This window comes from Brachionichthys hirsutus, unplaced genomic scaffold (assembly GCF_040956055.1).
Source record: "Brachionichthys hirsutus isolate HB-005 unplaced genomic scaffold, CSIRO-AGI_Bhir_v1 contig_646, whole genome shotgun sequence".
NCBI lineage: Eukaryota > Metazoa > Chordata > Actinopteri > Lophiiformes > Brachionichthyidae > Brachionichthys > Brachionichthys hirsutus.
Window position 1 is genome coordinate 61,992 of NW_027180356.1, and position 108,667 is coordinate 170,658.

The window sequence follows — 108,667 nt, forward strand, 5'->3', positions numbered from 1 at the left end:
GTGTGAGTACAAGCATGTGTGCGCGTGAACGCTACAAAAGTCACTCTTTGTGAGCAGAATATAGAAAAAAATATTTGCCCTTTTCACTGCATATAACACATTCCCACATTAAGAAAGCAGTAAAGTTACTCCAAAAGGGCACAAACGCTGAACAACACACCAAATGAGCAGCTCTATATATGTCTACAGAATATTGTTAATAAGAGTCACAAATAGTGCACGTAATTCAGAGATACACGGTAGAGTACAAATAAATATTATTAGAACTTCTGGCATGTCTTTATATAAAGACACACCACCATTCTCCCAATAGACAGACCTTAAACTCTACCACTGATCATGTACCATCTTCAGTCGCTCCAGCAGAATGAGTAGAGCCTACAAAATACTAAATCCTGCATTTCCCATAATGTATTTCAATATTGAAAAGTTGTATTTGTATTCTAGTCCATCCTTCTGCTCAATATCAATTACATCTTGGCAGTTTATACAAATATATCATATACAATCATTATGAATATTAATGCATGCATATGCAAGACTTATATGCAATAGAAAAATACTTTTTTTGAAATCAATTACATTGGATTTGTAATATTTGTCACACCAATCATATTGAAGGGCACCATGTCAGGGAAATATGGGCAATTTCCAGAAGAGTTTCTGAGAACATCCAACATGACCCTGCATTTCAAATCATTCCATCTGTCGTCTAATTTGTGCTTTGCAAAGTTTCCGATTGATTGAATGCATGGTCAGACCCTTTCTGGCCTTCAATAGAAAGCTCCCTCACACATCACAGCATGCATTATACAAAATAAAATACACTTCCTGTGTATAGTGTCAAGAATTCAACTTTAGCTTAGTGTGCAAAATGACGGCAAAAGGAAATAAAACAAAATGCAACAATTGATAGAGTAAACCGTGGCGCCCATGAGAGTTTTATCGCTGTCTGTTACGTACCCAACTTAATTATGTGTGATGTTGGTCGTCTAATGGGACAGAGCTGGCGTCGGGGGTTGTGTGTTTGTGTTTTCTTGCCTGTCTTCATGAGGCTCAGACACAAACCCAAACTTTGTAAATGTACAAATCAAGACAATTAATCAGCAAATCTTTGAGCGCTTTACGAGATGAAACTTTAAAATGTGCAACACCGGATTTGCCAATGCAGAGTTTTCCAAATCAAAATTGGTGACGCACCATTTAATATACGTATACATCCTTTTAACATAAGCAGATGTAGACATGCACACACACATACACACAAATATACACACACACAGACACACACACAGCGCTGACTCATGGGCTTTTGTAATAGCCATAAAACCCGCTTCAAACACACCCTGTTAATTAAGAGTCAGTTAAAGTGTCTGAGACGACAAGGAAATGAGAGTGAGGGGGTTGGGAGAGAGGGGGAGTTAGGGTTAAGTGAAGATGGAGAGAGTAAAGAGCAAGAAGGATGATAGGAGGGTCAGTCTGGTGAATATTAGAAACAAAGAAGTCTGTAAATAATCCCACGCTCAGCCTAATTGTCACAAAGTGAGTGGAGAGGAAGGAGGGGAAGGAGAGGAGGAGATGGAAGTGGACAGAGGATGAAGGCGATCAGTGAAGAAGAAATCTGACGACAAATCCCTGAAAAGCAAAGTGCAGCCCGACGAGGGAGTCCTCAAAGTATTGCGTTCCCTCCTCCACCCCAGTCCGGCCACGTTTACCAGACAATCCCTCTATTCTTGGGAAAGAAAAGCCCCGACAGGCAGACAGGAGCCAGGGAGAGACGGAGCAGCCGCCATCGTGGCCGGCGTGAAGATGTAAACAACACAGGAAAAAGGATAAAGAATGGGCGGGAACGGTCGTTAAAACGGTTTCTCCACACAATGTCCGTCCCTAATATTTTACTCTGAACGATGACATTCAGATGCTAACAATCATGAATAGAGGAACGTGACTTCACTGCCCTGATGAACGTCATCATTGAGGTCGGGATCTTTTTAAACTGGCCTGTATCTGACAGCTGGTGGATTTCATTCAGTGGCTGTGACTATATCTTATTATCATTAATGTGATTTTAGGCCACAGATTCAAAATGATGATCACAAAAAGTAAGAACAGCCCAAAGGTTCACTTTTTACACAATTATTTATTGCATCCATTGTTAATAAAAACAAACAGAGATAATAATGATTATTTAACACTTATATATGTATATAATCCACGGTTCCAGCCTGTAGAGGAGTCCGTGTTTTTAAGGTGTCTCCTTGATGATGATGATGAATATATTTATTAGATAGAATGTTAGAGTACAAGTACAGTCACACAGTAGCATGTATTACAGTACGAATAAAGTCAAACATCCTGTCTAAGAGGAGCATTTCAAAAAAGCCCTTGCGGCCTTCTCCCTCTGAACACACACTCTGCTCTGGGTTCTCCTCCGAGCTCCTCTTGATAGCCAGCTCTCTCTCAGCCTCCTCCCCGTGTGAAGCTTTAGCCGCCTGGATGTGGAGCTTCCCGTCTGGATCCAGGTAGCAGGTGATGCCTTCGGGGTCCGTTCCTTCCGGCAGATCAAACTCCCGTCTGAACTCCTGGAGTAGGTAGGAGTAGGGGCCATTCTCCTCCTCTCCCTGCTTCTTCTCTGTCCTCCCGCTGACTCTCAGCTTCCTGCCCACCTGCCTGACAGAGAGCTCCTCTGGAGAGAAGCCCCGAGTGTCCAGGGTCAGCACAAGGTGTTCCCCCTCCTTCTCCAGCTGTTGGGAGGCTGGCTGCACCTCCACGCCGCTTTGGAAAGGCTCCATCTCCTCCAGGATGTCGCGTTGAAGTTTGTGCATCAGCTCCAGACTGCTGCAGAGCTTCTGTCGGTTTCTGTTCGGGCAGAGCAGAGGTCCAACCTCTGGTCTCAGGCGGCATACAGGCCAGTAGAAGCTCATGACTGGACTGAGGGATGACTGGAATCCATGAGAGCACAGCATCTTCACTGGGATCAGAGTTAAGTCCTCGTGTTGTCAGATGAACACTGTTGAGATGTTCTCTTCTGTGGAGTTTGTGTTGCTTTCTGTCTCAGCAGTGGGACAGACGCAGTTTTTATACTCTGACTGGAGGAGCTGCAGAATCTTCCGGAAGATTCCAGTCTGTTATCGCAACTGTGCACTGGGCGGAGCTTGAGCTCTGACGTCTCCTGAACATTGCTGTTTGATCTGGAAGCTTCCAATCGTTACCACAACTCTCCGCTGGGTGGAGCTAGAGCTCTGATGTCTACTGAACATTGCTGTTTGATCAGGAAGATTCTGAACGACAGTACTGTGCTGCATATGTGCTGTCAAAAACAGACATCTCGCTAAATGATTCATCAGCGAATTGAAGAAGAGGTTTATGTGTTTCTTAAACACAAAGATAAGAATTATTTTTGTATGTTTATGTCATTTTTCCTCAATTGCTACAATGAGGTTTTAAAGAAATATTTAAAATGTGAATGAAAGAAAGGGGAAGAGGATGACATCAAATACACAAAACGTTTTCTTTGCAATACGTTATAAACCTGATGAAAGAACTGATAAACAAGTTGTCCTCGGAAATAATTGTAATTGGTTAAATATTTTACAATAGCAATGAAATGCCTTTCGTTTTTTGACACTAAAGTATTTCCAAGTGAAAAACATTTGCAGCGTTGCCGGAAGTCCACCTGTATAGAGAAGATGTGATTTAAACGTTTAGTTATTTACATTTATCTATTAATGGCAGGAAACCCTCTGCAATGACTACATATGTCCACTAGATGGGGACGTAATTCAGGAAAATGTCCTTCAGGGCATTTTTCTGCTGAACGTTGTCATGAAATGATTTCTGCAGAAATTGCATTCTTGCTTGATAAGCCCTCCTCGTTTAATCAAAAGTATTCAATAATTATAATCAATATTCAAAAACTTTGAGCAAATTTGAAGACACACTGACTGCTGTGTGTTGTGTAACGCGTGTGAAACATGGAGGGGCATGCAGAGGAGCGCCATCAGGATTAACTAAATGCGTGGCCTTTTCATGAATGGACGTGGAGTCCTCGTGATCGACGCAGCCAATGAGCGGCTCGCACCTGCAGCGCCCTGCAGAAACAGGAGGTCCGACCGCCACACGCGAACACAGAGGACGGGGGAGCGGATCGCCGAGGCCTTTACGCGCACACGCACACGCACACGTCACCTGGAGATCTTCCACATGCCGCTGAAAGACACCGTGAACGCGGAGCGGCGCGTGGACTTGGCGTCGCTTTTCTGCATGATCGGGCGCCACGGTCCCGCCGTGGCCGTGGCTGTCATCGCGGTGGTTTCCGTGCTGGCGGGTTTTATTATCTACCGGAGCGTGAGGGGGAAGCGGAGGAAGGCCGCGGCCGCGGCCGCGTCCGCGTCCGCCGACGGGGACGATGACAGCATTCCGGAGGAATTCGACGGCTCCGTGGAGCCAACAGGTCAGAGATCAAGCTGTGGATCATTCCACTGCACGCGTGGGAGATCCGAGTCCTGGTTCGGTTTAAAAACGGAGCACTCAGAAATATGACAAACATTTGACAGTTCTGTGAGGAATTACAGTTGACTTTTGAGCTCATAAATGGTTTATTGTTTTATGGTTTGTTTGTTTCAAGCAGAAGAAGAAATAAATAAAAGCGTATAATACCTTGCTTTGTGTACAAGAGATTTAATTCGTGACACTTTGACAATGACTTTATTTATAAAGCACATTTTTTCCCCAAAAAAATCAGAATTAACAAAGAGCTCCAGAGAAAGAAAGAACACCTGGAAGGCTAAATACAACAAGTTAAGGCAGTTCTCTGGCACGTCTCTTCTGTCTAAACCCGGAAGCAAAAGCGAGCAGGCGCATGCACGCTACCATGATGAGCCATGATAAAGCATGATAGAGCACACTAAAACATTTTTTGCCAATTTTCACCAAAACATTACCACCAAAAATAAACTTTATCCGCTCTGTTCGTCTGTCCTCTGAAGCTGGTAGCTGGAGTAAAGACCGTTTGATGTAATAGTCAGCTATACATAGAAAGGAGTAGGAAATAAACTAAATGGAGGCCACAAAAAATAATATTCATATTTTTTTGTTTCCTGAACATCATTTTTTTCTTGTTGTGCAGCAGATGCCAGTGATGAAGGTTCATCAGATGTGAAGGAGGACCATGAAGACGTTGTTCTGACTGAATTCAAAATTAGGCACCGTCCGGCTGCCGCTGAGAAGAAACCTCATCCTCTTAAGGGTGCCATCCATGTGCAAGAAAACAAGCGCACCCCTTCAGATAAGACAGAGGAAATGAAAGCTGTGACGAATGAAGAAGAGGCAAAAGGCCTGTCAAGCGATGTCTCCACTATGGCTGGGACCGAGGTGGAGGAACTCCAGGATGATGACAGCAGCTTGAATGATCCTGAGATGTTTAGTGAGGAGGGCCATGAGGATGGCCAGAAGGTAAGAAGGTGTTCGTATCTGTGAGAGGTTCTATGCAAACTACAGAGAAATCCATCACAACTAAACATTTACGTACTCCTCTGTGGTGCCATCTTGAACATATGTTCTTCAAAGATTACATAAACTTACATACAGGAGCAATGTTCTCATGTTCTCATGACCTTTCACATATGGCTCAAAGCAAAAGAAAGCCAATGGCCAGAAGAGGACTATAGGGGGGGGGGGCATGAATAAATCCCTTCGGTAATGTTCTTAATGCCCCTTTAGGAGAGGCCCTGCGATAGCAGACACACGGCACCATTAAATGGCTGAATGGCTGTTGAGCAAAGGGGAGCGTGTAAATCTTTGGACTTGTGAAAGTATCTGTGCTTTGCAAATACACAGTCAAAGTAGACGCAAGGTCGTAGCACCCGGTGAAGAAATGACCCCATGTAGGAACACAGTGTGTTGGCTTTGCAAAATAGCAAGTTAATTTTTACACTTTGTGGGCACTCGTGCATGATTTTTTTTGCAACCACTGATGAATCCATTTTTGGGTTTTCAACTTCATATTGGGCAGACGCATGTGAGAGAGGTGCTTGTGGTCCCATCTGATGCATGGCAAGACAACAAATCATTATATTTCAGAATTTGTCTGAACTAGTTCTTCAATGATTTGGAGCACCAACCCCTTGGGGGGGGGGGGGGGGCACTCCTTAACACATCCATTTCCCTTTGACCTCATTGTGTCTGTGCTGTCAGACTAGCAGACTGATAAGCGATCAGCCGAGTAAGTGTGTGTTTCATTATGTCCTGTGTATATTTTTTATTGTACAGCATTTCTTTTCTGTGTATAATGTAGGCGTTAACAGCAGAATGCCAGGATGGGGACGACGTGGTCGCACACGAGGACGTGTGTTCCTTCAAAAATCACATTGAGGGGAGACGTGAAATTACTCAACAGACCTGGACATTGTCCTCAACATGTGAAGAGGACCCACAGCTGACAGGCCGGGACCAGGGTGATGGCGTGACGAACAAGGCGATCCCGTCCTCTGAGGATGGCCTTCGCTGTCAAGATGGTGATGTGATCGAAGGCGTTGTAGATGCAGAAGAGGAGGTTAAACAACATAAGAGCAAGTGCCCTGAATGTGGTCAAGAGGACGGAGTTCTTTGTGATGGTACTGAAGAAGGTTTTAGTTCCAGTGAGCCGCTGCCTCGTTTGCGTGTTCCGGTCCAGGCTGATATTCATGACAGCCGTCGGTCAGGCATCAGCACTTATCCAAAAGCTCAAATGTCAGGCGTGGCAGACTCCTCTGCTTTGTCGGTGCGCTGTCGGCCGCGGATACAAGGTGGAACAGCTGCATCTCTGGGTGCAGGCACTCAATCTGCTATGTTTGTCCAGCAAATGACATCACATGAGAAGGCACTGCCTGAAAACCTCAGAGATGGGCGCACCATGGCGTTAGCTGGGAAATGTGGTGACGATAGGCTTGAACCTGAAATTCAATCTCTCTGCAAAGATCAAGAAAGTTTTCAAATCACAGCTGATGAAGATACTGCGCCAGTAATGGCTGAAGAGTTACCCCGACCTGACATGTCCTCTTTCTCCCAGCAACGTAATCCCTCAGAAAATAATGAGGAATTCTCTGGCATCTTGAGGGCTGCACCGGCCGTGTCTACGTGTCCAATATCCTTACAGTCTGTGGGGCAAAGCGAGCTGAGGCGTGAGGACGTATCGTTTCCTGGTGTCGATGACGAGAGTGGCATCTCTAGCTTGGCTGTCAGCCCTGATCCACACGATGCTGGCAATGAGTTTGGCGTAACCGTTGGTGACACAGCAGTTCCAGTGATGGATTGTGATCTACAGGCCGGGAGACGACCAGAAGCTCAAAACGGCCTCTCTGCGGACGATGTGGCTTCATCCGTCGATAACGAGGATTCAGCGGCCATGGCGATCGGGCCTTTTTTATCACATCACTTCCAGACATCTCACAGCGTGCACACTGATTGGAGCAAGGTCGAAACCTTTGCGGTCAATGAAGATATGTTTGGTCATGAGATTGAGAACGTTTACCACAGGGTGATGGATCAGTTTACGGCGCAGATTTCAGCCAGCGTCACTCGCTTCGCCGGTGACGTGACGCTGCAGAGAGACGTGAAGGCCGTTTTTGAGGTTTTGGAAATTAAAGAGGAGGAAAAGCCTGGAGAAAGCGTTGCACAGGAAGAGGCAAGGGGGGACCTGGAAAAGACTGAAATCAGCATCATGGAGGCAACAATGGACTACAATGAATGGATCACAGAGAGTAGTTGCCAAGTTCTTCCCTGTATGAATCCCTCTGATCCTTCTTTCGGCCAAGACCACACCAAACCCAACCAGCTTCCCAGTGAGGCGTGCCGCTCCAGCTCTGCTGTCAAGGACAAAGGCGTAACGGCAATCCCAGCGTCTGCTGAAGTCAAACCAACCAGTGCTCCCTCTCTTGTTGATGCAGGTTATGACAAAAAGCTTTTGGCAGTTCGGCCCACGCTCCAAAATGTCAATGTGACCTTCCAAGTCCATTATTTAACCACATCGCCGTACCAGACGGTGGCCGTCACGGGGAACCAGCCAGAACTGGGCAACTGGAAGGAATTCATCCCACTGGAGAGGACCGGTGATGGATATTGGGCCGCAGTGGTCAGCCTGCCTGCAGAGAGCCAAGTGGAGTGGAAGCTCGTGTTGCTGGACAAGGGTGGGGTGTGTCGCTGGGAGGAATGTGGCAACCGCCTCCTTGATACAGGTAATGGAGACGACCTGCTCGTACACGAGTGGTGGGGACACTTCTAAGAGGATTACAACTGGAAACTGGGCCAGTAAAGGCCTGTTTGTACAGTATATCAACACAATAATACAGGTTATTATTCGATTTTACAGCCTAGTAAAATTGAATAAATTACAGGAAAAAGGAAAAAAAGCATCTGGATATCTAGCCATTATTTAGGATGCTACGTGATAATACACAATCTCTGGTGCTGAAGTGATTGGTCTAGTGTCGCACCATTTACCATCATTTCGAACTGGTATTTCTAAATTTTTCAAGTCAAAAGTTTCAAGGTTCACAGATTTTTGTAATATTTGTGATTGTGAATCAAAACGATGACCTTTTTTTTTATCTTTGAGTCTTGGCCAGTTGAAACAGGCACCATTACCTTTTCATTAATTGAAGATTTGCTTTCATTTAAACATTGGAAACATTAAAAACTGACATCAGAAACAAACCAAGCTCGGCTTAAACAATTCTCCAGACCTTTTGCGTTTCAAGCAGAAAGAGCCTCTCGGAAACAACCGTTTTGCTCCTTTCAGTTGAACCATGTTTGATGCCTGGGTGTATTTTAGAAGAATTTGCTACCTTTGTTGCTGGGATAAAACGCGAATCTCGGGCTTTTCGTACCAGTGATTGTTTATCCTCCATGGAATAGATTGCCATCAAAAGACGGGAACATTAAACGAAGCGTCTTTACTTTTTGTATTGCAGTATCTGCGATGATGCGAATGTGGCTTCATTAAATGTGCGTGACTTAAAACAAGTGCTTGATTTGCATAAGTGAATACTTTAATTGCTGTACCCTGTCGCTATGCTGCTTTAAATAATATATGAGAATGAATGCACATAGTTCACTTTTACTCCAGCAATAATCAAATCAATATTTGTTGTGTGTGTGTGTGTGATTCATGTTATATCAGGTATTCTAACATGTTCACCACTCAACTGTGATCGAGTCGTAACCTTGATGCTGCTTTTACCTTGTCGGACACTGCATGAAAGATTGTCCCATTGCTATTCTAAAAATGTGCCTTTTAAACGTTGATATTTTTTCTCTCTAATGTCTTATAATGCATTTAATCATCTTTTGTTTCAATACAAGAACTGAATCACTAAAATTAACTTTTGTTGGTTTCCACCAAGTGTATGGTCGTAATCAAAGCGTCTATATCTGGGCTCATATCGGAGCATCTTATTATTATGCAATACCGTCATGAATATGTTACTGTTGAATGTCATTAAAATGTAATTCTTTACCAAATAAGCACATTTTGTTTGTCATATCTTCAATATATTTCTTTGTTTACTTCAATACGTTGGATTATTTGATACAAATCAAATCAGATTATTTCCCTTTGTCTAAAACGGTGTCAATCAATGCATGGTGTGAAGCGATATCAGCCCTGTGGCAGGTTAACTTCAGCCCCATGCTCTCTGTGGGTTGTCAGCTTTAAACTAGAATTACTTTGGCTCCTAAAAGCAAAAACCCTCTTTTTAGGAAGGGAGGTTGAGATTGTTTTGTGAAAATAGACATTTTCAGATGTCTGAAAAATAAAGGATGAACAAATCAAGGTAGAAAATCCACTTAAGCATTAAATTAAACATAAACATAGGACTGATGTTTTGTTGCTGCAAATCTTTTGCCAATCATTAATAGCTGTTGCAACAAATACAGATTTATTCTTGCAGGGTCTTCTGAGTTCTCTTTGAGCTGATGCCTAAATTCTCATTATATAAAAGTCCAGGGGGTCGAACCGGAAGCCAAGACTGACCTCGTTCTTCATCCAGCTGGCTCAGAGGTGTCGCGTGCCCATACAGCATTAACGGCCATGTTTAGTGTCAGATCGTCAGCTCACCGCCGCTCTGTGCTGAAGGTAACTGCGTCTTCATCTTCCAGTCCGGGCACTCTGTGAATGGTAAATAGTGCACAGTCACACGTGTGCATGCATAAATGCAATGTCTTGCCTGTCCCCTAAATGATTAATCTTCTCTGCAGGGTACAGGAAGATTTTGCAAGGTTATTTCAGGGGATAACGCCAGTTCAAAAGCAGTATAACAGTGAAGCAGAGGAGAGGCAGAGTGGAAAGAACAATTGTGATCCCTGCAGTGGTTCTAGTTTTGGGAGAGCCCTCTGTCCGACCAGTACTCGCCCTGGTTTGGGATTTAGCAACACGTACCTTTGGCAGTTTGGCTCAAGACTCGTCTGACTCTAAACTGGGGCAACAGAAGTCTGCCCTGCTGTCAGTCACGTGATTGCTGGTTCAATACAAGAGTTCAGGGAACTTTTAAATGTTTGCCTTTAGGCAAGAGCCAAAAATAGAGCCAAAGATGATAAACACACGGTCTCGGGAATACAGAACCTGTCTTCGTATGTCTTATCTAATTAAATAGAGGACAGCCTGTTACACAACATGAACTTTTGTAACCTTTAATGGCACTCCAAGTGACACCAAGCTCCACATACAGACAACTCATTGTCTGTCTTTCTCCTAGAAACTAATTCAACCATCCACACACACACACACACACACACACACATGCACAGTAAGTCAGGGTTGGGCTAATGCTTGAACTCTGTTGAAGCAAAAGGTTGAACTTTTAGTCATCCAATTCAGATACACCCTTCTGTCTAACAACCAAATACGTTTTTGAATGTTTTTCTGTTTTATAAATATATATTTATATTTATAGCTGTTTTTAGCAACAAAAACAAGAAAAAGTCCTGCAGACTCACTGTACCCTGCATCTACACACAATATTTAGCAGCTTTTAAAATGGATCTATTGCACATCCATCGGGAGATGGTAGAGACAACAGAATACTACATAATGTTTCCCAGTTGTCGAGAAATGCAACTCTAAATGACTTATAATGTCTTTTAAGCCCTTAATGTACAGTTTACTAATCTATTAGCAGCAGTTTCTAGGACGTTTTGTCATTATCGGTCCAATAACTTATTTCTTCTGCCCTCCAGTGGCCAGAAAAGGCAGCGCGTTTCTTAAATTTGGTGCCTATGTATTTAATATATATATATGTTGTCTTAAAAGTAAAGGATAAAATAAATGTTTCATCATCAATCACAAAACATGGAAGGATCGAAAGCATTTGATGATGGTCCATTTAAATAATTGTGATGGAGTTGTCAAGATATATATACATTTTTAATCTGTATAAAACACAAATCAGCAATACTGTTCTAACGGGGGTCAAAACTCGTAACACAATTGTATGCGCTCAGAAATAGCTTAAGGTTGCTCTCCTGGAATACGAAGTGATCCTCAGTACATGTTGGACTGCTACGTGTGAAATTCTCTGAAGGTAGAGTCTGCTATCTCCTCTTACATGAACTTTGACCCAGAGAGATTTTATGACATTAGAATGACTGCATAGGTTTCCATATCTTTGTATGTCCATTTATTGCTGCAACGTTTGTGTGCATTTAAACACAACAGATCTTTATATCCTGGTGCAATTAAAGTCAGTGTCAGGTTCAACCAACTTCTCTGCACCATCACTGGCTTCAGTCATCAATCTAATATATTTATTGATATAAAATACTACCCAAACAGAAATATTGAAGTGATTAAAATGTTAAAAGTGCATGTTCGCGAAATGGGTGTGCCACACAGGCAGGCTAATTATAAGGCATACCAGTCTCCATTCCTGCTCCCGACTGTGAGATCATTCAGTGACCTTCACTGGAGATGGGGGGGGGGGGGGGTCTGCTGACTGTGCTGCATGGTCATAAGCGCGGGGGGCAGAGCGAGGGTTAAACTAGAGGGGAAGGAGTTTCATTTTTTTAATTATTATTCTGAATTATAGCCTACTGTATAGTGAGTATATACATTTATTGTTTTATCATCCTCCCTTTATCAGTCATCAGCTTTTAACCTGTTGTTAACCTTTGGGATGATTTGTGATCTTTCTCTCTGGCTGCTTTGGTTGCAGCTGCATTACAATGCAAAGTGATTTTTTTTTTCTTCTGGTGGATCAGAACGCAAACTTAAATTCCTTCTGGAGCCATGACACGCCCACCGACCTCCACCCCGTGATGTTAGTTTGAGGGTTTCTTAAATGTCATGATATATATTTAGGAATCCATAAAACAAAACTCTGTGACACTAAGTGCATATATTCCTAAATGAACAAACAAACGATCATTGATACGCAATAGGAAACGATACAAAAACTAGTACGGTATGTAAACAACAGTGAACATAGCTTTAAATCATTGACTGTTCACCTGAAGAAAATAAAGCAGGAATAAATGCTGCACATTAATGTCAGTTCATCCAGATTAAGCAATTTGTACACTTTTTTAAACAACAAATATTAAACCTGCGTGGCATGAAGTTAATGTCATTGATTTATGGCTTTGCACAGTTCAGCCTATGAAATAAGAAATGCATGCAGTTTTTTTCTATCTATTATCAACCTTGAAATGACAGGACAGTGTTTCAAAGTGTTTCAGTTCAACAGCAATAAAGTTTGATTGAAGTGAACGAAAAACATTCATAAGTCAAGAATAAAAAAATAACGTATGTTGCAGTGATTGAAGTTTACATGATGGCAGATCCTACATATTCCGGATTGCAGCTGTTTTATAACATAAAAAAAACTGGAGGCCGACAGATGTTCCACGTGACTGAGGAAGTTCCAGAATAAATGACGCAACTTTGGAGTGTCGCTGTGATGAGATGAATCAAAATCTCTCTCTAAAAGTCTTTGTTGGGATTCAGAAAAAGATCAGCAGTAATACAAAAATGCAGAATATCAGAGTCGTATTTAATTTGGCCAAAACATGCAAAAGTGCCAGAGTGGCAATTTCAGGTTGTTCCACATTATCACAACGTTCAACCGCTAGAAAAACCAAAATCTCATTTACCCTGTGCATCTTCTTACGAGTTAGCCTCCAAAATACAAATCAAACATTCCCCTCACCATACTCCCTACTTTTACACCTCACACGTGGGGGGGGCTCTGTGGCCCCTTGGGCTCCTCTGTGATGGAGCGGTAGTGTTGGGGCTCATTCTGAGCCAGAGGAGAGTCTGTATGCGCAAACGGGCTCGGACGAGTCCGGGGCCTCAGCAGGAACTTCCGAGATGTGACCAGAGCCCCGTAGCCCTGAGAGTGTGAGAAAGCGTAGCCAGACCGACGGGTCCTGATACGTCTGGTTGGCGGGCGACGAGGTGCAGGAGCTGGCAGCGCCTCCTTCCGGAACTTATACCTCACCTAATCGGGGGAGACAGGGGACATTAGACGTCACAGTTCTTCAGGATAATGAAGATATATTTAAACAGCTGGAATCTCCTGGCTTCACGCGACATGAAACGCGTCGCATACACATGAATTCTGAATGATTGTTGAGGCAGTAGTTCCTTTATTAAACTTGAAATACTGATTTTGAGTTACGCTAGATATATATAGCTTGTTTATTACTATTATTATTATTATTACTAAGTGACTGAATCTTGCAAAACATTTATCTGATATAGATTTTAATGTTTCACATTCTGAGTGTCCCGCTAAGCGCATGTTCATGAATCATTTACAGCAGCAATAGCAAATCAAAGCGAATACCGTATATAAAACTACAGTATTTATACCTGAAGTATTCATGAGCTTTTAAGTTGTGATTATTACAAAAGTTAGTTTTTAAGATGTGCTGCCACATAACATCATTTGTTTACATAAAGACATGCAAAACCCTTTTATGTCGTCTGCTCGCTCACCTTGTCGTTGATGGTGGGACAAAGTTGAACGAGGACGAACCGGTAAGCCACCACAGGCAGGACGCAGAGGAGGGAGGCGAGGAAGATGGTCAGCCACACGTTTGGCTGATTCAACGAGTTCCTTGCTGCACCTGAGGTTTCACAAGCGGTGGGGTTAAATCACAAACTACTGCGACGTTTTCACTTTTTGAAGTTGGACAACATGCCATCAATGAGCCGGATCTACTGACCGATGAAGGGGAACGCGGAGGTGAAGATGAGAAACATGCCGTTGCTGTACATTGTGAATGTGATGGCAAAGTAAGCGGCCAAGCTGCCCCACACAAAGAACTGGTTCACAGCTGTCCAATAAAGGGTGTCCAAGCACACCTGGAATATGTCAACTTCAGTCATCTTTCACTCTCGCGCACATATTCATACATAATATGGGTTTTAAGAGTGGGCGAAATGAGTATTATAACACAGTCCGTGTTCTTTTTTTTATTGTGAAAACATCTCTAGCAGTTATTTGTACTCCTCACCTGTGCGTTCACCACCAAAAGCAGACAGGTCTGTGCCAGCAAGGCGAAGGACTGGTAGTCAGCGATGTCTTTGCCATCGTCTCTGACCGTGTCGTACATGGCCGCCCGGGGGATGAAGAAGAGGATGAAGGAGCTGTACCAGCTGTGAAACATGCCGCGCAAGAAGGCTTTCTTACTGAAGTACATGTTCAACTGGCCCGGCGTGTAAAGCTGAGGATGATGGAGGCTCCAGCGGTCATTCACATCCTGCAGAAAACACAAAGCAAAAAAACAAAACCAAAATGGAATTTCAACACTGTGCATGGTGGGGATGGCGCGCTGCTGACCTCGACTCGAGACGTTATAGATCGGTGGAGGGACTACCTCCTCGAATACCTCCTCAATCCCACCAACATGCCTTCCAGTGAGGAAGCAGGGCCTGGGGACTCGTGGGTGGGCTCTTCTGTCTCTGGGGCTGAGGTTGCCGAGGTAGTTAAAAAGCTCCTCGGTAGCAAAGCCCCGGGGGGGGTGAATGACATCCGCCCAGAGTTCCTTAAGGCTCTGGATGTTGTAGGGCTGCCGTGGTTGACACGACTCTGCAACATCACGTGGACATCGGGGGGGGCAGTGCCTCTGGATTGGCAGACCAGGGTGGTGGTCCCTCTATGTAAGAAGGGGGACTGGAGGGTGTGTGCCAACTATAGGGGGATCACCCCCCCCCGTAAGGTCTATTCAGGGGTCCGCTGGAGGAGAGGGAAGTCTGGGCTTCCCTGCTTAGGCTGCTGCCCCCCCCCCCCCCCCCGCGACCCGGCCCCGGATAAGCGGTTTCAAGATGGATGGATTTAAGTTTAAGAATTTAAGTTTCTGGGTTAAATTGAGGACTCCTTTCCATAGGTTACCTGTTCGAAGAGGCCCATTCCAAGGACAGGAAGTGCTGCGTAAACCAGGTTGTACAAGGTGATGAACCACTCATCGTACACGGTCTGGGAACAAGACCAGTAAAGCAACAACACAATGCGACATTTTTTCACATTTTGCAACGTATTTAACTTTCTCAGGTGATTCCCTCACACACCCCTCACCTGAGCAGAGAAGCCGCAGAAGAAAGCGTACCAAAATTGCACGAATGTGAAGGTGAAGTTCTTGTAAAAGAAATACCGAAGAAACTTGCACATGCGCAGGTAGCCCCAGCGACCGTGGACCAGCAGGAGGCGCTGAAGGTAACGGAACTGGGCGAAGGAGAAATCGCTGGCCAGAACTGCCTGCATGCCCTCTTGGCCACTGATGCCAACACCGATGTGAGCGGCTGTCAGTCAAACAGGACAAAGGGAAGCAGAATTCAGTCTCTGAGGGACTACTTTCCAGATGTTCAGTTCTAATTGAATTCTCGGGAGATCCTTGAGCTTACCCTTGATCATGCTGACGTCGTTGGCCCCATCCCCGATGGCCAAAGTGACTGCCTGCTTGTATTTCTTGACCAGCTGAACCACCTGGGCCTTCTGCAGAGGGGTGACCCTGCAGCAAATGACTGTCTGGCACATGCACGCCATCCTCAAGAACTCCAGCTTTAAGTTCTTCTCCAGAGCAAAGGCCTGAAGATGAAAGACAAGAGGCGATACAGAGTTCATGCTTCAATTCGCCCAAATTCAAAACTTCAGAGGATTTAACCGGACACCAAAATGAAAGAACTATTTGTGTGCTTCTAAGAATAACACTCTTGTTTGGAATGTGCAGAAGAGACAAATGGTTTGGAATTTCTTGCTTAGTTCGGCTGCTGCTGGAAGCAAAAGTCTTCTTACCAGACTGTGCCCATTTATTATTAGTCCATATTCTCCGTCCACTGTGTCATCCTGCACGGTTTTAGTCTTCTTAAGCCAAAACAGACCGGCGTGGGCCTTTTTCACAGACACCTCCTCTGAAGCTTCCGGACACATTTTCATTCGTGCATTTCTGGAAATTGTGTAAAAATGTGAAAGCCAGTTTAATTAAATGAAAGAAGAAGAATGAGCTCGGAACAGAGGGGGGGGGGGTAAAAAACAAACAAACTTAATCTGCTGTATCTGTGAAGTTTGGCATACATAGCTGACAACCTAATTACCACCTGCAGTAACAAGCAGCAGGTTATGCTTCAATTAGAAACGTGTCTGGAACAAGACATTTACTGTGGGAGGAGCCTTCTGAGAGTTTAGTGTAGAAAAAAGGGACAACAGTTCTGTCCTACTCTTTCTTTTGTTTGGTTTCATTACACACAAAGTTATAAAGCATCCTTCATTAAAAAGTGACGTATAATTGTTTTTAAATACAAATGCACGAGTATTACATTCTGTTTATTTCTGTGTCCTAAAGAGGATGGTGATATCTTTCCTGGGACATTTATGTTACCATAAGGACCAGTGCTTTTAACATTAGTCTTTCAGAAATTATATAAGCTCACACTAACATGCTCCGGTGGACATTATTAGCCTCAGAGGTAAATTCTGCCATTAAAATCCATTGTAATTGCGGAACCTGATTGTGTTAACTGCTAAATTCTGCTTCTGACTGACTCACTGCAGCTCCTCTTTGACTCCTTCAGCCGAATTGGCTGCGATGACGAAAATCTCCTTCATTTCTTCTCTCAGCATGTTGCAGGAATAGCCGATGTTCTCTGCCGTCTCTGTTTAAGAAATTGATATTATTAACATAACCTGCGCTTAACAGTGACAGGGATTACACAATATGCAACACACACACACACACACCCTGCTTATCTCCAGTCAACACCCAGAGTTTGATGTCAGCTTTGTTCAGCTGCTCTATGGTCTGTGGCACGCCATCCTGAAGCTTGTCCTCCACAGCTGTTGCCCCCATTAGCTGCAAACCACAGTACAGGGAGGTGATGTGCATCATTCATTCCAAGCTAAGGACATTTCCATGCAGGATTGATGTAAAACAACACATATTCACATATTGAGCAGAAGCTAAATCTGCATCATGGAGCTTGTCGTGGACCCTTGCACCACAGAGCTTTTCGTTGGATTGCCATTATTTTAGCAGCCACCTCAATCACCATTCAACAGTGAATCAGCCAAATATTGAATCAATCAACATCTCGCATAATGTCAAAGGAGCAGGTGTAGACTAACCATCATGTCTCTCTCTATCTCTTCATAAAGTTCATCAAGCCTCTCCTCTCGTCCATCCATGGCCGTGCTGGCCTCATGGTGGCGCTCTTTCCATCTCCCCATGTACGTCTCATCCAAGTCCTTGTAGGCCAGAACCAGTGTACGGAGGCCATCGCCTGCATATTCCTTTTGGGGGGGGGGGAGAACTCGCAGTGTGTATTACTTTTAAATACCAAGAGCGCATAAGACAAAAATCAAAGCGCATCACTCACGTTCAGGTGTCTGGTGGTAACGTCATTCAGTTTGTTGCAGGACGGGTGGAGTCTTTCAAAGATTATGGTGTCTGCTCCTTTACAGTATAGAGTGATTTTCCCATCTGGGCTACGCACTGTGAATTGCAAGCACAAACTCGTGAGGTTTGAGATGTACATTTGTTGTTTGGATCATGATCAGAGAGCAGCGTTAACGCCAACAAAGCAGTGAGGTGCAAAAATGAAAATGTATTTGATCGCTTCATGAATCTCTCCAGATTATTTAATAAATAAAAAAAATATATATATATTTTGAATGCAGCTGAAGCACATGCTTCATTCAGGCCACTGTTATCATCTCTGCTGAGCAGGTGTGTGTGTGTGTGTGTATCAGAGCTTGGTCATTTCCAAGGTCAGCATGTATTGTCATGGTTTCCTTTGAAGTGACTATTTTCCTGATTAAATTCGTTGGACTGTTTCGTTAAAAACCTCTTTTTCCCTCCATCAGCAACATAAAAAAAAAAAAAAGATTGTGTCATTACATTCTCTCACCTATGACTGACATTCGCTTGCGCACGTTGTTAAAATCTAGAACAGCCAAAAGTTCATAGGTGACCGATCTTCCCATCTCCACAACTGTGATGGTCTCTGGGGTCCGTGACCGGAACACGAACCCGAAGTTTCTAGCTGCGGTCACCAGAGCGCCTTCATCGGGAGACTGAGCCTGGTAGTTGAGCGTCCCTGCAAAGAGAAAGAGAAAAGCATCACACCACCACTAGTGGGCGCTACACCGAGATGTTTTCATCCAATTACTTTTTGAGCTCAAGCCTTCTCAGAATTTGTCTCATCCTCTCTTATGATTTCACCGAGCAATGCAAAAACCAAATCCCCAGAGGAAAGCATGCAATTGATAAAATAGCGCGTGCCACACCCTCTTGTTTTTCCTCAGGCATGACAGTGTGGCACAGAGCCAGCAGGCGGAAGAAGTCCTGAGCCTCCGGGTTTCCCTCTCTGACTATTTCCGCCAGACCATAGTCATGAAAATAAAAAGTCGGATCTGCCATTTGGTTCCAGGAGAAGTCCACTCTCTGTGTCTTCTGAAGAAACGGAGGAAAGAAACCCAAAGCTGTACAGGTGACAAGATAGTTAGGGAAGCATAAACGATCATGTATAAATATTGTCCTCTCACCTCGGTTATTTCCACTCTTTGTCCAGCAAAGTCATACAAATCTCCTGAAAAACAGAGAACAGTTCAAAACCAACCATCCCATAAGTGCTCTGCAGTTTTCATAGCAAGTACTGATGCCAACCATAAGTTCTGCCATTGATGGAGCACTTGTTGAAAGTCATGATGTTCTGCGTCAGGGTGCCCGTCTTATCGCTGAAGATGTATTTGATCTGGCCCAGCTCTTCGTTGAGCGTGGTGGTCCTCGCTTTAGCAGGAGTGTCACTCTTGGGGTAATACATCTTCCTGTCCCAGTTTATGAAGAAGCTGTTCCCAAGACGGATCATCTCAACGCTGACGTTTGACGCACGCGTGGGGACAAATGCAACACATGGGGATTCAAAAAGATAGACTTTCCCAGATGGCGTGTTGATGCTGTTATCATTCTGAGCGACAGCACACCTGACATAGAGAGAGATGGGCACCACCGTGTTGAGGACGATGACGTAGGACCAGAAGATGAGGAAGGATGAGAGACCGATAGCGATGCCCTCTTCCCGAGGGATGAAGGCCGTGAACACTGAGCCCTCCTTCACCTCCCAGATTGCATTGCCGATGGTCATAAATGTGCACATCAATGCCAAGAAGCCAAATATCTGATGGAGAAAAGACGCAGTCCATATAAATGAACTGATAATAAGTCATCTGTGACTTAAGGCATATTAGGAAGAGGGGGGGAAAGCACCACTGTGAAGTTCCCTCAGGTAGTGTTTTAGATTCTTTCTAAATCTTTAAAAAAAAAAAAAAGGAAAAAAAAAACTTAAGCCAAGTGTCGCTAAAACAAGGAAAGAAACCCAAAATACCAATTTAGGCTTTATTTTGTCATGGGGTAAATACATTTAATTTAATTATTTTGTTATCTAGTTTATTTCAAATCAGAATATATATATATTTTTAAAGGCAATTATAGAAAACCTGATCTGTATTTAGAGAATATTATTAAATCTTTTCATATCAAGATATATTACAAAATATGATGAATGTCCTAGTCTATGATGGTTCATTAATGAGCATGTTTATACAACTAGGAAAGTAAAAGTTACTATGATGTGAGTACAATGTATAATTTAATTTAATTTAATTCATTTTTATTTCTATAGCACCAGATCATAACAGAAAGTTATCTCAAGGCACTTTCCAGGTGGAGCAGGAAAAGGCCTGCAGGGAGAGACGGAACCCAACTTGACCCACAAGAGCAAGCACTTCCCTTTAACAGGCAGAAACCTTGAACAGAACCTCAGACGGTGGTGGACGGCATGTATTGACCGGTTGGGTTGAGAAAGAGAGAGAGAGACAGAGGTAGAAAGACAGAGGGACAAGGGCAGAGAAGGATTGACAGAGACAAGGACAGATAGGAGGAGAGTCAAAAAAGCAATAATGATATCACACAACGTGTAACATATCTGAAGGGTGAAATGTACTCGTGACCTGGTGCGTGTTTGTGTATACGTCAAAACGTAACTCACACACAACACCAGAACGTTCATCAGGTGATCGATGCTCGTCCGTTTGAATATCGTCTTTCCACTGTTCTGCATCAGCTTGGTATCAGGGCCTGGAAGGAGTTCAAATCAGGTACTTCTTCACAGAAATATCTTTCACAGATATATCTGAGTTTTGAGAAACACAATTTTCCTTTTTCAAACTTTATTGTGTGAAATATAGGCAGATTTGGTTTAGCCGTCCATGCTAATGCTCTACTGTGAAATCTCCATAGTGGCAATGAATATTGTGTATTTCAGTAATTAGCATTGGAGCCAGGGCAGCCCAACCTTAGCAGCTTTGAGTTGTGATGAGGACGAGTGTGTCTACATTACTCAAACACACACACACACACACACACACGCTTTGCTTTGCACAGTGTCTTGAGAATTTGCAGCTTGAAGCCATGAGCGCCTTTCTTTCATAACACAACTACCAAGATTGGGTTAAAGTTTACCTCCGAAGAGGACCAGGCCGAAGCACCACTCAGTGTTCCTCAGAGTACATCCTCTGAGCAGCACCTTGTCATTGTCCAAAGAGTATGTCTGTCCATCCACTGTCAGGGTGCCTTTGAATTTGTCCAGACGGTTGTTGGGAGGCTCACAATGAGCTTCACCTGAGACACAGATCAGGAACAGATCTAAGGTCACAAGTTTCAATAGAATGTGGAAGATTACAGCCCCATTGATGGAAACATACCTTCTGGTAGTTAGCAGTGAGCATAGATCAGTAAAAGCCTGTCTCTCCCTCAGTCATTGCTAGAACTCTGCTCCTGCTGTTTATTAAAAGTCCAAATGTGTGTTGTCTTTAACCTCCTCCTCCTTCTACTACTGCTGCTGTAATTTTGGCTTGTCCTATCAGGAGTCACCACAGAAAATCGACTTTCTCCTCTTCACCCTGTCCTTTGCATTGTCCTCCCCAACACCAGCCACTCTCATCGCCTCCCTCACTACGTCCATGTATCTTCTCCTGGGCCGTCCTCTAGCCCTGTTCCCTGGCAGTTCCATCCTCAGCATCCTTCTACCGATATAGTCCCTGTCTCTCCTCTGGACATGCCCAAACCATCAAAGTCTGGTCTCTCGGACCTCAAAACGTCTAACCTTCACTCTCCCTCTTATTGTCTCATTTCTAATTCTATCCAACCTGGTCACTCCCAAGGAGAACCTCAGCAAGTTCATTTTATTTCGGCTGCTCACCTCTGAAGGCAGCCAATGCATCAGTGTCGTCTCCCATCCCTCCAGTGACAGTCAGGGCCTGTTTCACCTTCAGGTTGGTTTCACTGGGGGGGGGGGCACACCACGAGGACATGAGGAGGGTGTTTCTGGAGATATCAGATTATGAGCCACGCACGCCTGAATTACTGCACACTCACCCGTCTAATTCAGCTGTTTCTATATAAACCACATTTAGAGGCTCGCTGCTGGACAGCAGCAGAATGTCTGCCTGAAAACAACCAAAGCATTAAATAGAGACGACTGGACGGATGGGGGGGGGGGATGCATCACTTCAAACGTTCGCTGTGGAGTCTCCACACTCACTGTGACAAAGTGGTTGCTCTCCAGTTTGATGATGTCTCCAACCTGGACATTCATCCACGTTTCACTTCTCAGTCTGCCAGGAAATAGAAAGAAGCATGAAACCACAGTACAGAGCGTGACTCTCCACGGCTCAAACTGTATATTTGTGTTTCAAAAGATCAAAGTGGCATCTGAAATGACTCACTGTCCGTCAATGAGGACGCTCACCGTCCGCTTATTCACCTGGTTGTCACTTCTGTGCCGGTTCTACTCAGACAACACGGGAGACCGAGAGAACCGGTCGCGTATATTAGATTGGACATTTTGAGTTCACGCGCTCATTTTCTGTCCTATTATCCGATGCTATTTGTCTTCTTATTATCAAAGTGATTCCTGTCAAGTTGTCTGTCCAACTTCAGCTTACTATGTCATCTGAGGCATCCTTGACCGCCGTGATGGACAGCACCAGAACCAGAGGGACAGCCGTGGTGAACCAGGAGAGAGAGGACACTTGTGGGATTATCTATCGACGGGACACACACACACACACACTAACACTTTTAAAATGATTCGGTGCTTGAGTGGCATGTTAGCATGCATCACAACAGAGCAATAACTGAAGAGAGAAGAGAGTTGTCCACCTGAAGGATCATGAGGAACAGGAAGTAGGCATTGGCAAGCCTCTGGAACTGCTCAAAAAGGTTGAGCGGCAGGAAGGTGAAAAGGTTGTACTTGGAGGTCTTGATGGCATTATTCTGAAGCGGACGGTGAGAGGGCATCAATCAAATGGAATCCATGCAAATGTCAAATCACACCCATTCGAATTGCTATTTTACTGTCCGTTCTTATCTGTCTTTTGCTTCCGTACTTACAGCATAATTTTTAGACAGGTTGAAAGGTCTGTCATTCCCTCGCACACATCTCTCCTCCTCTGTGAAAATACATACAATAACTTCAGAACTCGAGCTGTCACAGAAGCACCGAGCGTGATATCGTTCAACACGCAGCATGCAAAAGTTGTTGACTGTTAAAAATATAGCAAAATTACCTCGGAAGATATCGCTAATATTGAATGATAAAGAGCTCACCTCCCTTTTCCTTTTGTCCACACAGCCGTTCAAAATATGATGAAATGGACCCCATAGCTAGTTCAGTTTCTCCATCCTTCCCTCCTAGAGAAACAGTGAGTACGTGTATGTTGAGTAACATTCAAATACTACCACTGTACTTTCGGCTCGTCCCGTGAGGAGTCGCCACAGCAAATCAACTTTCTCCACTCCACCCTGTCCTTTGCATCGTCCTCCCCAACACCAGCCACTCTCATGTCCTCCCTCACTACGTCCATGTATCTTCTCCTGGGTCGACCTCTAGTCCTGTTCCCTGGCAGTTCCATCCTCAGCATCCTTCTACCGATATAGTCCCTGTCTCTCCTCTGGACATGTCCAAACCATCAAAGTCTGGTCTCTCTGACCTCAAAATATCTAACCTTCACTCTCCCTCTTATTGTCTCATTTCTAATTCCATCCAACCTGGTCACTCCCTGAAGTCCTCCACCTTCTCCAAGTCTATTCCTTGTAACTTCACTGACCCCCCTGGGACCTTCTCATTTACTATACTCTGCTTTACTCCTGCTCACCTCCAATTCTCTAAATGATCCTCTCCCTGCTCTCACTGCAGATCTCAATGTTATCTGCAAACATCATATTCCAAGGAGCTTCCTGTCTCACCTCATCTGTTAGTCTATCCATCACCATGGCAAACAAAAAGGGGCTTAGAGGTGATCCCTGTGGCAAGTGAGTGACATTTAAATAGATAATAACTAAGCAATGACACTTAAGCAGGGGGAACAAGTTTATGGAAGTTCAATAAGAAATCATTCCAGATATCCATTTTAAACTGCAAATGTTGGTTTACTTTGTCTCCTTGCATCATGTTTAGGGTGTGTTTGGTAAATGTGGATCTTGGCCGGAACTCTTCCAGGTTTTATCTATACCTAAGAACTATAAAGACACTCCTTTGTCAACCCTTTGTACCAGCAAGAGATACATAGCAGATACTCCATAACCACAATGATTAACGCGACGATACGGCCGATGAGGTTTGACTTCAAAATCAGATAGGACATTCTTCTTATTTCTGGCATCGTGAGAAAACAGATAGTTTCCAAAATAGAAAAGGAAAGATGGGAAATGTCCAGAGTGAATAAAAGAAAACACAGTGAGGAAACATTGATCTTCGTTAAGATGAATGAAGTATCTTTTCTCATCACTACGCTGTGCTGCTTAATAATATCGTGATTATATTAACTTAGAAAACATGAACCAAAAGGTGAGTGAAAAACTAGCTTCAGTTTCACACTCACTGTGAATTTTGGGAAAAGACCAAAACAGCTTTGGAGATTGTTTATTCCTGAATAAAACATTTTGCAAAGTTTGAATGGTATCAGCTGCTTTGTGATCTTATTCTTGAAAACCTTTCATGTCCTTATGTCCAAAAGTAAATGAGCCACATACCTCAATTAAAAATGTGCTGTCTTTTGTCCTCTTAAGTCCTGCACCCACACGGGCCCAAAAAAAGCGAGAGGGGTTATAAAAACTACTTTCAGTTCTCCTTTTTGCTTCCGCCTTAGATAAAGCGAATCCAGACGCTTGTGCGTGCGCGCCGTTTGGACATCTAGGTGCCGACCCCTGTCCCAGACAGAAAGTGGGGCCTCCAGTCGGATGGAAGAAATGCAGGATGGACAGCAGGTGACGTGCGGTAGAGGTGAGCGAGGCGGCTGCAGCAGAGGTTTCAGGTTCATGGATAGAAAGCCAGTATCTCACTGCACCTAACAGCTCAAAGCTTGAGCAAACAGTGAGGCGATCTTTGGACTTGGACAGAGAGACGGGGCCATAAAACAGCAGCACAGGTGAAGGGTTGCAGCCAATCAGAGCCAGAATTGGTCGGGATCTGGGCAGTCAGCTAAGTAATAGACATTTTGACAGTTACACATGCTCAGACAAACCTTTTTCACATTCACAACATCACCATTAATCCATTAATTAACTCAGTTCACACAAAATGTAGAAGAAAAGCAGAACGTTTGAATCCTTCAAAAATAAACAGTATCCGATTAAAGCCGTGTTACACTCCGCGTGAATGAAATAAACACCCAGGCGCTCTCACAAATGCAATTTAATGCCTGAGCTCCAACACAGAGGAATGCCTGTGTCATCGAGGGGACCTCAACATGAACCTCTGGTTAATCTAGTCTGTTGTGTAGATGTGCGTACCAGCTGTGTGGCCGCAAGCACACATATGTTAGCATCCTGCTAGCCTGTGTGTAGAAACAAACCTGAGGTTTATTTTTGGAGACAATGCAACTCTGACCTCTACTGGAAATACTGATGTGGATTATCTGCTTCAATTTCTAGTCAATCAATCTGATCAATGCAATAAATCAACGGCGTTCCTGAGATATTAAGGAAGGAATATCGTGCATTTCATTAGAGAATAGTTGTGATGCTAAATCCCTCTGCCTGTGAGTCAGAGGAAGGCCTAATTCTGGGATGGGTGGGCTCAGCCCTGTGGGGCCCATCGCCGCTACTGATTGTAGCATGTACGGCGCCTTGGGGTGAAATTACATTTGGATTTATTAACTGATGACACCTGATAGAAAAAAATACAGAGTGCAGCAGCACATGTAAAAACTAATACATCCAATGCTCCTGATCGTGTTAAATAATTATGGTCTCAATTCTGTGCTGATTGTGAAAAGGCCCACCCCTATCATAGATGACTGAGCAAATTGTAACAAACACACCTAATGTGCAAATTCAGCTTGCATAAAATCATCCTGTGGTCAGATGCAGAAGTTTTACCTCAACGTGGTAAATCTGACGAGAAAACTCCCCTCCAGTGTAACCCTCATGTCTCAGTAATCAGAATTAAATCATGGAAGATTTAAAATTTGTTTAATAGTGATCCCCTCCCCCCCATTTGACTACCAGAAAGACAGGTTCATGAATTTAATCAATATTCACAGAAGAAAATAAAACTAAATCAGGCTCTATTCAAAAAAAAAAAAAAACAGACATATTTACAGATTCTCATATACTTTATATAAAATTCATTAAACTAAATGTTAACAAGGTGACACCATTTTAGAGAAGTGACAATACAAAGAAACCACAAAATATTCAGGAACCGTGACCGAGACACTGCCCTTTATTAACTATTGCAGTGATTTAGTGCAAGGGTAAAAAAAAAAGAAAGACAATAAATTAGAATACATAAAAGAGTGAGACATTGGCACTAGGAACATGCATATTACAGAATGTTTATAAAACACTTCATAGACCCATAAACATAGACCTATAACAAAGAGGAATGGGAATTGGTGGTTCCTACACACTGATTGGTTTAAAAATGTGCACTGAAGTTCTTACAGAAACATCCATCCTTCATTAGCAGTAACATTCGAACATATTTCCATCAGTTGTAGACAAATTCACCGGCAGAAGTCACCGTACACGACTCCTGTCCGTAAAACTGAAACATATCTCACAGTACAGCGATTGGCATTATTCAAACTACTGGGAAGGATTTCCATTTACAAAACACCAGATGGAAGAGAACACAAAAACCATAAAGCATAAATGTTTGCTAATCTTTAGAGATGAAAAATATATAATGATATGGAATGTCGCATCTGGACATCATTAACGGCAAAGAAAAGAACATTCTGGGAGTCAAAGCGAAGACAAGGGTAATATATATACACGTATATTGTTGTCATTTTAAGTAAGGCCACTCAAAGGAAGAGTAGAACAGCGGAGAGGGATGCATGTAAACCATTAGTAATTCTAGACCCCATAGCGCCAGAGGAGCTCGGGTTCAAATGTCCCCATCTGGAAGAAAAAGGTTTCACCTGAAATTTTAATATCTCTTGTTGTCTTTGCGGTGAAAGAGATCCCTGCTGTAAGTCAGGGCTAGGAATATTATTATTATTTTAAACAAACCTTACTTTATTCTGAGGGTGTGCATTTCGTCATGTAAAGAAAGTCCTCATGTGAAACACTGCGGCAGAAACTCGTCAAACACTGTGCAAATTCTCTGTTGTGGCAATCGAGTCTGTTCCCAGCAGTAAACAACACTTAAAAAAAATCATGGCTTCTGAAGAGCACAAATAAATAGGTATAAAAATAAATAAAACGGCTACACCAATGGAGCATAAATAGATCGAAAGTTCATACTCATTTCTCATGAGGTTTTGATTTCAATCCTATCATTTCATCGCTTGCTGATTGATTACATCACTGCTGCCTTTACTGGAGAAACAGCAATGGGAACTTACAATGGCAAGGCACATTTAATCATCTGATGGATGCTAAAAACACGAGCTTCTGTTCATTCGTTCGTCAAAACAAAGACCCCTCTTTGAGATAGACCACACGTTATTTTCTCATTTACTCAAACCATCACAGAGGAGACACAGAACAGGGCATTCAGAAGACATCTCATATATTGCAGTGTGTAAGGCATCGATTACACCATCAGATGGGTTTAAGTGGGGTGATTGCACGATAACACTGGAGGAGGTGCGGTAGGGGCCTGTAGTGATGGCTGGCATCCTGTTCCCCTGAGGCTACACCTGGTGATCTGATGACGAGTGGGGTACAAATATAAGTGAATAAATGCTAAGTACGCATTGCCGGGCCTGTGTGGTTCTTTGTGACAGAGCTCAGTAAATATTATGACCGTTTGAATAACATGAAGTTTTTGTCCAACAGTGTGAATGTGGCTCATAGCAAGATCACAGTCCACAGCAGCCAAGGCGTATCGAAGATTTACAATTTGTGTAAAAATTATTTGATGCTTTCTGACGGGCTGCCACATGAGATCATTCTCTTATTCTGAGATTTGGACACGTGGTTTATTTTTTTTGCCTCGCTGTCGAGCATCCCTCATCTTCCCTCCTCGGCCGAACGAGTCTCTGACTTCAGCCTCACAAACTCCTTGGCCACGTCGTCATTGGAGCGCTGGGACAGGATCCGCACGGCGGTGCGGCCAGTGTCATCCATATGGATGCGCTGGCCCAGTGGGCACCAGCATGCGCAATTGCCCCTTCCCGTGATGTCCCTTAGCTGTATAACAGCCAAGCCGACCACTCTGTCGGCGCGGCCGAAACAGTAGTCTTTGACGCACAACTGCAGCTCGTAGCACTCAAAGCCATCCTGCTTTCCGAGGACACTGGAGAGAGCAGAGACGTTTGCGCTTCCAGTCAGCAGCAGCTTAGGGAATAAACACTCAACTACAACGCACTGCAGACGGTCTAAATTTAAGTAGAAGCAATTACTTTATCATTTACACTGTAAAAAAAAATTCTTATTTAGTCTATGAAAGAAAAAAAAAGACATTCAATTCTTTTTAACTGATTATTTGAGAAAAAGTGATTTTCTTTTATCACTCAATACTAAAATAACATTAAAAAAACCCATACAATTCCCATTATATCAAATTACACTTCTCCAGAAAGTTGAAGCTATGTACATAAACCTTTATGTAAAAATATTAAACAGCTTTTTAAAATGATGCCATAGAAACCGTCAGCCGAGACGAATGTCAATTCGCACGACAAGCAAAACTAGACCTAGAAATCGGCTGCAGTACTTACAAGTGGAAGTTCTCGTTGAACTTGGGGGACCAGCTGTTGTTCTTGGACTTGGTCTGGAATTTGCGTTTCCTGTCGCTGAGGTGAGGCCCGATCATGGAGGTCTCCACGAAGGGTCGGAACATGCCTGACGTCTGCCACTTTAAATCACTGGCTCCCACAACTTAATGTGTCAGAGTGGACACACACAAGAGAATGAGGAGGATGTAAACAGATACAAATACGAGTACATACTGCATAATTAGCAGTATGTTCTGAGAGTTCAAACAGACCTTTGACGGACACTTTTCTCTCCCCATTCCCAGGATGAGTGTGCAGCTCGATCTGGACTGATACCTCACCTATTGGCTTGGGAACACCTGAACCTAGTGCGAAATACAGTCAGGCACGAAGGTGAGCTTAAAGTTGCACCAACAAAGACAAAAAGAAAGGCCCTAATACAGTGTCAGTATGAGAAAGGGGGTATAGACTTCAGAGGTTAGGGTAAAGGTTGGAACTACCCCACCTTAGTGGGGCAGGCAACAAAAAAAAGGAATTACACAAGGAGGGAGAGAAGGCCTGCTAAATCAATGAAACCTACCCCTGCTGGGCTGTGTTTTTTCATTGGGAGTTAACCTAATACCCTTTCCATTGTGCACTGGCACAGAGGCAGCACAGGAGATAAAAAGAAGACAGCAATAACATGTCAGCAAATGAAAACATTCCAAACACTAAATAATACACAAAATGCTGGAGAACAATCTGGAGGAGTGTTGAAGAGCCTTAGCACCCTCTGCTGGTCCACGATGGGACATGTTTTCTTCACTGCTTTGAGCTACCTTGTGCATGTTGGGTGGTCACGAAGGTCTTGATGAGTATGTCCGTTGTCTGAGTATAGAGGGAAAGCGCGTGGCGGAGTGAGGACAGCTCAGGACTCTTCTCCAGAAATGCCTTCTTCAGCCCGTTGCCTCCAGCATAAAAGTATTGCTGCAAAGGGAACAGGTCGAGAGACAGGATGTGAAAAATCAGTTCAATACTAAAATCAGATCGATGTGGAAGTTCTCCACAATCACAGCTCAGCAATTCAAATTAATGTTGAATGCAGCATTCTATTAATTTGAAACCATAGAAAAATAAATAAACAGGCTCTAAACTTACCTTGATCGTGTCCAGTGCCACATCCATTACAGCACACTGCCTGGGAGACAGGCTTTTAGCCTCCCCAGCCATGTGGTCCTGCAGCGACAAGGAAAGAGTCATTGCTAAATTGAAAAGTACCAAGAATTCGACGTGGCGATGCATAAATACATGAAGACATTACGACACCTTGAGTTTGGAGAATTGTCCCAGTTCTTTTGCAGCTGAGAGAATCTGTGCACCCTGAAAAAAAAAGGGGGGGGGGGCAGTATCACTTCTGCACTAAGAAGTAAAAACAATGAGCAGCGGATGCTCAAGCATTAAGCAGGTGATGCTGAATGTTGAGCTTACAAGCGTATCGTTGCCCTGTGGCAGGACGATCGTCTTCTCCAGGCTGCTCATTACGATCCTCCACAGCTCCTTGAGCACTCGCTTTAAAACCGTCTTTTCACACACGGTGGCAAACAGCGTCAGTCTGTGAAACACAATCACATGTACGTACAAGCTGAGGCACATATCATGGATAGTACTGGTCTGGGTTCACGTTAAAAAAAAAATGTTGGAAAGCATTTTTAATTCTAAAATTCTAAGTAAAGTTCAACACCAATGGACACAGAAGAAAGGGAAACAAACAGACTGGAATTTAATGAAGCGGTTGCCTGACAAATTGGCTGAAGATCTGGCAATATCATTAAATGTAGGCCTAAATGTTAGTAAATTGACCCACTTTCCATCTAGGAAATCCATGAGTGGCCGCAGCATGTTGTCTGAGTCGGCCTCCACCTGGTTCTTATTGCTGTCATTGAGCGGCCCTTTGATCTGGTACAGCAGGGCCGCCATCTGTCGCATGCAATCATTAATGCGGCTGAGAAAACTGGAAAGACAACGGTCAATAAGCACACATGTGCAGGTACTGCTTTAACTGTAAATGCTTGTCTTTTCATTGATCGGGATCGGGCTACCTGTTCCCAAATGTGCTGCTGAGCTCGTCCAGCACACTATTCAGCTTTGCCTGCAGATCGTTCAATAAGCCACTGGCCTCAGGGTCCATCTGCAGAAATTACAGAGGGCATCAACATTTGATTGAGTACATTTTTTAATATTAGAAGTCAAAAGTACTTTGCAGAGCGGGGAGTATAATTAGAAGGAGGGCAAACAGTGAAGAGACAGCAGACCTTCAATTCAATTTCTAGTTTTTGGTTCACCTATCAACAGTCGAAGTTAATTATGCAGCACTAAGTCATGAAAACCACAAGATACAAATGGAAGCAATAATTAAGCTATAGAAACTTCAATAACTTTCGTCTTAGTTTATATTATGCCATGTTGAGTGCCAATGAACAATGTTTGTATTGTACCTCCCTATTCCATATAATCTGGACGCTGTGTGAAATAAACGTCAGATCACATACTCCTAGAGTAGAAAGACGTCCATCATAAACACCATGACAGTATTTTCTGAAATGCTATTTTATTTGTGTCGAGACAAAGTTAAATCGAACGTATTTACAGAAGAACAAACCCACCTTTTCACCAGAAGTCTCCAACTTTCAAAGGGAAAACATTGAAGAATAGAAAGGTTAAATAGTGCAAGAGCTTTGTGCCCAATGAGGAGCTTCCAAAGCACGGAGCAAGGGAATGAGTAGGGAAGTATCCCACATACTGTGGTATCACCTAAGTAATTCATGGATGCAGGGCCGGTAAGCCTGATGGATGAGGTTGTGGTGTGGCTCATTATGTCAATGATCCAACAGGCCTTTGATTCATGGAGGTTTCAGGGGAGAAAAGAGCAGCTGGGAATGGATGATGGGAAACTTCAACTACTGGATTGATGGGTGGAACCTACCTTTTCGGCCGGTGCATCCAACTTGAGGTAGTGGAGATGTTTTTAGATTCATTCAGAGAAAAATAAAATAAATGAATACACGTTGTTGATTTATTTTATCCTGTTTTGTTGAAACTACACTCAAGTATCTATGATTATACAACCAGACAAAACCAGAATCTCCAACAAAGAGGATGATTACAACCTGAATCTGAGGATTAACCAGGGATTAATGAGGGATCACTTTTAAAGAAAGGTCATGGAAGAAGGCTCCGACAGGAGGTGAAATCTTAAAGTGGAAATCACCACAGATGACGATAAACACGGCACAACAGCAACTCCACGGGGAGGACTTATTCTAGTAGGACGGAGTTTCTCTGTCGCCGAGAGCGGGAAAAAACGACAGGCAAGAATGAATAAAACCAATCGAACAAACCTCAACCTCAGGTTTCTCCAATTCTTCCCCTACTTCCTCCTCCTCACTCTCCTCAGACTAAGTTGGACAGTGAAAACACAAAATATCAAAGTTTATGCAAATATCACAACCATGCTCAACAAAGTATGTCACGTTAAGATATTTGCAGTGCTGCTATTTTAATTTAATAGTATAGAACAGAAATATTGTTATTTATCCCAGACCTGGGAAATTATTTTAATGCATGTATGCATTAAAAGGCATGCATGCATATGCAGTCAACTTGCCTGCCATGCTAGTATTCTATTGTTGTGCTAGAAAAGAGATTAAAAACAAACAAACATAGTGATTCATTCACTCCAAAGATACATACTTTACTTGGTTAAGGCTACAGAGGGTTTGCAGCTCAAAGATGCTGCAGCAAAACTAGAGCGCTAATGCTTGTGAGCCACATCAACTGCAATACAGCTAACCCTTGTTTAAATGATCCACTACAGGACTACTGGATGGATGACTGACATTATGGTAAAGCCCCCCCCCCTCCCGCCCCAAAAAAAAGAATCCAAAAATACAAAGCAAATAATTCATTAAAATGTTTAAAATTATCCAACAGGAGAGGCAAAAGTAACTTTCTGATGATAAAGCAGGAAAAGCAAGTGGAAGACAATATATACCTTTTTTATCTGGTGAACAACGACAAGGTCTTGTTAAACTCCTTTCAAAGAGAAATTCTCCAAACCAGGTTCAAATCACCCAAAGAGTATTGCAATTGGTAAAGAAGATATATTCCATTATTAACTATTGCATGTAAAATATGGTCTCAAAATAATTTTCCACCTTATTATTTTTCACCCGACTTCTGGCCTTATGATCTAAGTCCCATTGTGTAGGAATAAAACCAAAAACAGAAGAGCTGCCCATCTACACAAAATGTAACAGTGCCATCTGTGTGCCTGAAATATTTCAAATGACTATTAAGGTCTATAGAAGAGAACCATTAATACACTTTAATGTTTGAGAGTCTGTTCAAGCAATAACTCATCAATCTAATCTGCTACTTTTGACTGAACTCACCACAGCCTTTCCTTTTACATCCTCAGTTACAGGCTGCTGTTAAAGGCAGAGTAAGAGGGGACATAATCAATATAATGGTGTACTGCATCCCCATCCAACTGATTAAAAAACTGACAGAAGTACTTTCATATAGACAAATGTCTCTTTCAGCCCAGGTCAGGATGGAAACCTACCTCCTCCACTCTCGCCTCCTCCTCCCCCAACACTTCTTTATTTTGCTTTAATTGCAAAGTAAACACGCTGATTTAATGTCTGCAATCCTACAACTCAGTAAGCATGACTAAAAACTCTGCTGCTAACAGAAATCAATACTCTAAAGCACTAACAGAAACAGCATTGTCAGGATTCAAAAGAGAGAGGAGAAGCTAGTGATACTCATGACTAGAACTACTCCACCAGCACCAACACAGAGGACACGACCTTCAATAAGTTTGCTTCATGTGTAATCTCAATTGTTGCTGATTTATGGTTCAGCATCCCATCACACACATCTAATGACCTGACTGTAACATCAATGAACAGCAGACAGCAGCCAGTTTTGAAATGTCCTGAACGGTGTTGGGCAAGATTCAGTGAGTGAAGCCCCGAGGGAATGGAGGGTGAGGGTTAAACAAATTTACTAAATTACATATTTGAATAAAACCAGCTTCAATTAAAGGTCAGTACAAGACGAACATATTTAGAGGCAAATAAATAAATGAAATCCTGTGCGTATGGGTACGCTCAGATTCGACTTGTAAGACAAACTCGAAGGATCTGGATGGCTTCATATTTCGATTAAACTCCAGATCACATGTCTTAATTTCCCTGCATCGGACATGGTGTCCCTTCTTCATCTTTATCGGAGTGGCAGAGCCGCCCTCCTGATGGAGTCAGGTAAACACTGACTATGAGCAGCACTACTGCTAACCCACCACTGCCAATCTACTTCACATGGGCTAAACTACCACTAGTGGACCGGACATACCCATGCTTCCTCTGTTGCAATCTGAAAAATGAGCCAAACAAATACAACTGCAGCATTGTCCAGTAAAATACTTAGTTGTGTTAATTTCATCTATTAAAACACTAGCAGCAACCACACCAGACATCATCTGTCTATCCAGTATGAAACGCAGCACATTAAAATGTCTTCTAATCCAAGTCTTGAGACTTACTTGTTTGGCTCCCATGGACTCAAACATCTTCTCCAGCTGGATTCTTAATTGCTGCACGTTATTCATCAGGACACATGGCTGTATGAGGAAATATAAAAGTGATTGCCATGACAACTGTGCAAATTATCTTCCCAAGACAGTATACATTGTTACATAACTAATGTAAAACTGGATTTCAGGAGACATTAATGTAATGATGGACACATCAGCGGGTCTGTCAATTTATCATAACAATCCCCCAAATTTGCCTGAATAATGATGCTATGTTATGGTGGTTGTACAGCGGAATCAATCAATCAATCAATAAATCCAGCTGTTATTGATTATAAAGAATAAAATATAAGGGGTCAGAAAAATATGTATTTTTATGTAGTGTTCAAACTTACAATCTTCTCTTTGTCAATATAGACAGGGAAATTCTTGGTCAGAATGGCACTGTACTGCAGAAGGACTTTGGCAATAGTCTGCAAATATGAAGAAATACCTTTAAAATGTTGTCACAAACACTTCAATAGGTTTGAATTATGTTACAAATTTATTTTGGAGTATGTTTAAATGATAACCTCTTCTAACTGCAGTATTACAAATATTCCCAAATGTCCCCTAATGCAAACCCCAAAACAACAGTTTTCTTCGTCAAATCCTTCTACAACACGATGCTCTCGAGCGCAGGTTTAGAGTTTAAACATCCAGTGAAGTAGGCTTAACCTTGGAGAAGCGGCGGCTGTAATGAGCCATAACGTTTGGGTCAGGACATTCTAGCTTCTTGATGATCTCAAAACTCTGGTTGAGCTGGGTGAAGACGTCCACCACGGAGCAGGAGAACAGGGCGTGCTCGGATGTCTGCTGGAACTGAGACATTGTTGGGTGGACACGGGGAAAACAAACAAAACAGTACTTTATTACAACCAATATTCTTTATTGTGTGTCAAGTTACTTTCTGAAGCACAAAAGGTGCTGATAGTGTATGTCAACGTGGGCATGAATGAATTAGAATTGGAACTTCTATTGATAACACAACCTCCTTTGCTAAGGTCAACTCACTCCATCTTTTTTGTCTCTCTCTAGGGCTCCGTGCATAAACTCCATAGATACATCCTCATTCTCATCCAACCACTTCAGCACAAATTGGAGGAACCATCTGCATGGAAAACAAAATACGTTCAAAAAGATTATGTAATATATTTTTTTACTTTTTCCAAAAAAGCATGCATGACACTCAAGCCCTTGACTAAGTGGCTCTCAAAATAATGATTAAGTCTGCCATTGCCTCACTCTATCTCCGTGAATACCGGGTTGATACTCTTCCTCGATATGATCCATTATCATCATCGGCTTCCTCCAGCTTCTGAGACAAGGCACGCTTAAAAAGTGAAGTTAACTCAACCTAGCAGCTCTGAAACACACTGAATAGCTGTGATTGGCTGACAGGCTGTCATATGATGTGAAATCTTTCCTTGGAGGCGGCTTTGTGTCCAGGCATTACCCTCAATGAACACGTGGCATCATTGCAGGTTTCAGAAAGAGCATCGAACAGTTAACAGTTAACATAAATACAGGCGACCGATCTGGAGCCACTTACGACGGGTAGTCAGGAACAACGCCCTTAAAGTTCGGCAGCTCCTTGACGTATTCATTGTTGAGCCACTTAACTTTAAAGTGCAGGTTCATGTAATCGGTGCTCTTACACAGTCTATGCTTCTCATGTTCTGCAGACACAGGAAAGTTACCGGTAATAAAAGTCATTGAGCACCAAAGCGGGAGAAATAATCAAATCAAAACATTAAGTACGTTATGTACAATTTTCAAATGTCAGAATAATACTATAAAGGAGTCTATGTTATGGTCCAAAGGATACACCTAGGAACTAGGCAGCAGTTTATCATGTATACATCAAAATTGTGCAGTATTTATTCCACAATAAGACATTATTTTTTATTACGTTTTGACAGAAAATGTCATAATAGATTAAACTATAGTAAACAATTTGAAACCAAAAACATATATTCTTTTTATGAAAGCGTTAAAACTGACAAATAATATAGTTTGTCACTGAAGCAACAATGCAACCTAGAATTATGATGGCTTTCTGAGTGGGACTTACCCTCTAAAGCGTACTTCATATCCTGTGCAAACAAGGTCCACATGACCTCTGCTGACACCTTCCCAACATTCATTTCTTGAGGGAATCTTAAAGAGAGATGAGGGTGTTTAAAGTACCCACATTAATGCTTCCGAAAAAAGACATCTGATAAAAAATCTGATCACACTAAGAATCAGCAGAAATGGGCGAGGGGAAAAGTGACACTAACTGGTTGAGCACAGATGTGTAGGAGTTCCTATCCTCCTCAATGATGGAAACAATGAGCATGATGAGTTTGGGCCAGAAGTCCAAGTTCTTGATACTCGGACCCTGCTCGTCCAGAGGGAGCTCCTCCTTGTTCTGCATTAGAACACAACACAGTCATAAACTTGATTGGGTTTATTGGATTCTGCTTTATTAGACATGGAGTCATTGCCATGCCTGGCGGTCAGGCTTGTGAGTTTCGCATGGGTGGGATAATTACTATGAGACGCACCGTGTCAATAGGCTGGTACTGCCTACTGTACAGCTCTTGGCAGTTATTGAAGATGTAATCGTATGTCGAGTTGAGACAGGCCTTCACACAGTCCCTCACCACTTGACTGGCTCGAGGGGGCGACTGTAGCTCCTGGACCTGAACACCAGATGGAGATAGCAACGCCGATTCTCAAAGACTGCAACGCTATCCAATCCATCAGTCTTTACTTGCAAGTGACATGAATGAGATCATTTGGCTTGGATTTCATGACCATTCAATGTAAAATCTAAGCACAGGAAAAATCAGTTGATAACCATATGGTTTAATTTTACAATCTACAAAACCTTCATCCTGAAGAAGGTGATGCTGGTCAGCAGGTCCACAGTGGACTTTAAATCCTGCAGGCGATCTTTGCTGCTGGCAGGGAAATGGTTCTGCAGAGCAGAAAGAGGTTGAATCAGTTTTCATTTATGCAACTCAATCTTACTTTACAAGCATAAAGCTCTTCAATAAGCATAAGTGGTTTCAACAGCTTAGCTTATATCAATATTATATTTATATAATAACAAATATGAGATGTTTTATTTATGCAATAGATAAATAAAATGAAATTATGGCACTATTAAAACATAATTTCAAAGTTGATGCATCGCAATATATTTTGAGAAGAATATAATTAGTCATTAGTCGCCCTAAATTAAATTAGGGCTGTCAAAATCTTACCCGGTAGGTTGAGAGGTCAATGCGTAAGGAGTTGTGTAGCTGGTCTAAAAGCTTGACAAAGCGTTCTTTCTGTGCAGTGAGTAACAGAAAAAAGACGAAATGAGCTCATACATTGACATTCATTTTAATTGGAAGGACAAAGCTACATACACAAGAATGCATGGAGGACATGTTGTATGTGTGCATGTGTGACTCAGGAGAGAGACAAATACAACATTGCAAGACGCACGTGTGTGTGTGTGTGTCTGTGAGCGCGCCGCATACACACTAATACAAACCCCAAAATTGGAGGCAGCAAAGCGGTCAGAGGCGGACACATTGGTGGAGGCTGTTGTGTGGGCGTAGAAGGCATTGATGTTGGCCAGCAGGGTGCTCATCACTGCAGGAACCCCAGGACACATGTACTTGGTTGACAAACAGGCAAAGTGGCTGCAAAGAGAAGACCATGGAAAGCTTGATGAAGAAGCGATTCCTGCACTCACATAGAGGTTTCCTTCATTGCTGTGCCCTTATTCGCACCGCCGGTGTCATCTCCGGAGTTTTGTTTTCATCCAATTATCCCTATAATATAAGGTAATCTCATCTGCCCAACAGGTTGCTGACACATTTAGTCTGAAGGGAAACTAAATGGGAGATAATTCTCCCAATTAGTCCCATGGGAGAGCTAACTGGTCTTAGCACGGAGCAGGACAGTTCACATGCAGTAGATAAATCAATTTGAAACCCATTGAAGAGTTGACAAACACACAGACAGGCAGCGGGACAAAGAGTTGTAATGTCCACTGCTATATTTCAGACTCACGTCATGGCCTGGTAGATCGACTCAATCCCATAACGCATGGCAAACTCATCCACAATTTCCTGGGCCACATCTTCAAAGTAGACTTTCCACCCATCATCTCCACGAGTCTCAGGAATTTTCACGACACCTTGACCGAGAACATCGGTAAAGTGGTGGAACAGGTTCTGCCGTGGAGAATAAATATTTTAACTTGTAAATTGATTTGGATCGAGTTTTTACAAAGTTTAGATCTTTTTAATTAATCTGCATCAAGCTATTCCAGCATTTGGTTCGTTCAAGCTTCCGTAAAATCCAAAGTATTATATGGGAATGGGAAGGATTTTTACAGGTTAAAAAAAGCAATGCAAGTAAAACATTTTTAATTGACAGCAACCTTTCATGATGTTACTCATCCAAATTACTTAAAATATGCCATGTGGTAGTTGTGACTTTAATGACAGCCACAAAACAAACAAAATAATCTGGGGATATTTAGGTTCAGTTTTATATTTTATTTTTTCTCAACAAGAATTAAATACCTCATGCAAAGATGTATACTGCACATGATATGGAGCAACTTTCTCTTCTCCCTTTATCTCCACATTGATTTGAAGACGAATGGCACCTGACACAGCTGATTTGTCAGTCCTCTTTTCTGTAATTAAACAAAAATACACACAGAATTCAGCTCCAGAACCAGAGCTGTGACAAGGACACACATTAGATTAGAGGCTATTAACATGGCAGCATTACTACACAATTTCGATGGCAGCGCTTTGCCGGCAACACTAATAGAAGTCTTCCAGCTGATTGCGAAGGAGACGATGACAGTGGGCTGTGCGGATCAGTGCCTGATCACCAAACACACTTGAGTTGGAGCTTCTCCGGGGTTGGGGCGCTTTAGTGGCTCACCCCTGCTATTTGCCCTGACAGGCACATCATTACAGGCAATTTGTACATGTTGCCAGATTGGTCGATTTCCGACTGGAGTGCTGCTACTTGATAATCACACATCACAGGGGAAAAAGGGAGCACACAGAAGGAGGGAAAATAGCATCAAATTTTGTACAATCATTACATTTCCTTTGAATTCCAGGTGACGCAATAACAACGCTGCTGTGTATTCCAGAGGGATAACACGCGTCTCCTAGTTTAAATGAAACAGCGGATTTATAGGCACCTTCATTTTCATTGCAAAAGAATTATTGCTGGCAGGGTGAAGTCAGCATTTGAATAATGTAGAAGCAGTATGACATAACGTCTACGAAGGGTCAATCCATCAACTTAATTCTAAGGATGGACAGTGGAGTGGATGTACGGATTAAAAACACGAGGTGGCTGTCAAAATCATCATTTCCCTAAAGGTTATCAGCAGACAGAAGCAAGAACGGCTCTCAAATTCCCTGTTAGACGGCTGTGTTGACTTTGGACTTAATAAAACCCAGTGGGCCAACACCAGGAGACGACATGGACCCCAAACATCACCGACTGTGGACACTGCACACTGGAACGCAGGCAGCTTGGATTCTGTGCCTCTCCACTCTTCCTTCAGACTCTTTATTTCCAATGCTAAAATGTGCTCAGGACTTTGGACACTGAGCAATGGTCCAGTTCTCCTTTTCCTTAGCCCGGGTAAGTTACGTCTGATGTTGTGGCTTTCACACTACGAATATGACACTTTTAGTCCATTCCTTGGAGACGCTATGAGCTGGTGGCCCTTTACGTTCTGAATCTAGCCTCAGTCCACTCCTTGTGAAGCACGTCTATGGTATTGAATCGGCTTTGCTTAACACGCCTCTCAAGGCTGGAGTCATCCCTGTTGCTTGGCAACTTATCCTACCACAATTTGTCCTTCCAGTCAACATTTCATGGATACGTTTTGATATAGCACTTAGTGGACAGCCAGCCCAATCAGCAGTGATTTGTGGCTTCCCCTCCTTGGGAAACAACTGTCAAGTCAGCAAGTCTGCCCCCCATAATTACAGCAGTGTGTACTGAATTTGACTGAGAACATTGTATTTATACTGCAATATTGTAATATTTTAAGATATCTTTTATCTGTATTTTTTTTTACTTTTCCATGATAGTTACATTTTTCGAGATGAGTTCGTAACTGTTTTACATTGCATGCAGGCTAAACATTATGATAGAAAAATAGATAAATAAATTATTTATGGATCCTGAAGAAAATGTATTTAAAAATGAGACCGCATACTGACCCAAGTTGTACCAGACATCCATTTCTCCGCTCAATGTTCGAACTTCAATTATACTCTGGCCAAGGAAATCATCAGATTCCCTCTTTAGGCGTTGTTTCACCCTCGACTTGATGTCATCGTCCTCATCCCACACACGCACTTTAATTCGGTCTGAAGAGTTGTGGCACTCGCTAACAAAGATAAATGAAATCAAAGGGTTACAAACAAAAGAATACCCAAGAACTGCACACAAGAAATGCATATTTAATAATCAATACATTGCGGTGACTTACAAGTGGTACTTCTCCTCCCAAACAGGATTGAGATTGCCATAAATGGTCTTGGTTCTCTTCTTGGTCTTGCCCACCTGAACGGTGACATACGGGTCGCTGGATCCCGTCTTGTCCTTTGCCTGAAGTCCTTGGGCACAAACAACTATTGTGATGATGGAGAAATGAAGAAATAAGGAATTAGCATTACCATTAACAGCAATCACACGGTGAATTAATTTTGAGGACCGAGGTCCGATTTGATGAGTGGGATACCCGTGATGGTGATCTTGGCTGACCACTTTGAGGTGCCATCCAGTACATTCTGCTTAATAGTCTTCATCTGCTGTGCGTGGATGGCTTTACTAATGACATACACGTCCCTGATAAGTTCAAAGATCTCTGGTTTGTTCCGTTCCCTAATCTTCATCCTGTCCTTCATGGCCATGATAATATTTTGAGTCCGGTCCTCAGCACCATGCTTAGAACTTTTTTCCGCGGCTCCTACATTTTTTTTTTTTTTAGAAATTATACAGATTAAAAATAGATCTCATGGGAATTTTAAATGTTTTCTGGGCAGCACTTACGTTGGAGACAGTCAGCGTTCAGCAGCTCTTGGCACTTTTCATGGCATTTGACCCCACATTCAGAGCAACGCATGCCTTGGCGGGCAATTCCCCATAGCAGCCCCTCACACTCATAGCAGTATGTGGGCGTAGTGGCAGTCCACACCTCAAAGTTATGTGGTGTAGTGCAGGATATGGGATAGATGAGAGCCTGCAGGGTCTTTTTGTACACATGGGTTTTCTGAGAGGGGGAGGGGGGGGGGGATTGCTCCCGATTACATTATGATTGCACCTTCTTGAGACACTGAATAACATACGAGCATTAAGTTTTAAAATGAGATGGGACATTTAAGGTGTCATACTCACCAGCTCCTCATCCTTAATTGAGGATCGTGCAGCCATGACAGACGCAATCCTCGCCTTCCTGGCTTGGACGAGGGACTGAACAGCAAGTGAAGGAAGACGAATTGTCAAAGTTAGCATTTAGAAAACTTGCAACAACCCAAAACCCAGCTCACCTGAAAATGTTACTGTGACAGTGATGGTCAGTATTGTTAAAAAGGTGGCCAAGTTGGCATTGAGGGTGGTGAGTAAGGTTAGTGCTTACCAAATCAAAAGAAAACAAACCCATGTGAGTTTTACTTGTTTTAAGAGACTATTAGCAACTAGAGAAGATCAGAGGTCACTAAACAGGTCGTTAAACCCGCATCAAAACGGTAATCCCAACAGTCAAACCAGCAAATTCAAACCAAAAAATTCAAAAGGGAAATGATGTGATTGATTTGTTGTTTGCTATCAAATAAGAAGAAAAGCTTCCCATGACCAAGAACTTACATGCACATGTTTTAATTTGTCTAAAACAGGTTTTGTGATGAAGGGATCAACACACTACAAACATGTGGCTCCCACTTGATATTTTGCACTCAAGTAGAGAAGGGAGTGGCAGCTGGGATCTATTAACTTACCATAGCCTGATCAAGGAGAGTGAACGCATTCAAGAGAGTTGTGTGGAATAGTTTTGGGTTAAAGAGAGGAGGGAGAGAGAAATCAGAAGACTTATTTCATTTTTTTCCTCCATTTCTTGATAATCATCTCATATTCTGCTCAAAGGTAAAATAACATCACATGTGGTACCCTCGGTAAGGAAAGACACGTGGCAACAAAGACAAAACAAGACAAACAGGATGACAAATGATGTAGTACTGACCACATCGCTGACCAAGGCAATGGGCTTCTTTTTACGAAGGTCTGGCATGCTGTCAATCCCATAAAGACTAGATCCACCACTACGAAACAACAATAAATACTATTAAACATGTACAAATTAATTTCCAAAATTTTAAAAAGTGACATATGTGACTTACACTGGTTTGAGAAGGGCCTGTCTAGCATTGAGCTCATCATCTCGACCCTAAGAGATTTCAAAGAAATTAGGCTTGAAATAAACTGGCACATAGTTGTAGATTTTAAGAGGGAGGCCGTTGCTTGTGTTCCTCCTTTCTGATATTATAAAACATGCAAAGTAAAAAAGGATCATGCTTTCAAAACAAATGATAAAAGAAAAAAAGGTTGACAAAATCTTTAATTGGAAAATGCAGTATTTGAAATGCAGCAGCAGACCAATATTATGGAGATACAGAACCACAGAACACAAAGATGGTAAAATGGTAAATGGACTGCACTTTTTACATCTTTGTGGTGCCCAAGGCGCTCTAATATTCACCCATTCACACACTCATGCACTCATTCACACTCCAGCGGGCGACTGCTGCCATGCAAGATGCTGCCAGGCCCACTGGGAGCAATTTAAGGGTTCAGTGTCTTGCTTATGGACACCTTGACCTGTGGACAGTCAGAGCTGGGATTCGAACCGCTGACCTGGACAACCCGCCGTACTAACTGAGCCACAGCCACATTCTATTTCACAGACTGTAACGCTGGGAAAACATGTTTAAATTAGTTCAGATGTAGTAGATTAATATTTACAAGTGATTTCACAAAATCACTAAAATTATGACCACGATGCTGCATATTTACACAAGTATGTGTTTTTCTACTTTTCTGTGCTGTCAAATCTGTCTCTCAGATGGCTGAAGTTCCAATTGGAAACAACAAATCATGGTTTGAATAAATAAAAATAGATTCATTCTGAACATATAGAATACAGAGTTTAAGTAAATGTAACACAGTGAGCAATGTGTGTAAAAACAGGTGAATCCTGAACTTGCGTGGTCAGTCAGACAAAAATAAATAAATAAGACACTGTAGAACTGCAATACATCCAAAACTGTTTTCTCAATACTGCAAGGTGAAGTTGGAAATACAAATAGCACATCTGCACAAATGATACTCCATATCATTTGTGCAGTGAATGGGACGTCGGACTGCATCCAAGCACGTCGTTTGACAAAGACAATCATGGAAAAAATAAAATAAAACATATGGACCTAATGTTATCTGAGTAACCTGATAATCTTCTCTCCAAAACTCTGCAAAGAAAAGGAAAACAAATTGTAAAAATGTAGAATTATTTGACTCTGAAATCAACAAGTGTTTATAAACAGCATTGGTAAAAAAGGTATGAAGATTTAATCCCAATACACAAAGTTGATAAGATCATTGAACGCGTGAAGGTTAATTTTGACTATTATTTATGGGCCTGGCAGTGATTACAATCAAACCAAGTATCATTAAATATACCTGGGATGAACTCGTCTTGAGACTGGGATCCCTGAGACCCTTGAGATCCACTGGAACCCTGGGACCCTTGAGCAGATTTGGACAGTCTATGATGGGTTTGCCTCTTTTCCCTTAGAATGCGCTGGAAATTAGCGATACGCTCCCTATGACTGGCATCAATCGGTTTTCCTTGATTTATGCAGTTAAGGATTTGGTTTTCCTTAATTGGACTTAGACGTACCTCATCTGCACTGAGCAGATGATGTCCCAGTGGACTCTCACCCTGTTTTACTGGAGAAGAGTCTGGTGTTAAGCCGATGTTGGACAGTTCTTCTTCTGTTGGAGGGTCTTTCTTTTCCTGCAAAGTCACGGCAGAGTGACACTCAGATGTGGCGCAGGACGGAAGGACTACTTCATGGGAAGGTTCTTGAAGAGAGCAAGGAATGTTCTCATTTGTTTCAATGCAATCAATGGAGACAAAAACCTGACTAATTACCTCTGGAGAGACAAATTGACTGTGATTTTTTGCGAGACTAACTTCTTCCTCTGCATGCTCTGAACCACTCTCCTCTTGCCCACTGGCCTGTCTGATGGGGGGGAGAGCTAATTCAGAACAATTTTCATCTTTTGGATCTTCAGGTTTGGATCCTTCCAAAGTATTCAGCGCTCCTTTTAAAGCAGACGTGAAAGTGAGTACAGCTTTGCTAAAAGTCATTACATCAAAACCTTTATAGGGGACCTTGGTGCCATCAAACCCTACTTCAGATGACTCATGTGAAGAAGACTCCCCCGCGTCATCTCTGGAGATGCTGTGTTCTGTCCACTCCTTGTCCAAACTATCAGCAGATCCAAGATCAAGAGTGTCACCAGATGAAGAACGGTCCTCGCATCGGGAGTGCGGCTCCAGGTAGCCATCATCCCAGTCTGTCAACCGCACTGTGGAGCAACTGGCACTCCTGGAAGGTCCATTAACAAATTCATTTGTGCACAAATCCATTGCGTGGTAACCTGAACTACGTGAATACGGACAGTTTGCAGAACAGTCACACTCCAAGATTTCTTCCTCAGTTTCAAGTCTTGGGGACCTTGAGTCCATCACTCTAGAAGAACTTGAAGGAGAGCTGTAATAATTTCCAAAGAGCAGTGACAGATGTTCAGAGCTGGTGTGTGACGAATGACCCGGTGTAGCGCTTTGTGTCTCATCCGTGGTGCATCTATCCCAAGCACGAAGATGACCTTTTAGCTCTTCTGCACTGTTTGTACAAGAGCAGACATCTTCCTCACTCCAACCTATTTCTGCACCTACACCAAGCTGAGTGTCACCAGAGGTCCATCTGTCATATTCTGTGTCACCAGTGTCTGGACAGTTGGAACTCTGGTATGATGACAAAGAGCTGGTGCTTTGATAGCCATGGCTATGATGAAGCTCCAGGTAGCAGGGTTCAGGATTTCCGGTACCTATCACATGCATGTCTGAGGTCTGCTCCAGCTCCTCTTGTTTGGTTTGCTGGTCTGACTTGAGTGTGACTCTGTCAACGTTCCACTGTTTGTGTGATTTTTCAGATGGCTGTGAATGTGGAGAGGTTACGGCATTCTGCCTCCCCAAGCTTCCTCGCCTGTTGGGGGGCGTTTGAGAGACAGGGCTATGATTAGTTGCAGCTGTGGCCCCAGAGTAAAGATCACCTATTTCACTGAGAACTGCATCAACGCAACAAGATACTTCATCCACCGAACCTCGCACTGATGTCAAATACTGTCTTAGGTCTGAAATTTCCTCCTGAATCTTGTTGATGCCTTTCAGTTCCTTCAGGATATTCTCCACCATGTTACTAGAATTTTGCTCGGCATCATCATCCTTTAAAGTCCCCTCTTCCTCATTTCTGATCCTTTCCATGAGCCCGGGAACAGTTTCCGTCACAAGTCCGACGCCATCCTGGCAATCACAACTGCTGATTTCCTCAGATGGGGTGAAATCAGCTTTTGTGCCCAATGATGCACCTTCATGAAGAGAGTTATCCTCCGGCGCATGCAGGCATTTCTGCAGGCTCCCACACAAAGTTTGCTCCATTTTAGGATTTTCTGGTCTCTTCTGCCACAGGGCTCCCATTTTGGGTGAGAGAGGAAGTTCCTCTGTTTTGTCAGGTTCATCATGTCCACGGAGATGTCCTGTAGGTAGCATCCCTAACAAGCAGCACTCTGGATCAATTGTTTCCCCACATTGACAAATTCACCACATCAGTGACTCCTCTTCAGTGTAGAGTAAGCACAGGCAAGCATTTTAAACTTGCGCCTGCACAACGACTGACAAAAGAAAACATTAAGTTATTCACAAAGTAGTAAAAAAGTCACTCAAATGCACTTATCTGAATTTGTAGTTCCAACATTCACTTACTGAGTAGTTGGTAACTGCGCCCTCATTTACAGGTAGCTAATAGAGCTGCGATAAAATAATGCTTGCAAAGAAGGGATGCATTATTTCAATCCTACCACTCCCATTTCCCATTTTAAATGAATCATTCATGGAACTGGAATGAAAACACGTTGAAGCAAATGCTAGACTGATAATGGTTTGGTGGGTAAAAAAAAAGAAGAGTTCTCTAACTCAAAAATGAAATTGTAGCTATAGATTATTATATCTTATATTATATAATTTCTGAGGTTAAATACAAAAATAATCTAAATATATTTGCATAAAGAGGGATATCTGGTTTAAATACATTTGATGCTACATTTACCTACTACTGTGACACATAATTCTACTAATACTTGTAATAATGCTTATAATTATGATTTACCTTTACTGCAATTCTGAGTGCCAACAGCTCTTTTCACAGACAATCAAATATTTAGTTATTTAGACCAGTCATATCCTCAATCAACATCTGTGGCTCGGAATAAAATAAAATAATATATAACTTGATTTTCAAGTCTCAAAGTTGCCATAAAAAAAAAAAACTAGTAAACTCAAATACTGAGAGCCCAAAGTAACAGTAACCTCTGTCAAAGCATACATATATGACATAATGGAATTTATACGTACATTACTTAAACATAAGTTTATATTAACATGCAGAATTACATAAAAGTTGACAAAAGTGGGGAGGCAGTGCACAAACGGACCAAGATGGAGATGCTTTTCTTACCTTATAGAAAAAACCAAAATAAATAACCACTAGATATAATTTTGCAAGATCTACTAAACCTGTTTGAGGGTGAGGTAATGTCTTCTTCAAAATGTATCCTCTGTATAATAGAACTCTTGCTCTACCTAAATTAACAGAGCAGACCTTCTTTAACTGACAGAGTCCATCCTTTGTACCACTTGAACAGCAAAAGCGTGACTGTGGTAGAATACAACACGCAGCAGTTCATTCTCCTTTCAATAGCCGTCCCTACTTCCCTCCCACCATATTGTGTGTGTGCTCTGCACTCGCTTTCTGTCCTATAGCAATGCATTCCAGGCACAAAGACTATTGGAGGCTGCAAGACTGCCCCCCCCCGGCCCCCAGCTTCCAGTTGAGGATGTTTGTGATATTTCTTGTTGAAATAATATCAGTACCACAGGCTTCCTTTCATTAAAGTATTTCACATGCAATAATTATCCTAAACGCTGTGTGTTTACCACAATAACTTCATACTTGATCTGTACTTTGTACTGTTTTTTGCACTGTGCAGAGCCTGCTTAATTTCATTGCATCACCGTGTGTAGTGACAACAAAGTGCTATTCCATTCTACTATTTAATCATCTCAATCATCTTAACCAGCCCATGTGAGCCTCTATAATCATTATAATGGAGCCAAGCAAGGTTCTGTATGAGCTAAGTAATTACCTGTGTGCCATAAAAAAATAAAATAATAATAACTACTGTGGAGTGTTATTTTCTAACTATGTGAAGTATTGGGGTGCCTTTGATGAGACAGGAATCCATGTAATTCCACTGTTGCTGTTAGCATCAACCTTTCACAGCGAATCTCAAAACCGCATTGGATACACGATACACAGGATAACACATTTGGTGTAAAAAGTAATGACTGCAAGTTAGAATATTATTGCAATACATTTCAGTATTAATTTCAAACAACGAAAGAGATTAAATTCAACCAATGTCAAATAATTGAAAGTAAATCTCATTATACTCTACATATAGCGTATGCATGGTGTCTCTAGATCTGGGGTTCCCAACCTTTTCTTTGCCTCGCACCCCGAGGAAACCTTTATTATGTTTGCACACCTCCTACAAAAGTAATATCTCTAATGAGGATGAAGAATGCAATTTAAACTAAATTTGAGCAACACATTTACACCATTAAAGTGTTTAAAGGTATAAGCAAAAAATAAAATAAAAAATACATTGTAAAGCTTAACCATTAAACATTTAATTGTATTTATTATTTTTGTTAAATTGCATAATCCAAGGGAATCCCTGTTCTCCATGATGGTACAAAAGAAGAGTGTGAGAAGGTCAGACACTCAGAGATCATATATTGGTAAAAGACATGGAGTGCAACTCAACCTACCTCCCTGAGTTCAACCCTGACTTTATTAATAGCCTTCAACCAACGAACTCTGGATGGGGAAAAGGGTAGTGGTGGGCCGTCATCATGGAACCTGGGTTATGTGAATTTAAGAGCAGAACAGCCAAATTACATGAAACAAATCTGTTACTTTCACCTTCCTTATTTGAAAAAATGAAATGATCAAAATCTAAAAAACATACCTCAGGAGTTTAGTCCCTCTCTCTGTCACAGTGTTATTTTTCAGGCTCTGTCCCACTTCAAGGGACAGCCTATGTATCTGCTTCTCACTAGAGAGGACAGTAGAGTGTCCATTTGTGAGATGGCATCCATTGGTACGTGGTCGGCCAGTGGTGGAGGGGTGAAAGCCAGTATTGTGGTAGGTGTGAAAGGACTCCTCCAATTCTGACCCTCCAGTGCTCTCTTGTCCAGTCTCACTGAGCTGGGAGCTGGCCTGACTCAGGTTTCCTGATGACCCAAATCGACTACTATCCACTGGACTACAATGGGGAGAGAGAAATAAATAAATTATTGTCAAAATATTTTTTTGTTCTTAGAAAACAACTATTTCTACTGAAAATCGCAACTGAATGTTGTTGTATGAGGTACAACACAAATTGATACCATTTACCAATTTTTTACTTTAACGAATATTACCTCTAAATTTTAAACTGGCACAGCTACACATATCTCACCAGGCCCAGAATACCCAACGTTGAAGAGAAGCTGTTGCATGTTGTAAAATTACAAAAATGCAAAGACTACATTTAAGGGACAGCATGTCCTTATCCATGCTTTTCAACAAAGGAGATTTTCAAACAGGAATTGTACACATAAGAAGTACTATGAAGTACTTTCATTTGGCCATCAGAAGGAATATATATGGTGAAAAATAGTTAGGCAGGCAATGCAAATGCAAGGTTTATGGATGGATTACAATTAAATATAGTCAGAGCTGATATTTATGTTTTAATTGTTATCCTTTATAAAGTGTTATGTCCCAAAAAATATATTTTTACTTTAAGAATGAATATGAGTTACGTTTGAAAAGTTCTTGGATGAAACATTTTTGATAATTTGATTTATATGAATATAAGGGCAAAAAATTACTTATAAAAATAATACACAACGCACAAACTATATTATGATAACATAATTCCATTCCAAAACAAAACTGATATTATTTAGTACGGACGGACACTTATACATGTTACTGTAAATAGTTATTTTTTATAATAAAATAATGTCAGGTACATTCACTTGCACATGATTTGGACAGCATGTAAGTTTTGTTTTGGAATTATGTTGACATGAAACACAACATGGATGATCCAAGAAGCAAAACATGAAATAAGAATAAGCACAAATAGACAGATGTAAAATATATACTGTATATATCTATATACACATCTACACACACACACTCAAGCTAAAACACTACATTAAACTATTGACGACAAATGAACTGTAGATCTGGACAGAGAATAAAACATTTTTAGCGATGTAAAATGCATTATAAATGGTGAGGAGGGGTTGCCATTTATTTTGCTTCTACTGGCCTTTTTGCATTCATTAGATCCTTCTTAGTCTGGTTGTCCAGCTGCACTCCAGCGGTTCGACCTGCAGAGGGGTATGTTTCTACAAGTCTATCTTTCTCCTCCAGGGTCAGGGATGCTGAAGGATCTACTTCGGGGCAGGAGATGCAGATCTGTGTATTCGTGATTTCATCTGTGAAATGTACCGATTCCATTTTTTGAGCATCAGAAGTTGGGACTCTTTGCAAAGTGGGCGTTTTCTCAATTCGTATCTTGATAGTTTGAGGTTGAGATGTTATAACTGGGACAGATCGTGGCTTGGGTGACTCCGGTTGCCAAGGAAAACTTAATTTTGTCCCAAATATTGAAGTCGTGGAAGGCACTTGTTTACCTGGGACAGGGTTTTCCTCTTGAAACAGAGCTCCAGAAAGCGTTTTTAACCCTGAGAACAAACTGCTGCTTCCCTCTGTTTGAGGCATTGATAGACCACCAGAAGATATTGGTGAAAATAGAGATCCCAGAGATTTTCCTGCATCACTCTGTGTTGATATAAAACCAAAAAGAGACTTAGCTTGAGGTGGCTCAGAATTATGGGGCAACTGATTAACTGAGGGCATATTCATATTTACTTCTTGGGAATCAAGAGGGACAAATTTGTCACTTTGTTTTCTCTCAGGGGCTCCTTTAATTATCAAAGATTTTTCATTTATCATCAATCCATCAATACTCAGTTCATTTTGAGTATTTTCTATCTTATATGTTAGGTCAGATGCAGTGCTTGAAGCACCTGTGACATTAGTGGCTTCTGGACAAAGTGCCTCAGAATTTGAGGCACTACCACTTGTGAGACTGTTCGATTGTTCTTGAATGTCAAATATTGGGGTCGCGTCAGCAAGTGTATACGTGTTAATCTCAGTGACAGCTGCAGATATTTTAGGTGTTACTCGTTCATTCTCACTTTGTGGCGGCTGTGGAGAAGTGTCAGGTGTCGGCTTGGGCTCTACTGGAATTGGTTCAGATGACTTAGGTGGTTCTCCAATACCACCAAATAAAGATCCACCGATACCCCCAAGTACTGATGTTTTTGGTCCCACACTCTGAGCAGTAACTCCTCTAAAAAATCCACCAAATAAAGAACCACCGGGCTGTGCCGTTGCTGCTGACCCCCCTCCAAATATTCCATCTAATATGGACCCTCCAGTTGTGCAGGCAGACGTTTGAGTATTGGACTGAGATGCAGAACCATCAAATAAACCTCCCAGTAATGATACCCCTGTTTTTGGAGGTCCTATGTCTGTTTTTGAACCATTAAAAATACGTCCTAACAGAGCAGATTCAGACTGACCAGTAGCAACTTGGGGTGTTGTCCCACCCAGTCCAAAAATTGTACTCTTCTGTTGTTGCTGAGGACCTTGAGTGGGTACAACTGCTGGTTTGAAAAAGGAGGACATAAGGGTTGCAACTTTATCTGCTGATGAGTCACCAGTAGTTTTCTCTAGCCCTGGAGGCTTATGCTGTTCCTGAACTGCAACCCTAGCAGATTGAGTGGCTGGTGTTTCCTCATTTACTTGAGGTGGTATTGTGTCTTGATTGTCATGACCACTTTTAAGCTCTGGTCTCTCAGGCTGTTGTGCTTGACAAGACTCTATACATTGGCAATTCATATTTTCAGTGACACTGACAATTGCTTTAGGTTGGCTTGTCCCAAGAGAAAAAATTGTAGTTCGCTGTAATATTTCCTCTTTGGTCCTGGCAGCAGCATCAGTTACAGAATTTTCAGAAGTGTCTAGAGCCGTAACAGTTTTACTGTCATCACTGGGTTTTGGTAGAGGAGTTAGACCTGAAATAGTATCAGTAGGACATGTCGTTGAAAAGTTGTTGTCTTCTTTAGATTTTTGAGCAGCTGATGAAGTAGATGTTTCAGGCAGAACAGATTCTCCAACCATTGAAAGTAATGTTTTGTCGGTCGTCCCATTAGGAGCAGAAGCTTTGAGGAAAATACCACCAGTCTGATCAGTGGCTGTTTGAGCGGATTGCCCAAAGATTTCTACTGAGGTAGAGCTACCATTAGAGGATGTTGAAATTTGTTCCAAGGTTTCACCAATTTTTTCATGGAGTGACCCACTAGTGTCAGACCCTGTTGATGGCGTGCCAGAATTTCCAAAAACCCCATTCAAAAGGGAGCCTCCAGTCTGCGGTCCAGCACTCTGGGGAGATGTCCCTGTTAATAAACCACTTATTAATGATCCACCTGTTTGAGGGGTTGTTGGTTGGTGCAAAGAGCCACCAAATATTGCCCCCAAGAGAGAACTTTCTGGTTGTGAAGAGGACTGAGGAGCAGAACCTCTAAATACAGAGAAGATACCTTTGACTGGTGTATCCTTGGGGCCAGATGATCCAGGTTCAGGCCCTGTAGGTGAAGAGCCTGCAGTGCTGGGCCCAGAAAATAATGATAGCAAACTTTTTGCTGAACTTTCTGAAAAGAATCCAACTTGTGAGGTTGAAGTATGATGATCTGATTCTCGAATCATTGATGGCATGCTAGACTTTGGTGGTTCTTTAGAGGGAGCAGGTCCCTGCGTTGAACCCTCTGTGCCCATTTCTCTTTCCACAATGGCACATTCCGTATTTGGTTTTAAACAATGTGCAGTATCTAGTCTAGTATCAGTAGAAGGGATAATATACACTTCACTTGATATTTTACTGGTAGTTGCTGCCACCGGGAGATGGCTAGTTGAAACTGGTGATATGTGGGATGAATTGTGATGTAAAGAAGTAGTTGGTGGCTCTTTATTAACAGTAACACTTACAGGTGATGAATTGTGCATTTGTTGCGGAGATGTCAAAACATCAGTAAAAATGGAGAGTACATTCTTTGAAGGTTCTTTGGATGTTGCAGTCCATGGAGAAGTAGACAAATTCTCACTTCCACCAGCACTGGAAGTACTAAACATTGAGAAGAAAGCATTTTTTGGACTTTCACTAGAAGTAGACAAGCCGCTGAATATCCCCCCAAGAATAGAGGTTGCAGACTGTGCTTGTGCTTCAGGCTGTGAATTTTGTAGTTGAGGTTTTGACTGAGGTATTTTCTGTTTAGACAAATATTCTGGTGGCTGAGGTTGCGGAAATATGTTATCATTAAACATTGACAGTCCCTTCATTCGACTTTCTGATGAACTGGATGACTCGGGCAGAATTGCCCCTAGAACAGATCCTCTTTGGGATTGAGACTGTCGGGTGCTGGGACCACTAAAAATTGAAAGGAATCCTGTATTTGTAGGGTCCTTTGGAGGTATTGCCCCCTGTTGTGGTACATTATCAGCCTGTTTGGATTGAGGAGGAGGCTGGGGAGGACTTGTTCTTCCAAATATTGATAATAAACTTTTACTAAGTGATTCCAGTTGAGGAGGTTGTGAACTTGCTTGTGATGGATATACTTGATGCCCAGTTTTGGGGGAATCCTGTGGAGGATTTGGCCCACTAAACGTTGATAATATCCTTTTACCAAGTAACTCTTCTTGTGGAGCTGTAGATGGTCCAGGTGTTTTAGATGTGGGTTTTGACTTGGCAGTTACAGTTGACCCAACTAGCATTTCTCCTACTAATATACTTTTGTTTGGGGGGTGGCTCCATGTGGGTGGAGAGGTACAACTTTGATCCAGTGTTTGTTGTCTCAATATACCCTTTGGTCTTGATGCAGTTGTCAGTGAACCCTCAATAACACTAGGTTTGATTTGTTGCTTCTGTAGTGGAGCGGGCTCCGCATTAAATAGGCTACTAAGTGAGCCAAAAAGTTTTGAAACACCAGTAGCCTCCATATTTGAAGGAGCATCATCAATTTTGCAATGCTGATCTGGAAATGGTGGAGAAACGGTTTGTGGTTCAGATTTTTCTTCATTTATTCCTACTGCAGATTTTAAGAGATTCATAAAGCTTGTCTGTGGTTGATCAGTGTGTTTCTCCATTGGTCTATCAACTGGTTTATCAGTAGCAAGTTGTCCAAAGGGTCCAGGTTCACAGATGGATTTTTCTGATTGTAAAGGCACTGTTACATTTGGCTGCAGTGGCAGAGTTGCTTGTTGTGCCATGGTAGTCTGACGTGAAAGTCTTGGTTTTGGTGTATGTGTGTGGTGAGGCACTTGAGACGTTGTTGGTGCTGTGGGCAAAATTCTTCCCTGTGTAGTAGCTGGCTTTTGTGTCTGTATTTTAACACTTTCCTGCTGAGTCACAACAGCAGTATGTTCTTCTTTAATGATCTTTGACTTAAGACTTTGGAAACCTGATAAAATAATGCTCTTTGCATTTTTGACTGGAACTTGATCATAAGTTGATGTGTTAGTTTTATTTAATTCCACCTTTGATGCTTTTCCCACAAAGGAGGATATAAGTGAAGGAATGTTTTTGACTTGAGGTCTCTCTTCTCCCGGAGACACCCTTTTCCTCCATTCTTCCTCTAAAACATTATCTATGTGCTTCACTGTAACCCCAGTGGATGACCGTCGCCTCTGGCTGGGTTGGTAACAGTTGTAAAGTGGCTGATAATTAGAATGCAGTGCAGGAGTAGAGTTCATGGAAACAGAAACCTTTTGAGCAAGAAATGTCTTAATTTCATCATTGTTCCAATAAGGGCCAATCTGCCCTTTATTTTGACAAGAAAGATCAATGGCATATTTGCATTGGTCTTCGTAGACGTAACTGGGCTGTCTAGGATCAATCCTGACTTTGTTTAATGTGTAAGAGGTGAAATCTACACCTTGTTGTGACTGTGACAGAAATGAATTTTCAAACATTTTAGAAAACTCCTCAAGATTTAAGTTCATTATCTGATTTCCTTTTCTATAGGCAGCAGACAAATCAAGGGGTGCATTGAGAAGTTGAGAATCACAGTTATCTTGACCAGGTAGCCAAAGAAGCTCATCCTCATTGTAAAGTGGAATTTTAAATCCACAGACACAAACCATTTCATTGTGCAGCCAGGCAATGGGAAAACCATCTAATACCTCGGCATCCCCCAACAATTCTCCTTCAGGGCCACATGCATAGACATATTCGCCTGCTGAATCTGTAAGTAAGGCATAAATGTACTTGTGATCTGTATAAACAAAGTAGCCACAGTCACCATCTTCTGCCGGCCACCATATACCTTGCTCCAGCAGTGTGAGCCACTGTTGATACCACTCGGCGTCTTCAAGATACAAGGAGTCTTCTGCGTCAGTTTTGACACTTTGAGTAGAACCTGAATCTACTGGTCTACTCAGATTAAAGATACTCCCATGAATCACATGCTCACCATGGCAATTTTGCAGGACCGTATTGTCCGTTCTATATTTCCAATTGGCAGAATAAGATAAGCTTGGTGCAGTCTCTTCATAATAGCCTTCATGATATGAAATTCCATTCATGCTATAGGTGCTACCATCATTGAAAGAGTGCCATTTTCCAAACGTTGCATTGCTCTGTCTAGTAGTTAGGTTCAGCACACCCTCCTCATTAAAGGAATATTCTTTGTTTCCCAAATCTTCATAACTGGCGTATAATTTTGTCTCAGGGCATTGATTATCATTCCCCTGTCCTAACTGATATGGTCCTATTTGCTCTTGGTGGCAAATAGTTTGCCAAGGTGTAGCCGAGTTAAATGGTTGACATACGTTTGAGGTGCAACAGTGAAGACCAGGTTCCAGTGATGGCCCAACTTCACAACTCTGATTAAACACTTGATTCTTTCCTTGGAAATGACAATTTATTGAGTCATTCTGAAACTGCTGCCAGAGAGTACTTTGCTGGATCCACTGATTTTCATCATAAGAGGTACTCATTCCATAAGGAGATAACTGATCTTGGTTTTTATTTTGCATCTTTGTTCCATGAAAGCAGGCACTGCCTTCATCAACACAAGGCTGTGTGGTGGACATTACTGAAGACGCTGTATCGCTTTGTAAAAAGGAATGAATATTTCCTGTGCTACAAGCCATTGCAGGAACTGGTTGAATTGAGGCAGAATTACATACCGGTAACTGAAATAAATTTCCTGTGCTAATTGAGGAGTATGCTGCTTTACTCGGAAAAGATCGTGCAAAAGTAGCCGATGTTCTTAAGTCTAAACTATCCTCATCAAATGAGACAGGTCGACTAATAAGTGCATGTCTGCTGTGTCCTTGATTTATAGCATTTTGGACAAGCTTTAGACAAATGTTTGTTTCAAATTCTGAGGGAGCACTTTTCACATTTTCACTTTTCAAGAGGTCCACAGGAAACTCTGCAAACTTATGTGAGGTTGTATGTTGTTCATTATTAAGACCTGACACTCCCCCTTGATGACTATTAGTATGACTGACAGTTGCATTTTTGTTTAATGGCCCAGAAAAAAGTCTGGGCTGGACAGTTTGCGGAACTCTTCCCTCTTTTCTTACAAATTCTTGTGACGACTGTTGTAATAAATTAGACTGTGACTTTGTTTGCAGTGGGGTCTCCAATGTGGCTGTATAATGATCAGTTTTTTGAAACATTGACTGGCCTGTTGTTGTTGAGCATGTGGTGGCAATATTATCAGATGTATTTGTCAACTTGTTAAACAATCCTGAGAGCACTCCTGACTGAGTTGTTTTCCCCAACTGTATCTCACCAGTCTGGCAACTTGACATTTTGATTTCTTGGTGTGTCTCCCGTATTGTTCTGGCCTGCTGTTGGTGTGCTAAATTTTCTGAAGAGGATTTGAACAATCCAGAAAATAAACCACTTGTGACTTTTTGTCTAGAGTTAGTCTGCAGCTGATCATCCTTTAAAATTGGACTATTAATTGGCCTTGTTTGCTCTTCGCTGGAATCACTTAGGGCGACTGTCTTGGGGTTGTGCTGCGGAGTGTTTATGTTGTCTGCCGAAGTAAATTTAAGAAGACCAGATAAAAGACCATGTGGCTGGGATGGTGGTTGCTGAAGTGGAACAGTGTGTTGTCGAGTAAAACTTGGCTTTTTCATCTCCTGTTGGGCAATTTGCTGAACTGATGCTCGAGTCAAGAGATGAGGTCCATTGTTTGTACCTTGAGTATTCTGGTTAAAATCCTCTTGATTATATTGAACATTGTTTTGTTGGTGTTCTACTACTTGGCTGCTTGGAATTTTCTCAGAGGATGCAAATTTAAGAAAGCCAGACAACAGTCCTTTTTGTGGAGGTTGTGTTTGAGTCTCATCTGAAATCTGCTGCTGATGTGAGTAATTTCCAGGGAGACTCTTCTGCATCACAACTTCAGAGGAAGTTAAAGGACATTGTTGTGGGGCAGAGTGATGAGGAAACTGAGATGAATTGCAGTTCTTGGGTGGGTGACTGTTGTGTGAAGACTCCTGAGGGAAATCGCTTGATAGATCACTTGTAGAAGTAAGTTTAAGAATTTCAGATAACAGTCCTCCTTGCTTTGGTTGATTCGAGCCCATATGAGAGGCATCCTCATTAGACCTTCCTTTAAAAAGACCTGTCAAAAAACTCTGTGATTCAGGTTGATTTTGAGTTTGATATTGCACACCATGCTGGGCCATTATTGGTTTCTGATTTATTGCTAAATTGTTATTTTTAATTAGCTGATTACTAGTCAAATTCGGGTTTGAACAAGCAGGAGCAGCGGTAGCGTGAAACATGCTTGAAAGCCATCCTTTCTCAGGTGTTTCCTGGGGCACAGAATTATCCTTTGCTGTGGCACAGGATGATGAAGGTGATCCACGATGCGCTTCCACAGGATTCTGTGTGTTCATGGAAGCAGTAACATTCTCACTGGATGTAAACTTCCAAAAACCAGAGAACAAGCCTCCCTCTGCTTTGGGACATTGTTGAGTGGAGACATTATCAAGGGATAGGGAAGGCAATTTATGTTTACTACTCAATGATGAGTCTTCTGTAGGTTTCTGCAGTTGAGGATCATCTGAGGATCTAAAGACAGGACAAACGGTCAAAGGAGAGGCTTCCTGAGGATGAACAGGGACAACAGGTGTGATCAATGAACTTAATGACTTCTTTAAAGGGCTGAAGAATCCAGTGTTTCCTGATTGAGATTTGGGAGCCGGCGTTGCTGGTCTAAGAACAGGCGCATGCTTCTGTCTGTCTTCTATGGTTCCATCTTGTCTTGGTCCCATATATCTTTCTTGTGATGTACTTCCTGCTTTTATTCCACTTTCAGCAGTCATCACATGCTTACTTCTATGATTGTGTTTCTCATCCCATTGTCTTTGAGGTGTAGAGTCTTGTTCTTGTTTGTATTCAGCCAAATTGCCATTGTCTCCAGATGAAAAAAGTTTCAAGGGATTAGATTTGCCCATGACTATGTGCCCTGGAGTAGTTTGAGATTTGTTCACAACCTCAGGCACATCTTTTCTTGTTTGAGTCTGAGTGCTTGTGTGCGTTTTTGCTTTTTGATGATGAACATACGTATTGGCATTACACGGTTGGTGAGAGGGCAAAGAACTCAATGATTTTTCTTCAGTGCTTTCTACAGGAGACACAACAGCTACAGGAGCAGAACTATTTGATCTAGGAATAAAAGACAACAGTTTTGTTAATCCAGATTGTGAATGATGTGCAGATGGTGCTTGTGGACCTGGGACCGGATGTTTGGTGCCTCCTCCAACTCTTTCAGTAAGAGAACTAAATAAAGAACTCATAGCATTTTTTACTCCTCCAATGCTGTGATCAGTATATGATTGGGGTTCTCCACTAGGATCTTTAGAACTATTTTGGTCCTCTCCAAATGAATCGTTTCTGTTGCTACTCTGAGATGAAAGCCTAGATTTGTTTGATTTAGGAAGGGAACCATACTTGTTTATTTCCTCTTCTTTTTCAGCAAGGTATTCAGAAACAGTCTCAACAAGACATTGTAGCTCATCCATGGGGTTGACATATTCATCACTTGGTTCCTCTACAGGAGAAAGCATTGCCTCTCCAGGCCATTCTCCAATTTGAGCTTTTTCAGACATCCTTTCTCGAATACCTTGATTATTTTCTATGTCGCCTTCATAGGAGAAAGAATATGTGTCTTTATAATATCTTGTATTCTCTGGGAGAAAGTCTTCTGCTATAGAGATCATGTCATTGTCATCCTCTATTCCTATGGAGTATTGCAGATCATCAGCAATCTCTGAATTAAAATCAAACCCTGCCTCTGCTCTGGCGTCTTGCTCCTTTTTGTATGCTACATAATTCTCCAAAGTGCTGTCAAGCTCATTTTTAGCCCACATCCTTGTCTTGTAAAGAAGCCCGTTCTCATATGGCCTGAGGCACGATGTCATACGTTCCTCCTCCTCTTGCATCTCTGCTACCTGACGCATAAACAGCTCCCCTCTTTTCTCACGGAGCAGTGCATAATCAGAACGGAAATCCTCTTCTCTCATTCTTTCTACCTCTGTACTCAGCAAACCTCCTGGGTCTCTTATCTTTTTTTTTCGCCGACGATCGATAGTGTCATAGCTCTCAGGGTAGGTGGCAGGCGAGAAGACGCGATGTTGAGGATTCTGATTGAAAGAGGTGTGTGATGGCCCAGGGTAAGGTCTTCTCATTCGAAGGATAACGTTGTCTTCCTCACTATCCAAGAAGTCACTTAACCGAGGCTTGCTCTGCCCTTTGTATTTGTTTTCCCAATCTTCAACCCCCATGCCCGAATCATTAGGTATAATTCTGACCCTTCCTTTCTGGTTTAGAGATCTATTTCATTTTAATGTATATATTTAACAAAGGGATGGGAGGAGATAGAAGGGAAAGGAAAAGAAGAAGCAAGCAAACAAAAAAAAATACAAAAAAGTTAAGCGGTATGGGAAAATGAAAAATAAAATAAAATGAGAACACTTTCATGCAACTTTAAAAGCAAAATTATGCTTTTCAATTTAGGAATTCATGTTTTAAGATTACAAAATTATTTCCAGATTACAAACTAAGTGGAGTACAACGCTCTTCGTTTTTGGTGTATAGCTAGTGTACAGCTCCATCTGAAAACTTACATACATACAACGCAAATGATGAATTACAGAAAAGCTTGTTATTGAATTTAAAGTATTTTACGACTTTAATTGTACAATCAAGTTGTCGCATATACCACAAGATAAACAAAGAGAGCTGAATGCACTACACCACAGGTTATATAGAAAAACGAATAAGAATGTGACTAAATCAATTAGGCCTGCAGAATAAAGATTCTTGGTAAATGAATAAAATTTGTTTTAGCATTAGTAATTAAAAGAGGAACATAAAGATAATTAGATACATTTTTATTACCGAGGGGTTTCAACTTCATTCTGGTACACTTGATATTATTCCACAGCCATGTCCACTCTAATACTCTGCCTACCTGATTCCTCTTTGGTCTCTGTAGTCCAGATCAAAACTATGGATAGAATCTGTGCAGGAATCTGGGTGGCGCCCTTGCCGAGGACCCATGGGATACTGGTGGACAGAAGAGTTGGGCTGGGCCGTTGTGTGGTAACGTGGAGGAAGGCTGTTGCTTGTCTCACTGCGGTAGTCACTATCCCGGTCATCTACAGCGCTGTCTTGGTCATCCAGAGCTGCAACAGGACGATTAAAAGATCTGATCTCAAATTTTTTAACTTTTGGACAAGACTTACATGCATGACCTGCTACATGCAAGACACTGAGATCTCACCACTGTCTCTAAGCCGTCCATCATGGCTGGTCTCACCACTGTCTTCTAGAGCTACCCCTTCATCCTTCCCACCACATAGCACACCTGATACTTTCCTCCACCCGTTACAGCCTGCCTGCACATGATTCTTCACTTCCTTTCCACATTCTCTATCACTCCGCAATGTGTGACCCGAGGTACCTGAAGTCCTCTACCTTCTTTACGTCTATTCCTTGTAACTTCACTGTTTCCCCTGGGCCCTTCATTTACACACATGTCTTACTCCTGCCCACCTGCATTCCTCTATTTTCTAGTGTATACCTCTACTTCTCTAAATACTCCTCTACCTGCCCCCTGCAGATCACAATGCCATCTGCAAACATTATAATCCAAGGATATTCCAGCATTAGTTACTCATCTGCTGGAGGGTTGGCTAGAGTTTGTCTCATAAAAGCAATAAATTGAAGGAGATACAGTAGGACAAGACATTAAGGTGAAATATATAAACATTATTTGGCAAAGCCTGCCATTGGTCAGCTTAATTATACAGCTATATCTACAACATAAAGAGCTACGAATATTATGCAAAATTGCAAATAAAAGATTAAAACATTAAAAGCAGGAAAGTACGATAAGTTAAAAAAAAGTAAAAAGGGAGTTAGGGAAAATTTAAGGGACCAGTGTTGGAGTGAAATAATGACAATAATATAAATAGAAATCTTATAGAAATCGTACACATGTAATTGAGGAACACTCAGCATTGGGACATGCAGAGGGCACTGGGGATTTGTCAGGAAGGATAATTTCATTAAATTGTGATTTACATACTCAGTGGATCAGCCCATCCGAAATAGTTGCCTGGTGAAAGTGCAAACATTCCAAGTGAGATGTACAGTCAGAGGTCGTAGGGTTTGTGAAAATAAAAAAATAAAGTGCCCTTTAGTGGTAATGTTGTGTAATGTCATTTAAACTATGATTTAGTGCCACATTATGGAGAACAACAAGACAAAGGAAGTGAGACGATATATATATATATATATATATGAAATAAATAAATAACAGAAAGCCTGAGAATTATTATATATTGAATTAGCGCCATCTTGAGGCCAAGCATAGTATGGGCAGGTGGACTCACAACACTGGGAAGCTGCAAATGGCAATGGGCGACTTTGAACGACATCCTGAAGGGGAAACTGAAGAGGAGACAGCGGAAAATCAGTAGCATCAAGTACGTTCTTCCCGTTGCCAGGTTGTTATATTTCAACACCCAAATACCACTTCATAACATCTTCAATATCTTCAAAAGATATTCTAGCAATAGTATTATTATAGTATAGCATAGCATCATTACAAGATATGCAGCAAACAGGAACAAACAAGAGTGCTTTTGATAGTAAACAAAATACATTAATCTGATCTTTTATCTGTGAAGCAGGTTAGTATGTCACCTTGTTTATTGTTACAATACACAACTGTTACTTAAGTAAATTAAGCAATAAGATATTGATATTTCCATTTTACCTCATCATCCATTCCCATAGTGTTGATTTGTTCTAGCTTGCCCGTCCAGTATTGTGCCTCGTCGTCAGGGATGTCTGGTTAAAAAAAAGTGAACAAGTGTGTTGCAAGCAAACATTCACCTCCTGCTGCTTTTAGGAATCATATTCCTGATTCGTTTATTGGTAAACACCAAGAGAAAAGAGATTTTAAATGTTAACTTTCCGAAACAATATTCATCAAAACATCAAAAATGTTAAGTACAACAAAAAAGTGAAAAGAAAACAAATGTAAATACAAAGAGAAGGTAGAACTGGTATAATATCAAAATCGACATTTACTTATGAAGTAATGGTTTAATATTTATAATTCTCCATTTAAACCAACCAATCAAACCATATCTATTACCAATAATCATGCAGCAGCAAGAGGAAATAAGGAATCCAAGCACAGTTAGAATCTACACAATCTGAAATTGTGAATGTCAGACTGTTTCATAAATGAACTTTTACGCCATCTCCTGTTTTATGCTTGTCTGAGTGTGTGATTTATCTTTCAGTTTCTTCTTGATCTGAATGATAAACATGTCTGTATACTTCATACAGCCCTGTTTCGCCCTGGCATTATGATGTTCATTGATGTTGATGATTGATGTGCACCGTCCAATACAACAAATATGCACAAAATTATCTGACCATTCACACTTTTCAATAGGAACTGCTCTGTAGACAGACAAACATTAAAGGCCACATACACAAAGACCGGGGCTTCAAAGAGATGCCGATCCACAGCTTCAATGAACAGTGGTACAGAGACAGACTCATGATGGCCTCCTGCAACCTTAAAAGGTTTTTTTAGACATACACCAGGCTTTAACTTTGATGCCTTTTGATCACAGAGCTTGAGCCCCATTTGCGTTGGCTATGGAGACAGCGTACGTAGAGCAGCAGGAGCAGCAGGGGCAGCACGGCCCTCTGAGATTAAAGAGCGTTAAATTTGCTCCATTAAATGAAATTCATTCCACTGTTAATCCAAATTCTTCACTATCAATGCCATCTGATCAATGTATTTACATAAACAATGAGAAGAAATGTGACAGTAAAAGTTGACACCCGATGAATGTACACGTTTAGCCTCATTAAGCTCTTGCATCACATTTTGTTTTTGAGCTGCACAACATTACCATTTACTTCACACAAATAATATACAAGCTACCCATGTAAATGTGAGCTTGTGCTCACAGAGCATGTTGTTAATGTGGTCTTTGTACTTTCTATTCTAGTTGAGATGACAGATCGATGAAACCTAGGGTTCCATAAGACAGCAACACATCATCAAGCGGGATGATCCCCCCCCCCCCCCCGCGCAACCTTAAGAACAGACTGCTGACATTTTAGCTGGACGCATGAGTGATCTTTGTGTAGCTCAGTGGATCAACGCTCGGTTTGCCCTGCCCTGTAATGAGCATTGGAAAATAGCAAACTGTAGAGCATTGTGAGAAAATGAAAAAAAAAAAAAAAGATCGTAAACTGATATCTAACCAAAAGGCAGCTCGAAGCGAGTATCCAGCAGGACCCGGTGAGGTGTTGGGTTCTTGGTGCCATATATCTCATCTGCCTTCATCAGAACCTCTGCATCCAGAAGGATCCAATCGCCTGAGCCCTCCTGCAACCAGAAGCACGCAGTGATATTAACCTTTGCAAACAAATTAACATTTTTTTCTTGAATTTTCTCTGAATGGAAGCAAGTTAGTATTGTACTGTGTATTTAAAAAAGAAATCCTACTATTCGTAATGAGTACTTCTGTTTCTGTTTGTATGTTTTTTTTCTGGACTTCAGACGTGTGTGGGGGAATTGTCCTACCTCCTCTGATTGTTGTATACTCCTCAAAGGAATCCAAGCTGTCCCCACCATGGTGTCCCAGATGAGGCCTTTGTTCCACACTTCGACAATGAGGCCAAGGTCCAGCTGGTTGATTTCACTGAGGAAAATTATTCATATATCAAGTATTGTCAAGCTTCGATAAACAAGGTGGAAAATATCAGTGGAAGTGCAAGACAACACCTGATTTGTTTGAGATTGTATTGAGGTGTAATATTTAAATCGCACACAAAACCTTCCAGTCACACTACACGTATTTACTGTCAGACCAGACCGCCGGCTAACAAAGGCTACTTCCTGTTTTCCATGTTTTTATTAATCTAATATTCCATTCAAGCCTTAACACGCAATTCAAAGGGCTCAAAAAACAGCTTGATGACGGCAATTTGAAACGAGCCACATGGAAAGTGCATTTGCATATTCTCATCGGTGGCAGTTTACAACTATAAACAGGACAAACAAAAGGCAGATGAGAGGAAAGATAATCAAAGAGAGTGGATCACTGAGAGGAGAGGAGAACAGGGTTGGGTGATGAGCATGCAGGTGCAGAGGTGCAGGCTTTCAAAATGGCAAAGAACAAATGAATACAGCGATGGACTCAAATTAAACTGTTGCATATAATCCAACCAAGCAGATTTAAATATTTCATTTTTAACACGCATTCACAAAACACTAACGCATCGTCACTAAATTAATCCTGTTTTCTAACTACGGTAAATGGAATTCGCTTTTTAACAGTCATCTGAGGTAGTCGTTAATCTTAAAATGTACTGTGTCTCTCAGAAAGGGTTTCAATTCCACTTAAAATAATTCTGAAATACAAAGGCTTAATTAAAAACTCCTAAAGCAAATATATATACATTTCAACAATAATAATAATTTAGTGTAGTAAACAAAGCAGGAGGGACACAGGTAACTTAGTTCTGTCTGAAGATAATCAAATGTGCCGACGTAACACCAAGACAAAGGACAAGTATTGATGTTTATTTGATCCAGAAGAAAATTACAAAAAAGGTTGTGGTTTGTTTGTGAACTGGCAGAAGTCACTGCTGCTTAATCAATTCCAATTCTATGGATTTGGTTGTTAATATTTGAACTTTTATTTGAATTACCCAATGGGAAAACTTTATTTTCACTTACAATTTTCTTTATAAACATGTAAATGGCCTGAGAGACTGTTAAGGTTACAACCCATGAAAATTAAAACGACACATTTAGCTAACGTTGGGAAATTTGGAATCCCCATTTGTCAGGTTTTACTGAAGGCGAGTCATGACATTTATCATTCAATGGACCTTTGCTTAATTAACAGATGTTACCGAGCCGCCTTTAGACGTAGCTGACGCATCATTAACGGACAGCAGAAGGATGAAGGCCTGGAAAAGCAAACAGTGTTGCAATGAGGGAGTGAACAAAAGACAAACAATGACACACATGCAACAACGCGTCGGCCCTGTTGTTGCCATAGATACCTTTATCAGGGAAAGTACCATGAGGAAATTAAACTAAAATAATAAATTGCTAGGAGGAATTGAGCAGCAGCTGTACACCAAGATAGACGAAAGATTTCCAATAAATTAGTCTCAGAGCTCCTGGATCATTTATTTCTAGATATTCCTGGCGATCCGGCTTCACCGAGTTGTCGGTCATTTATGTGTCATCGATGAATATCTTTTCTTCTCCAACGTGAGGTTCCAGTAGGACGCTTAGTCTACGATGAACTTGACATTTATTATAGCTGGAGATTAAAGTACAGTAATTCAAATTGAACTACTGTAGATCAATAAATCCTCCAGCATGGCACCACCGAGTCTGTGTTTGATAACTTACAACATGAAATCCTGTTCCCAGCAGGGCTGCTCCCCCCGCACGGTGATTGTTGTGCTTTTGACATTCTGCACCTTCAGCGTCACGTACGTGTTGAACTTGTCTGAAACAAACGGGGAAGGGGGGGGGGGGCACGATGAAGAAAGAATTATGTGTGTAGAAATGAATGAATGAGTGTCCAGACAGTGCTTTCACCACAACATTTTCAACACTGTGAAGTTGAACATTTTAAAAGAATACAGGAAGCAGGTCAGATGATCAACTGATGGAACCAACCAGGGCCAGTTCTGCTTGGACTCTGGGAAGGTGAAAAACAACAACAACCAGTGCTCCTCTGAGAGAGAAAAACAAACAAACAGACACATCTCCTGTCCTCATGATGCTGAGGCGAGCCAGGCCAGGCAGAGCAGCACACTGACCCTGTTAATCCAAAGAAAGCCAATCCATGCAGCCGATGGAAGCACTGGAGCCGACTGCGCCTGTTATGTCTCTCCCACACCGTCACCTGCAGCTTCTCTTGATGTCAAACATCCCCCCCTCTAAATGTGCACAGCAAAGGAAGCAGATCTGCTGATGACGCAATGGAGTGGACCTCACCCCTGACCTCTTAATACCGCTCAAAAGGTCTCCGCTTGACCTGACAATGAAAACTGAACATGAAATTCGCTCAGGTCACAGATGAAGGCAGCTTTTGCGACCGCGATCCTGAAGCAAAGATTCAATGTGACAAGTGGCCATTTTTATAGGAAATATCACTGCTGGAGCTCTTTTGAAGCTGGTCTGGATGCATTGAGAGCGTACTGGTTTCAGTCAGACCATGTTCAACTAGAAAAGCACCCGTAGAGACTGACCTCTGCCAAGCACCCCCAGTCCCCCTTTACTGTGATTTACACAAAAAGAATGGCCCCGCATTTATTTTATCTATATTTTTAGATTCCTTAACCATGAAGACAAACCTTTAGAAATTGGAGTCACATTGATTTAATTATTAGTTTAGAAGTTCTTCACAAAAAGCATCACTTTCAGTAACGGCCGATTCTTCTGGATCTCGATCCGTAGCTTTTGAAGATTTTTCTTTGGAGGTCGGGGTGAAAATAAATCTTGAAATCTCTTGAAAAGTCAGCATACAAGTATTTTGTATTATTTCAACTCAACTATTCTTCATTCAGCCTTTTGCTAAAGTAAACAAATGAATGTAGTACATCCCCCCCCCCAACACACACACACACACACACACACATATGGGCGTATGGGAAATGAAAGTAAGGCATCAGCTGCTCCTTTGTTGACTGATCAGCTGACCACACTAAACAAAGATTTTCTTCGTTACCTTGGCAACATATTGAAACATTTACTCTGCACATAGCTGGTAACACAGCAGCCAGATAAGTAAATGCAACTCAATGACGCAATGAGAACAATACACAGTTGACACAGGTGGATTCTTACAAATATTCCACTGACAGGACATAAATGAAGATCAAGCAATGCCTGCCAATGTGACTCAGTCTGAAAGCAGCAGCCATCCTCCCAGTGTGAGCCATGACCACAGGCCCAGCTCAGGTCATAGGGTGAGGCCCAGAGGAGACCGCTTCCTCCGCGTGAATGCAGGCTACTTTTCCTGTTTGTGGTTAAAGTACCGTAAGTCCACATTTTCCTCCCTGCTCTATAGGCTTCTTAATCTGTTGGCAGGTTGCCATTTCAAATGCAAACCACTCATCGATATTGCCTGGAATATTGCCTCAGCTGAGGCTGATTGGTGAGGAGGTCCTCCATCAGACTTTAGAACATGATGTGAGCAGCATAACTCAGATATGTGTCATGGAGACACAGATATCAATTTAAACAGAGCAATGTCAGAGCCCTCGGTTTCCTGTGGCGATCAGGGGAAACGTCACTGGCCCATCTAAGGTCACCTTCATTTCCAATGTCTATAGAAATATTCTTGAACACGGAGTTCCAGGGAATGACAAACACACCTCACAGCCTTACGTAAACTCTGAGGACTCTTCATATCTCCACCAAGGCCAAACAACTCCCCCGACATGCTCGAATGATTACGGCTCTACAGTATCAACATTAAATATTTCCTGTTATAGCTGTCAAAAGTCCAACCCTACTGCCAGCCATCAATCTTTAGGTTGTTAATGGAACCCTCCTAAAAAGGCAGAAGGACAAACCAGCACTGACAAAAATGTCCCTTCCTTCCTTCACATTCTTTCCTGTGCAGAGGAAGTGATTGTTATCAGAGAGGGGAAAAAAGAATCAGTTCCTCGAACCTGAAGGATCACTTTTCAATAAAGGACATCGTTTTCCAGTAGAAAATGAGAATTGAGATAAGATTAAGTTAATGCATATTTAATATAAAAAGACAGCTATTACAGTACCCACAGGCCCATTGTAGTACTACAGTAATCTGACGCCTCCCTTTTACTTTAGCGCAGAGGAACGTCAGTTGACTTTGTGTTTGTTGATATATCATGTTTCGAACAGGAGATTTCAACTTCCTTGAAAGACTTGATTGAGCAGGTTGTTAGTTCTTATCGGCTTTAACATCGATATCACAACGCAAAAATGTATTGCTATACATGCCCGAGTAAAAAAAAGGAATCAGATTCCGCACCAGGAGCAGCGTGAACTTGCAAATAAATAATCGAATGTGTTAAAATAAAAGCACATAAAAGTCCCTTCTCCTTTCACTCCACTCAATCGTAGCAGATCTATGAATATTTACAGAATGATCATAAACTTTGGAGCTCATGATAGACCATCAAAAACAAATCCAAAGTACTTGCCATGCAGCAACAAAAGAGACTGATGTTTACATTTGTCCTGCGGAAGATGAATGGATTAAACGAATTAACCCTGATGTTTGCTCTGGGACAGGTGTCACATGCGACGTGGCTCAGGGAAGGGAGGAGGGCAGGCAGCCGGTATTAGCAGACAATCGAGAGCTAATAACAACAGAGCTGCGAAGAAAAGACCCAAAGAAGAAGCTGGAAAAAAAATACAGAACGGTCGAGGAAGTACACAAAGAATAAAATGCTGCAAAAATGCAGAGATTTGCTGGAAAATTCCATTTACAAATTATCCTCAAGACACGGTGGGGGGGGGGGGGGGGGGGGCTGTGAATGAGTGTTAATTGTCAATTGTCTCTTACTACCACACTGACGCAAACGTCACAGGGTCTAGAGGAAGGCGTGAGGATGAACCCTGGAGGCGTTTGTAAAGGTGGAGGTGATGGGATTTTGGATTTAGCAGCCCCTGACTTCCAAATAAATGTAAATATGAACTGCAAACATATGGCTTGCTGTTCCCTAAATGCAATGGAGGACAGGGACAGGGTTAGTCTTCATACCGCCGAACCTTTGGACGATGGGAGAGGGAGGGAGGGAGGGAGGGAGAGACCAGACTGAAGACCGGTGATGCAAAGCGAGTAAACGTGACGCACAAGTACCGGTACTCACCTGGTGGTCCTTGGAGTTTGGCCTTTTTCACTGCAAGACAAAATGAAAACAATGACTGGGACAGTTTGAATAGAGATTAAAAGGAAAAAGTAAAGCTACTGAAATGTGATCTGATAATAACAGATCGGATCTCCTGCTATTTAAGCCGTGAGTCAGTAACTCATGACGGCCATTTGATGTAGAGCAGGAATACTTCACACGCAGATCAGCTTTGTTTTGGCGAGTGAAATTTTCATTAATGAACAAGAACATTCCTGTTGCCATGGTTTTATGATGCACAAAATCATCACAACTCACCATCTATAATCATGCCCACTGTGTAGTTTACACCCCCCCCCCCCCCCCCATTATGTAAACTCCTGATGGATAAACCTTCCAAATACAAGTGCATACAATCGATTAAACCCTCTGGAATAATAATCCCGTATTAGAAAGATCTCAGAAGACTTCCATCTCCCTTAGTGGGGCTTTGAGAAGTTCATAACCTGAGATCCAAAGTGGTATATAAAAAAAAAAGCATGCATTGAAAGTTCTGATCAGCATCAGAATACCAAGTTGAATGAGTTGAGAGTGTAAAAATAAAGTAGCACCCGGATACACTTCCCATCTCCTTCAGGAAAATACTGTAGTTCAAGTGGAAAACACTTGCGGGTGTTTTTCGCTGTGTTTTTCAACCTCCTCTGACCCCTTGATACTTCTATAATAATGGTTATGGGATTGTGAAGCGCTTTGGAGGGGATTAATTGTGATTGCTGTGGGAGAGTTGTGTGTGTTCAGGCATGCATCCTACTAAATCTCTAGAGCCTGAGAGGACAGATGGGCGGGACGGGATGATGGAGGCACAGACGATGTGCTCATATTTTCATCCGACGTTCCCCGTCCTCTTTACTGTGCATGTTAAAACAACTGGGACAAAGAAGTATGTGTTCACCTGAGTCTGTCCAAAGCTGAAACACCACCCACAAATATCCACTAAAGTACAAAAAAACTTCTTCTTCTTTTTAACCTCCCTCAGTGCTAGCTTTTCAGATCTCCAGAAAAAAAGTGCCACGACTTCTGAAGTATTTCCTGTTTTCTACACGCTTCACTATGAGGTGGAGAGGAAACGGCGGACATTTTCCCATAAGGTTCTGACGCTGGGGCAAACGGGCCGCACAGAGATCTTATGTATTAATTTGCATAATGTGATTTATGGTTGTGGGACACTCGGCTGAAGGAAACAAACCAGGGGGCCATTATGGTGGAAACTGATGCTATCATGTTCTGTCCTGGCCACTCCAAGGCTAGAGGGGCCATTTAGCTCACCATTTGTCAGAGCTAGTTGCACCATTACCCTTTCAAGCTACTGCTTCTTGTTCATCTCGTCTTGTTTTTCTTTCCATTTGATCAATCTGCCGCAAAATTCAAACGTGCTTATACGAGCGTGCATGTTTTGAATTTCAGGCCATTCAATCAAATCTCAGCAAATTTGGACCGTCTTGCAAATCTTTGCTGCAGAATGCTCAATAAAAGACCAAATGAAGTTAAGTTAACACAGTTGAGTGACTTTGTTTCCAACGCTTTTACATCCTGATGAGCCGACCTGGGACTCCAGTCAAAGACGTTTTGTGGGTTTTAAAAGACATGGACAAGGTTTAGAGCAAATCATCAGTGGAAGGTCTGATAGAAGGCAGGAGAGCACAAACAGGATGTGTGTGTGTGTGAGAGAGAGAGAGAGAGAGAGAGAGAGAGAGAGAGAGAGAGAGAGAGAGAGAGAGAGAAAGCAACAGATGGCCAGGGGATTACTGCCTCAATCTCTAAGCGCTCGCTCTCCATCGCTGCCTCTTCCCCTCATAATTCCACTATTCTGCTCGCTACATTCGCTCAGCCCAACTGCTCTTCTACTAATCTCAGTGCAATGTCTCCGATTCTCATCCTTTATCAAATTACCTTCCATACCAACCTAACCTATTTAGTCGACCGAAGAGAGATTAGGAAGTGTGCTGTTGAGGCAGTTGTTACTGACTTGAACTCTCTCCAGAGTCGTTCAGAGGTTCATCACGTTGCTGCTTCTACTCTTATCGTTTTCACCGGTGGAGCAGTAAAACGAAAATGAATCAGTCAACAAAAGGTTCAGCGATACATGAAAACACACTCAGCATCATCTATGATGAGTTGGCAATAACTCTGCCAGCACCAATCGATTATAAAGTGATACAGCATAGCGACCTTTCACTGCCACTGATGTTTAGTGCTAAAATGATTCATTTCTCAATCGCTTTGATGATTAGACATCATCATCATCATCCTCTGTCCACCATGTGAGTTACTTCAGACCAAGAATGACTGTTGCTACAAGAGCATCCTTTAAAATAACATGTGGGCTCTTGCCTTGCCTGGCGACTGCGCTCGGAATCCATGAAAATGTATGTTTCTGTTGTTTTCCACGCGTCGCTCTCCAGTGTCAGGAAATACCACATTCCGTGCCACCGAAGCGATCGTGTGTCTGCATCCGACGCCTCTAATCCTGCAGCATGAAAGGGTCCATCCGAGCCACGTTTCCTGTCAGCCCTCCCCCTAATCCACAGCAGGAGTCTCCCACACATGTCCAATTGTGAGGGCAACCACTCTTCTTGTTGCGTAAAACCATCGCCATGGAGATGAAACATCCCAATTAGCAATCAATAAAAGCAACACCGTCAACCTGGGCTTTCAGAGGACGAGTCACATTAAGCTCTTCTGCTTGCATCTAAGTGGTGAGCGTGCACGTTCTACAAGCGACGCCTCATTTTGAATAAAACTATTCATTGGAAGATAACATTGGGGCAAACTTCAAATCTTTCCCTTTCAAATGTTTGTGCCCTGACTCATGATCACTACAGTGTCCTGTTTGCTCTATATATTAGGGAATATCTACAATGATTTTAGTATATCCCCATAGGATATAATCAAACTGTCCAAACATATAATAAGTGGTAAATAATGATCTGCACTTATGTACTGCTTTTTATAATTGTATATGAAACTGACATTTAGGAAAGACAAGCCACTAACCAATGTACCCACCTGTTGCATTCATTTCTATTTAGTTCATTTCTCCATGAAAACATGCATCGAGAACTTTGCTCCATCGACTACGGTACTTTTATTGCTGGGGGGGGGGGGGGGGGGGGAAGCCGTTCAAGGAGAGTCCGTTTCTGCTCCACTGGGCAGAAAATTCCCAAAATGTTTCAATCCTAAAATGTTTACTTGTGATTTACGTTTCATGAAAATCCATGACTTTTTTTTTAAGGAAAATGACAGGTATAATGGTTCGCACATGAAACACATCCCAGAGCCACCACTCTATCTAGAACCCCTGCAAACTTCACTGGATTCTTTTCCTCCGTGTGTCCAACTGCTTCAACAAGTTTCATGGATATCCATCAAGCAATTTTGGCCGAATGTTGCCAACGTTCAGATAAATAGAGTCATTACTGAACCTCCTTGGTGACGAGTGATAGAGATAAACCCCTGCAGGTGGTCTGGGGGTCGACACAAGAACGAGAAGGATCGTTTTGGAATAGGTCTCCACTGTTGTTGAATATCTGCATATCTGAGAGGTGAGGACTGACACTTGAACATTTGCTAAGGCACTTTGGGAAAGGCAAGATCATGACAGAAGGTGTTTGCCTGATTGCATAAGCACGAGGGGGAGGGGTTTGAAGAAAGAGCAGTTGCAGGTTGCTATTTGACATTGGTCATGTCTCTCTGTGATGAGAAGCAAGGCCTGAAATCCCAACTGCCTTTTGAATTCAACATTTGAATTCAAAATACAAGATGGTGGAGTCAATGCTGTCAGCGACGTTGAAGCACAACAAAAAGAACAGCTCATCTCTATTTATCACAGCGAACCCAAATGAGAGGAGGTTTTCTGCTTGAGATAATTACTCCCTCTTCTTAAAGTCTATTCCTTGTAACTTCCCTGTTTTACTCCTGCTCACCTTCATTCCTCTCTTTTCTAGAGCAGACCTCCACTTCTCTAAATCCTCCTCTACCTGCTCTCACTGCAGACCACAGTGTCATCTGCAAACATCATATCCCAAGGAGCTTCCTGTCTCACCTCATCTGTTAGTCGATCCATCACCATGGCAAACAAAAAGGGGCTCAGATCTGATCCCTGGTGCATCCCACCTCTACACTAAACTCCCCCGTTACTCCTACTGCACACTTCACTGCTGTCCTACATGTCCTGAACTACTCTGACATACTTCTCTGCCACTCCAGACTTCTTCATGCAAAACAAACAAACAAATAAAAGTGTCATCTTTACAACAATGTCTGTGATGACAAAGTCATTTAGGAGATAATGCTCTGTACTTAAAGCTTGAAATAAATTATGACATGAAATGATGACATGATTCTCTAGCCTTTCACCTCCTCCTGGCAGCACCGTACCAAACTGCTGGGCACAGACACCGCATATTGCATAAGCTGCTTTCCTGCAGTGAATGATGCTTGAGCCGCAGGGATTGCCCTCCCATTTTTTGGATTAACTTTTACCATGTTTTGAAAGAAGTCACTTATTGTACTGTACTGTACTATCTTGTGTACTCATTTTCATTTTCTGGTGTACTCATTTAAGTTTTCTGGTGTGTGTGTCTATATATATATATATATATATATATATATATATGGATTGGATAATAGCATTCAAGATAAATCTCAGATAGTTTATCATTGATTGAGTTTGTGTGATTCCAATACGACTGCTTCCGTATTATTTCCATTCGCATTATCACTAAGCTTTCGTTTTATCAAAGCAGATAGTTGCATGTGAATTTTTTTTATATTAAATAGCGTTTTTCATCACCTATAAATCAGTTGGTTTCATAGATTTCAGCACTTATCTCTGAACTATTCTAACCTGAACTGTTTTCTCCTCATCGCTTTAAACCTCAGATCTCTGTCCAGCTCGGGTCAGAAACAGCTGGCATGGCAAAGCATGGAAATCTCAGTGTTTCACTTTGTGTCCTGGTTCAGAACACAACTTCAAACTTGTGTTCATTAATCTTAATAAGCGTAATATATATATATATATATATATATATATAAAATAAAAACACGACAGGAAAAATGTTGCTGCTTTCCAGTTTTCAGAAAAGTTAAGCACACCTCCTGCTATAAAACCTGCTCATTGCCATCACCAAACAGAACACAACATATAGTTGTTTTCAAGTTTAAATCCAACACACCTGTTTTTAATTACATTAAGAAATTAAAATGAAATTAAAACTCACCTCTGACACACAGTAACGACATGGCAAGGGGGGGATAATCCAGCACTTTGACACTGTCTGTTGAGCGGGCGGAGATTCACTCTGTCATTGTTACACGCCAGTTATATTTCACGCTGTGTTTTGGTTCCGACTCGATGTTCACAGGAGTTCCGCCGCCGGGCAGAGAGCGGCGGCCGCCATTCCACGGCCACAGCATTATTTAAAACTCTCACAAGCTCGCCGGACTGACGGACAGCCTCAGAGGGCATCGAGGGAGGGCGGGTCGGGGGAGAAGCACGTGTCACTGGCGTCCGACACACCCAATCAGAATACAGGACAGCGTTTGAGGGCGGGGTATGTGATGAATGTCCGACCAATCGCTAGACGGTTCGGATGAGGAAACAGGTGACGCGTTCAATAGACACCTGTTGTCTTTCGGGACAGTGAACGTTTCATTTGTAGTGGCTTTTGGAGACATTATATTTGTTTATTGTTTTTATTGCTTGTAAAAATAAAACAACATTCTAAATACTTTATAGACTACGTTTTCACGCAAGTTGTATTGTTGTGAATGAGAAATACTTCATCATTTTTCAACACCTAATTGTTCCCGCTTTATTAGTTTAATCTTATTCACCAATTAGTTACCAGTTTATCAGTGCAGTATCCCCACACATTTGATTGCTTTCTTCTGAGGTGTAAATGTTTTTAAAACGACTATTTTCATATCTGTTGTCTTTATCATTTGGACGTTCGCCGTGTGTTTTGGCCGGTCACGTTTAATAACTCCTTTTTACAAAATAAATAAATAATAATCATAAGTAAAAGGCCGCTGCATATATATAATATATACATATAGCTGAATTCTCAGCGTTTTACTTTTTATTTTGTCCTCGTGATTATATGACCCATGTGCCTCTTGAACAGTCACGATATAAACACGAGCAACAACTTCGAATTTGGTCAATCCGAGTAATATCTATCGATTACGGACCTTCAATTTAGGAACACCAACAGCGCTCCGCTGCTGTAATGACAGTGGGTCCTGTCAGTAACTGTATGTATGTATGTATGTATGTATGTATGTATGTATGTATGTATGTATGTATGTATGTATGTGTGTATGTATGTATGTATGTATGTATAAAAAGCGCAGAAAACTAAAAAATGTGATAATAGTTGTCGGCGCTGTTCTGATATTGTGGCAGCGGAACCATAGCGCGTCGCTCGTGTATCCCCCGGAATATTCACTGGTGCACCACTGATGTAACTTTCATTTCCGGATTAGGGTCAGATACGAGTACAGAGTGTGGTTCGAGTACCGTTTATAAGCTGAACTTTCTTTTTGCAGTGACTTTTGTCTTTAGTAATCGATGCTGCGGACGCTGTGTCGCGCCGGCGGGGCTCTCCTGCAGGTAGTAAAGCCGCGATCATCGCGCTAATTCACTGACTGAACGTTTACAAGCGTCGCTGAAGATGGCGTTGATAATCGATGTCGCGGGGACTCCTTTCATCAGGAAGGCATTGCTAAGTTAGCGAGACAGACACTAACGCGCTTCGATCTATGCAGAGACGTAATGGAGGAATTAAATACAGTCGCATACTGAGTTCATTCATTCATTCGTTCACCGGGTCGCGGCAATTCAGCGTCACCAATCCGCCTAAGATGCATGTTTTTGGGAGGAAGCCGGAGAACCCGGAGAGAACCCACGCAGAACACGGGGAGAACATGCGAACAAGTCGGATTCGAACCCGCGTCCTCCTTGCTGTGAGGCAACAGCGCTAACCACTGCGCCCTGAGTTATATATTTTTAAGCTTTAGCGGTTACATTTATTAAGACACAAATGTGATATCTGCTGTGAGTTTCAGCCCTCTCTGCAGCAAAATAAATGATTTAAAATCCGTTACCATTGTTTTGAAAAATATGCCTTCGTGAAGCTGAAAAGCGACACTCTGGATGTGTTTTTCTTTCTTTTTTTTATTTTGTGTCTCTATAGCAAACCCAGAGGACCGGGCCGAGGTTGTGGGTTACGCCAGCCCAGCAGCGATGGGCATCCACTCTGCCCATGAACACTGTGGTCTTGTTTGTGCCCCAACAGGAAGCCTGGGTGGTTGAGAGAATGGGCCGATTCCACCGAATCTTAGAGCCGGTATCACCTTAAAACCTCTGAAGATCCCTGCTCAAAGAGCACTGGTGTCGTCCGTTACAGAAGAGAACATCCAACGCTCAATAACCTTTTCATGTTTCGTAGGGCTTAAACTTCCTCATACCTGTTCTCGACAGAATTCGTTATGTGCAAAGTCTCAAAGAGATTGTCATTGATGTCCCGGAGCAGTCCGCAGTGTCTCTCGGTAAGGTGCCATTATGGTGTCACGTTCTCAGCAATGTGCCGCCGGAGTTGATTTTAAATGAGTGAATGGTGCGTTTCAGATAACGTCACGCTACAGATTGACGGAGTTCTTTATTTAAGGATCCTCGACCCCTTTAAGGTACGCTGTTAATCATTGCAGACTATCTGCACCGCTCTGGTGCGATATTCAGATCAAAGCCACACAAATGTCAGTTTTATCTCGTGAAACAACTTGTGCTTGTTCCCAGGCCAGTTATGGCGTTGAGGATCCGGAGTATGCTGTCACACAGTTGGCACAGACCACCATGCGCTCAGAATTGGGCAAACTCACGCTGGACAAAGTGTTCAGAGTAATGACAAGCCGCCGCTCTGTCTCGTATTTGTTCTCACAACGTGAATCGTAAGTGCGGTCACAACTTTTTTTATTTATTTATTTGCTTTCATTTTAAAGGAGCGGGAGTCTCTCAACGCCAACATCGTTCACTCCATCAACCAGGCTTCTGATGAATGGGGAATCCGTTGCCTCCGCTATGAAATCAAGGATATTCATGTTCCGCCTCGTGTTAAAGAATCCATGCAGATGCAGGTGGGGCAATCAGAATGTATTTCCAATTTGATTTGGTTCAAGACTAGGCAGCCTAGACCACATGGGAGAACGAAATTGTTGCTGCTCAAAGCTTTTACACAAAATACCGCAATTTTACTATCTGGGTTACACACAGGAAGCAGATTGTGCACTCACTCTTATTCTTTAGCATCTTTTGTTACCACAATCACTTGAAACATGAAGTTAGGTAGGAGTCTTTGATAATACCTTACAGCTGATCTAAAGCAGAGATGCTCTCATGGCTGCAACCCATCTTGTATTCCTAGAATTATATTTATCTCAAGCGAGTAAAACATCTCCTACTCTTACTGATACACAAATACACATATTGCTGTGTTCCGATTTGATCATTATTATGTTTTCAATTGTCCACTGTGGATTATTTGATGCTCAAACATGTGGTGCTAGAACACAAGCTCCTGTTTGCATCATTGAAAAGAACTTACAAACAGCTCTTGAGGATAAAAAAAGAATTTGTGTGCAGGCACAAGATGGCAGTAACCACTCACACAATGTGCAGACCTCAGACATCGCTCACATCAGTCAATTGTGATGGAAGGAAGCACACTCGCACCACAAAAGCTTTTCACAATAAACCCCATTCATTTCGGGGCCTGTATGTATAATTTCCCCATGCTGGATGAATTAATAGAACTTTCTTTCATTCTAAACAGTGTTTATTACAACCCTGTAGGTGGAGGCTGAGCGCAAGAAGAGAGCCACAGTACTGGAGTCTGAGGGGACGAGGGAATCGGCCATTAACATCGCAGAGGGTCGTAAACAAGCCCAGATTCTGGCCTCGGAGGGGGAAAAAGCAGAGAAGATAAATGAAGCTGCTGGTGGGTGCACCTGCAGATCTAGTCCAGTTGTTTTATATCTGAAGCATTAATGTAGCTGCTGTGCTTCAAAGGACAAATGTTATCTGCTTCTATTTCTGCTGCTGTATGTGGGGATTTCACTTGAAGTAAAAAAAAAATTGCTAATAATATTTCCAATTGATGATTTTCCCTTCAGGTGAGGCGCAGGCAGTTTTGGCCAAAGCAGAGGCGAAATCAAAAGCTATTCGTCTTTTGTCAGCGGCTCTGACGGAGCGGGTAAGGATAAGCCTTTTTTATTTCTTTTCAGATAACCGTGATTACAGGTTTTCCAGTTCTCACCATTTTCATTGCGTTTTGTTCAGAATGGAAACGCCGCAGCCTCTTTAACGGTGGCCGAGCAGTACGTCTCTGCCTTCTCCAACCTTGCCAAAGAGTCCAACACCATTCTTCTGCCCACCAATACCGGTGACATGAGCGGAATGGTCTCTCAGGTATTTCCTCATTTACATTTTGGATTTGAAATGTCATCAGAGAGAGTGTCTTTATGGTTTTTGTTTTCTTGTGTTGCTACAAAAGTGTTTTGAGTTTCCTCTTTTCTCACACTCAGGCTATGGCCATTTATGGAACGCTGGCGAAGACGAGCTTAAAGTCGGCACCAGAAGCAGTGGAGGAGAACAGCGTCAAGCTTGCAAATGAATCATCAGCGACTGATGAAAACAGACCTTATGAATAAACTTCAAGTTGAAAATGGCAGGACAAGCAGTTTGTGTTTCAGTTATTGAGCCTCCAAGGTGCAGCTCTGTGAGAATGATCTCAAGCAGATCAGAAGGGAAAAGCTTTCAGGAAGTCTGTCTTAGTGTTCTCTGAAAATCAATTATTTTTTTCTAAGATGATTTTAATTAATCAATGACTATTACTAATTCTCAGTTATTGTCACCAGATGTCAGCCAGAAATGCTCATTTTAATGGCTTTGAGAGGCTGACATGGAGAAATTGAAGTCAGGATTCGACATGCGTTAGCCTCACTTTCCATAAATAAAATCTTAGTGTGCAGTATCAGATTTGTGTAAGTCATTATTTTTGTGCATTAGATCTGTAGAGGCATGCGTTATTACATCAACCCAAATGGAACTGGATGATTTAATTTTGAAGTTCGCAGCTGCACTGATTTGACTTATCACCATCGATAACTGCATCAGTGGAACTTTGAGGTTGCCATGTGTGATGTTGCCTATGAATGGTGTGAAAAAAAATAGTTTATTCACAGGTCGACACATTTTACATTAAACCGCCATCTCCCAGAGAAAACTTTATGCACATTTGCTTTAGAAAAAGTAATATTTAAAATAATGAGATTATTCCTTTCCCATTTACTTAAAAGTATGCAAAGAAGAAAAAAAATACCCCTGATGACTTCCGGCATGTATTATTTCTATTGTTTAGTAATTTATTTTTAATTGTCTTGGAATGACAACTATATATATATATATAATGTGTGTGTGTAAAATGTTTCTGAGTTTACACACCCCAGCACTTTACAGCTAAAGTGTGGTAGCGGCGTGTCTGTCTAAAGATTCCGGCTCAGGATGTAAGTCAGCGTCTTCAGTGTTACATAGAAAAAGGTCCGACGCACAGTTCCGTCTGGGTGCACGCACGCTAACGTTCCTAGTCACCACCAGCCAGCCAGCTTGACATGCTGTACCGGCGTCCCCAATGAAGGCGAGCGTGGTGAGCCGTGGTTCTTTGCTGCCTTGAGAGAGTTACCTGTACCGGTGGAGTTAACGCACGGATCACGCCCCCCACACACACGCACATATCGAGAGGACGAAAACGCGACTGCTACAAGGTCAGTGACAACAGGGAGGAGAGCTAGCACCTGCTAACAGCGTTAACTGTTTGCACCTAAGTGTTGCCGGACTCACGCGAATTGATGCTTTCTGTGTAGCCTCCAGATTGTCCACCATTTAAATTTGTCATTTTGGACCTTTCCCAAGTTGCATTTTTATTTTATTTTATTTTTTTTACCAGTTTTAGCATCTTGAACAGCAGCAGGTGTTATCCTCTTTATCTGATGCTTTACCACGATCATGATAAAATAATGATTTATCATTGTCTGTCTTGTGCCATGTCTGCTCCGCCGTAGGATGAAGGGGCTACGCTTGCTGTCCCTCCTCCTCTGGCTGTGTTCGGTGTACTATGTAGGCATCTACTTGTTCGTGGGCGGGTTCCTGTTGGTGAGGTTGGAGGTGAACCGGACCAGCACCTGCGGAGACGTGCTGCAGCCTGCAGACGAGCTGCGGGACTTCTGCCACGCACGGCCGCGATTCCGCAGGGCTGTTCTCCTCATCGTCGACGCTCTGAGGATCGACTTCACCCGGTTCGACCCCAACAACGTGGCGCCCCTACCCTTTGAAAACAAGCTTCCTGTGCTGGAGGAGATGGTCACATTCAGGCCCTCCCACTGCCGCCTGTACCCTTTCCGGGCTGATCCGCCTACGACCACCATGCAGAGGATTAAGGGCTTCACCACCGGCTCCTTGCCTACTTTTGTGGATGTCGGCAACAACTTCGCATCCAGTGCCATCTTGGAGGACAACCTCATCCATCAATTTGGGAATGCTGGTGAGCACATTCTCAGTTGTTTGTAGTTGGCTGCATAACTTGACGTTATCTGTAGGACTGAAGAGGGAGGTAAACGTTGAAAATATTATCTTTTATTGTTTATTATCCAACAGCAAACATGCAGTGGGAGACTCAAATTGTATTTTATTGTTTAAATCTTATTTTCCGTAACATTGGGCCACTGTTGAGGGCATTTGATTCGTTCTTATAAATATTTAAGAGGACAACGTGTCAGGAACTGTAAAAGCGATATAATAAAAAAATGAAACTTCAAGCGGGGAAGTCATTTCAGCATCCGCTTTCACAACCCAAAATGCTTCGATTTTAAAACGCGTTTGAATAAACGTGCGTGTTCCCTCACAGGCAAACGAGTGGTGTTCATGGGCGATGACACTTGGGAGAGTCTTTTTCCGAAAAGGTTCCATCGCTCTCTGCCCTTCCCTTCTTTCAATGTCAAGGATCTGCATACGGTCGACAACGGGATCCTCCAGCACCTCTACACAACCAGTATGTATTTCCACAATTCTTTTACTTCGCTCTGTCTTAAATGCAAGTGAAGGAGCGTCTATTTTGTGTTGTGCTTCACGACTCTTCTCTGCCACTTGCTGTTGGTTTTGACAGTGGTGGGGGGCGACTGGGATGTTGTAGTTGCTCATTTCCTCGGCGTGGATCACTGCGGCCACAGATTTGGCTCTGACCACCCGGCCATGGCTGACAAGCTCACCCAGATGGATGGAGTCATCAGGTCAGAAAACGGCACAGCTGATGCAACCATTTCATGGTTGTAGGATCCCCCGGCTGCAGTCATCATGTCCTGATACAGTGTATATTACCATACATACATCAGTAACAAGTACCTTTGATTGTAAGAGGTGCCGAGGATCAGTAAAAGCTCATTGCAGGTGTTTAAAAAAAAAAAACAATGTGCAGTGTAATGTGATTTGAAGGAGTAAAACTACCTAAGAGTTATTAAAACCTCAGAGTCCTAATTTATCTCTTGCCATTTTCCTCCAGGTCGGTCATTGATCGTGTGGAGAATGACACGCTCTTGGTGGTGATGGGAGATCATGGGATGACGGACAGCGGAGATCATGGTGGAGAAAGTCAGAAGGAGACCGACGCAGCGCTCTTCCTCTACAGTCCTTCCTCTCTTTTCCCCCCTTCTTCCCAGGTTAGTCAGCTTTGCAGACTTTTAAAAAGTCACTTTTAACCCGAGATGATTGAAAATAGTCCAAGTTTTCAGCTATATAGGCTTCTGCCCAGTGAACATACAGTATATAAGGTCTATATTATTTAAGTCAACTTCATTTTATCCTGTTCAGCTTTCATCTATTACATGAAAAACTTTAACAATTAACTAATTAAGTTGTTTCTGCACATCCATTATATAAATAATATACTGCCATGAGGAAAAATAGGTTATATAATCAGCTTTGCTGTATTCATGTTGACACAATTAAGATTTAAGACACTCAAACCACAGTTAATCATAAGTAGTTAATACCTCTACTGTATTCCAAAAAAGTCAAGACACACCACAAAACATTAATTAAACAGAATGTCATGAATTCCAAATCCTTTTTTTCCATTAAATCCTCTATCAATGCAGCGTATTAGTTGATACAAAAGTTTCAGAGAACAGTAATGATAACAACTAGAAAATTTCCTTCATGCAAGTGGATGCTGTGAGCTGAACCAGGTTTGTAAATAAGGCTGAAAATATTTGTCATTGACTGCTGAAAAACCTAAAGATAAATCATGCAGATTTAAAGGTCAATGGAAGCTGAACTGCAAAACATCAAGGCTGACTGTTGAAAATATGTCAGTAAAGGCTAAACGCTGTATCATTATTATTATTAGCAACAATCATCGTGGGAGAAATGGTAAAGACCACAAACAATCGCCTCAATATTAACCAGAAAGGTTATAGCTAAACACTGGAACAATGTGAGCAGAGGAAAGGAGGAGAAGGTGAATAACAGCTTAATAACAAAGCAGCTAAACTGATTGGCTCGACTCAGCTAATGAGCATCAGCTGTTTAGCTGCTCACTCATTGAGACCGAGTCAGAAACCTTTTCAGCGAATCAGCGTCGGCCATCCGAATCTTCCCATGTTAATTCCCATCAGTTGTGTAAATCAAACGAATCCGATTGAATTGAAACTGGTCAAGTTTAACCATAAATCTAAATTTAATAACAGTTTAGAAGGACAGAGGAATTAGCTGAAATAAGTACTAAGATAAAGAGCAGGTTAATTATTTGGTTACATTGGATTTTTAACCTAAGATTTCCTAAATACTTGTAAATTAAATGCAGAGTGTGATATAGATTCTGATTTAATACTGCCTGCAGTTTATGGAGCAGATGATTTGCATATCATACATGGTTGGTGGAGACATACCGGTATTTGTCTCCTGGTCCTTTTTCAAAGAAGATGAAATGCTATTAAACACGATTCAGTGCACAGATAAACCACCATAGAAAATGCAAATGATTGTTTACCACTGTGTGTTTATGTGTCTTTTATTTTCACAGCAAATGGCTAATTTTATCTCAACATATCAGCAGAGTTATCATCTTTGTCCATGGTTGACTGCACAATTCTGTCTTTAAAAATGTCCATCTTAATTTCCTTAATTTCTTAATTGCATTTCTTTTCTCTTGTTTGTAGAGTGAACCGACCGTGGTACCTCAGACAGACCTGGTGCCCACCCTGGCTCTGCTGCTGGGAGTTCCCATCCCATACAGCAATCTAGGACAGGTTCTCCTGCCTGTATTCCCCTCCCTTGGACATACAGACGGTGTAGGTGGACGTCTCAGCCAGCTGGAGGCGCTGTGGATCAATGCAAAGCAGGTACTATTCTGAAGCGCTGTTGACTACTACAGAAATCGGCATATCCTGGAGCACGTTCAGTCATTTTGTGTTTTTACTTTTAACTCATTTTGTTTCTGAAGGTCAACCGTTTCCTAGAGACGTACTCTGGCATCGCCAAAGACATCCCACCAGAGAGCCTCTCCCACCTGAAGGATGAATTCTCCCGCCTCTCCTCCGAGTACCTCACCGCTGTCGGAGGGACCCGAACGCCTTCGCCACAGCTGGCCGCCTCCCTGCAGGCCTATCTCGCCTCCGTCAGAGACACCTGCCGAGCCACCTGGGCTAAATTCAACCCACTCAAGATGGCTGCTGGTTTAGTCATCCTTGCATTTGCCTGCCTGATGTGCTTTACGCTTTCTGAACTGTCTCATTTGCTGATCAGGGAGAACGTTTCGGTATTAAAGGCGCTGCTTAGCGCAGCCCTTATGGCGGGTGCTCTTGTGGCCGCTGGCCAGCGGCTCACGCTGGGCTACGTGGAGGTGGCGTGGTGCCTGGCGGCTGCTGCTCTGAGCTCCGAGCTTATTTTCCTCTGGAGGACTTTGCAGGCCGGAGCTACCACTGCAGCAAAAAATGGATGTAAAACCTTCAAGTCTGCGAGCTGGCTGACCCCGGGCTGCCTGCTCGCTCCCCAGCTCTTGGTGGCGCTGCTCCGTTGTGCCTCCCTGCTCTCAGACAGCTACGTGATTGCAGAAGGCCGTGCCGTGACCTTTCTGGTGTTGTCTCTGGCCATCTACATTCCCATCCGTCTCAACTGGGATGGCCTGCTGTCACCCCCCAGCCCTGACCCACTGAAGGCTGCGGGGCTCCTGCCTTCTGCAGCTTCCCCCCCGTTGGTATTGAGAAAGGAAAGCAGCACCCTTCTCACCTGCGTGGGGCTGCTCGTTGGCAGCCTCTATCTCTCTCTCTCCTTTCATGGCTGCCGGGAAGAACAAGGCTCTTGCCAGCCGTCGCCGTTCCTCACGCCACTTTCCAGACTGCAGGACAACCAGCTGAAGAACCTCCATTATGTCCTGTCTGTCTCCTCCCTGGGCGTGTGGACATATCTACTGAGATGCTGCCTCCGTCACTATGGTAACCTCAACTCCTCAGGGGGGACGGCGTTTACAGCCCGATGGATCCTACCAATGCTCGCTGTTTGCCTGGGGCTCTACTGGGCCGTTAGTGCCACTTCGGAAGACAGCTTTCGGAATCTGTCTGAACTGATCAGCCTGGCCCAGCTGGTCCTCCCAAGGAGCGCCTTCTTTCTCCTGGGGCTGGGGCTGCTGCTGATCTGGATAGATCCTCTCACTGTGTTTGTGAAGACCAGGGCAGCGGCTACGGCCAGAGGTGCATCGCTGCCCCGACCCCGCTACCGAGCCAGCACGGGCATCAGTCCCCAAGCTGAGCTGCACCACCTCATCCCCCAGATTTACCAGCGCATGCGCCGTTCCCTGGAAGACGGAGAGCTGAGCGAGGCGAACGAGGTGGGCAGCAGACCCGCTGTGGAGGCTTACGGCCTCGGGACCGTCTACTCTGCTCCTTTGCTGCTGCTCTGCGGCCTGTTGGGGATCGGCCTGTTGCTCTTGCACCCAGAGGGCATGGCACTGTCCTTCCTCCTGATGCTGCTTCAAATGGGAGCTCTGTTGCATATTCACGCCTCCTCCACGACCCTCTGTAGCCTGCATGGAACACAATCTGGTGAGAGTCTCACAATTGCACATCTTTTCTTGTGTGTTTTTGTGTCCCTTTTATGACATGCTATATCTCATCCACCTCTAATTGTTTCTTTAAGGTGGTTTTAATGTGCCATGGATTCCGGTAGTGCTGTGGTCTCTGGCTGCCACTCAGTTCTTCCATGCTACAGGTCACCTCCCCACCTTCCCCTCCATCCAGTGGAACGCTGCCTTTGTGGGATTCCCACATGGACACACAAGCAATATACTCCCCGCCTCACTGGTTACGCTCAACACTTTTGCCTCACACATCTTATTTGCAGGTAGTATTAAGATTAGTGGGTTTAAAGGCATTTAAAAAAAATCATGGTCATATAGGGAATTAGGCTTTTGCATCTAATATGATAAATGTATACAGATCAGCAAATAGAAAGTAATTGAAATGTGTGCAGTACTGAATAATGTTGCACCGCTTTACACTACATTTTTAGATTAAGTAAAAATTTAGATTTTCACACTTTGTCAAGGTGATGAAATAATCTACAATACATATGCGTGATTTTCTTTGGTGTAAGGTGTCAAAAATACTGCCCTGTTAATGTTAGAAATCACTAAAAAGGGAAATGAGCATATTGTTTATGTATATATATTCATATGTATTTAAATATGAGGTAAGTCTGACGATTGGTCCTTTAAGGATGCATCATTTCATACAGTACAGCCAAATAAAACATGCTATTTGAGTTCAGCTTGGTTGATAATGCTCATTGATTAGTGCTTCGTTGTAAGCGTGAAACACAAACAAGCAAATGTTGTGCAGGGGGGGAAGTATGTAAAAAGAATAGAACTGATCTAAAAATGAGTCGAAGAAGAAAACTGATTTGTATTTGTGTCCATGTGCCGTCGCCCGCAGTGGGTTGTCCATTGCTACTGTTCTGGCCACTGGTGTGTGAAGCGCGTGGCAGCAGGGGAAGAGTGTGCGGGGAAGAGGGAGAGGACGCTGTGATGGAGATGAAACTGAGAGAAAACCCCCAGCAGTTCAGCGCTGCTCTCCTGCAACTCTCAACACGCTACCTCTTCATCCTGGGAGCACAGGTACTTTGTTATTCAGTTTGTACTTATTCACATACGAAATGAATTATCTCTTACATGGTGAGTTTATTTTTTTCAGTCACAAATCCAAAAATATCTATGAAATGGACTCAGTCCACCATTTTTGTAATATTCATGTTTCTGTTTGTTTCCCTGTTCGATGTCTTTCTGTATCTCGTTTCTTCAGCGTGTATCTGTGCATCTTTCTGCAGGTCTTTGCTTCAGTTTGTGCAGCTGCTATCCTCAGGAGACACCTCATGGTGTGGAAAGTTTTCGCACCCAAGTAAGTACTTGAATGGATTTTCCAGCTTGCACAACCCCACTAACAGTAAATGTTTTTTTGAGGTTTGCAACTACCTACTCTACCTGCTAATGCACATAAACAAAGGTATGTATTTCTGTAGAGGATCACTGTTAGGAGATATTAATGGATATTCAAGATTTAGACAAGATATGAAGTCCATCCAGGGCATTTTGGGTCGACATCGGATTGTGATGGTGTTGACAGAGGCCAGTAGTGTTCTGGGAAGATGGAATAAGTATTTAGAGGAATTAATGAATGAGGAAAATGAGAGCGAACAAAGGGTAGTAGTGGCGCCTGTTGTGGACCAGGAAGTGACAAAGATTAGATGGGCGAAAATAGAAAGGCAATGCAGAAGATGAAGAATGGGAAGGCAGTTGGGCCAGAGACGTACCTGTGGAGGTGTGGAAGTGTCTAGGAGAGGTAGCTGTAGAGTTTTTAATGGGGTTGTTTATTACAATCCTAGAGGGGAAGAAGATGCCAGAGGAATGGAGGAGAAGTGTTCTGGTTTTTATTTTATTTTATATTTAAACATGAATACACTATGAAAGTGTTTGAAATTAATTAGCCCCTTCAAATTCACCACACTGCGGACTGAATGGGTCGTAACTGCCAGACGCATGAAATCATAGAATGCTTGCAGCAACTGGCTGCGAGCGTACCCATACACAGATAGTAACTTCTGTCAAGATGGCGTCTCTCAAAAGATCAAATGCAGTCATTGCTTGGCACAACTTTCAGTTGTTCTTGGTCTTAGTATTTTTTTCAGTTGATAACTTGGAGGTGTCAAAGACTGTTCCACACGTTGTCGTGCAGAAATGGCATTATATTTGCGCTTGTTGTTGCTATTTCAGACAATCATTTTTTTTTATATTTACCTGCCGGCCGTCATGTCTTCTCCTTCCAGGTTAATGTTTGAAGCATCGGGGTTCCTCGTGAGCAGCTTTTCCCTGCTGATCGGGGTCACACTGGTGCTTAGAGTAGACGGAGCCGTGGGCCGCTGGTTCAAGAGACTTGTCCCAGATGCCTCCAGGTAGCGACGGCGCTTCTACGCTTTAGGACGCTGCGCTGCGGAGAAAATGAAGCCGATGGTCATGATGACATTTTTATACAAACTCTTGCCAAAACAAAAATCCATCTGTGTCTAGCATAAGGAGCTCCACCAGCAAGCCGCCTGTGGTTGCTTCTTACTGCAGCCGGAGGGATAAAATCTCAGAGTGTCTGGACTCCCACTGAAGTTTGACTTACTTGAACGCCACCTTACTTGCCCGAAGTTGAAGGCTTCAGGGATTCAGAGTTGTCTGAACGGCGGCACCTGAACGTTTCTGTTATTTTCTATAGAGCCTTGTATTCTTTGTATTCTTTCCAAGCCAGTCTCTTGAACATCCAGTAAATGGTCACAGGTAAATCTGCCTTTTTGGGAGGTTTCCTCCTCGCAGAGAGGCTGATTTTAACTTCAATGTTAAGGTTTAACAGCCATTGTAGTTTACAGTGAGTCATCAAAGACAAGAAGACCAGATGTCAGTCTATGAGCTGTGGAACTATTTTATGATTAAAGTTTAAGGCTTTGGTGAAATCCATCAATGTGCATTACAGCATGCCATTCTAAGGGACTGCAGGGAAAACATTTTATTTTGTAGGATTTTGTATTTTGGAAATGTTTGAAAAAAATCAGCACAGCTGGTTACTGAAAATGTTATTTTCAAAACAATTGTGGGCATTTAATCTGGGTTTTATAGTTGATTTCATTTCATACATCATTCACGGTTTGGGTTCCTAACTCTTATTCTGTTTTTTTTCATCACTGAATAATTTCTTTCATCTCAAATTACACTTTCATCTTAATTTGACATCTCCAGAATAGGAGCCTAGCTTTATGGAATGCAGTTTTAGTTTTTTCTTGTCTCTGATGTCAGTAGTTTTGACGGGGACATGGAATCCATGACGTGCAGAAAAGCTGTTAATTTATTTCTGCAAGATGACTGAGTCAGTGTCCAGCCTTAGATCTGCATCTCATTAGCTAATGCAAGATACTGAAGGGGTGTAGAGATTGGGTCGGATTAGCTACGAAGCAACAGCACACCTTTTCTCTGTCTGTTTTCCGAGAGCAGCTGGTCGTCTCAAAAAAGGCTCTGACTAGGTCCAATGATGACTTGTCTTTTTTTTTCTTTTCTAAAATGTTTAATATATGAGTAACTAATTAATGAAGATGATTTTACATACTGAGAAAAAAAATAAAAGTTTGTTTTTAAAAGTGCCATTTTGGTGTCATGATCATTTCCATATAAGGATATGAAATATCCAGATTCCAATAATATGTTTTTATTTTGTTTCCATATCAACCCTTTTCCATGTTATTGCTGCAGTGCAAACATTTTATACGGTGGATAAAAGTAGTATTTAATATTCAAGTTATTGATTTGATGATTTGATGGAGGGCGTGGGTGCTGCCATAGGTTTTTACGACTCTTCAGTCAAGGTACTTCATTCATTATTCACCCGGACTTTCCACATTTTCAGTTCCCATAACTCTGTCGTCAAACGTCTCACTTGTCAAAACAGGCAACAGAAAGCATCCTATTTAAGATTCATTTTGTTCTTGCTACAGCTTCCCAATATAGGGGACAGCTTAAGTTAGTCTCCGCTTAACAAATATTAGGTTTAAAAAAACGGCACAAGGAAAAGCTCAACTTGTGAACAGATTTTAATTGTTTGAAGAGGATTGTTCATCGACCATAAAACAATCCATTCGAATGTCATGCCGATCTGGTCATTCCAGGAGTTGAGCCGTTATGTAACCAGGAGTGAGGAATGAGCACCATTACAGGTTTGTTTCGAAAAACAAGAAGCTGTAGCAAGCAGCGAGTCCTCATGAAGTCAGTTTAAGTTTTAACTTGTACTTAGATGTTCATTATCAGTGTTATTGATGACCGTTTAAATAAAATTGATGAATGTGGTGGCCATATAAAACTGTTTTTTTTTTCTATAAAGTGAGGCCAACCGCACACATGTCGCTTTCTTCAAACTAATGTGGTGAGTTTGGGTGTTTGATGTGAATAATGACTTGCCCCATAATTATATACACATAAGTGCTTATAGTTTTAAAGTAACATGAACGCATTGGATCTATTCTATTTGGGTGATGTGAAATGCCATTACGACTGTGAAGCTGTAGCAAAGCTTTCATTGAGTACATCAGTACTCCTCTAATTGCTTCTCATTATCCGATAAGCAGCCCTGTGCACAAACAAAGAGTTTCTCAGAAGGAATTAATGGCTATAACATTTTTAGCCATTAGCCATTAGAAAACTTTGGTATTTTCCAGAGGAGTCGGTGGATTCCGTCATATTTACTGGAGGAAATTGGAGTTTCATAGAAAGAAAAGTTTGGCCTTGAATATGATTCTTTTCACCACCAGAGTTTCTTGATACACACAATTAGATTTAGCATCTCCTTTAAAACAGTTTGCTGCAACAAAAAGAAAAAAAGAGTTGCTTCTAGAAATTGGGAGTAAAAGCCAGAGTGCCTGATTTTCTTCTCAAAATGATTCTTTGTCTGCTTACGGTACATATTAATAAATACCAAAATGAAATATTTCAAGAATTGAAATGATCCTCAAAGCTAATATACTCAATGAATACTATTATGTAATATTTCAGGTAATTGTCATCGCTAATCAGTGAAGCAAAGTGAAATAATTCCATCAAAAATTAAAAGGAAGGAAAAATGTGGTACAATATCCTGTTTTCTTTGGTATATCGCATTACTATGCAAATGATTGTGTTTTACCAACACAAAATGAGTCTTTTATATCCACAGAGGGAGTGGGCTGTCTTCAGTGGGGTCAGCCACATCTTTGCAGAGGAATCAAGCAGCAGCTCCAGAGTGGGCCTCTTGTGTTTTTGACATTAGCATGATTACATCATTGCATCAGCAGCCAGAGCAGGGGAGGATGACACGAGGGCTGTGGAGTTGGCTGCATTCTGCCACCTCACAACCAGATGCCATTAAATCCCACGCAGTAGACCTTGAAATAATTTTAAATAATTGTTCTCTTGGCTGTTGCTAGCAGCTCCTCAGGCATTTCTTCTTCTTTTTTCTTCCTTCCTTGTACTTATAAAACAGTTTCTTAATTTTTATACGTATTACTCTTAAGCATGTCTGTGGCACAAATCTCCTTTACAGGGCATTTTTGTTCGTACATACAAAGCATCAGAGCAGCTGCTGAAAATGAGTGACTCCAACATTTGTGACTCTCAAAGGATTGCTGTTGGGGAATATTTGTTGTTGTTGTTGTTGTTGTTGTTGCACTTGATTAGATATGCAGACTCAGTTCAAATATATTTGTGCATATTTTGATCTGGTAATTGAAAAGCAAATCCTGAACTTAAAATAATACCGCTGATACTGTTTGTAGTTCTGACGCCTGCTGCTTTCTGGGAACATTTCCACATTTTGTATTCTGTCTGGGGTATTAAATAATGAAATGTACACTGTTGTGATAACACACAAAAAAAGAAGTATTTTATCAGGGTGCATCAGATACCTAATAAAGGTGTCTATGTCTGCTCAATAGTGATAGTGATAAGAAGAAACTTAATGTGTAATATGCAAAACTGGTCATTTTTATTAATGATCAGACATGACATATCATGCACCGGGGTTTTAACCCTAAGTTCACTCATATTAGTAGTCATAGTAGTATAAACCTCAGGGATGTGTGATAAAGAATATGTAGTGTCATTATATTACTCAGAAACCAAAACCTATAAATAGATGAAGCATGGAAAGTATTTTTGTGGTAAAGTGTGATAGAAGAATTAAAGAATCTCACAGCCTGAGAAAAATAGCCTGCTGATACATAAGAAGCGTAGAGATACAAATTCAGGACAGCAGGAGAGGCTGCACAATAAATTAATAACTCGTAATTATTTTTGGCTCGTATGCCAGTTGCTCTGCCAGATGCCTCATGAAGTTATAAACAGATGGGTGCATGGATGTTAGTCTAAAGATGAGTTGATAAAGTTTCTGCAATCTTCATTTTTCACTTCATAATGACAATGAAAATGTCGTTCAAAATGATAATAGCCAGGTACGAACTACTCCTGATGTTCCAGATTATGCACTGGATCATAATGGATCTGGAAGATTAACATATCCATTTCGGGAGTGGCAATATGTTGCGTGGGACACGGCCTCTACACTAATATACCACTGAGACAGACATGACTTAAAACAGATTGGATGCACTCCAGTTGAGAGTTTGCAGTCTTGAGACTCACATAACTGTTACCTGACATTGAGCGAGATTATGTATCATGCTCGAAGTGATTCATAGCAGCAGGATGAAAAAAAGAGCAGCGTGACCAAGAATACACACAATAGTATCTGAAAGACGCACTCGGAGGAGCCGTAAGACGCCAGGAGTTGTCGCATGATTGCACTTCTGCTGACTTCACCCCTGTGGCATCTTTCTGGAGATGAGTTCTGCCTCTGAGGAGCATCGAAGCCTGGTGGAAATTTCCTTAAAAAAATTCCATTCGTGTATATCCATGGACAGAAAACAATTTGTTGCTTGAATGCTTTTGAGGTTGTTACCTTTTCAAAAGGTGACAGCTTTACAGACAAATGGGAACTTTACAAAAAAAAATCGGGTCGATTAAGAACTTTTGAAGAAGAGTGCATACATTTATTTTGCCTCCCGTTGGAAATACCGTGAGATTAAAAGCAGCTTTTAAATCAGGAGAGACGTGGGATGATGATTGTTTATTACAGCAGATACAGGTCATGAATAGCCTCTAAGAAAAGCCAAACTTTTTCGGGATTGAAGGATGTCTGCCATGAGGAGCAGCAATATAAATCCCCCGATGGAATCCAGGTGATGGTGGTGGCGGTGGCTGATGACTCTGATGAGGCTCATTAAACAATTAACTCGGACAATGACAGCAGGAAGTTAGAACACAGCAACCTAAGGCACCAAAGAAATTGCATTGCTGACAGAACATCATCTTAGCGCTTCATTAAGTTCCGATTCAGATGAAGTCTGGGAAAAGCTAGCTTATAATTTTTGTTCAAAGAAGGCAAAAGGAAGCTGGAGGTATGATGCCGTGTGACCTTGGTGCTGCAGACAGCAAACACAGACAGTCGGGATCATGCACGCTCTTCTGCCCAGATGGCACCAAACAAAAACAAGGCCAGCAACTATTGTTTGAAAACCAACAAGGAGAAGATCTTCAAATGTCTGGCATGCTGCATGGCAAGGAAACAGACAGAAAGCTCCCACCAGGAGTAAATTAAATAGTTTCACAGAATAAATGAGCTACTGATAAAATGTTACTTCACCATCAAACAGACAAGATATATTTTGGGATGAGGATGATCTTCTGATCTCCTATTGATCCTCCTGAGGAGAGAAAGCCAGAGGACAAGTTGCCGAAGCTTGATTCACCATGAATAACGCAACATGATGCATAAACTGGGTTTATTTGAGCCAGTCATAAAAATACATCAAGAGCTGATGCAAGAACACAAACTAAACAGATTCAATTTGTGTTTTATGAAATGCTAATGTTAGATTGAGGGCTAGTTTACTTCTTTAACATGGTTGTGCTGTTTTAACTTCAGCAACTATACTAGTTCCTACATGTTCAACAAATGTTAATTTCTTTCCAGAGTAGTAGTGACACTTTAAATACCTCACATATTCTTCCAAAGATCATTCAACCACTTTTCCAACAGCAGCATTTTTACATATTTCTTTTGGCCAGCTATAATAAAAGATTGGGAAGACTTTCTCATTATCTGTCAAAAATCTAGCAAAGTGGATTTTGTTATTATTGTACCCTTTTTTTGTAATCAATAAAATAAGTAAAAATGTGATGCCTGTTCTTTATTTCTTTTTGATTTATGGTCTACTATCCAATAATAGTACAGTACAAAAGTATGCACAAAACAGAAAATGTGGGCGTGAATATTTTCTACATTTTCTTTCTTCTACTGCATATGTGGCAGCTGGAACTTCAAAAGCTCTAAAACAGTGTTACGAATCCGTTAAACGTGTATTATTGGTATACATGCTGCTTAAAAGAGGTGGCGTACAATCCATCTGGTGAGCTATAGCAGTCAAATCCATTTAGCATCCTTGAGGTGCATGCACCCACACAGAGAGACACACATACAAAAAGGGTTCCTTTTCATTGGGTGATATGAAAGCACTTCTGTCTTAAATTAGAATTCAGATGATTCAAAACACAAAGAATATCACTTATTTCTCACGTTTGACATGGAAGCACTGAGATCCATGCTTCTTCTAGGGAACGGCAAAGTGTCTAATTATAAATATGCATTGAGCTGCAACTAGATTAAAATAACTGGAGAACAAATGTCAGTCTCTTTTTCTTTCTTCTTGTCCCGTGAGGGGTTGCCACAGAAAATCAACCTTCTCCACTTCACCCTGTCCTTTGCATCGTCCTCCCCAACACCAGCCACTCTCATGTCCTCCCTCACTACGTCCATGTATCTTCTCCTGGGTCGACCTCTAGCCCTGTTCCCTGGCAGCTCCATCCTCAGCATCCTTCTACAGATATAGTCCCTGTCTCGCCGCTAAACTCTTGCATTCCCTCTTCTTTCACTGCGGATGCACCCGTCTTCCTCCTATTCAGCCCACAGTAATCTAATTTCCATTAGCATCCTGAGAGTTAACAGTGCTGATGCCGGTCGTTGTTAACCTGGGCCTCTTGCGATTCGGTATGACATTCATATTTATAGTTGATTGCATGCTTAATTCTGGCAAAGTTTTACACCGGATGCCATTTCAACCATTTGGGACCAGCTCAAGGAAGACACTGGCTGTGCTACACTCACTCCTGCTAGCTGTGCTACCTATGACGCTACATTAAAATAATGTCAGTCCCTCTGTACATCAAATCAATTGGTCTGTCTTCACAATAATGTAGTGAACTTAAAATAAAAACTCAAATATAAAAAGCGGAAGTCTACAGTTGGAAACATAACAGGCACATATTGAAATTTATTGACTCTCGCAGTTTATTTTCTTAGAAAAATAGTTCTGAAATGTTTTGCTGCTTTATTATTTACCACTGTTTTTGTCTTTATGGCTATTGTGTGAGGTCCAAGTCCTGTTGCCACGGCAACAGGACATTATTCAGTGTTTTGATGCATTGAAACTGGCCTTGCACGCTTGTATTGAATGACATCCAAGGTTGCATTACTGAGTCGGACTGTAGAAGGTTTTCTGATTGTAATACTGAATACCGAATGAATGGCCAACATAATAGCCCAGACTGAATGCCTCTAACCGACTGACTGCCTCTGAGATCAGGCCTGCAGCTCAAATGTGACATTTTTTTGTATTCACATGATCTTTTATATTACTGGGTAATTCACTTCCCCAAAGTGTTTTTGCCCTAGTCTTCCCGTCAAGTTTTTTTCCAGTGTGATGTAGCATTTTAATGAAGAATATGAGTGTACAGAGAATGCTTGAGGCAGAAAATACTTATTCTGGGACTGCAGATGGAAACAGAAGCAATAATAAAAATAAAGGAATCACACATATTGTAATAAACAACTGTAGACACTTATTTGTATTGTTACAATGGACAGCCTCAATGTGCCATCAATATAACGTAATTATGGCAGAGGACACCAGATAATCAATGTCCAAATTTTCCTGTAGTTACAGACTATGAGGAAGAAGAAGCCAGGCACAACCGGGGGCCCGCCCTGGATTCAGGCCTGAGGTAGGGGCTCATATCCGAACCACTGGTGGCTGCGCCTCTCAGGGGGCTCAGCTGGACTCAGCCCAAAAGGACGACGTCGGCCCGACCTTTAGTCCTGATTGGTTTAGGAACGCTTAGCCCTTCATGAAGGACAGTGGCTGTGTTCAGTCCAAGCAGCGTTCATGGTCACAAATCACATCGTAACAGCCATAAAAATATCAAAGGACTAGAATAGTGTTTTTTTTGTATTTTGGCCATAATTTGTTCACCTCATATATTTTAATTACGGTATACTGGAATCCCCTTGAAATATATATTTTTTCTTTATCTGGAAATGACATGTTTTTCTTCATTTTTACAATCTTAACCAAACATTCATGCATTCATTCATTTTCCTGACCGGTTTATCGACGTCCGGGTCGCGGGTATTGCTGGAGCCTATCCCAGCATTCTACGGGCCAGAAGCGGTGTGCACCCTGGACAAGCCGCCAGTTCACCGCTTCAGTTTGGATACATATTTTCTTGAAATTGAATGTTTAGTCCACTAAAATATAAATAACGATGTTCAATTATGACATGGCCTTGCTATTGAATTGCTAATTGTAGTGGATTCAAAGCCCAACAGCAGACCAAGAAGGATTCTCTATATTATCCTCACTCCTGGGGGGATCATGAGGCGTTCCCAATCCAGATGGGATATGTAATCCCTCCGGTGAGTCTTGGGTCCGCAGGGTCTCCTCCCAGTACTGCTATGTAAATAACCGTTTATTACCTTTTCAAAGCTGCCTTCAAAGCCCAAGGTTGGGGCGAATGTCATTAGATTTTCAATGAATATGTCAACAGAATTTTTTTTTTTTTTAATGCTTTGGGGTATTTTAGATATAGGAAGCTTCCTCTCAGTGAAGATGAGGTCAAAGACACGAGACGTCACAATTCTTGGATTGTAGGTGTGACAGCCAAGACCTGACTGCAAATTGAACTGAATGATGTGGTTATTTTTAGTGATGGACCCACAGGGAAGGTAAAATCACCTTGATTCGTGGCGGTCTGGCAGCAAGTTGTGCAACACATACTCAGCTGAAGCAATTCCTCCCAAAGGCTGTTGATTGAACCATGAAAGTGATCTGTGGGTTCACGGAACAACATTTACAGCCAGACTTTGATGTAAGTTTTGTGTCGGCACCTTCTTACATTCTGTGATATGGCCTCTTTCGTTTCCAGTGGCTCATATATTTGGGCAACGATTGTGCAAAGGGTAGCATTCAGAGCAGCACACCGAAACAGGAAGCTGGCATGAATGACAAAAGTAATTGTTAAATCAACCTTTGGAATTAGCTGCTTCAGGTTACTCTAATTACTCGAGTTGACAAGATGACTCTTGTCACACACACACACACACACACTTGCAGTCTGACTTCTCTGAGTGCACACTCACTCACTCTGAGCTGCATTCTATCCCTCAGTCGATCAAGCACACGAGAACTTTCCTGCAGAATGAATTCCTGCAGATTTTGCCTGAATGAATTCCTCATAGTTGCCATCCATTTTGTCCTGCTTATCTCCTTTGCAGGAGTCGCTGGAGCCTATCCCAGCTTGCTATGGGTGAGAGGCGGGGTACACCCCGAAAGCGTCGCCGGCGCATCGTGTGGCCACGCAGAGACAAACAATAATTGCCCTCATAATTGGATTTACACCGTCCACATGGTTCACGTGGTACAACGTGAACCATGTGGTCTGTGAATGTACTTTCAGTTCGTAGACCTAAACCATTATACATTCACTGTTTGGAAGTCAGAGTTAGAACTTCTGCAGACTGGATCAAAAATATTTCATGGTCTCTAACCTCACTAACCTTTGATATGATGCTTTCATGGAAAATCCTCTCCTGCTCAGTTGTAAGCTCATTAAAAAAATGACTACATGCATTAACGTTTGCATACATGAATCAGGTAGTTTATAAAATGCAAATAGCTGACTCACAATTCGTACTTACTGCCAGGTTTTGTTCTTGAAATCTCAGCATTCTAAACGACACCTAGAAGAAGACTCCTTCCGGGACGTCTTCCTGCCTGCTTTTTTGTTTGTTCATTAATGGCACCGGGACGGCTTTAAATCTAAGGATTCGACAAAATGCTGATTAATTATTTCACCTTCTATTATAGCATTGGTCCTGAGGCAATAATGATGTGTGGTGAACAAGAAAACAAGCTCATCAAATCCAATTATCACTAATTAATTGACACATCGCAAACATGGTTCGGATGTTCCACCAAGGAATTATTGGGGATGCGGAATGTAAATGAGCAGACACATTAACAGTCTCAGGGAATCTCTTTCTGCATTTTTGATGTGTAATCAAATTCATCAGAATCAATCAGAAGGGGAAAACACTTATATCACAAGCGCTCACACTTCTGTTACGAATTGCATCAGCCAATCACATGTGACTGTTCATTGACTGCATGCAGGTAAATTAAAATAATTAAATATTTTGGGGGGGGTTCAGAATAATTTCAGATAAATGTAGAAAAGCTGCAGCTATCTGTTTCTAATATTGAGAGGTTTACTTACACTCCTTTTAGAGAGCATTATGCATTTAGAGTGAGTCGAGCCGAGAACATACAAATGACGCTGAGTAGCAACGCATCAGTGTCAATAAAGGAACAAATGAGATATTCTGCATAAAGCAGAGGAACACGAACAGTTCTGTCCTGCTGTTCTTCCAGAAAACCACATTTACTCCAGCCACGTTCTGGAGGAAGAGACAAGCTCCTTATCGAGGGAAGGGGTGGGGAATGGGAATCAGCATCAAATCCTTGCTATCAGTCAAACCCCAAAGGTAGAAGGTAGAAAACTAGAACCTTCTTTCTCACCTTATGACCAAGCACTGATTCTGGGGTGTCATTTGGGTAGCTGCCCCTCTCTACCCGAACTGACCTTTTCACATTCAAACTAGAAACGCATGCAGAGAGCTTTTAAAGAACTGTATAAATAAAATAAAGAAGGTACTCTATAAATAATAATAAATAAATAAAACATTATAATCAATGTGTCAAAAATATGACATTGACAAAAAAAAACCTGAATATCTATTGCTAAGACTTTTTTTCCCCCCAAAGGCATAGAGAAAACCGGAAGATCCTTCCTCTTCTGTCTGTTGCCTTTATTTGACATGAAGTTCAAAAGACAAACTGGGACCAGATGGCTAATGATGCACAAGCAAATTTCAATTCATGAAACGACAGCAAAATGGTGAGGTCCTCACCAGGCGAGCACGCATCTTCTCCATATGACATGATACCCAGCGCTAATTATAAATGCTCTCTTTACATTTTGACCATCGTGCATCCATTTTGGAGCATCTTTGGCTTTGGAGCAAGATTTCCATAACAGTGCATCCACCATAAGTGGCAGTCCATTTCCTTTTACATTAGGGCCTGGCCAAAAGGAAATGCCCCCCCCCCCCACACACACACTTCTCATTGTGCAGAACAGCATATCCGATTTTCATTTGAGCTAGTGTCTTGATCAATTATGCATGCAAGCTAAGCATGCTTTTCTAACTAAAGTATATGAGAGCATCACATCTAATTGTGTGAGGCACCAACGTGTTTGTGTACGATGTCAGTGTGTCATCAGAGTCCTTTATTTGTGCTTTGCTTTGTGATTAGACCTTCCAATCTCACACTACAAGCCACAAGAGGAAACTTTGTTTACTCTTTGTTTCCAAAGTGTGTCGATCAGATGTGTTGCTGTGCATCACTCGATCAATGTGTCAACAGCTTCTAGTGATCATCCCTGCATCTTTAAGAGCCATGCCCATTTTAGCTGAAAGCACTGCAGTCAAGAGATCTGTAAGCCATTCCTGCATTAATATTGATGTTAAAGACCTGAAAGCCCATTTTCTAAATCAGCTTTTTATTATCAGGGGTGTTCCATACTCTCTCTCTCTCTCTCTCTCTCTCTCCCCAGAACAATTTTCTTATTAAACATGTAAAGATAACTATGATTAGATTTATATTCCCACAGTCTTTTCAGTGCTTTGAAGTGGATGGAGGTCAGATTGTCTGCTTTACTTCCCAATGTTGCTGTTAATCAAATCAGATCAAACTATATCAACATGAGAAAATGACATTTCATTTTATAAAAAGCCTTAATTTCCCTCCACTATTAGAGAATAAGTATTGAGAAGAATAAATGTAGGTTCAGCTCTTTTAACCTGTGACGACAATATAATTATTTGTTGTCTTGCTCTGCTGTGTTTGTTCAGCTTTACATGAATTAGCATACAATTAGGAAAGTGTTTTTTTCTTTTTTTTTTAGGATTGTTCAATAACTTCCTTGCTCTGATGGTCAATAGTTCAGTTTGTACAACACTTTCATCTCATATCTGCACAGCTAACGGGATTCCCCTTATCCTTATGGTAATAATAATAATGCTTGATTTTACATAGCGCTTTTCTAGGCAACCAAAGACGCTTCACCACACTTGGTGGTGGTAAACTCCTAACCACCACCAACATTCACTCACAACATTCACACAGGCAATGTGGGAGGAGTGTCTCGCCCAAGGACACAACGACAGCGGAGCCGGGAATCAAACCGCCAATCCCTCGATCATAGGACGACCCTCTCAACCACCTGCGCCACCGTCGTAATGCTCCGTACCATGCTAAGCCAAGGAGGTAAACACAAACGTTTCTCACCATTAGATTAAGATATAACCTGCAAGGCGTGCACTGCCAGCGGCTTTCCTGTTTATTGCCATGTAACAGAGTTGGAGCATGAAATATTTTTACTTATTAACATACTCTGTGATTTGGGGCGGCAGCTGTACAGTAATTGTGCAAGATGTGCGGAAGAAAGTAATTAGATCATCACAACTCTGTGTATTGCCTGGAGCTGTCTGCTTTTCATCTGTTTTTTTTTTCTAAATAGGTCTATGCCAGCCCGTTCTCCATCCATAGTCCATTTACATTGTTATTTGTATATCATAATTACTTGAGCAGTGAATGATGGCTGGATGTGGCAATGGATTCTACACAATGAAGGACAGAACAGGGACAATTCCAAGCAAAGGAGAATCTGTTTGTCCAGGAGACGTAGCTCATTAAAGCCGAATTACCAGACCACTAATTGGTTATTTTAATGTGTTTCTGTGTCTCCTGACCACATTCCATATGCTGTAATCTTCCTCAATTAATCAGGTGCTTCTGAAATAGGGATTTTCCATTACAAGAATTGTTCTTATCAAATATTAAAATGGGCTGAAATGCATTGTTGGGCTGCTGCCATTGAAATATGGGCTGTCATTCATACTCTTGACATTATTTACGTCTGATTTCTTAGATGCAGATCACAAAAGTACAACTAAATGGCGGTTCCCTTCATTGCTGCCTTCATCTGAGCCTACTTAACCTCCACATGTCAAAATACAAGATGTGTTACGGACTGGTGCAAGAGGACCCCAAGAAACAGAGGACGGAGACAGCACAAACGTGACTATAAGCTTTACTGGAATGTTCATCAGCCGAGTCACTATCCCGGAGCTGCGCGCGGGTTACGGGGTGGCTGGAGCCCAACGAAAATATCTTGTTAAACAAAAAGACACAGCCAAAAGAACAATCCAAATAAGCAAGCTCAAAATACAAAACTCTAGCAAAGGCAGATCCCAGGGATGAGGAGCGGCAGAAAGACGTTCTGTACGCAGGGACGCGATCCATGAAAAATAGTCCGACTGGGAACAGCGGGCGGAGCAGGGCTTATGAAGGCCGGTCGTAATCAGCCTCAGGTGTGTCTGGGATGAGAGGCTGAGAACAGGTGTGAGTCGTAGGCCAATCAGCCAGTGCAGCCACATGACCCTCACAAGATGTCTACTGTGGAAACAGTTCTGTTAGCTTCCCTAAATAAACAAGGGGATGTGTTTATTTAAATATGATTATTTATTAAATGTTTTCCCGGGGGGAACCATGACAAGATCAATTTCGGCAGCTGAACCTGACACTCCCCGTCATCTGTGGCGGTCTGAGATGTTGTCTCTGTTTCTGTCACCTCATGTCTTATTAATTAAACCGGCCGTATCATTTCAGAACGCTCTGTAACAGCGGCAGGTTACCGTGGCAGCAATATCATTCTACACCGCCAAGTGTTGGTGTGCGAAGTGGAGTAAACTTCTCTTCTTCAGCAAATTAATTCATAATTATTCTAGCATATCCATTTCCGTTTACAAGAACACTCAAGAGGCATACTTTGAATTTATGCAGATTATTCTTTCACTTTACTTTAGTGATGTTCTTATCTGTGTTTCAGGGCGACATGCGCTGTTTAAATATTGTAAACACCATGCAAGTTTCACATAAGTCCTTAATGCCATTACAATGCCAACTCCTTTCTTCTATCCGATTGTGACATGATTGAATCAACAGGCTTTTGATGAAACTTAAATCTGTCCTTCTGATGAATTTGAGCTGGAGAACTGGGGATGAAGCAAATCAAAGTCTGGCGGGTTGAAACAACTGATCAGGCACAACCAGTTTCTCCAGGAATCACACTATTTAGTGTATTCCATAAAAGAAAAGACGACTTGAGTGATTTCCAGTCCTTGAGTGCATTAATCAACCTGGATTATCTACATTTTAGATAATTCAGTTTATTTTATCAGATACAAAACTGCACTCTACTTCTGAATCTCTGTGGATGAAGTGTATTTTTTTTAAATTACATTAGTCTTTGCCGCCAGACAATCAAGTAATTCATTTTGAATGCACAAACAAATCTAGTATGGATCCAGAAAGTCTGCCTACAATATATTACTGCTTGATCAGCTTTCTTCGTACAATTTGAAGACAAACTCAATTGTGTGGCCGGCTTCTGTGGCATGATAGTTGCTTTTTTGTTCTTGGACAAGACAATGATGTATTTCTGTTAGAAGTGTGTCGTGATCAAGAGCTGACAAGTCTGCTATCTTGGTAAATCTAAAGCCCCACACACTTACATTTTGACATTATATGCTTCTCTCATCACATTGCGAGATGAATGGGGCAGACTTTCTTGCTTGTGCTCGCAGACCTTACACAGCATGTCCTGATTATTTTATCCATGCCGTAAATAGGCAGAAACCTGTGACACTTTTAATTAAACTCAAAAGCTGAAGCTGTCAGCCTTTGTGTTCAGCCCTCCCCTCCTTTGGTCTAATGTGGACCGTTATGCCTCGATGCTCGATCTCCTGTGTCAGCTCTGGTGAGTGATGCTGAATAATGGGGCTCTGTCAGATCTGGTAAAAATATATATATATGCATCATCACATAAAGACATCAAATTGTCTGAGGAAAAGAAAAGGATCACGCATAAGCACATATTAAATCCAAATTTCGAAAATGATCAAATGCAACATGGGATTGGCAATTTGCTAAACGAAGTGCAACAAAATTCTCCCTCAGAGTGGATTCTCTGATCGGATTTGACAAGGAGGGGAAAGGGCTATGTGCGTATAAAGCCTTGATTTAATGGGAATGGTCGGGCACGCAGCATCTGGACCAACTGCACATTGATCTGGAGGTGGATCGCATATCGTCGAATGCGCTCCACCATTTGACAAGAGCAGCTCTGCTCCAGATTTGATGGCGTTCTTTATCTCGGCTTTGTCATACTGGTCTGCACTGCCGGACAGGTAGATAAGAGATTAGCATTTTGCAGCAGTCTATCAGATTGCTCGGTAAGGATGGAAAGCCAATTACCGCATCATTCTCTCATATCACGCAGGGAAGGGGCTAAGTTTGTTATCATATGCAGTTATATCCTATTTGATTCAAAATTATAATATTATGAAGCGTATTTAGTTTCTGCAATGGGAAGAAACAGATGCATGAGCAGCATGACTTGGCAAATACGGCGTCTCAGGATGACCCCGGTGGTTGGACAAATTCCAGCCTCTCTTTCTTACTGCTACTAAGTCAGGCAATTGTTTTGGACAGTCGTTTGGTGATGTCTGCATTGTTAAACCACCTGTTGTGGGGCAAGCTTGTTTGGATTTTGGAGACAGCACAACAATGAAAGTGAAAACTTTGTGGACGTTGTCTTCTCTGAAGTGTTTTGTGGGTAATTCTCAGGTTGGTCCAGGCATGGGCAAACCCAGGCCCGGAGGCCACATGGTCTTTTTAATCCGACCCGCCAAACTTGTCCAAATTATATCATTAAATAGAATTGTATTATAATTAAACCTCATTCATTTGACCTTTTCCCTGTAATGCTACCTGTAAAAGGCCAAATCCTTTAATGCAATATCTTTCATGTGTCATTTATATTAGCTCACACAAATACTCCATCCGTCTGTTCTTGGTCCGGCCCCTCTGTCAAATTTTAGAACCTATTGTGGCCCCGGCCCGCGAGTCAAAAATCTTTGCCCACCCCTGGTTGGTCCCTTAGAGGCCAGTTCAAGGCAACAGTGTCACATTTAATTGGCTGCATTAAGCTTGTATGCCCAGCAACAAGATGCTAACAGAAATATTGTCAAAGAAATGTGCAGGAAATAAAATATGTATCAAATATTTTACATCAATGTCTTTAATTATATATTAACTGCTGACTGCAGCAAAGTCAAGCTATAGACACTGATGCGTGATGTTTTATTAAAGGTCACATATTATACTCTTTTTCCACAAGTTAACGCAGTTCCCAGACACTTATATGAAATATCTGGGACAGTCTTTGGTTAAAATAGCAAACACATGCTGCAGGACAGTGCCCCTCATTTCCGTCCCAAACAGCTCTGTCAGAAAAGCCTCTGAAAACAAAACTGAAACGAAGTTAATTGCGTGCATGTGCATGTATGTGCATGCATGTGCACGTTCGCCCTCTGTGACATCACAAGTGGAGAGATTTCTGCCAGACGCGTTTCAGTAGGTGATTACAGAACTACGCAAACTACGCAGGATTCACTTGATGGTTTATTTTGCTGTTTTGGGGTTGATAATGACCCAAAACCACCAAAAAAAAGTAAGTTTTTCATAATATGTCTCCTTTAACCTGGACTCAAAGGCAAAGTTGACCAACAATGTTGTTGTTTGTTTTTCATTATTTGACAGTAGAAAACTCTTTGTTTTTTTTTAGTTTCCAGCAACTCCTATTAAAAATAGATGTAACTTTAGCTGCTTATTACCTCGCAAAGATAATCAGTTAGTCTTTAAAGTTGTTTGACAGACGTTTGGTTCTCGGACTGAAGCATAGATCCATTTGAGTTCTTCCCTGCTGAAATATGCTGCTCTACAGAATTAATGACGGCAGATCAAGGTTTTACCTCTTTGTGCTTTTTCTTTTACATTGAGTAACCCTTTTCACACACAAGTAATTCCACCATCCATATTAAAAGTAAAATGTAGGTCAAAGTGCAGAGACAAGCAGAAAGGGATACCTGGGCATGTGCTGCAATGGAAAGCTGCAATTTAAAAGTAAGTGTGGTTTCATTACCTCATCTAACTTGACCCATAAAATCCTTGCCAGAATCTTTTAATTAAATCCTGTGCAAAAGCAAGAATGGCTGATAGAAATTGATGTTTTTATAGCTGTTCTCACAACAGCAAATACTAATGTTTTATGCAATCATCACCAGAGATCATCATTTAATTTAAACTCTTTTAAAAAGGGCAATTTAGACAATAACAACAGCCCATAAATCCGTTATATCCCAATATGCTACATGCTGTTTCTCTATCCTTCGGGACATATGGGATATTCTCTATCCTCATAATGAATATAGTTTACCAAATTATCACCTGATACAAGGATATGCAGGATCGTCACAATATCCCCTCTCAGTTACACAAGTAGCAGCACAGCACTGCTAATACTAGTGAGCTGTTTTCACTTTTCATTACACTTTCAGCGTGATTCTGGGCATGCCAAATAATTTCAAAATGAACAATGTCCACGATAACAACAGGAAAATCAGCACACACGTCCTTAAGGCATGTTTGACAGACTGAGTAGGAAGCTTCTAAAAATCCCCAAAAGACTCTTCAAACATTGGAAGAGAAATTTGGCTGATTTTGGGTGAATCTAAATCAGATGCAAGACCGATCAGTTGCCTGGCAACAGTGTTGGTGTTGGCATCTACGTGTTTTTCCAGCCTAGAGTCTTTAAAGCCATGTTTAGTGCGGTTCTGTGCGCTACTATGGATACATCACAGATTTCTTCATTATAAATATTATTCTGAGGTTAAAATACAATTAATAATGACAGTTTTAAATTAGGCCAAAGGTTACAATACACAAAAACCAACATGATCTACAAACACTGAGCATGTGAAGTGCTGAATATATTTAGATCCTTGAAGCTCCTTCCATTTCTTTCCGCATCAACACTGTATTCAAATAAGGCTGAGACATCATTTCACTAATATGATCATGTTGGGACAACAAAGAAACCAGATTTTTTTATCCACAGCCTTCACTCTGGCTCAGCCTAAATTCCTGCAGAAAAAAATATTTGTAATAAACTTTGAATTACTGTCAATATAATGTGGTGTAGAAGATATATTTTCAAAGATGAGTTTGCATCCACGGCTGTTTGGCTCTTTGGCCATTTAGCATATTTGACCTTTGGATCTTTCTTTGTTTGCTATTTTTCAGCTATGTGAGATGAATAAAGACATTTTGCCATCCAGATATGTTTATTTTTCGCAAATGTTTCAGACATAAATAAATATCAGTTTAAGATGATCGGCTGCAGAGGTCAAGATCGGTCTATCTATCAATCAATCAATCAATCAATCTATCTATCTATCTATCTATCTATCTATCTATCTAAGTAACCTGGAGGAGTAAAGGTGAAACGTCTTCAACCAATCTTAGACAAGTTCAATTGATTCTTTGTTTTTTTCTTGGTGATTAACTCACATATAATTCCATACACATACACATACAGTACACACTAACATATAATCATGACCAAGAAGAGCAATCACCCCCAACCTCATGTACATTGTCTATATCTCCTCCCTAAGAAACTCCTTAGTCAACCTGATCACCTCTCTCGGTGCCGCCCTTCCTCCCTTCCCACCATTGGACCCTGATTAATCCAACATTTTCCAATATATGTACTTCCATTTCATACAATAGCGAGTGTATTAATGTCATTCAGTAAATAATAAAATATATACAGTGAAGTTCAAGGGGGCCATCACCATGGTGATACTGTAATATTCATGAGTTGTTGTTTCCAGCTCACTGGGAATGGATAAATGAGCACTTAATCACTATCCATTACATTACTGTAAAAGGAGGAAGTGATGTTTCATGTATCAGCTAGGCCAGAAGACAGCATCCCCACCAACTGATGCTGCATCATAGCAGACATGGAATAAAAGAAATACAGCTTCTGCGCTTTAAAAAGAAGAAAGGTCACGTAGACAGAAAGATTATGCCAAGCGGATGCTTTGATGCTCGTGTAGATTCTCATTCATCAAAGTCATGATTGTGCTTAAAGGTTCATTCTAAAGCAACTACACTTCTATTTATGGTTTGAAAATATTTCACCTCTCACCCAAGATACTTTTCAAGTTGCTAAAACACTGACAATCATTAAGGTCACATATTAAATGGTTGATCCTAACAGCATCATCATGGGACATTCCAATCTTTTGGGGACACAAGTGTGGATGTCTGTATGCTGTAAGCTCTATTTCTTAACTTACGTTTTGGGAGTAAGTCTAACCAGTATAGTTGATAAATGAATTCATCCTATGCTTGTGACAGTCCACTATTTCAGAACTTAAGGACTCAGAAAAATGTATAATTGGAGCATGTTATTGAGAGAACAAACGGCCTTTCCCATGCAGTGACTGCTGACCCTTTCCATGGTGCTGAGTCAGCAGTGGTTTTATTGGGCTTTCTGGCCTAACATGAACCTGACAAGAAATGAAGGGCTAAAGTCTTCTGGAATCATCAGGACAGACTGGAGGTGCCTACTTAGAATTACTGAGCGATGACAAGGAACAGGACACGTATCAAGACGCAGCAACAGATACAGAGTTAAAGAGTAACTTTAAATCCAAGGCCGACGTTTTATAAACGTTATCAATCACACAAAGAAATTGATTTGAATTCATCACAGTAAATTGCTGTCTTTGAATAAAGAAAGTTATGACAAATTGGTCATAATGATCAGAGCATTTTTGCCCCATGACATCTCAATTTGATTTTGATGTTTTACTGTATTATTATTATTTTTTTTTATATGTGAAATACTGGCTGGTCATCAAGGGACCATTACATGAATTGTATTTGTCAGTGGATAGGACCCGCACCCACACAGCGGCAGCAGTGTCTCTGCTTTGGCTGCTTCTGTTCTGCCAGTGTTGCCTTCTGTGGCTGATGAGTTAAATTCCAGCACGTGGGTTCATCCTGTACTCTTCATCCTGAGTGACTCCTCTTCTTGACGTTGACGGGCTTGATGCACAATTTGTCTCTGCACTGGTTTGCAGTCATTGTGATTCCCCTCTGTATGACGTGCACTACACGGGACATCTACTCCAATAGTGGACTTCTAGTTGTCATGAGCACTGTCTGAGGTAATACTTCAGACTTGTTGTACTTTGGTTGACCTATAACTCATTAATGCAAAATGGGCATAACGCTTCAGTTTTGTCTAACCTTCAATCTACGAGCTTGTTATGCAATGCACTGCAGGAGAAGATACATTTTGAGGACAGTGTGTCCAGAACTGCATGGACAGGATTGCTAAGAGAGTTGCCTTTATTTATTCTCTTTAAGTGAGCAACCAAAAGGAATGCAAGCTTTTGATCCTTTCGGCAATATATTCAGCCTCTCATGTGAAAGTGCGTGATTCAAAAGAACAAGTGAAGGCTGAGCACCACAGCAGAAAATATAACACAATGGCCGAGGTCATGATAGAAGGGACAAGTGAACTGAAGAAAAGGTTTTCATTGAGTAGCAAGTAAAAATGTCGCCTCTTGAATC

At 41.8% G+C, this 108,667-nt stretch overlaps 5 protein-coding genes across 5 annotated transcripts; 2 read left to right on the forward strand and 3 right to left on the reverse strand.

The window, feature by feature from the left end:
• Positions 1-2,120: 2,120 nt before the first annotated feature.
• On the reverse strand, positions 2,121-3,064 carry LOC137913986 (heat shock protein 30-like). The gene has a single exon (XM_068757606.1). It carries the CDS (start codon positions 2,964-2,966, stop codon positions 2,313-2,315), a length of 654 nt encoding a protein of 217 aa, XP_068613707.1. The 5' UTR covers positions 2,967-3,064; the 3' UTR covers positions 2,121-2,312.
• Positions 3,065-13,199: 10,135 nt separating this feature from the next.
• On the reverse strand, positions 13,200-23,191 carry LOC137913988 (probable phospholipid-transporting ATPase IM). Its single transcript, XM_068757608.1, has 27 exons — positions 23,137-23,191; positions 22,921-22,979; positions 22,690-22,803; positions 22,473-22,571; positions 22,254-22,315; positions 22,070-22,142; positions 21,904-21,974; positions 21,728-21,810; positions 20,989-21,147; positions 20,516-20,604; positions 19,452-19,645; positions 19,135-19,343; positions 19,014-19,057; positions 18,756-18,921; positions 18,377-18,565; positions 17,846-17,961; positions 17,595-17,759; positions 17,211-17,322; positions 17,020-17,125; positions 16,269-16,419; positions 15,878-16,061; positions 15,552-15,775; positions 15,369-15,452; positions 14,491-14,736; positions 14,200-14,338; positions 13,970-14,100; positions 13,200-13,469 (listed from the first exon to the last, which is right to left on the reverse strand). The coding sequence occupies exons 1-27, from the start codon at positions 23,189-23,191 to the stop codon at positions 13,200-13,202; spliced, it is 3,594 nt and encodes a 1,197-aa protein (XP_068613709.1).
• A 4,802-nt stretch (positions 23,192-27,993) lies between these two features.
• LOC137913995 (protein unc-13 homolog B-like) lies at positions 27,994-74,679 on the reverse strand. Its single transcript, XM_068757615.1, has 41 exons — positions 74,658-74,679; positions 69,400-69,429; positions 65,936-66,035; positions 64,088-64,205; positions 63,766-63,889; positions 62,249-62,322; positions 61,863-61,920; positions 60,437-60,650; positions 48,784-49,080; positions 48,584-48,674; positions 42,750-42,796; positions 42,593-42,671; positions 42,351-42,356; positions 41,752-41,826; positions 41,407-41,626; positions 41,096-41,323; positions 40,844-40,985; positions 40,572-40,741; positions 38,892-39,007; positions 38,374-38,537; positions 37,850-38,000; positions 37,572-37,640; positions 37,193-37,282; positions 36,867-37,004; positions 36,600-36,730; positions 36,392-36,477; positions 35,870-35,996; positions 35,332-35,428; positions 34,996-35,139; positions 34,674-34,751; positions 34,288-34,365; positions 30,779-30,867; positions 30,544-30,690; positions 30,168-30,291; positions 30,006-30,059; positions 29,838-29,915; positions 29,519-29,666; positions 29,281-29,337; positions 28,973-29,065; positions 28,704-28,863; positions 27,994-28,279 (listed from the first exon to the last, which is right to left on the reverse strand). Exons 1-41 carry the CDS (start codon positions 74,677-74,679, stop codon positions 27,994-27,996), a joined length of 4,800 nt encoding a protein of 1,599 aa, XP_068613716.1.
• A 1,330-nt stretch (positions 74,680-76,009) lies between these two features.
• LOC137913992 (stomatin-like protein 2, mitochondrial) lies at positions 76,010-79,461 on the forward strand. The gene is made up of 10 exons (XM_068757611.1): positions 76,010-76,051; positions 76,635-76,787; positions 76,890-76,989; positions 77,069-77,127; positions 77,237-77,338; positions 77,440-77,574; positions 78,290-78,434; positions 78,610-78,689; positions 78,776-78,904; positions 79,021-79,461. Exons 1-10 carry the CDS (start codon positions 76,010-76,012, stop codon positions 79,144-79,146), a joined length of 1,071 nt encoding a protein of 356 aa, XP_068613712.1. The 3' UTR covers positions 79,147-79,461.
• Positions 79,462-80,557: 1,096 nt separating this feature from the next.
• LOC137913993 (GPI ethanolamine phosphate transferase 3-like) lies at positions 80,558-87,992 on the forward strand. The gene is made up of 10 exons (XM_068757612.1): positions 80,558-81,035; positions 81,399-81,542; positions 81,657-81,780; positions 82,050-82,206; positions 83,707-83,889; positions 83,991-85,587; positions 85,682-85,885; positions 86,476-86,657; positions 86,867-86,937; positions 87,863-87,992. Exons 1-10 carry the CDS (start codon positions 80,558-80,560, stop codon positions 87,990-87,992), a joined length of 3,270 nt encoding a protein of 1,089 aa, XP_068613713.1.
• The last annotated feature ends 20,675 nt before the right edge of the window (positions 87,993-108,667 follow it).

Bases quoted from the DNA above. Each gene is read 5' to 3' on its own strand.
- LOC137913986 (XM_068757606.1), bottom strand. From the start codon at position 2,966: ATGCTGTGCTCTCATGGATTCCAGTCATCCCTCAGTCCAGTCATGAGC.
- LOC137913995 (XM_068757615.1), bottom strand. From the start codon at position 74,679: ATGTCGTTACTGTGTGTCAGAG. The intron at 41,627-41,751 runs GTGAGTATGACA...TCCCCCTCTCAG, and splicing joins CAATTAAGGATGAGGAGCTG to AAAACCCATGTGTACAAAAA. The intron at 39,008-40,571 runs GTCAGTATGCGG...GTTTAATTACAG, and splicing joins GGATGTCTGGTACAACTTGG to AAAAGAGGACTGACAAATCA.
- LOC137913992 (XM_068757611.1), top strand. From the start codon at position 76,010: ATGCTGCGGACGCTGTGTCGCGCCGGCGGGGCTCTCCTGCAG. The intron at 76,052-76,634 runs GTAGTAAAGCCG...GTGTCTCTATAG, and splicing joins CCGGCGGGGCTCTCCTGCAG to CAAACCCAGAGGACCGGGCC. The intron at 77,575-78,289 runs GTGGGGCAATCA...ACAACCCTGTAG, and splicing joins AAGAATCCATGCAGATGCAG to GTGGAGGCTGAGCGCAAGAA.
- LOC137913988 (XM_068757608.1), bottom strand. From the start codon at position 23,191: ATGGGGTCCATTTCATCATATTTTGAACGGCTGTGTGGACAAAAGGAA. The intron at 19,344-19,451 runs GTGTGCTGTCGC...GTCAAACGTCAG, and splicing joins CCCATCTCTCTCTATGTCAG to CGTTGAGATGATCCGTCTTG. The intron at 15,453-15,551 runs GTGAGGGGTGTG...TCTTGTTCCCAG, and splicing joins TCTGCGGCTTCTCTGCTCAG to ACCGTGTACGATGAGTGGTT.
- LOC137913993 (XM_068757612.1), top strand. From the start codon at position 80,558: ATGAAGGGGCTACGCTTGCTGTCCCTCCTCCTCTGGCTGTGTTCGGTG. The intron at 81,543-81,656 runs GTATGTATTTCC...TGGTTTTGACAG, and splicing joins CCAGCACCTCTACACAACCA to TGGTGGGGGGCGACTGGGAT. The intron at 83,890-83,990 runs GTACTATTCTGA...TTGTTTCTGAAG, and splicing joins TGTGGATCAATGCAAAGCAG to GTCAACCGTTTCCTAGAGAC.